The 126,478-nt window shown below is 32.0% G+C and overlaps 9 protein-coding genes and 4 pseudogenes across 12 annotated transcripts; 5 read left to right on the forward strand and 8 right to left on the reverse strand.

Annotated features, from left to right (window-relative positions):
- Nucleotides 1-5,687: 5,687 nt before the first annotated feature.
- Nucleotides 5,688-8,136, reverse strand: LOC117910458 (annotated as a pseudogene).
- A 7,988-nt stretch (nucleotides 8,137-16,124) lies between these two features.
- LOC117910450 (protein FAR1-RELATED SEQUENCE 5-like) lies at nucleotides 16,125-17,864 on the forward strand. The gene is made up of 3 exons (XM_034824527.1): nucleotides 16,125-17,432; nucleotides 17,504-17,782; nucleotides 17,841-17,864. Exons 1-3 carry the CDS (start codon nucleotides 16,125-16,127, stop codon nucleotides 17,862-17,864), a joined length of 1,611 nt encoding a protein of 536 aa, XP_034680418.1.
- A 13,829-nt stretch (nucleotides 17,865-31,693) lies between these two features.
- LOC117910459 ((3S,6E)-nerolidol synthase 1-like) lies at nucleotides 31,694-34,325 on the reverse strand. 3 transcript variants are annotated; one of them, XM_034824536.1, is made up of 7 exons: nucleotides 34,121-34,325; nucleotides 33,716-33,980; nucleotides 33,234-33,603; nucleotides 32,916-33,134; nucleotides 32,678-32,816; nucleotides 32,329-32,598; nucleotides 31,694-32,164 (listed from the first exon to the last, which is right to left on the reverse strand). In XM_034824536.1, the coding sequence occupies exons 1-7, from the start codon at nucleotides 34,262-34,264 to the stop codon at nucleotides 31,850-31,852; spliced, it is 1,722 nt and encodes a 573-aa protein (XP_034680427.1). In that variant the 5' UTR covers nucleotides 34,265-34,325; the 3' UTR covers nucleotides 31,694-31,849. The 3 variants fall into 3 exon arrangements, with proteins under 3 accessions (XP_034680427.1, XP_034680426.1, XP_034680425.1); XM_034824535.1 differs by having other exon boundaries at nucleotides 32,350-32,598; nucleotides 34,067-34,325; XM_034824534.1 differs by having other exon boundaries at nucleotides 34,067-34,325.
- An 11,400-nt stretch (nucleotides 34,326-45,725) lies between these two features.
- Nucleotides 45,726-46,217, forward strand: LOC117910451 (pentatricopeptide repeat-containing protein At1g55890, mitochondrial-like). The gene is made up of 2 exons (XM_034824528.1): nucleotides 45,726-45,834; nucleotides 45,937-46,217. Exons 1-2 carry the CDS (start codon nucleotides 45,726-45,728, stop codon nucleotides 46,215-46,217), a joined length of 390 nt encoding a protein of 129 aa, XP_034680419.1.
- A 368-nt stretch (nucleotides 46,218-46,585) lies between these two features.
- LOC117910457 ((3S,6E)-nerolidol synthase 1-like) lies at nucleotides 46,586-58,869 on the reverse strand. 2 transcript variants are annotated; one of them, XM_034824531.1, is made up of 9 exons: nucleotides 58,567-58,869; nucleotides 58,204-58,468; nucleotides 58,093-58,118; nucleotides 52,967-53,313; nucleotides 52,658-52,876; nucleotides 52,541-52,577; nucleotides 47,371-47,472; nucleotides 47,036-47,284; nucleotides 46,586-46,922 (listed from the first exon to the last, which is right to left on the reverse strand). In XM_034824531.1, exons 1-9 carry the CDS (start codon nucleotides 58,867-58,869, stop codon nucleotides 46,632-46,634), a joined length of 1,839 nt encoding a protein of 612 aa, XP_034680422.1. In that variant the 3' UTR covers nucleotides 46,586-46,631. The 2 variants fall into 2 exon arrangements, with proteins under 2 accessions (XP_034680422.1, XP_034680423.1); XM_034824532.1 differs by lacking the exon at nucleotides 47,036-47,284 and having other exon boundaries at nucleotides 58,567-58,815.
- Nucleotides 48,776-52,438, reverse strand: LOC117910463. Its single transcript, XM_034824540.1, has 2 exons — nucleotides 50,761-52,438; nucleotides 48,776-49,419 (listed from the first exon to the last, which is right to left on the reverse strand). Exons 1-2 carry the CDS (start codon nucleotides 51,764-51,766, stop codon nucleotides 49,043-49,045), a joined length of 1,383 nt encoding a protein of 460 aa, XP_034680431.1. The 5' UTR covers nucleotides 51,767-52,438; the 3' UTR covers nucleotides 48,776-49,042.
- A 5,018-nt stretch (nucleotides 58,870-63,887) lies between the features above and the next one.
- On the forward strand, nucleotides 63,888-70,741 carry LOC117910452 (pentatricopeptide repeat-containing protein At3g13160, mitochondrial-like). Its single transcript, XM_034824529.1, has 5 exons — nucleotides 63,888-64,460; nucleotides 67,211-67,457; nucleotides 67,590-67,640; nucleotides 68,132-68,211; nucleotides 70,319-70,741. The coding sequence occupies exons 1-5, from the start codon at nucleotides 63,888-63,890 to the stop codon at nucleotides 70,739-70,741; spliced, it is 1,374 nt and encodes a 457-aa protein (XP_034680420.1).
- Nucleotides 70,742-70,857: 116 nt separating this feature from the next.
- Nucleotides 70,858-76,240, reverse strand: LOC117910464 (annotated as a pseudogene).
- A 6,964-nt stretch (nucleotides 76,241-83,204) lies between these two features.
- LOC117910461 ((3S,6E)-nerolidol synthase 1-like) lies at nucleotides 83,205-86,052 on the reverse strand. Its single transcript, XM_034824537.1, has 7 exons — nucleotides 85,840-86,052; nucleotides 85,472-85,736; nucleotides 84,962-85,334; nucleotides 84,632-84,850; nucleotides 84,411-84,549; nucleotides 84,048-84,296; nucleotides 83,205-83,766 (listed from the first exon to the last, which is right to left on the reverse strand). The coding sequence occupies exons 1-7, from the start codon at nucleotides 85,939-85,941 to the stop codon at nucleotides 83,476-83,478; spliced, it is 1,638 nt and encodes a 545-aa protein (XP_034680428.1). The 5' UTR covers nucleotides 85,942-86,052; the 3' UTR covers nucleotides 83,205-83,475.
- Nucleotides 86,053-100,801: 14,749 nt separating this feature from the next.
- LOC117910455 (pentatricopeptide repeat-containing protein At1g55890, mitochondrial-like) lies at nucleotides 100,802-101,526 on the forward strand. The gene is made up of 2 exons (XM_034824530.1): nucleotides 100,802-101,342; nucleotides 101,481-101,526. The coding sequence occupies exons 1-2, from the start codon at nucleotides 100,852-100,854 to the stop codon at nucleotides 101,524-101,526; spliced, it is 537 nt and encodes a 178-aa protein (XP_034680421.1). The 5' UTR covers nucleotides 100,802-100,851.
- A 1,648-nt stretch (nucleotides 101,527-103,174) lies between these two features.
- LOC117910460 lies at nucleotides 103,175-105,643 on the reverse strand (annotated as a pseudogene).
- Nucleotides 105,644-108,448: 2,805 nt separating this feature from the next.
- LOC117910462 ((3S,6E)-nerolidol synthase 1-like) lies at nucleotides 108,449-111,046 on the forward strand. Its single transcript, XM_034824538.1, has 7 exons — nucleotides 108,449-108,620; nucleotides 108,724-108,988; nucleotides 109,126-109,498; nucleotides 109,608-109,826; nucleotides 109,909-110,047; nucleotides 110,162-110,410; nucleotides 110,691-111,046. Exons 1-7 carry the CDS (start codon nucleotides 108,519-108,521, stop codon nucleotides 110,979-110,981), a joined length of 1,638 nt encoding a protein of 545 aa, XP_034680429.1. The 5' UTR covers nucleotides 108,449-108,518; the 3' UTR covers nucleotides 110,982-111,046.
- A 12,931-nt stretch (nucleotides 111,047-123,977) lies between these two features.
- On the reverse strand, nucleotides 123,978-126,474 carry LOC117910456 (annotated as a pseudogene).
- Between the last annotated feature and the right edge of the window lie 4 nt (nucleotides 126,475-126,478).

Raw genomic sequence — 126,478 nt, forward strand, 5'->3', positions numbered from 1 at the left:
TGTAATCCACAATCAAAAGAAAGAAGTGGGCGTGTTTGTGGGGTTGGAAATCCACAAGTTCATTTTTGTCCATCACAGTGTATTTAATGAGAGGATTTCAAAATGCCTTATCCAGGGGGTATCTAGCTACCTTGGATTCCTTTCTTTGGAGCATATACAACTGTACTCTCTCCTAGCTGCCGCTGGTTTCGTTCTTGGTAGGTCACCTAAGTCTAAAACCAACCGACAGTAGTCCTTAAGATTCGAAAAAATTTCATGACAATTTCTAATAATTATCTGGATTTGGAGCCGGGGAAGCAGATATTTCAATAGCGCTTATATCAACAATCCAGTAATAATTTTAAGTGGACCTTCTTTTTTCCTCCCATAATATCTTAAATGAACTGGTATTATCGCGGTAGAAATATTGATGAATGTACGGGATGGGTGATGTGGATCCCATTTGAACCAAGGAAGAGAGGACCCCTCACGGAAATGGGCAGCAGCCAACTGCCAAGTCCTTCCGTGAACTCAAGCTCCTTAGAGCAACATGACACTCATGTCTCATAATGCAACTAATAACAAAAAAGTAGCTCAATGTAAATGTGAATACTGGATTTTTCTTTGGCGCAAAATCATCCCAGTATTCAACCACACTCTCAGTTATGCTATAACCTAATACTTGGTGATTGAACTTTGTATGTCATGTATATATTATATATATAATATAATATATCATTAGTGAATTACCTACATTCTTTTTTAATGTCCGCAATGTATCACCTCATACTCATTAGTGAATTACCTCAACATCATGATGAAATTATTTATTGAAGAACCACTTATTTCTAAGTTGAGTTATTGAAGGATATTAATTATTAGGAGCGCTAGGTAGCATTAAGGAGTAGACTGCTGAAATTTCCGGCTTCCTCAAGTATATCTTCTCCTATACTTAGCTGAGAAGCTTCATACAAACCCATCAATCCTCTGATGTCTTCGCGTAGGTTTTGTTTAAACTTCCCCTCCTTGTTCTTGAAGTTATTCAACACATCTATCCATGCACATTAACCAGTAAATTCACTTTCAGAAACAAACGACTCTTGATAAATGTCGGTAAGGCTAATTAAAAAAGAAAAAAGAAAAAAGAAATAAGAAATAAGAAATAAAAAGAAAAAGAAACCACCTGCGGGCACAGTGTAACCTTCTTGTCTCAATAGGCGAAAGCGGAGTGCAACCTCATAAAGATCCTCAGCACAATCACCATGAATGCTAGATTTCATATACTGCTTCTGCAGAACTGCTTCAATCTCCTCTTCGAAGTGATGATCAATGCCTAGGCGTTGTGGCATCAATCATCGTCATGCTTTCCATTGCATCTTCTCCTAGTTTGCTGAATACATGCTTAACTTCCTTTAACTTTTGTGCATGTTTATTGTAGAACTCATCCTGTAAAGTTAGGAAATTAGAAAGTTAGAAAATGCATGGCATAATAAGAACTATAAAATAATGGAAAGCAGTAAGGCAATCTTAACAGTAAAACTGCCAAGTTCAGGTGAATGGTTATCTTTCTTTAAGGGGATAGAAACCAAGGTGTGATCGTGGGCAATACTCCATTTGTGCGTATTAGGCATAGGCACAATTCTGGTGAAGTTAGTCTTGCCTATTTTTCTGAATTTGTTTGGGCCAACTGCGGGAATGGACCAAGCATAAAAGCCACAAGAACAGGCCATTAGGAGTAATAATAAATTATTAAATTAAAGAGAAGAGGGCACGCAACCAGATTGAGGATGAATCAAGTAGTGAGGCTTGTAGTTTTGCTATAACAATGGACTGAATTTATAGACAAGGAGCCTTGGAGTCTTGCTTGTTGCTTTTTACACCATGGGAAGCTTTTCTCATGACAAATAGAAATTTTTTATATTAAGAATGCAATTTACAGTATTTTTAAAGAGCTTTGAAAGAGAAATAGCAAAATTTAAAAATCAATTTAAAAATAGAATTATAAAATCACTTTAATGCTTGCCAAGGAGATATTTAATTGGTGGTTCTTCCAAAAGAAAAATACTTCAAAAGAAAGCCCTTTTATTAAAAATATTTTAAATAAAAATATTGTCAAATAATGCACACCAAGATAATAGTCATTGTCAAATTTTAGAAGCACTTAATGATGCCCAAGTTATCATTCAATAAAATAGATACGAATTATCAAATTAAAAAAAATCAAAATATCAAATAAATTTAAATATTATAAAAAAGAATTACGAAAACATCCAAAGTATGTAACTTTTAAGAAAATAATAGGAATAAATTACTTCAAATATAATTTTTAATAATTTTAGAAACTTTTTAGCAAAGATAATCCTAAAAAAATTTTCAAAGAATTCAATAACTTTTCTAATAAATTTTAATATATATTTTCAAATAATTAAATATAAATTAATTGAAAATTATTTTTTAGTAAAAATTTATCCATAATATCATTAAAATTTTAAATAAAATATAAGTGATTAATTAGACTTTGATTATTGTTAAGATTTCTTATTGATGCATGTTGTCTCTTATAATTTAAACTAAATACAAATTTTCTTAAATGTTAAAAGTTTTCAAAATTAAAACCGAAAAAATCCAACATTAATTAATAATTTTTTTTTAATATTTTTAATATTTAAAACTTTTTATCATTGAAGTATTAGAAATGTTAGAAACCTTTTTTAAATTCACTTTTAAACGGGTTTAAAGTATCCAAAAAAAGAAAGGCGACGACATAATTCAACATTTTTCAAGGTAAATGGTCCATTGCTTTCTTGCCACATGATCTTGAGGTTAGTGAAATTGCCTAACGGAATAGATTGAAATGGAAACTTGGAAACTTATTAAATAAATCATAAAACTAAAATGTTATATTGATTATTTTTGAGGGTGAAGTTCATACAAAATTTTTCTACAAAAAGCATGATACAAAATTTAGACTCGACAATAATGTTGAATCCTCTGGGTCCTTTAACATGATGGCTATCTTTTTCGTAATTGGGTGTTTGTGTCTCAAAACATTGTTTTCCACTTTTGTAATCAACATGTTATTTAACAAAGTTTTACTTGGAAAAGTAAAAAAAATAGATATAATTTTATCATTTACTTAAATACTAGAATTTCTATAAAAATAATATAATAAATTATGCATTATTAACCTAGTTTATTATTCTGTATTAACATCATAAATGATTTTTTATTATGACATCATTTTGATATATTTAATACATTTGTCATTTTTTTTTGTTTCTTTTTTGGTTGTGTGGGGTTGAAAAAAATTGAAAAAGTATATATATATATGTCAAAGAAAAATAATAAAAGATTAAAATAAAAAATTACATAATTATTTTTATTTTATTATAAGAAATTAAAATTTTTTAAATGTACCTTTTTTTTTAAAAAAAAAAAGAGATTTTTTTTTTAAAGAACTTGATACTCTTAAATAAAAACCACACGATAAGGTTATTATGTTGTTCTATATATATATAATATACAATTAAAAACTTTGCTATCTTGAACAATTATTTTTTATGAGCACTCATTAATTGAATTACACAACTATTTTTTTGATATAGCACATGAATTTTTTTTAAAAAAATAAATTAAATCATGTTGTAATGTATTGTTATATTAGTGTATTTATATTATAAGTATAATGTATTTATACCATACCTATATTATGATAAAAGTAATAATTATAGAAATATCTATTTATATCCTATTGGTATTAATATTAATATATCATATCAATATATTAATATCATTCACTCAATGCATTGAAATTGTTTAATAATTTATATATATATTGTAACTACAATATATTTTTGTGCACCTATATTTCATAATAAAAGTAATAATGATAGAGATTTTTTTTTTATACCTCATTGATATTCAACATATTATATGTATTAATATAGTCAACTCGATACATTGAAAAAGAAATAAAGAAAAAAATATATACAAAAATTAAGAAAAAACACAATGCAAAGGAAAAATATAGAAAAATCATATAATTTTTTGAAATTATTTTATTATAAAAAATAAAAAACAATTAAACATTCTCCATCATTTTTTTTATTCTTTTTAGACAATCGAAATGAAAAAAGTTCCATCTTGCTTGAACTCAATACAAAAATATGATTTATTAACTTAAAATTAATAAATATGAAAAGTTCATTATTCTTATTACATCATGAACCTTGTTTTGTTTTCAATCATTATATATAGTTGTTAAAACCCAAAATTTTTATTTAAAAATTAGATATCAATGATTATAATTAATGTGGGGCCCCATACCTTAAATATCCCAACAAATTTTGATTTAAAATTAGATGTCAATGATTATAATTAATGTGGGGCTCACATATCTTAAATATCATGACAACAAAAGTGGAGTATTTTAAATGCTTTGAATTTTGAAAGCTTTTAATGGAAGGACATTTATGATATTTCACTTTATTATCATGAAAAGAGAATTTTTTCTCTTTTATCTTTTCCAATTGATATTCACAACACCATTTTTACTAATGCAGCATTTTACATTCCTAAACTATCTTCCCCTATTCCTTCCTCCCTTTCTCTCCTCCCTAACCTCACGTCCCAATTGCACCTATTTTTTATTTTTTATTTTCCCAACCCCCACCCCACATTTTATCATTTTTTTTTCTTTTATTATAAGCAAAAAAATTTAGCCTAACCACCATCGCCGCTACCGCCTCCCAGGACATCGAAGCCCTACCCAGGTCACCGGAGCCCCACCTAGGTCGCTGGTTTATATATATATATTTCTTTATAAAAAAAATGAAAGTTATAAATCTTACCTGAAAATTATTATCAATTTCGTCATTCATTGTATTATGGAAAGTTCTTTATTAAAAATGGTATATATATAAAAAAAATATGATAAAAAAGTGTTATATTTAGCAAAAAGAATGTCAGGAATAACAACCCTTTATCTTTTATCCTGTCCTCCCACAAATTATGAAAGCAGAAACACTTTTCAATTATTATCGCACCCAGCCCGACCAATATGGTAATTCTCCCTCTTTTGTTTTTGTTCGTTTCGAATTTCTATAAAGTAGGCACCAAAGGCACAGTGCTTAAGAGCAGAGACTTGATATGCACTTTTCAAGGCTGGGGAGGCAATGTTTGTCATCCTGAGTGTGACATCAAATGAACCAGTATTGCATTATTAAAGGAACCTTTTTTGAAACAAGTTGAAAATGGATTTGGTGAGAGGCATTCCTGGTTGAGGCGCTTCCACGTGTCTGAAATCATATGGGTTGCACTTTGTTTTCCATGTTCCTTGATTGGTTTTCCTTAGGCGAAAACGGAAAGAAAAAAACATGGAGAACAATTGTTCCCTTATGGTTTTTTTTTTGTTCTGTAAACAGTAAAAAAAACGGGGAAAACAATATTTTTTTGTTCTCTAAAAAGTGTCATTTTGAGAATACGGATAATAAGAAAAACAAAAATCACTTTTTCAACCAAACAAGTTTTTAGTATTTTTGTTTTCAAGAACAAGAAGCAGTTCTTGAAAACACCAACCAAACAACCCTAAATCTCTGATATATAAACCAATTCCATCACTTTCGTATCCTTTTATTCTTTCTTCTAATATGGAAGCTGGCTACCTTAGCTACCATGTATGAAGAAACGAAGAGACAATCCTGTACTGATACATTAAGCACATCAGTGGCTCTTATATTTTATTTTATTTGATTCTATATATATAGTACCCCCCTACAGGGGAAATGCTTCAAAGAGGAGGGACTTCACATGTTCCTCAAGGTGTGGAAGACTCTGATTGTCATCATAACTGTACATCAAAGGAACCGTCCTTGCAATGTTAAGGGAACCCTTTGTAAAAGAAGTTGAAAATGGATGCTGAGAGAGGCATTCCTTGTTGAGGCGCTTCCATAAGTCTGAAATCATATAGGTCACATTTTGCCGTGCATTTTCCATGGAAGAGCCTTGGTGTTCCTTCATGTAGCACTCGATGTATGACCCGTCATGGCCGTCTTGATTCTCATCCTGTCAATGAATTCATGAATGTGTTAGTGTTGATTTAAAACTAAGTAGGCTAAGACACCATCAGAATTAAGGAATTAAAGACTTGAGACATGAATAACCTGGTTTTGCATTACCTTGGCGCTTCCCAGGTCGTCCCAAAGACGAAGAATGGCAGCTGTGGAAGATATGATGCTGGGGAAGTCATCCACAAGATCCACATTTCCCCTGGTTATGCCATGGCCCAAGAGAAAGAACAAGTGAACAAGCACCACATGTACCCCTGAACTGATGACCCCGTTTTTCAAGTACTCGTGGGCCTTTGGCACATGCCCAGAGGCAAACCATTTGGCTTCTACTAGAAACGCATTACATAAACTCACCCACTGTAGCAACAGAGAGAATCCGTTTAACATGTGGTGCTTGTAATTCTCTTGAAAATTCAATATCCATAGACAAATGAATGTACATACCGTCTTCCGTAGAGAGTCTACTGGGTTCCACCCATGCTCTTTGTAGACCTTGTTGCTGATTTCATTTGTGATGTCATCTAGAGTCTTGAAGCATATCTTCATGTAGTTTGGCAGCGTCTCGAAAGCAGCTATATCCCATCTGCATGCAAAAATTAACAGGTCAATTTAGTGGAACTTTGGTACGGTGATGAATGGATTAATTCCATGGTTGATGCCTACCTATTGACAGCTTCGGTAAAGAAAGTGAGCTCATCAAGCGTTCCATGAACATCAAAAATGTCATCGATTATATAGATCATAGAGATGGGTTTTGTGAGCTCAACCCTTTGCTCTGACAAGCTTGGATCGGGGAGTACTGCCATGGGCCACATGTACCATTTCAGTGGTTGGTCTCTTGCAAACTTCAACTCCTCAGCCAAACCTAGGTCTTGCCACCATCTAATAATATGATGGGTATTTACGATTAGAAGAGTCTTAAGAATATATGAAACCAAAATACTTAACAGGTGAGTCAGTTTTCGAACGAACTTCGAAATTTGAAGTAATTCCTGCTGATGTATGGATTGAACCATATTGAAATCCGCTTTTGCAAGTTCTTGCAAGACAGTCAGCCATCCATTTGGTCCCTGGAAGTCCTTAAGGATGCTTTTGGCCATGAACCTTGGCAAGCTCTTATGATGGGGATGCTCCAGTGTATGCCCAACAACTGTAGCTTCGTGGTGATCAAGATGTTCCAACCCTGCGTTAAGGAGCGTGCTGCTGAATCTTTCGGCTTCCTCGAGGATATCTTCTCCTTCTATACTCAGTTGTGAAGCTTCATATAAAGCCAACAATCCCTTGATGTCTTTGCTGAGATTTTGTTTAAACTTCCCCTTCTTGTTCTTGAAGTTGTTAAACACATCTATTCATAAACAATAGCCAGTAAATTCCTATTTCAGAAACAATGTGACTCATAACAAATTTTGCTGAAGTCAAAAGAAATCCCACCTGCAGGCACATGGTAACCTTCTTGTCTTAATAGCCGAAATCGAAGAGCAACCTCGTAGAGATCCTGAATGCTCTCACCATGAGTGCTGCCTTTGGCATACTGTCTCTGTAGAACTGCTTCAATCTCCTCTTTGAAGTGGTAGTCAATTGCCAACCGTTGTACGGCATCAATCATCGTCAAACTTTCCAGGGTATCCTCTCCAACTTCCCTGAATACATTCCTAACTTCATTCAATCTTTGTGCGTGTTTGATGTAAAATTCATCCTGCAGGAGAAGCGTGTCAGCAGTAATTATTCGATAGCTAAAATATAGCAGAATAAGAATTAAAAGAAAATGAAAACGGGCATGCAAACTTAACAGTAAAGCTGAGATGTTGAGATTGATGATTATTCTTTCTTAAGGGCGTATAAACCAAGGTGTGATCGCCGGCAATGCTCCATTTCTGGGCAGTAGGCACAGGAACAACACTGTTGAATTTGGACTGGCCTAGCTCTGTGAATTTGTTAGGACCAACTGGAGGAATGGAACAAGCGTAGAAGGCACGAGAGAATCCCATTGGGAGAGCGAGAAGGAAGTATAACTTTTCAAGAGATAGAAAGAAGGATTCAAGTTTGTGCTGGTGATACGGCACAAGGGACCAAATTTATAGAATTTCATAAACGCAGTTTGTGTGCTTGAGGAGTTTTGACAAAAAAAAAAAAAGTATACATATTTTTCTTTTTAAAAAAATGATTACCTAACCCTGAATTCAAACTAATACTCAATTTAGCATGCCTAAACCATGTAAGATTCCATATTATAAATCCGTAGTTGTCAATTATAGTTTTGTATTGTTTTTTAATTGGTCAAAACTCCGGTCACCAACAACACATCAAAATGTTTAAGTAATTTTATCTTTTCAATTAAATTTCTTTAAGTTTTTAGGGATATTTGCATTGGTTTAACGAAAACAAAACCCTTTTTGTTCCTTTCAAGTTCAAAATGAAAATAAAATAAAATAAAAACAAATCTATTTACAATAAAAAATTAAAATGCATTTAACCCAAAAATACTTACAATAAGAAACTAAAATACAGTTAAACCGAATAAATTTACAAGGTTCTTATAATAAAAATCTACTATGGTACTTTTTTTTTTAGGGTTGTTATCAATGACCCTAAAAAAATCTATTATGTGGTCCTCTACATTTTTGAATCTTTAACAAAAAAATCAAAACTGTAGTCAATTTTTTTATGGTCCCTTTTATTTTTAAGGTTGTTGTCAACGACTAGTGCGGTTCTCTCTATTTTTGGATCTTTAACAAAAAAATTAAAACCGTAGTCAATTCTTACTTGGCTTAGACTTATTAAATTGGGCATTAATTTAAATTCAAGTTGAGTTTATGGATATAGTTTTTGAACTCTTATTTTTGGTGTAGTCAATTTTTTTGTGGTCCTTTTTACTTTTAGGGTTGTTGTCAACGACCAGTGTGGTCCTCTCTATTTTTGGATCTTTAAAAAAAAAAATTAAAACCGTAGTCAATTCTTACTTGGCTTAGACTTATTAAAATGGGCATTAATTTAAATTCAAGTTGAGTTTATGGATATATTTTTTGAAACTCTTATTTTTGGTCAAAACTCCGTTTACCTTGTTAAGATGGATCTTCTGACTAGTTTCCCATAGGCCATCTTTTACATGTTCCAAAAATGGAAAAATCGCTTTCTCATGTCTCACGATAAAGCACACATGGGGAAAAAATTGCAATCACTTCAACATAATGGTTAAATTATTCAACTTAAATATGTAGGTGAATACTCAAGGACTTTGTAACTTTGTCTGATGTAACGTACAAATGGTGATCACTACTTTTATTATTTGGGTATATGTTTTTATTTTTTTATTTTTCTAATAAAATATAAAGAATTTTGACATTGATTTTAGAAAATATTTTTAATACTTAAAATTTTTTATCATTGAAGTATTAGAAATGTTAGAAATCCTTTTTAAAATTACTATTAAACGGGTTTAAAGTATCCAAAAAAAGAAAGGCGATGACATAATTCAACATTTTTCAAGGTAAATGGTCCATTGCTTTCTTGCCACATGATCTTGAGGTTGGTGAGATTGCCTAACGGAATAGATTGAAATGGAAACTTGGAAACTTATTAAATAAATCATAAAACTAAAATGTTATATTGATTATTTTTGAGGGTGAAGTTCATACAAAATTTTTCTACAAAAAGCATGATACAAAATTTAGACTCGACAATAATGTTGAATCCTCTGGGTCCTTTAACATGATGGCTATCTTTTTCGTAATTGGGTGTTTGTGTCTCAAAACATTGTTTTCCACTTTTGTAATCAACATGTTATTTAACAAAGTTTTACTTGGAAAAGTAAAAAAAATAGATATAATTTTATTATTTACTTAAATACTAGAATTTCTATAAAAATAATATAATAAATTATGCATTATTAACCTAGTTTATTATTCTGTATTAACATCATAAATGATTTTGCATTATGACATCATTTTGATATATTTAATACATTTGTCATTTTTTTTTTGTTACTTTTTTGGTTGTGTGGGGTTGAAAAAAATTGAAAAAGTATATATATATATATGTCAAAGAAAAATAATAAAAGATTAAAATAAAAAATTACATAATTATTTTTATTTATTATAAGAAATTAAAATTTTTTAAATGTACTTTTTTTTTAAAAAAAAAGAGAATTTTTTTAAAGAACTTGATAAAAAAATTAATTTTTAGTATCTTTTAAATAAAAACCTCACGATAAGGTTATTATGTTGTTCTATATATATAATATACAATTAAAAACTTTGCTATCTTGAACAATTATTTTTTATGAGCACTCATTAATTGAATTACACAACTATTTTTTTGATATGGCACATGGATTTTTTTTAAAAAAATAAATTAAATTATATTGTAATGTATTGTTATATTAGTGTATTTATATTATAAGTATAATGTATTTATATCATACCTGTATTATGATAAAAGTAATAATTATAGAAATATCTATTTATATCCTATTGGCATTAATATTAATATATCATATCAATATATTAATATCATTCACTCAATGCATTGAAATTGTTTAATAATTTATATATATATATATATATATATATATATATATATATATATATATATATATATATATATATATATATATATATATATATATAGTAACTACAATATATTTTTGTTTGAAATTATTTTATTATAAAAAATAAAAAACAATTAAACATTCTCCATCATTTTTTAATTCTTTTTAGATAATCGAAATAAAAAAAGTTCCATCTTGCTTGAACTCAATACAAAAATATGATTTATTAACTTAAAATTAATAAATGTATATATGAAAGGTTCATTATTCTTATTAAATAATCATGAAACTTGTTTTGTTTTCAATCATTATATATAGTTGTTAAAACCCAAATTTTTTATTTAAAAATTAGATATCAATGATTATAATTAATGTGGGGCCCCATACCTTAAATATCCCGACAAATTTTGATTTAAAATTAGATGTCAATGATTATAATTAATGTGGGGCTCACATATCTTAAATATCATGACAACAAAAGTGGAGTATTTTAAATGTTTTGAATTTTAAAAGCTTTTAATGGAAGGACATTTATAATATTTCACTTTATTATCATGAAAAGAGAGTTTTTTCTCTTTTATCTTTTCTAATTACTATTCGTAATATAATTTTTATTAATGCAGCATTTTACATTCCTAAACTAACCTCCCCTATTCATTCCTCCCTCTCTCTCCTCTCTCCTCTCTCTCCTCCCTAACCTCACGTCCCAATTGCACCCATTTTTTAATTTTTTTTTTCCCAACCCCCACCCCACATTTTAGCATTCTTTTTCTTTTATTATAAGCAAAAAAATTTAGCTTAACCACCGCCGCCGCTACCGCATCCCAGGACACTAAAGCCGCACCCAAATCATCGGAGCCCCACCTAGGTCGCCCGTTTTTTTATTTATTTATATATATATATATATATATATATATATATATATATATATATATATATATATATATATATATATATATATATATATATTTCTTTATAAAAAAATGAAAATTATAAATTTTACCTGAAAATTGTCATCAGTTTCATCATTCATTGTATTTCGTATGTGATTCACAACCTTAATCAACTAGAATTTGAGTTTAATATGTTGAGAGAAGATTAGAGAAAGTTTTTTTTTATTAAAAATGGTATATATGAAAAAAATATATATGTATGATAAAAAAGTGTTATATTTAACAAAAAGAATATTACGAATAATAACCATTATCTTTTATCCTGTCCTCCCACAAATTATGAAAGAATCAATGTTTTAAAAACCGGACCGGTGATCGAACCGGAAAAGTTACCGGTTCACGGTTCACTGGTCGGACCGGCGGTCGAACCGCTATTGAACCGGTGATGTAATAAATAATTAAATATATAATTTATATATTATATAAAATTAAAATTAATTATAAAAATTAAAAATATATAAAATTACAAATTTTAATAATGTTTGATTTTTATATTTGGTATATTAAATTAAATTAAATGATAAAGTTTAATATTTTAAATTTGATTAAATAGAAATATGTAATATTTAAGAAAGAATATATATTTAAGATAAAAAAATTTATAATATTTAATTTTATCTTTTTGTCTTTGTATTTTATTGTTTTAAAATTATTATATTAATTAATTTATATTATTTTTTATAATTATTATTATATTATCATTATAAAAATAAACATGAATTTAAATATTTACATTTTTTTAAAAGATTTTATATGATAAAAATTTGAAACAAAATCAAATTCCGTGCGTCCATGCCTCAAGAGGCAATGTTTTCCTCCCATGAGTCTTATTCCCAATCCCACATCGGAAGCACATGAATTTTGTGTGCTCCATGTGCTCTATAAATAGCTTCCCACTTGCCTACAATTCCATCAAGCCAGCAAGCTGGGCTTGAAAGCATGGCTCGGAAGCATGGTCCATGTTGAAGTGTAGTAAAATAAAAAAGGGCAGCAACTTGGGCTTCTGTGGGCATGGCCCATATAAAGTGTTAAGTTTTCTTTGGACAAAGTCTGGGGGCCTTAAAGGAAAACCTTAGATTGGGCCTGGAATGGGCCTTTCATGGTAAACAAAAAATTGTTTTTAAGGTGTAACCGGTTTGCAAAAAACCGGACGGTTTGTCCGGTTCAACGGTTCAACCGTCGGTTTGAACGGTTCAATCCCGGTTCGACCACAAACGGTTCATTGAAACGGACCGAACCGGAAAGTTCACCGGTCGACGGTTCAACCGGTCGGACCGGCCGGTCCGGTCCGGTTTTTAAAACCATGGAAAGAATAAACACTTTTCAATTATTATCGCACCCAGCCCGACCAATATGGTAATTCTCCCTCTTTTGTTTTTGTTCGTTTCGAATTTCTATAGAGCAGAGACTTGATATGCACTTTTCAAGGCTGGGGAGGCAATGTTTGTCCATCCTGAGTGTGACATCAAATGAACCAGTATTGCATTATTAAAGGAACCTTTTTTGAAACACGTTGAAAATGGATTTGGTGAGAGGCATTCCTGGTTGAGGCGTTTCCACGTGTCTGAAATCATATGGGTTGCACTTTGTTTTCCATGTTCCTTGATTGGTTTTCCTTAGGCGAAAGCTACATCAAACTTTTAGATCTACCCAATCTACCTACAAACGAAATTTCAGGTCGCTGTGTGGTCCAAGGAAATAACGGCATAACATATTAACAACCTATGGGCCTGGGCCTGGGCCTGGGCCTTGCCTTGGCGCCTCATAGGTCATTTGAAAGAGGAATCTTTTTTGTTTCTGTTCAAGACATAAAGCTTGGAAAGTCATTCACAAGGTGTACATTTCCATGGGTTACATCAAATTTTTAGGTCTACATTGCCATTGGTTATGTCTTGGCGCCTCATAGGTCATTTGAAAGAGGAATCTTTTCTGTTTCTGTTCAAGACATAAAGCTTGGAAAGTCATCCACAAGGTGTACATTTCCATGGGTTACATCAAACTTTCAGGTCTACATTGCCATTGGTTATGCCTTGGCGCCTCATAGGTCATTTGAAAGAGGAATCTTTTTTGTTTCTGTTCAAGACATAAAGCTTGGAAAGTCATCCACAAGGTGTACATTTCCATGGGTTACATCAAACTTTTAGGTCTACATTGCCATTGGTTATGGGGTTGTTCTATGGTACCCACTCTTCATTTTGGGGGTACCTACCCACATTTGACCCCAATAAAAATATGACATGTGTAAAGTACATATCATTAAAAAATTTATAAAAATTTATCAAACCGGTAAAGATGACTTGTTGGTGAGAAATAATCACATGCATTTCATATATATCTAAATATTACAACTTTTTTATAATTTATTATTAAATATCAAATATAATTTGTTATTTAATGCATTACCTAACTCTATCTAAAAAAAGAAAATCTTACCTACTACTCTTATACTCTCATTATTCATATATATAAAAAAGGATAGTAATTTAATATGAAAATTAAATAATTTCAACTACCAAATTACAAAATATGTAAAATGTATTTTGATGAATCAAATTTCAAGATCAAGTTCAAAACTTTTTGAAAGAGAAAATTTAAAATTTGTATTATATGAAGAAGATGAAGGATTTCAAGCGATTACAAGTGTCAAAGGTAATTTTTGATATTTTTTTATCCAAATATAATTGTTGTAGGAAGAAATGTGATGTTAAATAACGATTTTAGAATTTTTTATGAGTTTATTACAAAATTTTGTTATCAAATTGTTATTAATATTTTTATATAATTTTTTTTTTCTTGTTCATAGATTAAATTTGAAGATGAAGCTTTATATGTCTTGAAGGATGTCAAGTGATTACAAGTGTTAAAAGGTAACATTTGATTTTTATTTTTTTTTCATTTACATATAACTATTGTAGGTAGAAATGTCATGTTAAATGACATTTAAATATGTAATGATTTATAATATCTAGATTTTTTAATTTTTTGTTATGAGTTATTTTTAATCAAATTGAGAGCATTTAGTAATTTGTTATGAAATTGTCATCAACATTTTGTAAGAGAGGGTACGAACTTTCTAAGAGAGGGTACGAACTTTCTAAGACCGGGTACGAACTTTCTAAGAGATGGTACGAACTTTCTAAGAAATGGTACGAACTTTCTAAGAGTTGGTACGAACTTTCTAAGACAGAGTACGAACTTTCTAAAGGAGGGTACGAACTTTCTAAGGGAGGGTACGAACTTTCTAAGGGAGGGTACGAACTTTTTAAGAGAGGGTACGAACTTTCTAAGAGAGGGTACAGAATTTCTAAGGGAGGGTACGAACTTTCTAAGAGAGGGTACGGAATTTCTAAGAGTGGGTACGAACTTTGTAAGGGAGGGTACGAACTTTCTAAGGGAGGGTACGAACTTTCTAAGAGAGGGTAAGAAATTTCTAAGGGAGGGTACGAACTTTCTAAGGGAGGGTACGAACTTTCTAAGAGAGGGTACGAAATTTGTAAGAGTGGGTACGAACTTTCTAAGGGAGGGTACGAACTTTCTAAGAGAGGGTACGAAATTTCTAAGAGTGGGTACGAACTTTCTAAGAGATGGTACGAACTTTCTAAGGGAGGGTACGAACTTTCTAAGGGTGGGTACGAACTTTCTAAGGGTGGGTACGAACTTTCTAAGGGAGGGTACGAACTTTCTAAGGGAGGGTACGAACTTTCTAAGAGAGGGTACGGAATTTCTAAGGGAGGGTACGAACTTTCTAAGAGAGGGTACGAAATTTCTAAGAGTGTGTACGAACTTTCTAAGACAGGGTACGAACTTTCTAAGACCGGGTACGAACTTTCTAAGGGAGGGTACGAACTTTCTAAGAGAGTGTACGAAATTTCTAAGACAGTATACGAACTTTTTAAGACCGGGTACGAACTTTCTAAGACCGAGTACGAACTTTCTAAGGGAGGGTACGAACTTTCTAAAGGAGGGTACGAACTTTCTAAGGGAGGGTACGAACTTTCTAAGCGTGGGTACGAACTTTCTAAGCGTGGGTACGAACTTTCTAAGACAGGGTACGAACTTTCTAAGACAGGGTACGAACTTTCTAAGACCGGGTACGAACTTTCTAAGACTGAGTACGAACTTTCTAAGAGATGGTACGAACTTTCTAAGACCAGGTACGAACTTTCTAAGAGAGGGTACGAACTTTCTAAGAGAGGGTACGAACTTTCTAAAAGAGGGTACGAACTTTCTAAGAGTGGGTACGAACTTTCTAAGACAGGGTACGAACTTTCTAAGACCGGGTACGAACTTTCTAAGAGAGGGTACGAACTTTCTAAGAGAGGGTACGAACTTTCTAAGAGAGGGTACGAACTTTCTAAGACCGGGTACGAACTTTCTAAGAGAGGGTATGAACTTTCTAAGAAAGGGTACGAACTTTCTAAGAAATGGTACGAACGTTCTAAGACCGGGTATGAAATTTCTAAGAGAGGGTACGAACTTTCTAAGAGTGGGTACGAACTTTCTAAGAGATGATACAAACTAGATAATATAATTTTCTAACTACTCTATCTTTTATATTTCAGTTTCTTCATAGATACAATGGACAAAGGCAAAGGAAAGGAATTTATCATTGATTTGAACGATGAAGACTTTGATTACCAATATGATAACATTGTTAAAACTGAGTCTGATGAAGAGGCCATTCTAGTTTCGGACAAGATTTTTAATGATTTAACTGTTGAAGATGTATGGAAGATGGAGTTTAGCTCAGTAGAGGAGGCAGAAGAATTTTATAATTTATTTGCTAAAGTTACCGGATTTAGTGTTAGAAAGGATGATGTGAAACGAGATAAAAATCAAAATATAGTATCTCGTAAGTGGGTTTGTTCGAAAGAAGGATATCGACATAGAGTGTGTTTAGAGAATGAAAATCGAAAACGAGAACCTAAGCCAGTAACTCGAGTTGGTTGTGAGGCAACGTTTCGGATTGCGTTTAATAAACAAATGAATAAGTGGGTTGTGAAAGAGTTTATGGCTGATCATAATCATCCTTTGGTGGAACAAAAAAATGTCCAATTCCTTCGATCCCATAGGGTCATTAAAAATGCAGATAAAGCTCAATTGAATGCAATGCGAAGTGTTGGCATGGGAACTAGCCAAATTATGGATTACATGGTGCAACAATCAGGTGGATATAAAAATGTTGGCTTCACAAAAAAAGATTTATATAACCATGTTGATGTTGATCGTAGAGTTCATCTAAGAGATGGTGATGCAGAGGGTGCTCTAGCGTATTTGTGTGGAAAGTCTGAAATGGATCCATCATTTTATTACAAGCACAATGTTGATGAAGACAACCGTCTAGCAAACCTGTTTTGGGCAGATTCTACTAGTAAATTGGATTACAGTTGTTTTGGAGATGTGTTAGCATTTGATACAACTTATCGGACTAATGCTTATAAAAAACCGTTGGTCATACTAGTTGGCATTAACCATCACCATCAAACTATAGTGTTTGGATGTGCATTATTGGTAGATGAGAGTGTTAGCACTTATACTTGGGTCTTGGAGACTTTTTTGGATGCAATGAATAACAAGAAGCCTCTTTCTGTTATTACTGATGGGGATAAAGCAATGCGTAAAGCCATCAAGAGGATATTTCCAGACTCTTGTCATCGATTATGTGCTTGGCATATTCAACGCAATGCATTCACTAATGTCCATGTCAAAGATTTTACTAATCATTTTTCTAAGTGCATGTTCATGGAAGGCACCGTTGAAGAATTTGAATGTGCATGGAATGACATGTTGGAAATGTTTAATCTTCATGGACATAAGTGGGTGACAGATATATATGCTAAGCGTTCTAGATGGGCAGAGGCTTATTTAAGGGGCATTTCTTTGCTGGTATGAAAAGCACACAAAGGTGTGAGAGCATGAATGCATACTTGAATCGTTTCCTTAAAACTCGTTTGAAGCTGTTTGAGTTTGTCAAGCATTTTGATAGAGCACTCTCACGTATTCGTCATAATGAGGCAAAGGCAGAGTTTGAGACACACCATTCTTCAGCTGTTCTAACAACCAAACTCTATGCACTTGAGAAATATGCAGGGACTGTTTTCACAAGGCAATCTTTTCTAAAATTTAGGGATGAGATGAAGAATGCAGAATTGTTTTTCCCTGTCAGTACAGAAAATCATGGAGGTTATCGTGTCCATACATTGACCAAGTTTAGAAGCCCTGACAAGATTTGGAAAGTATGTTATGGTAATAGTGATCGGTCTATGAAATGTACTTGTATGATGTTTAAGTCAGTTGGTTTTCCATGTCCCCACATGATTGTTGTAATGAAGATAGAACACCTTGAAGAAATACCTGAGACTTGTATTATGAAAAGGTGGTCTAAGTTAGCAAAGGAAACGGTCCAAGTTCATCATGACAATGAAAGTCAAGGTGATGCGACTAACATCATACGATATGGTGCACTCAGCTCTATGTGCTCACGGATGTCTTATTTCGCATCTCAATCGAAAAAAGCTTTTAAAGAGGCTAGATGTGAAATACAAAGACTCACTTGTCAAATGGAGGAACTTTGTAAAAATTCAGTGGAAGAAAGTGAAGGAGAAGATTTGAAAGCTACAAAACACCATGTTCGAGATCCTATCATTGTGAAGACGAAAGGTAATCCGGGTAACTTAAAAGACAAATTTAAGAAACCAAGGCATTGTGGGAAATGTAAGAAAGTAGGACACACTGTTCGAAAATGCCCAGAGTTCGTCAACACTCACAATGCATTTATCAACATTGAAGATTCAATTGAAGATATGGTATGTTCAAACACACATTCACTAAATTCATTAATTATTCACTTTATAGTTATTTTTATTTGGTTAAATTGGTTGAAATAAAAAATTGAATTCTTTATATTAATACAGGGGGACATGCCTTCATTACTAAATCACAACATGGAAGGTGGATCAAGACACGGGACAAATGAATTTTCTCAAAATGTAAGTTTAACATTTTTTAAGTAATTTTTATTATGATGTGAAAAATATTACTTATTAGAGTAATTGAAAAATTAAATCATATTACAGACAACACTTGGCACATTTCAGGATGGTCCAGAAACAAGCTTAAATGATTCATGGCTCGGGTTACATCCACCAAATTACTTCACAAACCAAGTAAGAGTCATAGAATAAATTATTTACACCACATATCATATATCTATATATTGACAGAAGTTCCTTAACATTTAGTATTTAATCATATGGATTTTCTTTCAAAATATTATGTATAACTATAAATATTTTCAATGTAGGTCACCATGAACCACTTTACATCCGGAATTTCGGGAGCAAGTTCTACATATCATAACCAATGAGTTGTATTACAATGCAAAAAATTATGTACAAAAAAAAAAATCAACTCTTGATTGTATTCTATACTCTTCTTCTCTTTATTTTTGCATGATTCTGAACTTTATCTAATATTATAGCTTTCTCACTATTTTCATCATCAAGAAGTAATTCGATTGCCAATTTGTGTCTTATAGCTGTAGAGTCCCAATGGGAAGGGGTTGAACTTGAGTACATGAAATCGGATCTTCGCATATGATTAATGACATGGACTCCACAATCCCACCTAACAAATAAAATGAGTAAACATTTATCTAGTTAGTACATAGAAATATTATCTTGAACACATTATATTTGAAGAAACAATTATGCTTGCTTACCCATTGACTTGCACATCTACCCATGTAGGTCTTTCAATGGGAACACTTGATAAATTCTTTAGATGCCCATTGAGATTAAAAAAATGTGCACACTCTTCAACCTAATATTCATATCGTTATATCTTTTAGCAAAATAAAACATGCTATTTAACAACTTACATTAAAAAGTAATAAAATTCATTAAAATATAAGACATACCACAGTTCTCACAGATGAAGTTCGCATGTCATCCCTTTCTATTGATGGTAATGAATCCAATATATGAATATTATGTTGATGAAGATTTATAACACACAAATACCAATGATCCGGACATGTATCGTGCATCGGGATGTATATCTAAACAAAACACACATTTTAGCATTGATAATTATTTACAACTATGATATGAATCCAACTTCAAATATGTACCTTAATGCAATCATTCATTTTATCCATGTGTTTGATAATATGTGTGAACATCTTGGTAGCAGTTGACAATTTTCTACCACCATGTAAGATTATTTGCTATGCAAAAAAAAAAAAAAAACATATATATATATATATATATATATATATATATATATATATATATATATATATATATCACAATATTTATTAGGTTTATTTTTTTTCTTTAATAAGAAATATAATGGATGAGCATACCGCAAATGTGGTGGGTAAGTAGCATCTAGTAGGCCGTATTCCTTTGAATTTGTTCTCAAAACTATTAAGTTTGCATGCAAATACATTTATGATCTAAAAATGAAACACAAAAAAGTTAACAACGTTAATTATGTAATAGAATTAATAAGAATTGGGTTTATCCTTGTATTACTCACCACATAGAGTAATTCTTGTCTAGGCCCTAAAGTCAAGAAGTCTGCTCGACTTGCATGCTCATATTGAAAATTAACAAGAAGTTCACTGCAAAATATAAGATATTTAATAAGTATAACTTTTAAAACATGACATACATAAAGTATAGTCAAAATAATTGGTTTACACACCTTTTGTCCAATGAAACATCAAACACATAAGCAACAACTAGAGACTCAAGTGTACTCAAGGAATGTGAATCCTCCACGTTCGGCAAAATGGACATGGGGATTATCTATATTGAAAACATCTCTAACAAACATTAGTTATCGTTCACTATATTATTAAGTATTTAAAAAATACTACATCAATGAAGTAACATATTACCTTTAATACCTTTTGTGATCCAACAACTATGCTTGGGAATCTCTTAGGCTTTGGCATCTTATTGGATTGATGAATGTAGGGTGACACCTTGAATTTACTAGGCTTGCGTTCCATTGTTGATCGTGTTTTCTTCAATTGACGTGGGAGCACCACCAATGAACTTAGTTGTTCTTCTTGTTTTTCAACATATGGAACATCAACATTAACCTATCATATATTTGAACATTAGTATATATATATATATATATATATATATATATATATATATATATATAGAACTTTGTAAAAAACTAGGTCTTCATAATATGCAAATACCTTTTCATCGTGACATTGATTGTTGGCAATGGGAGAAACATGTAACTCCATGTCACCACATGAGTCATTCTCACTCAATCTCTCTTCTACGACAACATTGCTCATAGGAAAAAACAAACGTTTCAATTCCATATATTTTTCTTCAAATTCTCTAAAACTTGATTCTTTACAACTTTCATCCATATTAGAAACATTTGTTTGTAGCACAAATTTTTTCAACTTCTCAAAAGCTTCCTCCATACCCATCAAACTTTTTTCTTCAACCTAGTAACAAATAAAAATCTCCAATATCATGAAAAAAAAAGTTTGAGATGAATAAACTAATGTATATAAATATAGTATGAAAAAGTACCTTATGCCCTTCTTCTTGTTGTTCATGAACTTTTGCATTTTGTTTATCACCATCTTCTACATTTCTCATATCATTATCTTTATGATCACTTGTTCTCTCATCTTTCTCAACCACCTTCATTTTTTCATCATTTTCATTTTCCGCACCATTATTTTGCTCTATATCCACACTTTGCCCAATTTTTATAATCCATATCGTGACCTATAATTTATCCATAAACTTTATTATAATTGCAACATCACATAAACAAATAAGCTTTTCAGTTAGTAAATGTATCTTACCTTTGGATCATCATAACCTCCAAGTGTTTTGATTTTACATTTCATCCTAGAAACCTCATCATCTCCCCATTCATTTATACGAGGGCTATATGCATTAAAACGTAAATTCATACCCTTCTTTGTGGAAATGTGGTCTAGGTAGAAAATCTGCAAGAAATAAATTCCAAAATAATTATAGAGTTGAATATATCACAAATCTATTATTGTTAAAAATATCAGAATATATCAACTTTGTTAAAAGTGTATTACCATTAGAAAAAATAAACATCCAGAAATCCCACTGCTTCGTTTCTTGGATTTAAAGTTGTTTATGCCTCGTACAAGGAAGAAGAAAACTATTTGAGCCCAATTTATCTTCTTTATTGATGCGGTGTCTTGAAGGAGATGGAGGAAGGAAGGCTTGACACTAACTTTCATCGTTGGACATAACAAGGCACCCAAAACAAATAATACAAAACGAATTTTAAATTCATCCCCACATTTCTTTTCTTGCCGTATTTGGTTTTCTAACATCAACAATGGCAATTTTCCCTTCCCATCACAATACATGTTGTATAAATCATTCCGTTTACTTGTACATCTCTCTATATCTACCTCCACTCCCTTAGCCTTCAAGCCCAAAATTAACTCAACATCCATTGGGGATAATTTAATGGAAGTGTTATGCACACTTAATGTGCATGAAAGAGTGTCAAAATTCTCTACCAACCAATGACATAAACTATGATCAAGTTTAGTACATCGCAATCCTAAAATACCTCCAAACCCTATTTCTTGTATGACGGCCTTTTGATTAGGTTGCAAGTGTTGAAGTAGTTTATACACCCGATCAGGCGAACAACGCGTGTGAAGATACGACTGGAAGTCATAAATATACATAAGCATATATATTTTAAATTGAAAGAAAATATTATCATAATTTAAAAACATAAATTTCGAATTTCTTACCTTTGATGCATTTTTTAAGTTTCGATCCTTTTGTTTTATATATTCATGAGGGCATTTTTTAGACTTCTCTAAGAACTCTTTTTTTTCTCCATTTGAAAGGGATTGCCGCTTTTTCCCAATCTCTTTTCGCAACTGTAATATTAAATTAGTTAGTTATCATATAGAGTATAAAAGTTGACTAAAAAACATATTATGCAAATATTCATTTCTTTTCTTACATCATGATTTATTATCAATTCCTTGTTATCTTTTTTTCTTGCGAGTACTTGTTCTTGACTGCAAAAAACATCACATAAAAATGATTATATTTTCAACATATGAATAAATATCCAAAATGAATTAACTATATATGTATATATATTCTTACAAATAATAAAGCCATGAACCCATAGGAAGTTTTGGGTTTGAAGGGGGATCATTCTCCTCATATGATTGTTTGCTCCTGTTTAAAACACAACATTATGAATGTAATTTACAACTAATTAAAACTATGTACTATATTCAAATAATTAAGTGACAAATATAAAATATTACATATTTGGCTTTCTAAGTCAAGATGCAGTAAGACTGCTCAAAATAAGATAAACTCCTCTTATATTAAGCAACTGTGTAGCCTGCAACATAGTGAGCATACCGATAAGAATTAAGTTTTGAATTTGACAACAATGAGTTTGAAAATATTTGTAACAAAATGGAGTTTTTTTCTAAAAATATTAATCATTATTTTATTTAGTCGCATTTTGTAATTTCCAAATTTCATTACAAGTCCTCTAAGCTTCGTAGTTGAAAGTCCACTATACTTTTCTTTTAACGCTTCCCACATTTCATGAGAAGTTTGATATACCTCATACTCAATCATAAGATCATCTTGCATACAAGTTAACAACGTTATGCGAGCTAAAGAATTTTTTTGTGAGAGATGCCACATCAACAAGATAAATATACATGTCATGTCTGGCATATCAAATTATTTACATGTTATGTACAAAACATAAAAAAAATGTAATAAATAGAAGGAAAACTAATCTTCTCCCTTGAAACTAAAAGAAACAATGTTAGGATTATACACAGTATCTTCTATAACTCTAGAAGTTGTTTTCAATAACCATAACCCTCTAAGATTTTTATGCCTACTAGAATTTGAAAATCTTGCATTTCGCAAGTTAGGAGAAATAGAAAGCACTGTTGTTCGTCTGATGGCATTCTTCACAAAGCATGTTTCCCAGTGTTCCTTGAAAATAGCTACTAGGTCATCAAAAGACCAATTTGTGAAACCATGAGGCCCTTCTTGAATGGATTCCCATATATTTTCAAGAACTTTTTTCTCAGGTTCTGTTAATGACATTTGTAGAATATGCATTTTACGGTTTGACTCTAAGATATATTCCTCTTCGAAACGTTTGAACATATTAGCCACATGATCCACATGTTCATTTGTAGAATGGCTAGGGTCCCTCTTGTAGTTCAAGATTGTATCCAAACGCGGCCAAGGTCCACTACCCCTTAGTACTTTCCTAGTTCTCCTCAATCGTACCATTTTGCACCTGACCAAAAGAATTTAATTTAATTTTAATGAGTAACATATACTCATACTTTAATTAAATATTTGAACAAATGAAATTTGAATTAAAAACACACAATTATAAAAACAGAATGTCTTTTATTGTCCCTCAATTTTTTATTATTATTTTATGCACAAGTCAACATTCATAATTTCAAATAAACAATATAACACTAATAAATGGTATTTTATATCATATCAAGGTACTTTATTTGAGATTTAGGTTCGAATCCATGTTGCATTATTATTTCTAACACTAAAAGGTTCAAAAGTCTAAAATTTTATTACATTTTAAATGAAAAATAAAATTAATTTATATAATATATTTTATTTGAGATTTAGGTTCAAATCCATGTTGCATTATTATTTCTAACACTCAAAAATCTAGAATTTTATTATATTTTAAATGAAAAATAAAATTAATTTATATAAAATATTTTATTTGATATTTAATTTCTAAAATTTTATTAAAAATATGTGATAACATTTCTTTTTATTAACATTAATGTATTTAAATAATTAAAATTATTAATAATTTATCTTATCAAATTAATTTTAATTCATAAAATATCGGTAATAAAATTCGAAAGTTCAATTTATATAAAATATTTTATTTGAGATTTAGGTTCAAATCCATGTTGTATTATTATTTCTAACACTCAAAAGTCTAGAATTTTATTATATTTTAAATGAAAAATAAAATTAATTTATATAAAATATTTTATTTGATATTTAATTTCTAAAATTTTATTAAAAATATGTGATAACAATTTTTTCTATTTACATTAATGTATTTAAATAATTAAAATTTTTAATAATTTATCTTATCAAATTAATTTTAATTCATAAAATATCAGTAATAAAATTCGAAAGTTCAATGGTAAAGATTTAATCAAAATGTAAATGGATAATTACTAATGGTAATGATTTAAACAAAATATAAATGGATAATTACTAATGGTAATGATTTAATCAAAATATAAATGGATAATTATTAATTATTTATATACAAAGATAAATTCCTAAAATGCCCTATTTTAATTGTCTCTCGCACTCGGGCTGGGCGTCAAGAAGGTCTCTTCTCACTCCAGACCGAGAATCCCTAAAAAACCTCCATACCAAGAATGCCTAAAAAGGCTCCAGCTCCAGCCACTCTCAATCCACGCAGGTACTAATCTAATCATGTTATCATTTTTTGTTTTCAATGCCCATTTGATTCTCAACAAAATCCATCCCCCATTTTTGGATCTGTTTGAGGGGTTTTTTTGCTTTTGTGCCATTGGATATAAATTTCATGAACCCTAAATCCATGATTTTTTAGCCAGGTTGAAAAACACAACCTTTGCCTGCAAATCATGACCAGATTACCAAATAGTATCTTTTGTTTTTTTAAAAAAAATTGGATAGATTTTGTATTCTTGTGCGCGGCCTGGACCGATAGGAAATATAGGGAAATTTCCCAAAAAAACTCGGTAAAAATAAAATTTTACTGATATTTTTGAATCGGTCAAAATATCATGTTTGTGCGTGGCTTGGACTGGTAGGAAATATCGGGAAATTTTCCAAAAACTCGGTAAAAATATAGTCTTTCTCAGAATTGCCGGAAATTTTTGACATTTCAATCACTACCATATAACATAAGATGATTGAAGTACCTGTTCTAGGAGAGTTGCCTGCAGGGGAGTTCTTTTCTTGCTAATTTCTCCTCTCTCTGATTTCTCCTTCAAAATCCCCAGTCAGCTCACTCTTTCTGTAAATATTCATTTCACCCGAAAATTCCATCTCCACACCCTCAAATTCCTGAAGCTTAACTCTCTAAAATCCGGGAAAGTTGTAATGCCCATCAAACTAATAGCTCACCTCTCCGAAAATAGGCGTCAAGTGTAATACCCATCAGATAAATTTTTGTCTTTAGACAAGATTAAGCAAGATAGAAGCGGGAAAGCAGGTGACCGGCAACTTGCTTTTATTTTTTTATATATTTTTAAATTTTTTTAAAATATATAAACCAATTGGACGGTCCAGATTGAACCATTTTCATCCAATGGTCAAGATTGTTTTATGGGTAGGTACCGAAGTGGTACTGTAGAATTTTCCTTGGTTATGTCATGACCAAGAGAAAACCATGTGAACAAGCACCACGTGTACCCCTGAACTAACGACTCCATTCTTCAAGTACTCCTCAGCCTTGGGCACATGCCCTGAAGCAAAACCATTTTGCCTCTACTATAAATGCATTGCATAAACTCGCCCACCGTTGAAATAATGGATCCGTTAAATGCGGTTCCATTTGTGACTCCCAAAAACATTTCAATGTCCATTTTGATGGGAAATTTGGTCAGAGGGTAAATGATAATTTGGTTAGAGTATATCATGCCTTTCAATAATTGTTACAGGTTTTGGTTGGTGAATCCATGAGAGTTTTGCCACATATCTTCATGCAGTCTTGACGTTGCTCCAAATAAGAATTACCAATTTGGTGGAACTTAATTTATATAAGCATATCAATGGATTAACTCCATTGTGAAGAGAGTGAGCTCATCTAGCGGCCCTTAAATATAAAAAACGTCATCATAATGTAGATTAGAGAGATGGTTTTTGTGAGCTCAATTCTTTGCTCTGACAACCCTGGATCTGGGAGGATTGCCACGAGCCACATATGCCATTTCAGTGTTTGGTCTCTTGTAAACTTCACTCATTAGCCAAACCTAGCTCTTTCCAACTAAGACAAAGACTTATATTAGACGTCAGGATCATTATCTTGTATGAAATGAAATAAATAAGGCCCTGAATCATTTTTCAAACTTACTTGGAAATTTGAAGTGTCTCTGGTTGTATATATGGACTGAACCATATGGAAATCCAAGTTAATTTGTTAGTTCTTACAGGTTATTTCTCAATTCATTTGTGCCCTAGAAATCGGTAGAGGAGTTTATGGCCATGAACCTTACCAAGCTCTTATGATGGGGATGCTCCAATGTATGCCTAACAACTGTAACTTAATGGCATCAAGATGTTGCAACCATCATGTATTAAGGAATTGGCTGCTGAAGTTTCCAGCTTCCTCAAACTTAATGATTCAAAAAGAAGTAGCCGAGTTATTTTTGGAGATGCATCCAAAATGATGATAAACGATAAAGCAATTTTGCTTTGTTTGAAATTCAAAATGGAAGATGCCAATTTATTTCAAATGTTTATTATGTTGCAAACTTTAAAAACAATAAACTATGTTTGGGTCAACACTTAAAAAAAGACTGATATTTACATAAAAGATTAAAATTGTTCAATAAGATATCAATATGCTAATTTTATTGCAAATTATGTGTCCATAACAAGAATCAGAATGTTCTTGTTGAACATTCAAAAGTAAGAAAAAATGTAAAGGATTTTGATTTGCAGGAACTCACAATATCATTTATTTATCAAATTGTTCTCTCAATTAAAGTATATGGAACAAAACACTATAAAAAATATTGGAATGGGAGGAGCAAAATTTTTACATTTGAGAGCATTTGAAAGCATTCCATAAGTTCATGTGTCATGGTAAAAGCAACCAAAGTTAGATGACAATAGTAAAAAGTATATTTTCCATAAGTTACAAGTTGTACAATCAAAGTGATGGAAAAATTATTATTAATGATCTATCAAGTTTAATCAAGGAAAAAATGAGATTAGGATATCCAAGAAGATAACTATGTTACTCCTTTAAGCTTTGAACAAGAAGAAAAAAATAAGTGAAGACTTATAAAAGGTCACTATCACCTTCATTTATGAACATGAAGTTCGAGTATCATCTTCAGTAATTGGAAAGCTCAAGTTAAGGGACACAATGCTCAAGAGTCTACAAAATTATAAGATAACAAAAAATCATTTTGATTTTTGCTTTATTTTATTATTATTAGTTTTTTTGCAAGTTATGAATTAATCAATAGATTTTAAGGGGGTAATGCAATATTAAAAAAATAAAAAGGAACGAAAAGATATTATACATGATGAAATAAAAACAGTGAGGAAAAATGACACATTGAAGTTAAAATATCTTCTGATGAGGGAAAAAGACAACTATTCAAGGCAAACAAGAAATCAAAAGAAGTAAAAATGTATAAAACAAGATTGATGGTTAAAGGCTATAAACAACAATAAAACATTGGCTATGACAAGATATTTGCTCCTACGAACTATATGATTAACAATCTCTTTAATAGATTAAAATAATTGAAAAAAAATTGACAAATGGATGTAAAATCAATTTTTTTAATGAGCATCTTAAAAGAAAAAATATATGTAGAATAACATATGAGTTGTGAAGTAAAATGCATAAGAACAAGGTTTTAGAATTGAAAAAAAAGTAAAATAACAAACATCAAGAGTATGAAATACTAAATTTGACAAATATTTTAAAGAGAATAATTTTATTAAATCTTCATAAAAAGATCTTTATATTAAGGTCAATGAAAAAAGTGATATGTTACTTGTTTGTTTATATGTGAATGATCTTATTTTCACTTAAAATAATCTAATTCGGGCTCATGTTATACAATATTGCATTGAAGTGAAACAAATTGAAAAAAGTTTTTTTATTTATTTTAAATGATGCAAATTTTTTTAAAGAACTTCAACAATTCATATGCAATCCAATAAACAATCTAATAGAATGTAAAGTATTAAAAATATCAAAATATAAAGAAAGAGAAAAGATAGAACCAACACGATATACAAGCTTAATGGGAAGTCTTTGCTCCTTGACTTGTACAAGGTTGTATATTTGATTTGGAGTTGGACTTGTTAGCTATTATATGTAGGGATGACAACAGAGCGGGTTTGGGATGGGTCGCCCCCATCCCAACCCCAGCTCATTTATCTAAAATAATTTTCATTCTCGTCCCATTTAAAAAATTAAATGGGACATGTATAAGAAATTCTCATACCCTCCCCGCTCAGCTTCCTTTAACTTTATTTTTATTTTTATTTTTATTTTTTAAAATTTTAAATGACATTCAAATAAATATGTTTTATAAATAATTAAATTATTATATTTTTTGTAACTTATTTTATTAAAAAAATATTTTATTATTATCTATATATTAAAAATAGTAAAATAAAATTAATTTAATTTAACTTAAAAATTAATTTTATATATAATCGGGGTAGGACGGGTACTTAAAAAACTCATCCCATTGTCATCCCTAATATATGGAAGCGCTAATAGTGACTATTAGAAGAATTTTTCATTGTAGCAAAGGTATATTTGATTATAACTTATTTTGTTCATCTTTTGGTAATTTTAAGCTTGTTAGATATAACAATAATCATGGAGGTGGAGAGTTAAATTATTGAAATAGTACTGTGTTTTATGTCTTTTAATTTATGGGAGAAATTTCTTTCACTTGGAACTCAAATAAGTAATTTATTATAACATTTTTAATTTATGAAGTGAAATTTATTTTGGCAACATCATGTATTTTTTATGCAATTTGACTAAAAAGAAATTATTGATGGAGCTTTACTTACCACAAAAAGAACCGGTGAAAACATATGTGGACAAAAAATTGACGTTTGCATTGTAAAAAAAAATCCATTGTTTTATGATTGAAGTAAGTACATGAATACAAAATATTATTTTATTAGAGAATATATTATAAAAAAGAAGTACAATTGAAATTTATAAAGTTTCAAGATTAAAATATTTTGAAGTTTGAATATTTTAAAAGATTATGCATTCTACTTAAAGTTACAAATCAAGTTTAATGGGTATGGTGGAAAGTGACATGAATTTTAAAAATTTTTAAATTTAAATTTGATTTAATGTATAAAAGTCAATTAAAATACTTCTTTTTTTTTTAATTACATCGTAATAGATTTTGTTTTTGTGTTTAAGTAATTTAGCCCTATCTCTCCAACAAACTAGAAGAATGCAGCAAGCATAGAAGAGATGGGATCATGAGAGAAGCCCGTTGAGAATGCTTATTACCCAGGAGTGAGGAGAGAGAAGTAATAAAGTTTGTGTGGCTCATACGAGGAATAGAGTTCATTGAATTTGATGTTGTAAAGCATTTAGAGAAAGCTTTACATGTTTGAAATGTAGGCTGCATCTTCACTCTTTTTCTTCCTCTTACCTTTTTTTCTTACTCATGCACTTATCTTCTCCAAGTGGGGAAAGTTTCTCTAGCGTGTTTCACGTTTATGTGTGGAAGCAGCATGATTTGAGGTCACTTTTGACTTAAACCTCATCCCAATAAGAAGCTGCACAAGTTTTGAAATATGTCCACACTGGGTTGGCCATGTATTGATGACAATGATATCTTGTTTGATATTCCAACTCCGGTCCCTCTTCTTTTTAATGCTTTTAATTGAAAGGAAAATGTTATGGTATATTAGTTGTAGATACGTACGGAATAAGGGATTCGGACTAATCAATATGTGGAATAAGATCTAGTTTGAAAATGTGCATGCAATACCACTTAAGTAATAATATTTTTTTTTGATAGGTATTAAAAAATACACTTTGATATTATAGCTAGAATCTAATTGAAAACAATCAAGTGATTAGTTTTTTTACCAATATTCATGACTAGTGTTAGCGTAAACAGAATCATTACCACAGAGGTACAAAAGTCTAATATTAAGTCAAAAAGAAATGCAACTTAATTTGCGATGCACCAACATTAATTTTGGTTGAGAGAACATGTGAATGAATCTTAGAATGATTTTTCTTATCATGAATTAATTGGGTCTCCGTCGATAGATCATATGTGCCACACAATTCCCTGTCACTATCTCAAGTGATTCCAACATCGATCATCACCATCAGAAATGAAAATTCACATGGGCCGCTATTAGCCCCTACACTGATAGCTTCTCTATTCACGGACCCCCATATTTCTTGACATAGACTTGCAGAGACTAGATAACCACTTGAAGCCACTAAATAGTTTGCTTTTGGTTGTTTCTGGGAGGGTGAAACAAATATAAAGATTTTCTGAAAGAACTGTGCAAGATGTAGAACCAAAATATATATTTCGCTGAATGATTGGTCATGCTTAAATTTTATACATTTATTCTATCATTTCATTTCACTGATGTTGGATCTAAAGAAACTAAACAAACCAGTTTTCACATGCATAGTGAATTTATTTTTATTAACTCATCATTTGATCAAGGGGCATATGCTTGAATTCGAGTTCATCATGCAAGGATTCAAATTCCTTTTTATATGTGTATTTCCAGAACCCTACTAAGCTTGTCATTTGGCATGATCATATGAGCCTGCTTTAGATCAAATGCCTAAGAAAAGTCCTTTGTCTCCTAGAGGTGATGGACAGGTCAACACAGAATAGTATGGCTTCACGTTGTTAGAGTACATGATATACAATGTGGGTTTAAGTCTTATAAGTTTAAGTTTTTAAAAAGATTTGATAGTTTTAATATCATATCAGAGTTTTGTTTGGTGGCTAGTAGAACTTTTCTCCCACTCAAGATCAACTCCTTAACCCCAATTGGTTCTGATTGCTTAGCACTATATGAACATCTCATGCAATAAGGGATGACTCAAACTTGGGCTAGAAAGGGCCACGTCGAAGTACTTCAAAATCACATGTTTTCGTGATTTTGGGGAGCATTTCAAGTTTTTATCACATGGCTGCAATTATGATTTCGTGACGGAAAAGAAAACGTTGAATAGCACGTGTACATCCAAGTGGACCAGATGCATGTGGTAGTTTGGAATCATTTGCAAAAGGAATCCAAACCAAAGGATTTTCTTGTCTAGAGAACTTGCTTAGGCAGTGGAAACGGAAATGACTTGCAGGTAAATTTATTCAATATAATTGCACTGAGGCCATGAGTATCTCCAATGGGATGCAAAAGAGGATGCTGTTCTTGTAGGAAGAGTGTAAATTTCACTACATCAAAGCGTATCTCCAATAGGCTGAGGCAAAAATTTCACTCATTTATTTTTTGAGTGTTTCTGTATGGTAGATTCTCAAGGAGCAAGGACTTCATATGCTCCTCAAGGCCAGGAAGGCACTGTTGGTCATCATAACTATACATCAAAGGGACCATTCTTGCAATATTGAGGGAGCCTTTTGTAAAAGAAGTTGAAAATGGATTTGGAGAGAGGCATTCCTTGTTGAGGCGCTTCCACATATCTGAAATCATATGGGCTACGATCTGTCTTGCATTTTCAACTGAAGAGCCTCGGTGTTCCTTCAAGTAGCACTCTACATAGGACCCATCATGCCCGTCTTGATTCTCATCCTGTCAATTTATTCAACTTAGGGTGGTTCTGTGAAACCAAACATTATGACATACCACTTCAAAACATCAATCAGGCCAACACTACATTTAACTTTTAAGGCCACCTCAAAATAACTTTTTATAAACCAAACATGAAAAATTGTAGACATAGATTAATTAATAACCTGCATGTGGTTGGCATTTACCTTGGCGCTTCCGAGGTCATCCCAAAGACGAAGAATTGTTGCTGTAGAAGATATAATGCCTGGAAAGTCATCCACAAGATCTACATTTTCCTTGGTTATGCCATGACCCAATAGAAAAAACAAGTGAACTAGCACCACATGTACCCCTGAACTAACGGCCCCATTCTTCAAGTACTCCTCAGCCTTTGGCACATGCCCAGAAGCAAACCATTTTGCCTCTACTAGAAATGCGTTGCATAAACTCGCCCACTGCAGCAATGGGGGATCTGTTAAGCGTGCTACATTTGTAATCCCACTGAAACCCATACAAAAATGTTTTGAATATTACCGCCTTCCGTAGAGAGCCCACTGGGTTCCACTTATGCTCCTTGTGGACCTTGGTACTGATCTCATTCGTGATGTCATCAAGAGTCTTGAAACACATCTTCATGTACTCTGGAAGCTCTTTGAAAGCAGACAAATCCCATCTATATACAATAATTAATGACACAAATTAGTGGAACTATGTATATATATACACACACATACACACCCATTAGCGAATCAATGAATTAGTCCATTTCTACCTATTAACAGCTTCTGTGAACAGAGTGAGTTCATCAAGGGTTCCACCAACATCAAAAATGTCATCTATTATGTAGATTAGAGAGATAGGTTTTGTGAGCTCAATCCTTTGCTCTGACAACCTTGGATCTGGGATGATTGCCATTGGCCACATGTACCATTTCAGTGGTTGGTCTCTTGCAAACTTCAACTCCTCGGTCAAACTTAGGTCCTTCCACCATCTAATAATTAATATGGCAAATATTAGTTAGAGATCAAAGTGTCTTAAGAATATATAACAAGAAAGTAAATATAATCACAATGCAATTTTTCAAACAGACTTAGAAATTTGAAGCATCTCCTTTTGATGCACGGATTTAACCATATTGAAATCTATTTTTGCTAATTCTTGCAATGCATTTATCCATCCATTTGTGCCCTGGAAATCAGTAAGGAAGTTTTTGGTCATGAACCGTGCCAAGCTCTTGTGATGGGGATGCTCCAATGTATTCTTAACAACTGCAGCTTGATGATGATCAAGATGTTGCAAACATGCATTAAGGAGTAGACTGCTGAAATTTCCGGCTTCCTCAAGTATATCTTCTCCTATACTTAGCTGAGAAGCTTCATACAAACCCATCAATCCTCTGATGTCTGTGCGTAGGTTTTGTTTAAACTTCCCCTCCTTGTTCTTGAAGTTATTCAACACATCTATCCATGCACATTAACCAGTAAATTCACTTTCAGAAACAAACGACTCTTGATAAATGTCGGTAAGGTTAATTAAAAAAGAAAAAAGAAAAAAAAAAGAAAAAGAAACCACCTGCGGGCACAGTGTAACCTTCTTGTCTCAATAGGCGAAAGCGGAGTGCAACCTCATAAAGATCCTCATCACAATCACCATGAATGCTAGATTTCATATACTGCTTCTGCAGAACTGCTTCAATCTCCTCTTCGAAGTGATGATCAATGCCTAGGCGTTGTATGGCATCAATCATCATCATGCTTTCCATTGCATCTTCTCCTAGTTTGCTGAATACATGCTTAACTTCCTTTAACTTTTGTGCATGTTCATTGTAGAAATCATCCTGTAAAGTTAGGAAATTAGAAAGTTAGAAAATGCATGGCATAATAAGAACTATAAAATAATGGAAAGCAGTAAGGCAATCTTAACAGTAAAACTGCCAAGTTCAGGTGAATGGTTATCTTTCTTTAAGGGGATAGAGACCAAGGTGTGATCGTGTGCAATACTCCATTTGTGCGTATTAGGCATAGGCACAATTCTGGTGAAGTTAGTCTTGCCTATTTCTCTGAATTTGTTTGGGCCAACTGCAGGAATGGACCAAGCATAAAAGCCACAAGAACAGGCCATTAGGAGTAATAATAAATTATTAAATTAAAGAGAAGAGGGCCCGCAACCAGATTGAGGATGAATCAAGTAGTGAGGCTTGTAGTTTTGCTATAACAATGGACTGAATTTATAGACAAGGAGCCTTGGAGTCTTGCTTGTTGCTTTTTACACCATGCGAAGCTTTTCTCATGACAAATAGAAATTTTTTATATTAAGAATGCATTTTACAGTATTTTTAAAGAGCTTTGAAAGAGAAATAGCAAAATTTAAAAATCAATTTTAAAAAAGAATTACAAAATCACTTTAATGCTTGCCAAGGAGATATTTAATTGGTGGTTCTTCCAAAAGAAAAATACTTCAAAAGAAAGCCCTTTTATTAAAAATATTTTTTTTAAAATATTGTCAAATGCATACCAAGATAATAGTCATTGTCAAATTTTAGAAGCACTTAATGATGCCCAAGTTATCATTCAATAAAATACATACGAATTATCAAATTAAAAAAAAATCAAAATATCAAATAAATTTAAATATTATAAAAAAGAATTACGAAAACATCCAAAGTATGTAACTTTTAAGAAAATAATAGGAATAAATTACTTCAAATATAATTTTTAATAATTTTAGAAACTTTTTAGCAAAGATAATCCTAAAATTTTTTCAAAGAATTCAATAATTTTTCTAATAAATTTTAATATATATTTCCAAATAATTAAATATAAATTAATTGAAAATTATTTTTTACTAAAAATTTATCCATAATATCATTAAAATTTTAAATAAAATATAAGTGATTAATCAGACTTTGATTATTGTTAAGATTTCTTATTGATGCATGTTGTCTCTTATAATTTAAACTAAATACAAATTTTCTTAAAATGTTAAAAGTTTTCAAAATTAAAACCTAAAAAATCCAACATTAATTAATAAAAAATTAATATAATAATTGCATGGAAAAATAAAAATAAGAACAAAAAATAAGTTATATATACTAAATGGATTTTGTGAAAGCTTTAATTTTAATTTTAATTTTTTTAAAATTAATTATCCAACGACCTTTTTTTTATTATTTAATTTTAGCAATCATTGACACGGCGACTATGGGTAGCCATATTTTCATGTACTCAGCTACTTTAAATCATGGGAGAATTGTGTTTTGGGCCCAGCTGGGCCCAAAAATTGATAAAAGATCCTCATAAGTTTCATATTTAAGCCCAACACCTAAAGAAAGTCTACAAATTGAAAAGAAGGATATGAAACATTTAATTTTCCAAAAATGCCCTTTATTGTCAAAAAGAAAAAGAAAACAACTAACTTCCCACTCTCTTTCATTTTTTTTTCCCTCTCTCTTTCATCATTCACCTTATCTTTTTCTCTCACATATTAATAGGTGGGACATGTAAATTAATTCTTTTCTAGAAAGGTGTTACTATTTTCATCAATTATTTTTCTCCCAAAAACCATGCCTAATAAATTAAATATTGGTAATCAATGGTTGAAAAGGATTATTACTATATTTTTAAAGTAAATTTTTTTTTAAATACCTCATAAAATATTTTTTTTTAAACTTACAAAATATATAATAAATAATTTTTAAACACCTTAAAAAATATTATTATTATTTTTTTATCCAATATATATATAAATATCTTTAAAGTTGTAGACAATTATTTGAATATTTTCTCTATTTTTTGGACAATACATTGAAATTATTTTAATATATTATTTTGTAACATGATCATCTTTTAACTAATGGTGACAATTAATTTTTAATTGAATAATGTATTATAACTTAATAATTTGAAAAATATTCAAATGCCTTTTTAAATCTAAAATAGATGTGGACTTGACATGTTTTAAATTATTAAAGCATGATGTCATTAAGTCAAGCAAATGTATCATATTAAGAGATGTGTATGTAAATTATATCATAATTTTCTCTTTTTTTATTTTTTTTCCTCGTACATGATATCTTTTGTATAAAGTTTTGTATATGAAAAATAATAAAATCTTTTGTTATGTAAAGAGGTATAACAACACATTAAAATTGAAAAGATAATATAATGGAATACAAATTAGATGAAAATCACTTTAAATAAGGATATAATAGAAAACATATAAATGTAAGAAAAAACAAGTTTAGATGAAATTTAAAATAAAAAATCAAAGAAAATAAATTAAAAGTAATAATATAAAAATCGTAGAATCTTTAAAACTATAATTACAACAAAAAAATTATTTTAAATTAACTTGATAATTTAAATTAATGATTTTTTATAAAAAAATTACAAATGTTACAAAGATAATTTTTTATCCTTTTTAATTCTATTTAAATATGATTTTTTTAATATCTGCTAACATTATGTTTATAAAGGTAAAATAGTAAAAATATATATTTCATTCGGTTTACTTGTAATAAACATTTTAAATGTGATTAATTTTAATTTTATTTCCTATGTTTTAATTTTGGTAGAGAAGATCTAAATGACATAGTTTGGTAAAAAAATATTCATAATTTTTCCTTAACAATTATTATATGTTGTTTATATTGTCTTAAGTTATTTGAAACAATGACATTAATGTGTTATCCATTTATATTAATTTGATTTCACAAAAAAAAAAAAGGTAATACCTAAATATTATGGTTAATTTTCCTTTATATAGGATGTAAATGTAGTAAGAAAAATTTTTGTTAAAACTACTTAAATGAAATATGCAATTACAAATTTTGGATGATGAAATTAAAATTTAAAATTAAAACGATTTTTAGGTGAAGGAATGTGTGGGGGAAAAGTGTTCAATCCTTAGGTGACAAGAAAAAAAAAAGTTCAGAATTGATTAAAATCTTGCATAAAAGATAACCTTGTACATCCTTGTATAATTAGTACATTTACCCCATACAGTTAGTACATTGCCTTACACAATGAGTGAAATACTCTTTTATAGTTAGTGTAACACCCTTATATAATAGTGCAAATTTCATAAACAATTTATGGGTAACAAAAAAAATAAAGAAATGATTCAAAATCGACTAAAATCTTTCACAAATGGTAGCCTTGTACACCCTTGTACACTTAGTATATTTCCCTTGTACACTTAATACATTTCCCTTGTACAATTAGTGTAACATCATTGTACAATGGTGCAATATATCCCTCTTAAGTTATGTGTCCACGTAGATATATTAATCTTATTTCTAATGGTTTGGCTAACAAAATGGTGGATGAATTATGATTAAATTTTTTTCCCCAAACATTATTACTAAGAAAAGTATCGAAATTTTCATGTGAAAGTTAAATAAATTGCATGACGTAGGTATGCAATCTATGGGTGACAAGGAAAATGAAAAAGTGATTCAAAATCGATTAAATTTTTTTATAGATGGTAGTCTTGTATACCCTTGTACAGTTAGTACAATTTCCTTGTACACTTAGTACATTTCCCTTGTACAATTAGTATAATACCATTGTACAATATATCTATCCTAAGTAATATGTCCATGTAGGTGTGTTAACCATATTTCTAATGGTTTAACTAATAAAAAGATGGATGAATTAGGGTTATTTTTTTTTTTTTTTTCCCAAACATCATTATTGGGGAAAGTATCGGAATTTTCATATGGGAATTAAATAAAGTGCATGACATGAGTATACAATTTGTGGGTGACAAGAAAAATAAAGGAGTGGTTCAAAATAGATTGAAATCTTTTATAAATGGTAATCTTATACACTGCTTGTACACTTAGTACATTTCCCTTATACAGTTAGTAAATACTCTTGTATAGTGACACAAATTTCATATTCCCGTAGTGCATATATGCCTATATTTGTATTAAACATGATTCTAGTAGTTTGATTAAAAAAATGATGAAAAATTTCAATCCAATTTTTTTATGAACATATTACATTTTTGTGAAAAAAATATACAATTGACCAATTCCTTTATTTAATTGTGAACATATTATATTTTAAAAATAAAAAAGAATAATTAATAAATGAAATTTAATTCTTTTTGTTATCTTAGTATTAAACAAGGTCTTCAATTTTCATTTTTAAAAATATTTTTCATTTTTTTAATTAAATGTATTTTCAAAAAGAGACAATATAGAAAATAAAAATAATTTTTAAAAATAAAAAAAAATAATAAAAACTAGAAAAAATATTTTAAAACCAAACTCAAACATAATCTATATAATTTTTAACTACTTGTTTTTATTTAAAATGAGTAAACATATCATTTAACCCTTTTGTATGAGAAAAAAATTAATCTCTACTATACTATGTATTGATATAATCCATTTCTAAATACGAAAACATTTTAGTTGGATATTTAAAATAAAAACTCTTCATCTATCCTCTTTCTCTCTTTTTCTTTTTTCTCATTTCAATAAATTTTCAATTAATTCAAATTATTAAAAAAATTCCTTAATAAACAAATTTGGAACATTCATATAACTTATTACAAAAGTCTATGTTCAAAAGATTATTAAACTATGGAAAGAAAAAGATTAAAAAAAAAAAAACTTTAAACTTTTTATTTTATAATAATAAAAAAATAAACTTTAAAATACTTTTTAGTATAAAAGAAAAAAAAAATAGTAAATATATTTATTTTAAATAGTGTTTTAATCATTAAATTATTTACTTGTAAAATGTAAAAAATAATTTTTATTCATTTAAATTAATATTTTTTTCAAAAGTATGTTCCAAAATAATTTTTGAATCATTAATATAATTTTTTTTTATTTATAATTTAAAAATAGAAAATAATGTTGATTTTTCAATTATTTTTAAAGGAGTTTAAAAAATAATAAAATGATTAAATAAAGGAGAATTTTATGGATGGAGCATGTAAAGAGTGGTGGTATAAAGACAAAATGGTGGGTGTAAGTAAAAAGGGGTATTTTTGTCTATTCCAACCTTATATCCTTACAATCAATTAAAGGTGTTTGGAGGATTTTTTATTAATTTTTGGGCCTAGCTAGGCCCAAAACACAATTCTCCCTTAAATCATCTTGCGAGTAGGTGAGATGTCATTTTCTCTGTACGTATCTGTCATTATTCAAAACACTATGAATAAAGGAAAAAAAGAAAGTACTATTGGTTTAAGTTCACCCATCTTGAGGTTAGAGAGATTGCCCGAGAGCTAGTGCTTTTGAAGATATAGTTCATCCAAGTTTGATATAAGTGGTTTTCATATCTAAAATCACCACTCCATCCTCGAAGTTTGATGGAGACTGTTTGAAGCCCTCAAAAGTTGTTCTTCCTGAACCCATATATGTTGAAGATGTGGTAAGCTTAAAAGGAAGCACATTATATGAAAAGGAAAAACAACAAAACCATTTTAAACTGATTTTAATTCATAAAATTTACTAGCAAATGAGTTATTTTTTAATTTTAAATTATTTGTCTTATTAAAAAACTCTAACACTTGAAGTTTTGCGTGACTTTTTAATCTATTTGTCCAATGAATATATATATATATATATATATATGTTATTTGATTTAGAATCTATATATATAATGAAACAAATTTAGTAAAGTTAAAAGAAGTTTAGAAAATTATTATTTTATTTGCTTTTTATGATTTTTTAATTTATATATATGTAGATTTAAAAAAAAAAAATGAAACACGCGGATCCTAAAATTGTTATCTATGTCATCTTGTGTTTAAAACCTATTTTGAGAGAAGAATTGCCAAACAATAGTATAAATTTTTAATCAGAAATTAAGTAAAATAATAGCTCATAAATTTTAAAAATAATATTTCATTCTCAGGAAAAAAAAAAAAGAAAAAAAACCGTACTTTTTAAATCCAAACAAACTCAAAGTCTCAAACAACCTCTTTATGGTAGGGAAAGATTTTTAAGACTATTTCAATATTCAGAGTGGAGGGAAGGAGTAGCAGGACCACCTGATGACATTTTACTGTCCTGCCGGGACCAATGTCCTGTACTGTGCAAACTCAGGCGCTGGATTTGACCTGACTCCTCCAAACAAACATTTGTGGTTCTTGTGATACGTCAGGAGTATGGAAAGTCTCCATTAAGCCTCCAATTTGCTAGTATCCATACGAATATGAATCGAGCAGCCATTCAATGTTTTGATTGACCTTTTGGGTTTTGAAAAATACAAGTTTTTATTCCTATATTTTATGTCATTTTAAGCTCTCTTTCATACGGTTGGCCTTAAAGTGGTTACACTTCAAAAAATAATTAATTCCTGCTAGTTGGTGCCACTTCCAAGGCTTATTATCAACCACCCATTTGACCACTTCCAAGGTTTATTATCAACCACCCATTTGTTTACAATGGAGCGCAACCACCCACCAATTTGATACTAGTCTTTGGACCCAAGACATTAGTCACTTCACTTTAAAATCGTTTAGCTATCTTTTGAAGGTGTGATATTCGCTTTAGCGTTGGACATCTTACAATCAGTCCCAAGGCTATGTAGCGTTGAACATCATATCGTTGGTCTTTAAGTGGTTACACTCAAAAGAATGAATAATTCTTCCTAATAGGTACCGCTTCTAAGGCTTATCATCAACCACCCATTTATTAACAATGATTTGCAACCATCGTGGGGTCATTAACCCATCGCGTGGCTCTTGATACTACTTTTTGGACCCAAGACATTATATATTTATATAAAACTTAAATTATAAATATATATTATGTAATAATGTTCCACTAATACTTATTTTATTTATAACAACAAATATTTACTATTTAAATATTATTTAAAAAATTAATGTTAAGCTAATAAATACAACTAATTTAAACTTACATTTATTAATTCAAGTTTAATCCTATTTAAACCCAATCATATTAAAAAAAAAAATTGAATTGAGTTAAATTTAGACAAATAAGTTTCATGTATGAGTTTAACTTGGATCACCTGTCAATTTGGGTACCTTATTAGCTTTATTTTGCTTGGTTGAGTTACACTCACACTTAAAGTGCAACTTAACCATCTCACAAGACACTTATTCTATGGACTGTTTCTATCTCAAGGCTTACAATAAGGACTAGTTAACATACACTCATTTTGAAACTTTATAAGATTTATAATTAATCATCTTAAAACTTACATTATGGAGACATTTCTTGAGTTATCATCCTAGAAGACTGATTTGTTGTATGTCCAATAATGTGCTTCTACACTCTTCCTAAATGTAGTACCATCAAATTCTCTCTTTCTATCACCTTGGAAGTATTAAATTTTAGAATCAAATATATTTCCCATATGGTTAGATAAACACTCTATGCCTAGTAATTGCTCGCATATAGATATTGCAAAGGCTGAGAATTTTGATCCACAGAAAAAGCTGGTTTTCACATGTACAATTGGATATTTCTCGCATAGCTTACGTACACTTGGCAGTTAGCTGGGTCCTTGTCAAATTTCTGTACGGGGTCGGCCCTCTCTCCTTTGGAAGAAGTCCCTTGGTGTCATCAGTATTTGCACCGCAACAATAACAGTTCCTTTCAGATACTTTGGGAGGAAGAAAGAAGGGCCATTTGACGTTCAAGTTATTGCTGAATTATTGATGTAACGATTATTCAAATATCCCATTGTCCTGCTTCAATGCCACCAATTATTAATTCATTACAATTAATGTTTGTTTGAACTTTGAAAGAGCATTGGTTGGTTTGGGTTTGGTGGCCTTGCCAGAATGAAAACCTGTGGTAGATCCCCAGAAGACACAGTAGATTGCTGTATGTTCTTAAGGAACGAATCTCAGGTAAATAAAGAGGGTCCTTGAAACTAAAATCCAACAGGATACTCAGACTCACAAGTCCACCACGATTAACTGGAAGTATAATCTAATTATATACTTGGAGGCTTATGTTTGAAGTCTTTGTTCATAGTGGAATCCTTGACTTGGTTTAAAGCTCGAGAAGGTACTGGATATAGGTTAGGTAGCGTGGAATCACTTTAAAATATTGAGTTTGCATTTTTCTCCTTTTTACTCTCTTTATTTATATGCAATTGTTATTTTTTTTAATTATATTGTTGCATATTTTTCTTTTACATTTATCATATTTTATATTTGTGTAATTTGTAAAAGAAAGACTAACTCCTAATTTATTCTCTTGAATGTTTACCTTATGTTGGTATAGTTAGAATCCTAATAATTGGATTAATTTATAGTGATTTTTTAAAAATAAAAAATAAAAACCAATGACAATGAAAACATATTAAAAAATATGCGACACTTCATGTGACATAGGATTGTAAATAAAAATTTAAATCATATTCAACACATGATTTTATTTTTGCACCATTTTTATATGACACAAACTAGCATAGATTTAAAAATAATTTTTAAAATGACTATTTTTCATAAAAATAAAACCCTATAAAAATTTGCTCCAAATTTAAAGCGTATTTAGTAAAACTTAATACATATTTCTAACTTAAAGTTTTTCTAAATAATCAAATTAACCTAATTACCCTAATTAAATTTAACTAACATTTATTTGCATTAATCATAAGCAATAAATTTATTTTTTAAGCATTTATATTAAAAGTATTATAAACATATAACATAACTATAAAATGTTTACTATTAAAATTAATCATAGATGTGAAAGATATTCTTACCAAATATATGAATGATAACTTAGGTGAAAAAGACTTGAAATTCAAAATAAATTAATTATTTTTACTTAATACTTAATGACATTTTTAAATTTAAGTTATAATATTAAGTTATTCTATCAAATAGGTTTAGTTTATTTAATGAGTTAAATTAAGTTACTAAGTTATATTAAATTATTATATTGATTTATCAACCATTCTTTAATATTGGAATTACGAAGTATGCTTTATCATTGAGGATTTTTTTTAAAATATTATTTAGAATAATATTATTTAAATATGGTGGTATGCAAAATATTAAGAACTATATGATAAATAATGTCACATGAGACTCATCATACGAATTCATTGTAAAAATAATTTATTTTATCGTATCAAATTTATTTTTTAAAAGACATGTTTTATATGCTTTCTATGATTGCTATAGGCGGGACCCAAAAAGGTTGTACACCTTTATAAACTGTGGCTGATATCTTTTGCACTTTTATGATTGCTACCCGTCAAATGTCAAATCATTAGAAGTTGCGCACTCTTTAAAAAAACGTTATAAGCGTTTCATTAATCAAATCTCGACAAACTCCAAGGGGCCGGAGGCTTTTGTACCGACGTACAGATTCCTATTGTGTGATCATTACGGTGCCACATGTTTAAGATTTATTTGAGGTAGAAAAAATATGTTTGATTATTAAAAATTATTTTTTATATTATTAAAAAATAAAAAATAAAGTATTTTAAAAAATCTTTTTTTTTTTTTTGGACAATTGTGTTTTGAATCCACTTGAACTCAAAAATTAAGCTTTGATCCATATAAATTCATCATTTAAGCCCAAAACCCAGAGAAAGTGTGAAAATTGGAAAGAATGATATGAAATTTTTATATTTCCAGAAATGACAGTTGCTCACTACGAAAAAAAATTAGAAAAATATTAATTTAAATTTCATTCCTTTTATAAACCTCAATAAAATTTAATATAATTTAGTGATTTGAAAAAAAATACACCATTTTCCAAAAAAATAAAAATAAATTATTATTATTATTATTATTTAAAAATCAAACATTTTGGAAAATATATATTTTTAAAATTGTGTATATAAAAAATAACTAAAAATATGTCAATTTTTTTTTAAATGATATATTTTTAGAATATATTTTTAAAAAAATTAGTTTTCTAAAAATAATTAATTTTTAGAATTATTATTTAAAAAATATTTAACATAAAAAAGTTTGTCAACCATTGTGGTAGAAAATAGTTTTGAAGGATATATTCATCTCTTCATATTTTATATCATTCACATCAATTATGCAAATGGACCAAAACTTAATTTTTGAGTCCAACTCTGATGCGAAACTAAATTATGTCGTGACTGATATCTTTTGCAGTACTATGATTGCTACTCGCCAAATGTCAAATCATTAGCAGTTGTGCATTTTTTAAAAATCGTTATAAGTGATTCATTAATCAAATCTCGATGAACTCCAAGACAAGGGGGTCGGAGCATTTTGTACCGACATACAAATTCCTATTGTGTGATCCTTACGATGCCACACGTTTAAGATTTATTTGAGGTAGAAAAAATATGTTTGATAATTAAATTTTATTTATTTTATATTATTAAAAATAGAAAATAAAGTATTTTAATAAACTATTTTTTTAATAATTTTTATTTTATTTTAAAAATATTACTTTTGAACATAATTATATAAACATATAAAATAATTAAAAATAAAATATTAAATATTAAAAATGAGGTTTAAAATATATTTAAAAATATTAAAAATATTTAAAGTTTTCAAATAAACTTCTATTTTACAAAACATTATAAAACAATTTTTAAAAACGGTTTTTAAAAATAGTTATCAACCATGGTCTTAACTATCTATATTTCTACCCATTCCTTTAAATTAGATCAAATTAAGTGAAAAAAGAAAAAGAAAAAGAGGGAAAATAACAACATAATCCTTCAAATAAACCATGGATTTATGAATTTTGTATATTTACGTGCTATTCATCTTTTATGACCCATGATTTAAAGATGAATTTTTGAGATGTTTCATTTAAATGGTTGAAGCAGTCTTTGAACCTTCTTGTTTCAAGAGGCAAAGATGTCTCCTTAATTGGCCTAACAAAAACAAAATCATGGTTGATTAGTCAAGTAGTTAGCTGGTTTTATTGAAAATTCCATTTGGAATTAGATTTCCACATTAATCATGGCTTCATTATAACCTAATATCAATTTAGCATTATAAAATAATTAAAAATAAAATATTAAATATTAAAATGAGTTTTAAAATAAATTAAAAATATTTAAAGTTTTCAAATAAACTTCTGTTTTATAAAACATTAAAAAACAATTTTTAAAAACGGTTATCAACCATGGTCTTAACTGTCCATATTTTTATTTATTCCTTTAAATGAGATCAAATTAAGTGAAAAAAAAAAAAGAGAAAAAGAGGGAAAATAACAACATAATCCTTCAAATAAACCATGAATTTCTTAATTTTGTATATCTACGTGCTATTCATCTTTTATAACCCATGATTTAAGGATGAATTTTTGAGATCTTTCATCTAGATGGTTGAAGCAGTCTTTGAACCTTCTTGTTTCAAGAGGCAAAAATGTTTCCATAATTGGCCTAATGAAAACAAAATCATGATTGATTAGTCAAGTAGTTAGCTATTTTTACTGAAAATTCCATTTGGAATTAGATTCCCATATTAATCATGGCTTCATTATAACCTAATATCAATTTAGCATTACAAAATAATTAAAAATAAAATATTAAATATTAAAACGAGTTTTAAAATATATTTTAAAATATCAGGGATTGTCCCCGACGTCGTTTCATACAATATTATTGTTAATGCATTTTGTGAGATGGGGTCATTGGATTCAGCACTTTCGGTGCTTGATGAGATGGAGAAGGTTGGCTTGGAGCCTGATTTGATTACGTTTAATACCCTTCCCAACGCGTTTTATCAGAATGGTAGCTAGGCTGATGGCGAGAAGATATGGGATTTAATGAAAAAGAATAATGTTGCTCCTAATGTTAGAAGTTACAATGCCAAGTTGCGAGGAGTGATTTCAGAGAATAGAATGTCAGAAGCAGTTGAATTAATTGATGAGATGAAAACCAGTGGGATCAAACCTGATGTGTTTACTCTCAATTCTTTGATGAAAGGCTTTTGCAATGCTGGAAACCTAGAGGAAGCTAAAAGGTGGTATAGTGAAATTGCGAGAAATGAGTTGCCTCCTGTTCGGGCTACTTACATGACGCTCATCCCATTTCTTGTTGAAAAGGGTGATTTTGAGCTGTGCAAGGAAGTCTGCAGCAGGCGCTGGCTTATTGAACCGGCTTTATTGCAGTAGGTGTTGGAGGGGCTGGTTAAAGAGTCAAAAATTGAAGAAGCAACTGAGCTTGTGGAATTGGCAAAGTTGAAGAAGTTTCGCATTACACTGGAACTGCCTTCAGATAAATAGTATATTTTGTTGAATTTTTGCAGTGATTTAACAAAGCAGGCTCCCAGTATGGCTTATGATAGTTTCTGATTTTCCGATCTTATCAGTTGTATTTTTTACTTCACTTTTATCCCGTGTAAGATAATAAATCTCTGATTCATAAACCAATTTCAACACTTCCGTATCCTTTTATTCTTTCTTTTATTAATATGGAAGCTGGCTACCATTGTATGAAGAAACGAAGAGACAATCCTGTATTGATACAATAATCACATCAGTGGCTCTTATATTTTAATTTTTTGATTCTATACATATAGTACCTCCCTACAGGGGAAATGCTTCAAAGAGGAGGGACTTCATATGTTCCTCAAGGTGTGGAAGACTCTGATTGTCATCATAACTGTACATCAAAGGAACCATCCTTGCAATGTTAAGGGAACCCTTTGTAAAAGAAGTTGAAAATGGATGCTGAGAGAGGCATTCCTTGTTGAGGCACTTCCATAAGTCTGAAATCATATAGGTCACATTTTGCCGTGCATTTTCCATGGAAGAGCCTTGGTGTTCCTTAATGTAGCACTCGATGTATGACCCATCATGGCCGTCTTGATTCTCATCCTGTCAATGAATTCATGAATGTTTTAGTGTTGATTTAAAACTAAGTAGGCTAAGACATTATCAGAATTAAGGAATTAAAGACTTGAGACATGAATAACTTGGTTTTGCATTACCTTGGCGCTTCCCAGGTCGTCCCAAAGACGAAGTATGGCAGCTGTGGAAGATATGATGCTGGGGAAGTCATCCACAAGATCCACATTTCCCCTGGTTATGCCATGGCCCAAGAGAAAGAACAAGTGAACAAGCACCACATGTACCCTTGAACTGATGACCCCATTTTTCAAGTACTCATCGGCCTTTGGCACATGCCCAGAGGCAAACCATTTGGCTTCTACTAGAAACGCATTGCATAAACTCATCCACTGTAGCAACAGAGAGAATTCGTTTAACATGTGGTGCTTGTAATTCTCGTGAAATTCAATATCCATAGACAAATGGATGTACATACTGTCTTCCGTAGCGAGTCTACTGGGTTCCACCCATGCTCTTTGTAGACCTTGTTGCTGATTTCATTTGTGATTTCATCTAGAGTCTTGAAGCATATCTTCATGTATGTTAGAAATACTGAATGATTGTATTGTATTTCCTGAATGAAAGAATATACATCAGTGCCTTTATATAGGAGGCATATGTGTGCGGTACAAGTAACCTAACTGGGCCTAAAGCCCATAACATAATATACCCATAATATACATTAACAGCCCCCCTCAAACTCAAGGTGGATGTGAAACCAACTTGAAGTTGTCAATTAAATCACGAGTGCGTCTTGTAGGAAGTGACTTAGTGAAGATATCTGCAAGCTGATCTTTGGAGGAGACGGAGAAAAGCTTAAGAGCACCATGGACAAGATGATAACGAATAAAATGACAATCAATCTCGATGTGTTTAGTCCGTTCATGAAAGACATCATTGTGAGCAATATGAATGACACTCTGGTTGTCACAATAAAGGGGAGTAGCAGAGGAGGTGGACACACCCAAATCCTTAAGAAGCCATCTTAGCCAAAGGAACTTAGATGTGGTATCAGCAAGGGCACGATATTCTGCTTCAGTACTAGAGCGGGCCACAAAAGTTTGTTTCTTACTTCTCCAAGAAATCAAAGAAGAACCAAGAAGGAAGCAGTAACTTGTAGTGGACCTGCGATCAGTAGGATCTCCTGCCCAATCAGCATCAGAGAATGCACGGAGTACAAGAGGAGATTGAGCTGAGTAGAAAAGGCCATGAAAAATGGTACCCTTCAGGTATCGAAGAATGCGTAGAACAACAACATAGTGAGTTGATCGTGGAGCAGACAAATACTGGCTCACCTAATGAACAGCATAGGAGATGTCTGGACGAGTAACTGTGAGATAAACTAAGCTGCCAACCAATCATCTGTAAAGAGAAGGATTAGACAATGGTTTCCCCCTGGAGGGTGTCAGATGTGCATTAAGTTCGACTGGAGTGTCAACATTCTTACTGTCAGTGAGTCCGGCTTGAGACAGCAGATCAGAAGCATACTTGGCTTGAGTAATATAAAGACCATCTGTGGAATGAGTAATTTCAAGACCCAGGAAATAGTTGAGATGTCCAAGATCTTTCATCTCAAACTGCTGACTGAGAAAATCCTTGAGTTCTTGAATGCCACTAAGGTCATTACCAGTTATGATCATATCATCCACATATAGAAGAAGCAAAATAGTGCCTTTATCAGTACGACGAAGAAATAAGGCAGAATCATACGAACTGGCAGTGTAACCCAAGCGAAAAATAATGGAGCTGAACTTGGCAAACCAAGCTCGTGGGGCTTGTTTAAGACCATAAAGTGCACGTCGAAGATGACAAACCTTGTTTGATTCAACAGAGAGACCAGGAGGAGGTTGCATATAGATTGCTTCACTCAGATCCTCATTAAGGAAGGCATTTTTAACATCCATCTGAAAAAGGTCCCATTGACAAGCAACAGCAACAGCTAAGAGAGCACGAATAGATGAGATACGAGCAACTGGAGCAAAAGTCTCTTCATAATCAATCCCATATTCCTGTGTAAAGCCTTTGGCAACAAGACGAGCCTTGTAGCGCTCAACGGATCCATCAGAGCGAGTCTTGATCTTATAGATCCACTTACAACCAACCACAGACTATCCAGGAGGGAGAGGAACCAGGTCCCAAGTATGGTTTTTGGTTAATGCATCAAGTTCCTCTTTCATAGCAATCTTCCATAAAGGGTCAGTAGAGGCCTCACGATAGGTTTGAGGCTCGTGAAGTGTAGCAAGGGCAGTGTAACAATGATAGTCAAGTAGGTGTGGAGGAATGGATCTTACCCGGGTTGAGTGGCGAGGTGGAATGTCTTGGGGAGGATCTTCAGGCAGAGCAAGAGCAGGGGACCCAGTCTCAAAGTGGGGTAGCTCGTCATTAATCTGTTCATCTGCAATCTGTCTAGGAGAAGCATAAAAAATATCTGGAGAGAAGTCCAAAGGAGGATCAAAAGTATTTGTAGAAGGAACAAAAGACTCATCTGTAAAGATTTCTAAAACAGAGGAGTTAGTCAAGGAAGAACGAAAGTGAGAGAGTTCAATAAACAATTGATGTTCCCAAAAGACAACATTACGAGAAACATGAAGATGATGAGAGACAGGATCATAACACCTATACCACTTTTGAGTTTCACCATAACCAAGGAAACAACAGAGTCTAGAGCGAGGCTCAAGTTTGTTGTGCTCATGAGATTGAAGAAGAACAAAACAAGCAGATCCAAATGAGCGAAGGTGATGATAGACAGGGGGTGACCCAAAGAGACGCTCATACGGAGTCTGATTATAGATGACAGCACTTGGAATACGGTTAATTGCATGAACAGCATGAAGAGCCGCTTCACCCCAAAATGGGGCAGAAATTTTGGCAGAAAGAAGCAGAGCACGAATAGTGTCAAGAATATGACGAAGTTTTCTTTCGGCTCGACCATTTTGTTGAGAGGTACCTGGACAAGTTAGATGATGTACAGTTCCATAGGAATGTAACAGAGCTTGAAACGCATGTTGAGTATATTCAAGAGCATTATCAGATCGAAAGGTTTTGATATGTTTGGAGAATTGTGTTTCAACCATTTTTGCAAAATTGCTATATATTGATAAAATTTCGGAACGAGATTTCATAGGGAAAATCCAACTATAACGAGAATAATCATTAATAAAAACAATAAAGTATCGAGATCCACCAATACTAGCAACAGGAGAAGGTCCCCAAACATCAGAATGAATTAACTAAAAAATACTATTAGAAATGGATTCACTGTTATTAAAAGGCAAAGCTGGCTGTTTTCCTAACTGACAAGAAGTACAATAAAAAATGTCTTTAGACACAGAACCCAATAGACCCCTAGACACTAACTGTTGTACCCGAGAAGATGATGCATGACCAAGACGAGAATGCCAAAGTGCAAGAGAAGGTAAGGAAGAAACTGCAGCAGCTGCAGTAGCAATAGAAACAGGAGCAACAGGTGGAAGATGAAGATTGCTCACGGGAAACATACGCCCAACTCTAGGACCGGTCCCAAGCTCCTGCCCCGTCCTTGGATCTTGCACAATACACCCAGAATAGTAAAAAATAAGGCGATAACCTAGTTCAGCTAATTGTCCCATAGAGCACAAATTATAGGATAGGTCAGGAACATGGAAGACTCCAGGAACAGAAAGATTAGAGGTTGAAACAAAACCTAGACTATTCCCATGCATGGTGGAACCATCAGCTATATGAATATTTAGAGGATGTGGTGCAGGGTCAAGTTTGGAGAATAGGGATGAGTGAGGTGTCATGTGATTGCAGCAGGCAGAATCAAAAAGCCAAGTTTGAGACTTACCAGGTAGAACAGACAAGGCAGTGGAAAGAGATGCATTACCAGCCATACGAACAGCCTGAGCTATGATCTCCTGTAGTTCAGTGGAGGAGAGGTTGATAGTAGATCCAGAAGACTTGGACTCAACTGAGGTGGAAGCCATTGGCGGAGTAGGCTCAATATTAGCAACAGCAGCAGTAGATTTGTTACGACGGTAACAAGTCTCAATGGTGTGGCCAGGACGCTTGCAATAGTTGCAGAACTTTTTGTTGGTCTGCTTGCGACGATTGCTAGAGCCATAAGAATCACCTGATTGCTGGGGTTGCTCTATGAGTGGAGTAGATGGAGTAATAGCCAAAACATTGAGCTTATTTTGGGCTTGAAGGGTTGCAAGACGAGCTTCTTCTCTAACCAACTCATTTACAGCAGTATCAAGAGAGGGAGCAGGACTGCGATTGAGTAGCTGACCACGAATGGGCTCAAAGTCCTTGTGAAGTGACATCAAGAATTCATAGAGGCGAAATTCATCTCTAATGGAAGCATATTGCTGAGCATCTTTTGAGCATGTCCAAGTTGGATCAGAAAGGTCAATTTGGTCCCAAATAAAGTGAAGCTGATCATAATAGTCATTGATGGATTGCCCTGGTTCTTGCCTGAGTTGATGTAATTCAACCACTAACTGATATTTCAGGGATCCATGAGTAGTGGAGTACCTTTTGGCCAACATATCCCATGCAGATTTTGCATCATCAAAGCTGCCCATCAGATTGGAAATAGAGGGAATGGAAGTGTTCCGAATCCATGTGAGGATTATGTGGTTATGACTATCCCATTCAATCATGCGATTAAGAAAAACAACATCTCCTTCACTTGCTCCCTTGATAGGAATAGTCATTGCACCAGTACAATAATGCCAGAGCATGCGACCCTTAAGAAAACTGCGCATAGCTTGAGACCAAGATAAGTAATTTTTATTTCCCTCCAATACAGTATTGATGGGGCGAGAAAGAAAAATATCCTTTTTATCCATTTAGAAACACATATGCAAAAACAGACTGCAAAAGTGAAATTTACGCGAAAAACTGGGTAAGGAGGACATGGTCAAAGTCAACGGTCAACACTGGTCAACGGTCAACGACTGGTCAACGGTTAGCTGGTCAACAGATGACGTGGAGATGATGTCAGCTAGGGCTAGCGTGGCACTGACACGTCAATAGTGGTGACGTAGCTAGGGCTGACGTGGAGCTGACGTGGCAGGGAGGATGACGTCAACAGAACAAACCTAGCGAGTGGAGGCGTGATCAGCGTCGCCGAATCTTTGGGTGGCGCATGAGGGCGCGTGCGGGCTCCGATGGCGACGAGGTTTCCACGAATGTGTAGATCGGCATTGGACGATCTCAGTGGTACCGTCAAAATTGAAATCGGAGCAATATTCGCAGCAGTGATGCGAAAAACAGTGATCTTGTGCGGTGTGAAACTCCTTAAGGACGGTGGCTGCAGGTCTAGAACCCAAGGATGACGCCTGGATGACGTCGGAGGTTCAACGGCAAAAGGCTGCGGCGGCAGTTGTGATGGCGGAAGCGTTAAAAAGAAAGGAAGTCACACTAATGAAGACAGACTACTAAGAAAGGGTCAGAGCAATGACTCTGATACCATGTTAGAAATACTGAATGATTGTATTGTATTTCCTGAATGAAAGAATATACATCAGTGCCTTTATATAGGAGGCATATGTGTGCGGTACAAGTAACCTAACTGGGCCTAAAGCCCATAACATAATATACCCATAATATACATTAACAATGTAGTTTGGTAGTGTCTCGAAAACAGCTATATCCCATCTGCATGCAAAAATTAACGGGTCAATTTAGTGGAACTTTGGTACGGTGATGAATGGATTAATTCCATTGTTGATGCCTACCTATTGACAGCTTCTGTAAAGAGAGTGAGCTCATCAAGCGTTCCATGAACATCAAAAATGTCATCGATCATATAGATCATAGAGATGGGTTTTGTGAGCTCAACCCTTTGCTCTGACAAGCTTGGATCGGGGAGTACTGCCATGGGCCACATGTGCCATTTCAGTGGTTGGTCTCTTGCAAATTTCAACTCCTCAGCCAAACCTAGGTCTTGCCACCATCTAATAATATGATGGGTATTTACGATTAGAAGAGTCTTAAGAATATATGAAACCAAAATACTTAACAGGTGAGTCAGTTTTCAAACTTACTTCGAAATTTGAAGTAATTCCTGCTGATGTATGGATTGAACCATATTGAAATCCGATTTTGCAAGTTCTTCCAAGACAGTCAGCCATCCATTTGGCCCCTGGAAGTCCTTAAGGAAGCTTTTGGCCATGAACCTTGGCAAGCTCTTATGATGGGGATGGTCCAGTGTATGCCCAACAACTGTAGCTTCGTGGTGATCAAGATGTTCCAACCCCGCGTTAAGGAGTGTGCTGCTGAATCTTTGGGCTTCCTCGAGGATATCTTCTCCTTCTATACTCAGTTGTGAAGCTTCATATAAAGCCAACAATCCCTTGATGTCTTTGCTGATATTTTGTTTAAACTTCCCCTCCTTGTGTTGGGCTTTGTGGAGCCTAGTTTTGTTTGATCCAATTTGACGACCCGACCCGAATAATATTGCATGGCTTTTTAATGGGAGATTTATTGAGGCCTGTTGGGCCGTTTAGCCCATTGTGGAACCACCCTTTATGATTAGGGTTTTTTAGTGTGGTGGGGTTGTCGTGTTATATATATAGAGAGAATATTGTAGCCGCTAGGTTGTACTCTGAATTCTTCCCTGATAATAGTGATATCCCTGCAACTCCGTGGATGTAGGCAAATTGCCGAACCACGTAAATACTGTCTTGTGCGTGTGATTATCTTTTCTTTGGCATGTGTTTTCTTTAATTTTGTTTCTCACGGGTTGGGAATTCGGTTTAATTCCCTACAACTGGTATCAGAGCCTAGGGTTAGGTTTGAGTGGGAGCAATGGCAGAGGAAGCAGGAAAGGCGTCTGGAATAGAAAAGTTTGATGGCACAGACTTTGCGTATTGGAGGATGCAGATTGAAGATTATCTCTATGGGAGGAAATTGCATCTGCCTCTTTTGGGGACAAAACCTGAGAGTATGAAGGCTGAGGAATGGGCGCTTCTTGACAGACAGGTTCTAGGAGTTATTAGGTTAACTCTGTCTAGGTCTGTTGCACATAATGTTGTAAAGGAGAAGACCACAGCAGATTTGATGAAGGCTTTGTCCGGTATGTATGAAAAGCCGTCCGCAAACAATAAGGTGCATCTGATGAAGAAATTGTTTAATTTGAAGATGGCAGAGAATGCATCAGTAGCACAACATCTGAATGAATTTAATACAATCACAAATCAATTGTCGTCTGTAGAAATTGATTTTGATGATGAGATTCGTGCTCTGATCGTCTTAGCTTCTTTGCCAAACAGTTGGGAGGCAATGAGGATGGCAGTAAGCAATTCTACGGGAAAGGAAAAGCTCAAGTACAATGATATACGAGATTTAATTCTGGCTGAGGAGATTCGCCGAAGAGATGCAGGAGAAACCTCAGGATCTGGTTCTGCCCTAAACCTTGAGACAAGAGGCAGAGGTAATAACAGAAATTCAAATCAGGGTAGATCAAATTCCAGAAATTCTAATCGAAACAGAAGCAAATCTAGATCAGGCCAACAAGTACAATGTTGGAATTGTGGGAAAACAGGTCACTTTAAAAGGCAATGCAAAAGCCCTAAGAAGAAGAATGAAGATGATTCTGCTAATGCTGTAACAGAAGAGGTACAGGATGCATTACTTCTTGCAGTAGACAGTCCACTTGATGATTGGGTTTTGGATTCAGGAGCTTCGTTTCATACCACTCCACACCGAGAAATCATACAGAATTATGTTGCAGGTGATTTTGGTAAGGTGTATTTGGCTGATGGTTCAGCCTTGGATGTTGTGGGTCTGGGAGACATCCGGATATCGTTGCCTAATGAGTCTGTTTGGTTACTGGAGAAGGTTCGACATATTCCTGACCTGAGGAGGAATCTGATTTCTGTTGGACAACTTGATGATGAAGGACATGCGATATTATTTGTTGGTGGTACTTGGAAGGTTACAAAGGGAGCTAGGGTATTGGCTCGTGGAAAGAAGACCGGTACTTTGTATATGACCTCATGTCCAAGAGACACAATTGCAGTTGCTGATGCAAGTACTGATACAAGCCTATGGCATCGTAGACTTGGTCACATGAGTGAGAAAGGGATGAAGATGCTGTTGTCAAAAGGAAAACTACCAGAATTGAAATCCATTGATTTTGACATGTGTGAAAGTTGCATCTTAGGAAAACAAAAAAAGGTAAGCTTCTTGAAAACTGGCAGGACACCGAAGGCTGAAAAATTGGAACTAGTACACACTGATTTGTGGGGGCCTTCTCCGGTTGCATCCCTAGGAGGTTCAAGGTACTACATCACTTTTATTGATGACTCAAGTAGAAAGGTATGGGTTTATTTTCTGAAAAATAAATCTGATGTATTTGAAACTTTTAAGAAGTGGAAGGCCATGGTTGAGACAGAAACAGGTTTGAAAGTAAAATGTTTGAGGTCAGATAATGGAGGAGAGTACATAGATGGAGGGTTCAATGAGTATTGTGCTGCACAGGGAATTAGGATGGAGAAGACCATTCCTGGGACACCACAGCAGAATGGTGTGGCTGAGCGCATGAACAGAACTCTCAATGAGCGTGCTAGAAGTATGAGGTTGCATGCTGGACTACCAAAAACTTTTTGGGCTGATGCTGTTAGTACTGCAGCTTACCTGATAAACCGAGGACCATCAGTTCCCATGGAATTCAGACTTCCTGAGGAGGTTTGGAGCGGTAAAGAGGTGAAGTTTTCACATTTAAAAGTTTTTGGTTGTGTTTCTTATGTTCATATTGATTCTGATGCTCGTAGCAAACTTGATGCAAAGTCAAAAATATGTTTTTTCATTGGCTATGGTGATGAGAAATTTGGCTATAGGTTTTGGGATGAACAAAACAGGAAAATCATCAGAAGTAGAAATGTGATATTTAATGAACAGGTTATGTACAAGGACAGGTCAACTGTAGTGTCAGATGTTACAGAGATAGATCAAAAGAAATCTAAGTTTGTCAACTTAGATGAATTGACTGAAAGTACTGTCCAGAAGGGGGGTGAAGAAGATAAGGAGAATGTAAATTCACAGGTAGATCTGAGTACACCTGTAGTTGAAGTTCGCAGATCTTCCAGGAACATTAGACCTCCGCAGCGTTATTCACCTGTTTTAAATTATCTCCTGTTGACTGATGGCGGTGAGCCAGAGTGTTATGATGAAGCCTTGCAAGATGAGAATTCAAGCAAGTGGGAGTTAGCCATGAAGGATGAGATGGATTCCTTGTTAGGGAATCAGACATGGGAATTGACTGAATTGCCAGTAGGAAAGAAGGCTTTGCACAACAAGTGGGTATACAGAATAAAGAATGAGCATGATGGTAGTAAACGTTACAAGGCCAGATTAGTTGTTAAAGGGTTCCAGCAGAAGGAGGGCATTGACTACACAGAGATATTTTCTCCAGTTGTGAAAATGTCAACAATCAGACTTGTACTAGGAATGGTGGCTGCAGAAAACTTACATCTTGAGCAGTTAGATGTGAAGACAGCATTCCTTCATGGTGACTTGGAGGAAGACCTTTACATGATTCAGCCAAAAGGGTTCATTGTTCAGGGACAAGAGAATCTAGTCTGCAAACTGAGAAAAAGCTTGTATGGCCTTAAACAAGCTCCTAGACAGTGGTACAAGAAGTTTGACAGTTTTATGCATAGAATTGGGTTCAAGAGATGTGAAGCTGATCACTGTTGCTATGTTAAGTCTTTTGACAATTCTTACATCATATTACTGTTGTATGTGGATGATATGCTTATTGCAGGGTCTGACATTGAGAAGATTAATTATCTGAAGAAGCAATTGTCCAAACAATTTGCAATGAAGGATTTGGGAGTTGCAAAGCAAATCCTTGGTATGAGAATCATTAGAGATAAGGCTAATGGTACATTGAAGCTTTCACAATCAGAGTATGTGAAGAAAGTTCTCAGCAGGTTCAACATGAATGAAGCTAAACCAGTGAGCACACCCTTGGGGAGCCATTTCAAACTAAGCAAAGAACAGTCACCGAAGACAGAAGAAGAAAGGGACCATATGAGCAAGGTGCCCTATGCCTCAGCTATTGGTAGCTTGATGTATGCTATGGTGTGTACAAGGCCAGACATTGCACATGCAGTGGGAGTTGTGAGCAGATTCATGAGTAGGCCTGGAAAGCAGCATTGGGAGGCAGTCAAGTGGATTCTAAGATATCTGAAGGGTTCATTAAATACATGTCTTTGCTTCACAGGTGCAAGTTTGAAATTGCAGGGTTATGTAGATGCTGTTTTTGCTGGTGATATTGATAGTAGAAAGAGTACTACTGGGTTTGTTTTTACTCTAGGTGGTACAGCTATATCATGGGTTTCAAATCTACAGAAGATTGTTACTTTGTCTACTACAGAAGCCGAGTATGTTGCAGCAACTGAAGCTGGAAAGGAGATGATTTGGCTACATGGTTTCTTAGATGAATTGGGTAAGAAGCAGGAGATGGGCATTCTACACAGTGACAGTCAGAGTGCAATTTTTCTTGCCAAAAATTCGGCTTTTCATTCAAAGTCGAAACATATACAAACAAAATACCACTTTATCCGTTATCTTGTTGAGGATAAACTGGTAATACTTGAGAAGATTTGTGGATCTAAGAACCCTGCAGACATGTTGACTAAGGGTGTCACTATTGAGAAGTTGAAGCTGTGCGCAGCTTCAATTGGTCTTCTAGCTTGAGGACAGGAGGATAAGTTGTAGGGATGAGGGATTGTTTCTTGGAGGATAGCGGTTTGATGTTGGTGATTGGACTAGTCTCCAAGTGGGAGATTTGTTGGGCTTTGTGGAGCCTAGTTTTGTTTGATCCAATTTGACGACCCGACCCGAATAATATTGCATGGCTTTTTAATGGGAGATTTATTGAGGCCTGTTGGGCCGTTTAGCCCATTGTGGAACCACCCTTTATGATTAGGGTTTTTTAGTGTGGTGGGGTTGTCGTGTTATATATATAGAGAGAATATTGTAGCCGCTAGGTTGTACTCTGAATTCTTCCCTGATAATAGTGATATCCCTGCAACTCCGTGGATGTAGGCAAATTGCCGAACCACGTAAATACTGTCTTGTGCGTGTGATTATCTTTTCTTTGGCATGTGTTTTCTTTAATTTTGTTTCTCACGGGTTGGGAATTCGGTTTAATTCCCTACACCTTGTTCTTGAAGTTGTTAAACACATCTATTCATAAAATTAGCCAGTAAATTCCTATTTGAAAAACAATGTGACTTATAGCAAATTTTGCTGAAGTAAAAAGAAATCCCACCTGTAGGCACATGGTAACCTTCTTGTCTCAATAGCCGAAAACGAAGAGCAACCTCGTAGAGATCCTGAATGCTCTCACCGTGAGTGCTGGCTTTCATATACTGTCTCTGTAGAACTGCTTCAATTTCCTCTTTGAAGTGGTAGTCAATGCCCAACCTTTGTATGACATCAATCATCATCAAACCTTCCAGCGTATCCTCTCCAACTTCACTGAATACGTTTCTAATTTCATCCAATCTTTGTGCATGCTTGATGTAAAATTCATCCTGCAAGAGAAGCGTGTCAGCCGCGCGTAGTTATTCGATAGCTAAAATCTAGCAGAATAAGAATTAAAAGAAAATGAAAACGAAGACGTAAACTTAACAGTAAAGCTGAGATGTTGAGATTGATGATTATGCTTTCTTAAGGGCTTATAAACCAAGGTGTGGTCGTGGGCAATGCTCCATTTCTGAGCAGTAGGCACAAGCACAACATTGTTGAATTTGGACTGGCCTAGCTCTGTGAATTTGTTAGGACCAACTGGAGGAATGGAGCAAGCGTAAAAGGCAGGAGAGAATCCCATTGGGAGAGCGAGAAGGAAGAGTAACTTTAATTCAGAGGGATAGAACGAAGGATTGAAGTTTGTGTTGCTGATACAACACAAGGGACCAAATTTATAGAATTTCATAAACGCGGTTTGTGTGCTTACATTCTACTGGATAAGTTTACCTTCCTAGGATGCATCTACCGACTAGTTTCGCAGAGGCCATGTTTTACACGTTCCAAAATGTGAAAGTATCTCTTCTCGTGTCTCACGATAAAGCACACATGGGGAAAAAATTGCTGTCACTTCAAGTATCTGGACGACAAGTCAAGGAGTCTGTGACTTTGTCGGATAGAACGTACACATGTGGACCAATCTTCATGATACTTAGGTAAAATGAATTGGTTTATTAAAAAAATGTGATTATTCTAGATTACAAAAAAGTGTTGGTGATTGTTGCAGAGGAAATGAAATAGAAGTTATCATAGAGCTAATACAGTTACTGTATAATCTTGGTTTTTGTAACCCCAATAAAGTTTGGCAAAGAATTTTTTTTTTTTTCTTAAGTTTCTAATAGTTTGATTTAGTATACAAAATAAGATTTATATATTTTAAAATTATTTAATTTTATAAGAGAAAAAAATAGAAAGAATTTAAAGCTAAATATAAAGACAATTTATTAATTGGGTATATGTTTTTATTTTTCTATTTTTCTAATCAAACGTAAAGTATCCAAAGAAAAAAGACGGTGACATAATTCAATAGTTTTCGACGTAAATGGTTGACCAATCTTCTTTGTTGTCCAAGATGCTAAGTCTTTTATTTAACAACTCTAGTAAAAAAAAAAGTCATTATGGTTATTATTGTACTTCAGGTATCGTCCTCAGGGACTACTTTTTGGAAATTATCAATACTAGGATAAATGAATTGTTTTTGTTTGAATCCTAAAATGAAAAACAATATGTAAAGTAACTTTTATGAAGTGAAACTAAGTTAAAAAAACTAAATTAATAACAAAATGGATATTAATTTTTAATTCAATTTTGGAGCTTTACACAATCTAACTTAAAGTATAGAAAAAGAGATAACAAGGGTTTCTTAAGTAAAATGATCTTAGGGTTTTAAGGTCCTTGGCATTTCGCAACCAATTTGAGTTCTATAACTCAAAACTACATCTGAAACCTACTTTTTCCTTTTTTAAAAAAAATTCCTAAAATCATCAAATGGATGAGATTAATTACTGGTTTAAGGTTTAACTTTTTAACCCTTCCTACTCCTTATAGTTTTGTTTCGGGGTAAATAACGATAAGGAAGACCGTGATAACTAATAATTAAGAGTTACCAAGAATCATTAGTATCAGGTAATATCATACCGTATCATTTCCTAAACTAACTCACAAGAATATGATAAAAAATTGATAAATTGTAATTCAACCAATAGTTAATCTCATTGTTAAAATGGTTTATCCATTGTCTCTTTCCTAACCTTTATGTTTTCATACTTTAAGCTTTGAGTTGACTTTTTAGCCTCTCATAGGGGTGATGTCACATTTACAATCCATAATAGGATAAAAATTCATAATTTGAATCAAAAGAAAATAAAAAGAATATATTCAATAAAAAAGAAAAGAAAACAAACCAAAGTTCTTGTTTTCTTCCCCACAAAATTGTCGAACTCCTGGTGAACCCTAGAACTAAAAGAGTTTTTATAATATTATCAATTACCTAACATGTGGCACACTCTCATTGGTCATTTATTATGAAAAAAATACCTAAAAATGTCTAAAAAAATAAAATAAAATGGTGATTTCTAGTCTTATGAGGCCCACTTAGGGTAGATGAAGTACCTTAGATGCAATTCTTGAGGTAAAAGAGGTGAAATAGTGGGTGAATTTGAAATTGAAGTCATTTTGAATTGGATTTCAAATTCATTAGTTGGATTCTGAATTCATAAGTTGAATTTCAAAATCATTTCAAAATGGTCATTTAGTTTTACGCAATTATCTTCAAATGACCATAACTTCTTCATTTCAACTTCGATTTGCATATTGTTTGAAGCGTTGGACTTCTAACTTCCCAATATTTGAAATGATATTTAGTATGCATAAAATAGATCACAAAAAGTGCTCAAAATTTTTCCTCAAGTTCAAAGTACATGTTACCACTAGATATTGAGTTTCAAACTTCCATGCAACTTGATGAATTTGCTTCATGCCGCATAATCTATGTTCGCTTGCATTCATTCTTACTCCATAATGGTTATTTCTCATTTTTCAAACTCATGATATCCTTGTCTTTCTTTTCTTCATAGTCCATGAGCTTTTGACTTGCTTATTTCATCATTTAGAACTTTCTTGATCTTCCGAAATCTAAGGTGATTCAACTTGTACCATTTTCTTCCCTTCAACCTGAGATAAATCTCCAAAATATAAGTTGAAGTTATGGCTAGGGCCTTAGTATTGATTTAGGTCAAGTTAAGTGATTTGAGTGTCCTCTGGTGCACAAATCATATCGAATATGTGCAATTAGAGCACATATTTTGGCTTCAATCAATGGTCCAATGCTTGTTTGCCACATGATAATTTTCTTGTCTCAATAGGTGAAATTGAAGTGCAGCCTCATAAAGATCCTCATCACAATCACCGTGAATGCTAGATTTCATATACTGCTTCTTCAAAACTGCTTTAATCTCCTATTTGAAGTGATAATCAATGCCTAGGTGTTGTGTGACATCAATCATTAGCATGCCTTCCATTGCATTTTCTCTTAGTTCGCTAAATACATGCTTAGATCCCTTTAACTTTTGTGCATGTTCATTGTAGAACACTCATACTGTAAAGTTAGGAAATTAGAAAGTTTGAAAATGCATGACATAATAAGAACTATAAAAAATTGGAAAGCAGTAAGGCAAACTTAACAATAAAATTGCCAAATTCAGGTGGATGGTTATCTTTCTTTAAGGGGGTAGAAACTAAGGTGTGATCCTGGGCAATACTCCATTTGTGAGTATTAGGCATAGACACAATTCTGGTGAAATTAGTCTTACCTATTTCTCAGAAGTTGTCTAGGTCAAGTACTGCAGGAATGGAGCAATCGTAAAAGCCACTTGGAATGGAGATTTTGAGAGATAGAAAAGCAGGTAAAGAAGAGATAAGAAAAGTAAAAGTCTAGCTAAATAAGGAGTTTGCGATGAAAGACTAAGGAGCGACAAAAAAAAAAAAACTTGGAATAGATATTCTGAGAGGTAGAAAAACAAGTAAATTATACCTATGTCAAAAAGAGTACATTGAGAAAGTTCTTCATAAGTTCAATATGTAGAATGTCAAGCCTGTTAGTACTCCATTAGCAGCTATTTCAGACTTTCATCTACCTTATCTCCACAATCATATGATGATGATGTTGACTATATGTCACAAGTTCCATATTCTAGTGTAATGGGGTCTCTCATGTAGGTTATGGTTTGTTCATGTCAAGATTTATCATATGTAGTCAGTAGATACATGACAAATCCTGATAAAGAACATTAGAAAGCAGTTTAGTAGATTTTTAGATACTTGTGTGGCTCAATTGATGTTTTTTTGGGAGAACTAGAGATAGAGTCATTAGGTATGTCGATTCTGATTTTGTTGGTGACCTTGATAAAAGGAGATCTCTTAAAAGGTATGTTTTTACTGTTGGTGGTTGTGTTATTCATTGGAAAGCTACTTTGTAGACTACAGTTGCTTTGTCTACTACTGAGACCAAGTACATAACTATTATAGAAGCTTGTAAGGAAGCTATTTAGTTGAAAAGACTATTTGGTGAACTTAGTGACAACTTGTAGATTACCACAATTTTTTTTTTTTTTTTTTTTTTTTTTTGTGATAGTCAACTATTTTCCTCACAAAAGATCAGATGTTTCATAAGAGGACAAAACACATTGATATGCAGTATCATTTTGTGCATGATATCATTGCTCGTGGTGATATTGTTGTGGGCAAAGTTAGCACCCATGATAATCTTATTGATATGATGACCAAGACACTCCTTGTAGCCAAGTTTGAGCATTGCTTAGACTTGGTTGGTATTCATTGTTGAGTTGCCCTTTGGGGTTTGTGGAAGAGGTGAACAGCTTTTGTTGAAGGTTGGAGTTTGTTTTTAATTCCTTACATTGGAATTCATGTCGAGGTGGAGATTGTTAGAGTTTGGTGACTTAGATTCTTTTTTGGTCCAACCTAAAAAGTTTGCGGTGCGACATATGTAGTAAATAAAATTTATGGATTTTTTGGGGGTCTATGGTGGCAGCGAAGGGATTGGGCCGATAGAATTTAGGGTGTATAAATATATGTGATGGTGTATAGGATTTAGGGTTATGCAGTAGCATGTTGATTCTCTCCCATTTTATACCAATTTTTTGACATAATGGATTTTCTTCTTCTCTTCTCATGGTTTTTCACTTAAATCTGTGTTATTATTTTCTTGTTGCTTATTCTCATTTTTCTATAATAATTAATTTGGAGAGGGGAGGACTAAGGGTGAGGTCCTTAAGTTTATTCATAATGGCAGTAAAAAAGACAATTACATTCTATTTGATTTATCCCAATTCAAGAAATGAATTTTTCGGGAGTAATTAGATGAAATGAAACTTAAGCTAAAACCCTTGTTTAATGAGAGTTGATGTCACATGTTTGGTGATCAGTATTTTGCACAAGATTTTACAAATTTCAATCCACTTCCTAGATGAGAAATTTTGTTCAAACATTCTGCTTAATTTGTAATTACTCAGCAAGTCCTGACACTATGTTGAACAAAGGATTTCAAAACCAACAGCAAGCAGTGGGAAATATTCTTGTTTTTTTCTAATTTTTTTTTTATTAAAAAGGTTTGTTAAATCGGCAATTTTTTAGATAAACATTATAATTATATTTTTCTTGAAAAACAATATAGTACATGTTTGGGCATAGGGTAGTAGTACATGCTTAAATAATATAATGTGTCTAATGAAATAAAATATTATTTTAATAAAAATTATTATGAGTAATAATATTTTAAACTGCGCTACCTCGCGGGTCTACCGTCCGATCTGAGTCAGCATTAGCTCCTTTTATTTCAATACTACTCTGTTATACTCCCAACAGTTTTTTATCACCTACCATTCTGCGGCCCAACGTTACACAGCAGTAATGTCGTCTCTGGCTCGTCGTCTCCGTGGCATCTTCACCTCACCTCTGCCGGCCACCACCAAAACTCCAGCTAAAACCATCAAGCGTTCGTCTTCCAATAACTCTACACTTAAAGAAATGGTCGACAAGTTCAAGAAATCCTCAGACTCCAAGCGATTCCGATCCCGCAACGGGTACTACGAGAAAGCGGTCCTCACACTAGCCAAGGCCAAAAAATTCTCATTCATCGAAGACATCCTGGAACACCAAAAACAGTACAATGAGATCTCCACCGAAGTCTTCGTGGTCAGACTCATTACTCTATATGGGAAAGCGGGCATGTTCGAGCATGCCCACAAACTGTTCGATGAAATGCCAAAGCTGAACTGCGAGCGCACCGTCATGTCTTTCAATGCTCTTTTGTCAGCGTGCGTTAATTCGAAGAAGTTTGATAAGATTGATGGGTTTTTCCAAGAGTTACCGGGGAACTTAGGGATCGTCCCCGACGTCGTTTCATACAATATTCTTGTTAATGCATTTTGTGAGATGGGGTCATTGGATTCAGCACTTTCGGTGCTTGATGAGATGGAGAAGGTTGGCTTGGAGCCTGATTTGATTACGTTTAATACCCTTCTCAACGCGTTTTATCACAGTGGTAGCTATGCTGATGGCGAGAAGATATGGGATTTAAGGAAAAATAATTAAAAATAAAATATTAAATATTAAAATGAGTTTTAAAATATATTTTTAAATATTAAAATAAATTAAAAATATTTAAAGTTTTCAAATAAATTTGTGTTTTACAAAACATTAAAAAACAATTTTTAAAAACAGTTATCAACCATGGTCTTAACTGTCCATATTTCTATTCATTCCTTTAAACTAGATCAAATTAAGTGAAAAAAAAAAAAAAGAGGGAAAATAGCAACATAATGCTTCAAATAAACCATGGATTTTTGAATTCTGTTTATCTACGTGTTGTTCATCTTTTATGACCATGATTTAAAGATGAATTTTTGAGATCTTTCATTTAGATGGTTGAAGTAGTTTTTGAACGTTCTTGTTTCAACATGCAAAGATATCTCCATAATTAGCCTAATAAAAACAAAATCATGGTTGATTAGTCAAGTAGCTAGTTGTTTTTATTGAAAATTCCATTTGGAATTAGATTCCCACATTAATCATGGCTTCATTATAACCTAATATCAATTTAGCACCTTGTTAATTGTTAAATTAAGCATGCATAGTATCAAATTACCAATTTTGTTAAAGTTTAAGTTTGTAGGATTTATATTCACAATATATATCATACTTTTCTAACAATCTCCCCTCACATGTAGTGGCAGAGCTAAGGGGGCATGAAAGAAAAATATTATATTATAATCATTATTTATAAATTATAAAGTAATTAATGATATTTTATATTATTGTTAAAAACTAAATAAGTTTAAATATTAATTATAAAAATGTATCAAATTAAATGACGATGATATTAAAAACACTTAAAAAATTAGATTTTATATATAAAAAAAACTATCAAGAATATTTAGAGAAAATTTTCAAAGAAATTAAAAAAATATAAAAAGAAAAATTATTAGAAATTTTCAATAACTTTTCTCAATTTGTAGCAAAAACCTTTAAAATCATTTTAAAAAATTCAATAATTTCTATTATAAATTTTGATATTTTTCAAATAAAGGAGGTACGCATCTTTACATCTCATTGTTTTACAACTTAATTTCATTTATTTATACCTTAGTCTTATTTTTTGTACTTATATTCAAAAACCTAATTTTTTTTTTTTTTTGTATTTTTAAAAGTGAAGATTATACTTTTTCTTCTTCTTCTTCAAATAACTAAATATAAGATAGTTGAAAGTAAAATCTTTTACTTAAAACTTATGTTTCCAATACTAAATTATTAAAACACTAGTAACTTAATGGTTAGATTTTGATGGACTTACATTATATTCTTATTTCTAAGTAAAAATATAAGTAGCTAATAAGAACTTAACAAGTATTATTTTTTATGATTTAGTTAAATTAACTATAAAAAATAAGTATAGAAAGAAAAAAAAAGAGTGAATAAGAAAGAATAAGTATGAACAATATTAAATAAGATTTTATTTTATTTTATTTTTTAATTTTAGTTCAATCTTAATATATTATTACTAATTCATGGTAAATATTTTTTTGTAATAAAATTTAATTATAATTATTTTATTTTAAAAAATTTTAAACATAAATTTAAAATTGGGGGTGGGCTAGACGGCTCTACTAATGCTCACATGCAACTTGTAGGCAATGATGAAAATATTGGCAATCACGGATATATCGGTACTTCGATTTTACGGATATATCGGAGATATATCAACGGATATTTTGGAAAAAAATATCAATAAACTTAAAATTGACCAAAATTTATAAAAATATATAAAAAAAAAACTTCATAAAAATGTAATTAGAAGTATAATGATATTTTTAAGTTGTTTATTAAATAATTTGATATATGTATAATATGATTTATCATATGTGATAATAATATTGTATGCATCGATAAAAATATGAATTTATAAGTGTACATTTATTATAAATTACATCTAATGTTATGATATTTGATTATAATATGTATAATTTTAAAAAATATATTAATATTAAAATTACGATCCATTTAATTCAATTGTATTAAATAATATAAAAATAGATTATGATATATGTACAATTTTTTAATATTTAATTAATTATTAATGATATTAAAACACTATCAAGAAAATTATATAATTTTATATTTTTGGTAATCAATTAAAAGAAAATTTTGCATTTAATTAAAAAATAACTATAATTAATTTGCTCTTTAAAATATTTTTTTAATATTTCTTTATATAATGAGTTTAACTATATATAGGTTTAGTCCATATTATTTAACAAGGGCAAGTTTGTCCGGATGTAATTGGTGTGAACCTTAAACCTTTTGGTTGGGGTTCGATTCCCCTCATCAGCAAGAGAAAGGCCATTTTGGGGACTATAGCTGCTTTGACTTCACTGTAGCGCGTTTGACCCACGCTGACCAGGTGATATATCGCCATAAATCAACCTTCATTTTACAGTAGACAAGACTAGCTTCACCAACATTGCCATTATGTCCACTGCTCACACATGGAGTGTTGCCAAGGACCACAACTTGGTTTCTGTCCCCTCAAAAAATGATAATCATCTATATGCACAATATTCCAGTCTCACTGTTAAGTTTGCATCCCCATTTTCCCTATATGTATATATTTCCATTAGGTCCTATGCTCGATTTTCACTTTTCAATTTCCTGTCGTTGATAATCTTCCTTTGCAGGACGAATTTTATATGAAACATGCACAAAACCTGGAGGAAGTTAAGAGTGTACTCAATGAACTAGGAGAAGGTACATTTGAAGTTTTGCTCATGATTGATGCCATCCAACGACTAGGCATTGACTACCACTTCCATGATGAGATTGAAGCAATTCTACAAAGGCAGTATAGGATAGTTATAACTACGGATGATTTCAAAGACAATCTTTACGAGGTTGCACTTAGGTTTTGGCTCTTGAGACAAGAAGGTTACTATGTGACTGCATGTGGCCGTTTTCTTTTTCTTTTAATTATAGTTTAACCTTCTCTGATTATATATTGAATCATTTGCTTTTTGGGAAAGTTAATTTTCTTGGTAATGTATATGAATGAACTGACAGATGTCTTTAACAACTTCAAGGACAAGAAAGGGGAGTTTGAAGAAAAACTAGGTAAAGATGTCAGGGGATTAATGGGTGTTGAAATATGTGCAACGATTTATGATGAAAAATAATAGAAAAACAAGAAAGAAGAACATGCAGATTTAACGTGGTTCGACTAATTACCTACATTCATGGGAATATGGAAGAGGATTTTCACTATGTATCAAATTAGGGTTACATAGAAGGGTATTTATATTAACCCTTAGGAATGATAATTCCAAAAATACCGTTGAATCGTAGTGCGGAGGGCAACGCACAACAAAAAGAAGTACAAGCCTAAATGGAAAATGTTATCGCACCACTTTGCTCCGGTATTTGCCTCTTTTTCTCCATGTCTTTGCACTCAAATATGAGTCACATACTATAATAATGGGTTTGTATAGAGCTTCACAGCTAAGTGTGCACGGAGAAGATATACTCGAAGAAGCAAGAAACTTTAGTAACCAGCACCTTAATGCATGGAACACCCACAATGATCAGCATCAAGCTTGCATTGTTAGGTATTGTGGATGATTTTCGGGGAATTATATCTTCTGCTGCTACAATTCTTCGTGTCTGGGATGATTTGGGAAGCGCCAAGGTAATTCTCAAGACTAGTCTTTGTTCTCTTGCACCACATGATCATTTCTTGTTTTAATAAGTCCAAAATAATTCTAGTGATTTCAATGACAAGGCTATCCTTTTTGCTATCATGATAAACAATTATCCACATTATTTTTACTTTTTATTTTTATTTTGATACAACAAGTGTTCATCATGTTCACAATTATAATTATTGTACTTGTTACAAACAATGAGTCAGTGACATGCCAATTCACTTTATTGGTGGTGACTCTTCTAGCCAACCACTATAGGCGGGACCCAAAAAGGTTGTACATCTTTATAAATTGTGGTTGATATCTTTTGCACTTCTATGATTGCTACTCGCCAAATGTCAAATCATTAAGAGTTGTGCACTCTTTAAAAAATGTTATAAGCATTTCATTAATCAAATCTCGACAAACTCCAAGACAAAGGGCTGGAGGCTTTTGTACCGACATATAGATTCCTATTGTGTGATCATTACGGTGCCACACGTTTAAGATTTATTTGAGGTAGAAAAAATATGTTTGATTATTAAAAATTATTTTTTTATATTATTAAAAAATAAAAAATAAAGTATTTTTAAAAATCTTTTTTTTTTTGTTGGGATAATTGTGTTTTGAATCCACTTGAACTCAAAAATTAAGCTTTGATCCATATAAATTCATCATTTAAGCCCAAGACCCAGAGAAAGTGTGAAAATTGGAAAGAATGATATGAAATTTTTATATTTCCAGAAATGACATTTGCTCACTACGAAAAAAAAAATATTAATTTAAATTTCATTCCTTTTGTAAACCTCAATAAAATTTAATATAATTTAGTGTTTTGAAATTAAAAAATACACCATTTTCCAAAAAAAATAAAAATAAATTATTATTATTATTATTATTTAAAAATAAAACATTTTGGAAAATATATATTTTTAAAATTGTGTATATAAAAAATAACTAAAAATATGTCAAATATTTAAAAAAAATGATATATTTTTAGAATATATTTTTAAAAAATTAGTTTTCTAAAAATAATAAATTTTCAGAATAATTATTTAAAAATATTTAACATAAAAAAGTTTGTCAAACATTGTGGTAGAAAATAGTTTTGAAGGGTATATTCATCTCTTCATATTTTATGTTAAATATTTTTTAAATAATTATTCTGAAAATGTCTCCTTAACTGGCCTAACAAAAACAAAATCATGGTTGATTAGTCAAATAGTTAGCTGTTTTTATTGAAAATTCCATTTGGAATTAGATTTCCACATTTATCATGGCTTCATTATAACCTAATATCAATTTAGCATTATAAAATAATTAAAATAAAATATTAAATATTAAATATTAAAATGAGTTTTAAAATATATTTTAAAATATTAAAATAAATTAAAAATATTTAAAGTTTTCAAATAAACTTCTGTTTTTTAAAACATTAAAAAACAATTTTAAAAACGGTTATCAACCATGGTCTTAACTGTCCATATTTTTATTCATTCCTTTAAATTAGATCAAATTAAGTGAAAAAACAAAAGAGAAAAAGAGGGAAAATAACAACATAATCCTTCAAATAAACCATGGATTTCTGAATTTTGTATATCTACGTGCTATTCATCTTTTATAATCCATGATTTAAGGATGAATTTTTGAGATCTTTCATCTAGATGGTTGAAGGAGTCTTTGAACCTTCTTGTTTCAAGAGGCAAAAATGTCTCCGTAACTGGCCTAATGAAAACAAAATCATGATTGATTAGTCAAGTAGTTAGCTATTTTTATTGAAAATTCCGTTTGGAATTAGATTCCCACATTAATCATGGCTTCATTATAACCTAATATCAATTTAGCATTACAAAATAATTAAAAATAAATATTAAATATTAAAATGAGTTTTAAAATATATTTTAAAATATTAGGGATTGTCCCGACGTCGTTTCATACAACATTATTGTTAATGCATTTTGTGAGATGGGTGGCTTGGAGCCTGATTTGATTACGTTTAATACCCTTCTCAACGCGTTTTATCAGAATGGTAGCTATGCTGATGGCGAGAAGATATGGGATTTAATGAAAAAGAATAATGTTGCTCCTAATGTTTGAAGTTGCAATGCCAAGTTGCGAGGAGTGATTTCAGAGAATAGAATGTCAGAAGCAGTTGAATTAATTGATGAGATGAAAACCAGTGGGATCAAACCTGATGTGTTTACTCTCAATTCTTTGATGAAAGGCTTTTGCAATGCTGGAAACCTAGAGGAAGCTAAAAGGTGGTATAGTGAAATTGCGATACATGAGTTGCCTCCTGTTCGGGCTACTTACATGACACTCATCCCATTTCTTGTTGAAAAGGGTGATTTTGATATGGCTACTGAGCTGTGCAAGGAAGTCTGCAGCAGGCGCTGGCTTATTGAACCGGCTTTATTGCAGCAGGTGTTGGAGGGGCTGGTTAAAGAGTCAAAAATTGAAGAAGCAACTGAGCTTGTGGAATTGGCAAAGTTGAAGAAGTTTCGCATTACACTGGAACTGCCTTCAGATAAATAGTATATTTTGTTGAAATTTTGCAGTGATTTAACAAAGCAGGCTTCCAGTATGGCTTATGATAGTTTCTGATTTTCCGATCTTATCAGTTGTATTTTTTACTTCACTTTTATCCCGTGTAAGATAATAAATCTCTGATTCATAAACCAATTCCAACACTTCCGTATCCTTTTATTCTTTCTTTTAATATGGAAGCTGGCTACCTTAGCTACCATTGTAAGAAGAAACGAAGAGACAATCCTGTACTGATACATTAAGCACATCAGTGGCTCTTATATTTTATTTTTTTGATTCTATACATATAGTACCTCCCTACAGGGGAAATGCTTCAAAGAGGAGGGACTTCATATGTTCCTCAAGGTGTGGAAGACTCTGATTGTCATCATAACTGTACATCAAAGGAACCATCCTTGCAATGTTAAGGGAACCCTTTGTAAAAGAAGTTGAAAATGGATGCTGAGAGAGGCACTCCTTGTTGAGGCGCTTCCATAAGTCTGAAATCATATAGGTCACATTTTGCCGTGCATTTTCCATGGAAGAGCCTTGGTGTTCCTTGATGTAGCACTCGATGTACGACCCGTCATGGCCGTCTTGATTCTCATCCTGTCAATGGATTCATGAATGTGTTAGTGTTGATTTAAAACTAAGTAGGCTAAGACACCATCAGAATTAAGGAATTAAAGACTTGAGACATGAATAACCTGGTTTTGCATTACCTTGGCGCTTCCCAGGTCGTCCCAAAGACGAAGAATGGCAGCTGTGGAAGATATGATGCTGGGGAAGTCATCCACAAGATCCACATTTCCCCTGGTTATGCCATGGCCCAAGAGAAAGAACAAGTGAACAAGCACCACATGTACCCCTGAACTGATGACCCCGTTTTTCAAGTACTCGTCGGCCTTTGGCACATGCCCAGAGGCAAACCATTATTTAACTTAAATATCTAGGTGAGAACTCAAGGACTTTGTAACTTTGTCTGATGGAACGTACAAATGGTGACCATTGCTTTTATTATTTGGGTATATGTTTTTTTTTTTTTTTCTAATAAAATATAAAGAATTTTGACATTGATTTTAAAAAATATTTTTAATATTTTTAATATTTAAAACTTTTTATGTATTAAAAATATTAGAAACCCTTTTTAAATTCACTTTTAAACGAATTTAAAGTATCTAAAGAAAGAAAGGCGATGACATATAAATGGTCAATTGCTTTCTTGCCACATGATCTTGAGGTTGGTGAGATTGCCTTAGATTGAAATGGAAACTTGGAAACTTATTAAATAAATAATAAAACAAAAATGTTATATTGATTATTTGTGAGGGTGAAGGTCATACAAAATTTTTCTACAAAAAGCATGATACAAAGTTTAGGCTGCATCGTCACTCTTTTTCTTCCTCTTACTTTTTTTTCTTACTCATGCACTTATCTTCTCCAAGTGGGGAAAGTTGGGCATGTATTGATGACAATGATATCTTGTTTGATATTCCAACTCCGGTCCCTCTTCTTTTTAATGCTTTTAATTGAAAGGAAAATGTTATGGTATATTAGTTGTAGATACGTACGGAATAAGGGATTCGGACTAATCAATATGTGGAATAAGATCTAGTTTGAAAATGTGCATGCAATACCACTTAAGTAATAATTTTTTTTTTGATAGGTATTAAAAAATACACTTTGATATTATAGCTAGAATCTAATTGAAAACAATCAAGTGATTAGTTTTTTTTACCAATATTCATGACTAGTGTTAGCGTAAACAGAATCATTAGCACAGAGGTACAAAAGTCTAATATTAAGTAAAAAAGAAATGCAACTTAATTTGCGATGCACCAACATTAATTTTGGTTGAGAGAACATGTGAATGAATCTTAGAATGATTTTTCTTATCATGAATTAATTGGGTCTCCGTCGATAGATCATATGTGCCACACAATTCCCTGTCACTATCTCAAGTAATTCCAACATCGATCATCACCATCAGAAATGAAAATTCACATGGGCCGCTATTAGCCCCTACACTGATAACTTCTCTATTCATGGACCCCCATATTGCTTGACATAGACTTGCAGAAAAGATACAGGATTTATATACCTTTGTGACTGACAACCATGACCCATGAGAAGGAGTTTTCTTTGGTTTGAAAACTCTGCTGCATGTGTTCCCACATTAGCTGAATTAATCCACGCTTTTGGTTGATTATTTTGAGGACGAATAGACTAGATAACAACTTGAAGCCACTAAATAGTTTGCTTTTGGTTGTTTCTGGGAGGGTGAAACAAATATAAAGATTTTCTGAAAGAACTGTGCAAGAACTGTGCATATATTTTGGTGCAATATATGCACCAAAATATATATTTCACTGAATGATTGATCATGCTTAAATTTTATACATTTATTCTATCATTTCAGCTACTGAGAGATTAAATTTTTTCCAAAGTATTACATATGTGTGGCTTGTTGGATCTAAAGAAACTAAACAAACCAGTTTTCACATGCATAGTGAATTTATTTTTATTAACTCATCATTTGATCAAGGGGCATACGCTTGAATTCGAGTTCATCATGCAAGGATTCAAATTCCTTTTTATATGTGTATTTCCAGAACCCTACTAAGCTTGTCATTTGGCATGATCATATGAGCCTGCTTTAGATCAAATGCCTAAGAAAAGTCCTTTGTCCCCTAGAGGTCAACACAGAATAGTATGGCTTCACGTTGTTAGAGTACATGATATACAATGTGGGTTTAAGTCCTATAAGTTTAAGCTTTTAAAAAGATTTAATAGTTTTAATATCATATCAGAGTTTTGTTTGGTGGCTAGTAGAACTTTTCTCCCACTCAAGATCAACTCCTTAACCCCAATTGGTTCTGATTGCTTAGCACTATATGAACATGTCATGCGATAAGGGATGACTCAAACTTGGGCTAGAAAGGGCCACGTCGAAGTACTTCAAATAACATGTTTTCATGATTTTGGGGAGCATTTCAAGTTTTTATCACATGGCTGCAATTATGATTTCGTGACGGAAAAGAAAACGTTGAATAGCACGTGTACATCCAAGTGGACCAGATGCATGCAGTAGTTTGGAATCATTTGCAAAAGGAATCCAAACCAAAGGATTTTCTTGTCTAAAGAACTTGCTTAGGCAGTGGAAACGGAAATGACTTGCAGGTAAATTTATTCAATAAGATTGCACTGAGGCCATGAGTATCTCCAATGGGATGCAAAAGAGGATGCTGTTCTTGTAGGAAGAGTGTGAATTTCACTACATCAAAGCGTATCTCCAATAGGCTGAGGCAAAAATTTCACTCATTTATTTTTTGAGTGTTTCTGTATGGTAGATTCTCAAGGAGCAAGGACTTCATATGCTCCTCAAGGCCAGGAAGGCACTGTTGGTCATCATAACTATACATCAAAGGGACCATTCTTGCAATATTGAGGGAGCCTTTTGTAAAAGAAGTTGAAAATGGATTTGGAGAGAGGCATTCCTTGTTGAGGCGCTTCCACATATCTGAAATCATATGGGCTACGATCTGTCTTGCATTTTCAACTGAAGAGCCTCGGTGTTCCTTCAAGTAGCACTCTACATAGGACCCATCATGCCCGTCTTGATTCTCATCCTGTCAATTTATTCAACTTAGGGTGGTTCTGTGAAACCAAACATTATGACATACCACTTCAAAACATCAATTAGGCCAACACTACATTTAACTTTTAAGGCCACCTCAAAATAACTTTTTATAAACCAAACATGAAAAATTGTAGGCATAGATTAATTAATAACCTGCATGTGGTTGGCATTTACCTTGGCGCTTCCGAGGTCATCCCAAAGACGAAGAATTGTTGCTGTAGAAGATATAATGCCTGGAAAGTCATCCACAAGTTCTATATTACCGCCTTCCGTAGAGAGCCCACTGGGTTCCACTTATGCTCCTTGTGGACCTTGGTACTGATCTCATTCGTGATGTCATCAAGAGTCTTGAAACACATCTTCATGTTCTCTGGAAGCTCTTTGAAAGCAGACAAATCCCATCTATATACAATAATTAATGACACAAATTAGTGGAACTATGTATATATATATATGTACACACATACACACCCATTAGCCAATCAATGAATTAGTCCATTTCTACCTATTAACAGCTTCTGTGAACAGAGTGAGTTCATCAAGGGTTCCACCAACATCAAAAATGTCATCTATTATGTAGATTAGAGAGATAGGTTTTGTGAGCTCAATCCTTTGCTCTGACAACCTTGGATCTGGGATGATTGCCATTGGCCACATGTACCATTTCAGTGGTTGGTCTCTTGCAAACTTCAACTCCTCGGTCAAACCTAGGTCCTTCCACCATCTAATAATTAATATGACAAATATTAGTTAGAGATCAAAGTGTCTTAAGAATATATAACAAGAAAGTAAATATAATCACAATGCAATTTTTCAAACAGACTTGGAAATTTGAAGCATCTCCTTTTGATGCACGGATTTAACCATATTGAAATCTATTTTTGCTAATTCTTGCAATGCATTTATCCATCCATTTGTGCCCTGGAAATCAGTAAGGAAGTTTTTGGTCATGAATCGTGCCAAGCTCTTGTGATGGGGATGCTCCAATGTATTCTTAACAACTGCAGCTTGATGATGATCAAGATGTTGCGAACATGCATTAAGGAGTAGACTGCTGAAATTTCCGGCTTCCTCAAGTGTATCTTCTCCTATACTTAGCTGAGAAGCTTCATACAAACCCATCAATCCTCTGATGTCTTCGCGTAGGTTTTGTTTAAACTTCCCCCCCTTGTTCTTGAAATTATTCAACACATCAATCCATGCACATTAACCAGTAAATTCACTTTCAGAAACAAACGACTCTTGGTAAATGTCGGTAAGGCTAATTAAAAAAGAAAAAAGAAATAAAATGAAAAAGAAACCACCTGCGGGCACAGTGTAACCTTCTTGTCTCAATAGGCGAAAGCGGAGTGCAACCTCATAAAGATCCTCATCACAATCACCATGAATGCTAGATTTCATATACTGCTTCTGCAGAACTGCTTCAATCTCCTCTTCGAAGTGATGATCAATGCCTAGGCGTTGTATGGCATCAATCATCATCATGCTTTCCATTGCATCTTCTCCTAGTTTGCTGAATACATGCTTAACTTCCTTTAACTTTTGTGCATGTTTATTGTAGAACTCATCCTGTAAAGTTAGGAAATTAGAAAGTTAGAAAATGCATGGCATAATAAGAACTATAAAATAATGGAAAGCAGTAAGGCAATCTTAACAGTAAAACTGCCAAGTTCAGGTGAATGGTTATCTTTCTTTAAGGGGATAGAAACCAAGGTGTGATCGTGGGCAATACTCCAATTGTGCGTATTAGGCATAGGCACAATTCTGGTGAAGTTAGTCTTGCCTATTTCTCTGAATTTGTTTGGGCCAACTGCAGGAATGGACCAAGCATAAAAGCCACAAGAACAGGGCATTAGGAGTAATAATAAATTATTAAATTAAAGAGAAGAGGGCACGCAACCAGATTGAGGATGAATCAAGTAGTGAGGCTTGTAGTTTTGCTATAACAATGGACTGAATTTATAGACAAGGAGCCTTGGAGTCTTGCTTGTTGCTTTTTACACCATGGGAAGCTTTTCTCTTGACAAATAGAAATTTTTTATATTAAGAATGCAATTTACAGTATTTTTAAAGAGCTTTGAAAGAGAAATAGCAAAATTTAAAAATCAATTTTAAAATAGAATTATAAAATCACTTTAATGCTTGCCGAGGAGATATTTAATTGGTGGTTCTTCCAAAAGAAAAATACTTCAAAAGAAAGCCCTTTTATTAAAAATATTTTAAATAAAAATATTGTCAAATGCACACCAAGATAATAGTCATTGTCAAATTTTAGAAGCACTTAATGATGCCCAAGTTATCATTCAATAAAATAGATACGAATTATCAAATTAAAAAAAAATCAAAATATTAAATAAATTTAAATATTATAAAAAAGAATTGCGAAAACATCCAAAGTACGTAACTTTTAAGAAAATAATAGGAATAAATTACTTCAAATATAATTTTTAATAATTTTAGAAACTTTTTAGCAAAGATAATCCTAAAATTTTTTCAAAGAATTCAATAATTTTTCTAATAAATTTTAATATATTTTTTCAAATAATTAAATATAAATTAATTGAAAATTATTTTTTACTAAAAATTAATCCATAATATCATTAAAATTTTAAATAGAATATAAGTGATTAATCAGACTTTGATTATTGTTAAGATTTCTTATTGATGCATGTTGTCTCTTATAATTTAAACTAAATGCAAATTTTCTTAAAATGTTAAAAGTTTTCAAAATTAAAACCGAAAAAATCCAACATTAATTAATAAAAATTAATATAATAATTGCATGGAAAAATAAAAATAAAAACAAAAAATAAGTTATATATACTAAATGGATTTTGTGAAAGCTTTAATTTTAATTTTAATTTTTTTTAAATTAATTATCCAACGACCTTTTTTTTTTTTTTTTTTAATTTTAGCAATCATTGACACGGCGACTATGGGTAGCCATATTTTCATGTACTCAGCTACTTTAAATCATCTTCCGAGTAGGTGAGATGTCATTTTCTCTTTACGTATCTGCCATTATTCAAAACACTCTGAATAAAGGAAAAAAAGAAAGTACTATTGGTTTAAGTCCACCCATCTTGAGGTTAGAGAGATTGCCCGAGAGCTAGTGCTTTTGAAGATATAGTTCATCCAAGTTTGATATAAGTGGTTTTCATATCTAAAATCACCACTCCATCGTCGAAGTTTGATGGAGACTCTTGAAGCCCTCAAAAGTTGTTCTTCCTGAACCCATATATGTTGAAGATGTGGTAAGCTTAAAAGGAAGCACATGAATGAAGCATTAATGTGATTTTTCTATGGAAGAATATAAATAAGATATGGGAATTCCTTAATTGATTGACCCATAGAAACTCCAAGATTCCATTATTTTGAATCATTTTCCATAATATGCGCTGGATTTCTTGACCTGACTTGTACCAAGAAAAATTTGTGGCTGTTGTGATGTGGTTAGTGGCAACTAATTCCTCGGTAAGTGGCAACTAATGCCTCTACGCCTCTACTAAACTCCAAATTTGTGGCCGTTGTGATGTGATATCTATCTCCTCTACTAGGCCTCCAATTAGCTTGCATCCACTTATGCCCGATGCAAATTTCACATTTTACATGCAAGTTAGGTGCAACATCCCAAGTCATAAATGGTAGATTTCTTGACTTGATTTATACAAAGAAAAAAGGTATATATATTTTTTTTCACATTTTACATGCAAGTTAGGTGCAACATCCCAAGTCATAAGTGGTAGATTTCTTGACTTGATTTATACAAAGAAAAAAGGTATATATTTTTTTGGGTATGTGCCGAGAAGGGATTGATTAATACTCAAAATTGATGTTTTTTCGTATATAAAATAGGTTTTGAAATAATTTTTGAGTGCAAATCATTGTCTTTTTAGTTAAAATATTTGTTAAGTCCCCATTAATGACTAATATTTACATCTAGTGAAAAATAAGGTAAAAAAAGATATCATGTACATAAATATGAGTGCATGACAACCTTAAGATCCAAGGATGAAAGAAACAAAGTGGAGAAGTTCGATGTATGAGAAAAGATAAAGAAAGTAAGAAAAAAGGAATTTTGATACATAAGAGTGGATCTAATATCATTTCCATACAAAATATAGAGTAACTCCAAATACAGTGAGTTTTGGGTGTTATATATCAAAATAAACTTTGATATTGGGCAATACACCAATTCAATACCATAAACTCTTTTTGATACCATTGTAAAATGGAGCCTCTTAGTCTTATCTATTAAAATGCAATTCAATACAATTCAATATCTTTCAATACTGTTTTGATACAATAGTAAAGTAGAGTCTCTTGGTCTCTATATCAAAACGTATTTCTATACCAAAGTGGAGATATCAAATTCACCAGCCCATTGTAGCTACCTAAAGATCCAATGAGTTCAGGAGATTATTGAAATGCATTTTGATATCATTTTGATATTTGATACCATGTCGATACGATGGAAGCATAGAAATTACCTAATAGAAGTGAGATATAGAAAGTTTAAAGGATTATCAAAATACATTTCAATACCATGTCAATACAACTATAAAGTGGAGGTTCCCAACCTCATATATCGAAATGCAATTCAATACATTGTGGTATTATTTTGATACAAGATCATGCTTTTTGATACCATTTTAGAAGCACGTCATAAGTTTAGAAGGTTTGGGTATTTGTTGAAATCCATTTCAACACCATTGAGGAGGTATTGAAATATTTGATGCCAGTGTTGCAAACTCCTAGAACTTCACTCTAAGACCTAGGCATTTTTTTTTTCATTGAAATCATTAATAAAGAATAAGAAGCAATTGTTTTTACTGAAAGAATTGAGATGAATTGATCTGCATGTGTCATAATGAATTTTGAAAGTTGTAGTTGCTTCTTTTGTAGAACTTTTCCAAAAATGCCTTCTAAGAAAGCATCCTTCATATAATTAATATAGGTGATCTTAATTTCCTATCTTGGTACATATTCTATAGTTCAAGTCACTTATTATTATTTTTTTTATAAAAAAAACCCCAAAAATGCTGATAATGGCCTATTTAGTCATATTTTCTTAAAATTATTTTAAAAATTGTTTTTTAGTTAAAAAATAATTTTTTTCTATTTTCTAAAACCAATTGTGTTTGGCAAGTGGTTTTAAAAAACACTTGGACCAATCGGTTCCAATGGACACTTACAATATTTCTCAAAAGATATCTTAATCTTGAACTCCCTAACACCACCTATACTTAAGAAACCTTAAGTAATATCTTACACTTGTATTTTTTTTTTCCTCAAATAATACCCCATATTTTAGCTTATCTCACAAGATTTACAAGAAATGTGTTTCTCAATAAATATTTCTACTTTACAAATTTTTGCTAAAAAATACAAGGAAACTAGGATTAAGAGGTGCACTAAGAATTGAATATAAGTTTTAAGCTTAAAAGACTTAGAAGTTGATGGTTGGAGATGGGCTTGGGTCAGGGGTTAGGTGGAGAAAAAAAAATGGGGAAGGGGGGTGGTCTGGTCACTGGTGGTGCACTTTAGTTGGAGCAAAGGAGGGGAATAAAAGAATAAAAAAGGAAAAAAAAATGAAGTAAGAGAAAAAGGAAAAGGAAAATAAAGAAAAAATAAATAGATAAATAAATAAAATAAATGCTACGTTTCAAAGGGCGTGAATGGACACAAAAATTGATGTAAAAAAAATATTTTGGACAAGTTTTAAAGTCTATAATAATTAGATGAAAAGGAAAAACAATAAAACCATTTTAAACTGATTTTAATTCATAAAATTTACTAGCAAATGAGTTATTTTTTAATTTTAAATTAATTGTCTTATTAAAAAACTCTTAACACTTGAAGTTTTGTATGACTTTTTAATCTATTTGTCCAGTGAAAAAAAAATATATATATATATATATATATATACCTTCTATGTTATTTGATTTAGAATCTATATATATAATGAAACAAATTTAGTAAAGTTAAAAGAAGTTTAGAAAATTACATGTAATTAAGATAAATTTTATATTTGAAGATTTTTTATATTGATAGGTGGAATACAATAAAATGAGAAATATTTATTTTATTTTATTTGCTTTTTATGATTTTTTTTTTAATTTATATATATGTATATTTAAAAAAAAGTGAAACACGCGGATCCTAAAATTGTTATCTATGTGATCTTGTGTTTAAAACCTATTTTGAGAGAACAATCGCCAAACAATAGTATAAATTTTTAATCAGAAATTAAGTAAAATCACAGCTCATAAATTTTTAAAATAATATTTCATTCTCAGGAAAAAGAAAAAAAAAACTGTACTTTTTAAATCCAAACAAACTCAAAGTCTCAAACAACCTCTTTATGATAGGCAAAGATTTTTTAGACTATTTCAATATTCAGAGTGGAGGGCAGGAGTAGCAGGACCACCTGATGACATTTTACAGACATGCCGGGACCAATGTCCTGTACTGTGCAAACTCAGGCGCTAGATTTGTTGACCTGACTCCTCCAAACAAACATTTGTGGTTCTTGTGATATGTCAGGAGTTTCGAAAGTCTCCATTAAGCCTCCAATTTGCTAGTATCCATACGAATATGAATCGAGCAGCCATTCAATGTTTCGATTGACCTTTTGGGTTTTGAAAAATACAAGTTTTTATTCCTATATTTTATGTCATTTTAAGCTCTCTTTCATACGGTTGGCCTTAAAGTGGTTACACTTCAAAAAATAATTAATTCCTGCTAGTTGGTGCCACTTCCAAGGCTTATTATCAACCACCCATTTGACCACTTCCAAGGTTTATTATCAACCACCCATTTGTTTACAATGGAGCGTAACCACCCATTAATCATTTAGCTATCTTTTGAAGGTGTGATATTCGCTTTAGCGTTGGACATCTTACAATCAGTCCCAAGGCTATGTAGCGTTGAACATCATATAGTTGGTCTTTAAGTGGCTACACTCAAAAGAATGAATAATTCTTGCTAATAGGTACCGCTTCTAAGGCTTATCATCAACCACCCATTTATTAACAATGATTTGCAACCATCGTGGGGTCATTAACCCATCGCGTGGCTCTTGATACTACTTTTTGGACCCAAGACATTATATATTTATATAAAACTTAAATTATAAATATATATTATGTAATAATGTTCCACTAATACTTACTTTATTTATAACAACAAATATTTACTATTTAAATATTATTTAAAAAATTAATGTTAAGCTAATAAATACAACTAATTTAAACTTATATTTACTAATTCAAGTTTAATCCTATTTAAATCCAATCATATTAAAAAAAAAAAAAAAAGATTTGAATTGAGTTAAATTTAGACAAATAAGTTTCATGTACGAGTTTAACTTGGATCACCTGTCAATTTGGGTACCTTATTAGCTTTATTTTGCTTGATTGAGTTGCACTCACACTTAAAGTGCAACTTAACCATCTCACAAGACACTTATTCTATGGACTGTTTCTATCTCAAGGCTTACAATAAGGACTAGTTAACATACACTCATTTTGAAACTTCATAAGATTTATAATTAATCATCTTAAAACTTACACACATTATGGAGACATTTCTTGAGTTATCATCCTAGAAGACTGATTTGTTGTATGTCCAATAATGTGCTTCTACACTCTTCCTAAATGTAGTACCATCAAATTCTCTCTTTCTATCACCTTGGAAGCATTAAATTTTAGAATGAAATATATTTCCCATATGGTTAGATAAACACTCTATGCCTAGTTGCTCGCATATAGATATTGCAAAGGCTGAGAATTTTGATCCACAGAAAAAGCTGGTTTTCACATGTACAATTGGATATTGCTCGCATAGCTTACGTACACTTGGCAGTTAGGTCCTTGTCAAATTTCTGTACGGGGTCGGCCCTCTCTCCTTTGGAAGAAGTCCCTTGGTGTCATCAGTATTTGCACCGCAACAATAGCAGTTCCTTTCAGATACTTTGGGAGGAAGAAAGAAGGGCCATTTGACGTTCAAGTTATTGCTGAATTATTGATGTAACGATTATTCAAATATCCCATTGTCCTGCTTCAATGCCACCAATTATTAATTCATTACAATTAATGTTTGTTTGAACTTTAAAAGAGCATTGGTTGGTTTGGGTTTGGTGGCCTTGCCAGAATGAAAACCTGTGGTAGATCCCCAGAAGACAGTAGATTTCTGTATGTTCTTAAGGAACGAATCTCAGGTAAATAAAGTGAAAGGATTTGATTCTCTATCCACCACTGATTCAAACTAGTCCTTCACACTTAAGTAAAAACTTCAGAAAAAAAAAATGTCCTATGTAATTCAATACTAGAAAAGTGTTAGATAATTCCAATACACATTTACATTTAAAACAAAGTAAGAAAACGAAGGGTCAACCATTAGAATTCGATATCTAATTTCCTATTATCAAAACCCTTGTGATGTTATAAAAATGACTATAGGTGGGAAAAGTAGGCTATGTTAAAGAAATATTTTATAAAATAGTTTTAAAAATAGTTTTCTAGAATAGTTCTTGAAAATTATTTTACAATGTGTTGTAAAACAAATGTGTATTTGAAAATTTGAAATATTCTTAATTTTATATATTAATTTAAATATTTTTATAAATAAATTTTATTTGTTATACTTTATTTTTACTCATTCATTATCTGTATATATTTCAAAACAATCTAAAAAAATAAGTGAAAGCAATTAAAAATTATTTTTTAAACACATCATGTTTTAAAAATATTCTCTAAGAACACAATAACACAATTTTATTTATTGAAATTCTTTCGCTTATCCATTAATTTGAAAGGCACTATGGTGGACTTCTCAAGTTAATTATCTTTTACTTCTATTAGTTTCGGAGATCCACTAAAATTGCAACCTGTACTTGTCCATTGTATTTTACATATGACCCATCACATTTTCCACTATTCAAAATGCCCCAACAATATTTACCATTTGAAGACTGATTTTCAAGAAAAATGCAATTCTCCATAAGGTTGACAATACCATATACACTTTATTTATTTATATGTGATATTTGTCAACTATATAAGTCTTGAAAATTTAGCATTATCATCGACTACAGAATACTTTATGAGGAAACACTTTCATAGACAAGCGACTTCATGTGCTCTTCAAGGCTTGGGAGGCACTGATTATCATCATAGCTATACATCAAAGGAACCATCCTTGCAACATTGAGACAAGCCTTGGTAAAAGGCGTTGAAAATGGATTTGGAGCAAGGCATTCCTTGTTGAGGCGCTTCCATGTCTCTGAGATAGTATGCATAACATGGCATCGGGCATTATCTATGGAAGTCCCTGGTTTTTCTTTCATGTAGCACTCCAGGTATGATCCGTCGTGCCCGTCCTGATTCTCGTCCTGTAAAAGTGTTAATGCTTATATGTGTTAGTGGCCAACTGTGAATACGACACATCATTCCCGTTCTCGGAAGCGGGTTTATGAATGTATGGTGGGAAATCAGACATCTACCACATGATGCGGTTCCCACCAGAAGTGACCACAACCATTAATGAGCTGGCGTGGGTCTAGTTTATATGTTGAGGAATTTTCAGTGAGATCGCTATCAGGGGTAGGTATATACAAAACAGACTAAAACTGGAGGCTAGAGCTCATTTTTCTTTATGTTTCTTGAGATTTACCTTGGCGCTTCCCAAGTCATCCCAGAGGCGAAGAATTTTTGCAACCGAAGATATAATCTCAGGAAAATCATCCACAATGTCTACATTTCTCTTGGTTATGCCATGACCCAGGAGAAAAAACATATGAACCAGCACCACATGTACTCCGGAGCTAATGACCCCATTCTTCAAGTACTCATCAGCCTTTGGCACGTGTCCATCAGCAAACCATTTTGCTTCTACTAGAAATGCATTGCATAAACATGCCCACTGTTTGCAAAAAATAAAATAAACTATCAAAAAATTGCAGAGGCACTTCCAACTCTTTTGCATTTGCAATTAAAATGAATATTAATCTAGTATGGTAAATGTTATTTGACATACTGCCTTTCGAAGAGATTCCATGGGGTTCCACCCATGATCATTGTAGACCTTGGAACTTATTTCATTGGTGATTCCATTAAGAGCATTGAAACATATCTTCATGTAGTCTGGTAGTTGTTCAACAGCCGCATATTCCCATCTACATGCAATTAGTGATTAAATGATGATTTTTGAGATTTGTAGAAGCATTCTGATGAATTGTATTGTTGTTATATGCCTACCTGTTGACAGCTTCTGTGAAGAGAGTGAGTTCATCAAGTGTTCCATGAACATCAAAAATGTCATCTATTATGTAGACTAGTGAGATGGGTTTTGTGAGCTCAACCCTCTGTTCCGACAAGCTTGGATCCGGGAGGACCGCCAAGGGCCACATGTACCATTTCAGTGGTTGGTTTCTTGCAAACTTCAACTCCTTGGCCAAACCTAGATCTTTCCACCATCTAATTAGGTAAAAAGAGAGAGAAAAAAAAAATTATTTACATGAAAGGTACGTCAGGGAATAATCTTTGGAGAACAACAAATTAACTTAATTCAAGGTCGGTGAAACTCACTTGGAAACCTGAAGCATCTCCTTCTGGTGTATGGATTTAACTACGTTGAAATCCATTTTTGCTAGTTCTCTAAAGACATTTATCCATCCATCTGTGCCTTGAAAATCGCTAAGAAAGCTTTTGGCCATGAACCTTGCCAAGCTCTTATGATGGGGATGCCCTAATGTGTTCCTAACAATTCTAGCTTGACTGTGATCATTGTGCGTGTTCCATGCATTAAGAAGCTGGCTACTGAAGTTTCCGATTTCTTCGAGTATATCTTCCCCCTTTATACTTAGCTGCGAAGCTTCATACAAACCCATTAATCCCTTGATATCTTCGCTTAGTTTTTCTTGAATCTTTCCCTCTGTGTCCTTGAGATTGTTGAAGACATCTGTTCATACACGATAACCGTTAAATAACTTACTCTTCTATAACAAATGATTTAATAGTCGAAACTTAGAATGTTTTAAAAAATAAATAAATAAAAGGGGAAAACCCAAAAGAAAAAAAGGAAAAAGAAAATCCCACCTGCGCTCACATAGTAACCTTCTTGTCTCAATAGCCGGAAGCCAAGTGCTAGTTCGTAGAGATTGTTATGGCAATCACTCAGAGTGTTAAATTTCGTATGTAGTCTCTGTAGTACCACTTCAATCTCTCCATGAAAATGGTAGTCAATGCCTAGGCGTTGGATGGCATCAATCATGAGCAAAGCTTCCAATGTATCTTCTCCTACCTCCTTGAGTACACTCCTAACTTCCTCCAGTTTTTGTGCATGTTCCATGTAAAATTCATTCTGCCAAAAGAAGATTGTCAACAGTAGGAAGTTGAAAAGTGAAAAACCGCCATAAGAACTAAGAGCAAAAAATATATATGGAAAATGGGGACTGAAGCTTAACAGTGGGGCTGGGATATTCTGTGGATGGATGATTATCCTTTTCTGAGGGGATAGAAACCAAGTTCTGATCCTTAGCAATGCTCCATGTGTGAGCACTTGGCATATTGAAGATGTTGGTGAAGTTAAGTTTGCTTTCAGCAGGCGATTGGGAATGAGGGAGAGTTTGATGAACGGAATAGGTGGTATTTGTGTGGATGGTACTACGTACAGCACGGGACCCAATTTATAGAATTGGCTTGATTGGAAAATATCATCCTTTATCACAATAGTGGGAAACGTGAACGGGTCTCTTCCTACCACATGCTTTTCACGTTCCTTGTATGCCCTCGCTACCTTCAATTCATTTAAGCTCTCTGGCTTATTTAGTTTATTTAAATAAAATATAAAGAAATCAAAATATTTTTCTACATTATTTCGTAACCTCAAAATATTTTCGTACATAGAAGTCAATGTGTTCAGAAGATCGGTGGAAATTTATCATTTTGGTTCAACAATTAGAAACGTTTTTCGCGTGGGTAGGGGAATATATAGATTCTCCTCGGCCTAGCTACTACCTAACCATAGTAGCCAAAACCCATGGACCTCCTTGAATTCTCATCAATTAACCACTAGTCTGTTCTCTGACTTTGAAAAAACATGAAGAATTTTGCCAACCAACACCTGGCCCATTGAGAAAAAATCTAACAAGGATAGGACATTAGAAATCTGACAGGGATTCAAGAGTAGTTCTCTTGATATGTATGTAGAGGTTCCTTGAAATTAAAATCCAAGAGGATACTTAGACTCATAAGTCCACCATGATTAATTGGAACTATAATCCAATTATATATTTGGAGGCTTATGTTAGAAGCCTTTGTTTCATAGTGGAATCCTTGATTTGGTTTGAAGCTCGAGGAGGGTACTGGATGTAGTTTAGGTTACATTGAATCACTTTAAAATATTAAGTTTGCATTTCTCTCTTTTTTACTCTTTTTATTTATATGCAATTGTTATTTTTTATTTTTATTATGTTGTTGCTTATTTTTCTTTTACATTTATTTTATAGTTGTATAATTTGTAAAAGAAGGACTAACTCCTAATTTATTCTCTTGAATGTTTACCTTATGTTGGTATAGTTAGAATCCTAATAATTGGATTAATTTATAGTGATTTTTTTAAAATAAAAAATAAAAACCAATGACTATGAAAACATACTAAAAAATATGTGACACTTCATGTGACATAGGATTGTAAATAAAAATTTAAATCATATTCAACACATGATTTTGCACCATTTTTATATGACACAAACTAGCATAGATTTAAAAATAATTTTTAAAATGACTATTTTTCATAAAAATAAAACCCTATAAAAATTTGCTCCAAATTTAAAGCGTGTTTAGTAAAACTTAATATATATTTCTAACTTAAAGTTTTTCTAAATAATCAAATTAACCTAATTACCCTAATTAAATTTAATTAACATTTATTTGCATTAATCATAAGCAATAAATTTATTTTTTAAGCATTTATATTAAAAGTATTATAAACATATAACATAACTATAAAATGTTTACTATTAAAATTAATCATAGATGTGAAAGATATTCTCACCAAATATATGAAGGATAACTTAGGTGAAAAATACTTGAAATTCAAAATAAATTAATTATTTTTACTTAATACTTAATGATATTTTTAAATTTAAGTTATAATATTAAGTTATTCTATCAAATACATTTAGTCTATTTAATGAGTTAAATTAAGTTACTAAGTTATATTAAATTATTATGTTGATTTACCAAACATTTTTTAATATTGGAATTACAAAACATGCTTTATCATTTAGGATTTTTTTTTTAAATATTATTTAAAATAATATTATTTAAATATGGTAGTATGCAAAATATTAAGAACTATATGATAAATAATGTCATATGAGACTCATCACACGAATTCATTGTAAAAATAATTTATTTTATCGTATCAAATTTATTTTTTAAAAGACATGTTTTATATGCTTTCTATGATTGCTATAGGCGGGACCCAAAAAGGTTGTACACCTTTATAAACTGTGGCTGATATCTTTTGCACTTCTATGATTGCTACCCGCCAAATGTCAAATCATTAGGAGTTGTGCACTCTTTAAAAAAACGTTATAAGCGTTTCATTAATCAAATATGGACGAACTCCAAGACAAGGGGCCGGAGGCTTTTGTACCGATGTACAGATTCCTATTGTGTGATCATTACGGTGCCACACGTTTAAGATATATTTGAGGTAGAAAAAATATGTTTGATTATTAAAAATTATTTTTTATATTATTAAAAAATAAAAAATAAAGTATTTAAAAAAAAAATTAGATAATTGTGTTTTGGATCCACTTGAACTCAAAAATTAAGCTTTGATCCATATAATCATTTAAGTCCAAGACCCAAAGAAAGTGTGAAAATTGGAAAGAATGATATGAAATTTTTATATTTCCAAAATAACATTTGCCAACTATGAAAAAAAAAAAAGTAGAAAAATATTAATTTAAATTTCATTCCTTTTGTAAACCTCAATAAAATTTAATATAATTTAGTGATTTGAAAAAAAATACACCATTTTCCAAAAAAATAAAAATAAATTATTATTATTATTATTATTATTATTTAAAAATCAAACATTTTGGAAAATATGTATTTTTAAAATTGTGTATATAAAAAATAACTAAAAATATGTCAAATATTTAAAAAAAAAAATGATATATTTTTAGAATATATTTTAAAAAAAATTAGTTTTCTAAAAATAATAAATTTTCAAAATAATTATTTAAAAAATATTTAACATAAAAAAGTTTGTCAAACATTGTGGTAGGAAATAGTTTTGAAGGGTATATTCATCTCTTCATATTTTATATCATTCACATCAATTATGCAACTTATATGGACCAAAACTTAATTTTTGAGTTCAACTCAATGCAAAACTAAATTGTGTCGTGACTGATATCTTTTGCAGTACTATGATTGCTACTCGCCAAATGTCAAATCATTAGCAGTTGTGCATTCTTTAAAAGTCGTTATAAGTGATTCATTAATCAAATCTCGACGAACTCCAAGACAAGGGGGTTGGAGCATTTTGTACCGACATACAGATTCCTGTTGTGTGATCCTTACGATGCCACACGTTTAAGATTTATTTGAGGTAGAAAAAATATGTTTGATTGTTTTTTTTTTATATTATTAGAAAATAGAAAATAAAGTATTTTAAAAAACTATTTTTTTTAATAATTTTTATTTTATTTTAAAATTTTACTTTAGAACATAATTATATAAACATATAAAATAATTAAAAATAAAATATTAAATATTAAAAATGAGGTTTAAAATATATTTAAAAATATTAAAAATATTTAAAGTTTTCAAATAAACTTCTATTTTACAAAACAATTTTTAAAAATAGTTATCAACCATGGTCTTAACTATCTATATTTCTACCAATTTCTTTAAATTAGATCAAATTAAGTGAAAAAGAAAAAAAGAAAAAGAGGGAAAATAACAACATAATCCTTCAAATAAACCATGGATTTATGAATTTTGTATATTTACGTGCTATTCATCTTTTATGACCCATGATTTAAAGATGAATTTTTGAGATGTTTCATTTAGATGGTTGAAGCAGTCTTTGAACCTTCTTGTTTCAAGAGGCAAAGATGTCTCCTTAACTGGCCTAACAAAAACAAAATCATGGTTGATTAGTCAAGTAGTTAGCTGTTTTTATTGAAAATTCCATTTGGAATTAGATTTCCACATTAATCATGGTTTCATTATAACCTAATATCAATTTAGCATTATAAAATAATTAAAAATAAAATATTAAATATTAAAATGAGTTTTAAAATATATTTTAAAATATTAAAATAAATTAAAAATATTTAAAGTTTTCAAATAAACTTGTGTTTTACAAAACATTAAAAAACAATTTTTAAAAACAGTTATCAACTATGGTCTTAATTGTCCATATTTCTATTCATTCCTTTAAATTAGATCAAATTAAGTGAAAAAAAAAAAGAGAAAAAGAGGGAAAATAACAACATAATCCTTCAAATAAACCATGGATTTCTGAATTCTGTATATCTACGCGTTGTTCATCTTTTATGACCCATGATTTAAAGATGAATTTTTGAGATCTTTCATTTAGATGGTTGAAGTAGTCTTTGAACGTTCTTGTTTCAACGGGCAAAGATGTCTCCTTAACTAGCCTAACAAAAATAAAATCATGGTTGATTAGTCAAGTAGTTAGCTGTTTTTATTGAAAATTCCATTTGGAATTAGATTCCCACATTATTCATGGCTTCATTATAACCTAATATCAATTTAGCATCTTGTTAATTGTTAAATTAAGCATGCATAGTATTAAATTACCAATTTTGTTAAAGTTTAAGTTTGTAGGATTTATATTCACAATATATATCATACTTTTCTAACAATCTCCCCTCACATGTAGTGGCAGAGCTAAAAACTTTTGTTAAGGGGGCATGAAAGAAAAATATTATATTATAATCATTATTTATAAATTATAAAGTAATTAATGATATTTTATATTATTGTTAAAAACTAAATAAGTTTAAATATTAATTATAAAAATGTATCAAATTAAATGACGATGATATTAAAAACACTTAAAAAATTAGATTATATATATATATATATATATATATATATATATATATATATATATATATATATATATATATAAACTATCAAGAATATTTAGAGAAAATTTTCAAAGAAATTAAAAAAATATAAAAAGAAAAATTATTAGAAATTTTCAATAACTTTTCTCAATTTGTAGCAAAAACCTTTAAAATCATTTTAAAAAATTCAATAATTTCTATTATAAATTTTGATATTTTTCAAATAAAGGAGGTACGCATCTTTACATCTCATTGTTTTACAACTTAATTTCATTTATTTATACCTTAGTCTTATTTTTTGTACTTATATTGAAAAACCTTTTTTTTTTTTTTTTTGTATTTTTAAAAGTGAAGATTATACTTTTTCTTGTTCTTCTTCAAATAACTAAATATAAGATAGTTGAAAGTAAAATCTTTTACTTAAAACTTATGTTTCCAATAATAAATTATTAAAACACTAGTAACTTAATGGTTAGATTTTGATGGACTTACATTATATTCTTATTTCCAAGTAAAAATGTAAGTAGCTAATAAGAACTTAACAAGTATTATTTTTTATGATTTAGTTAAATTAACTATAAAAAATAAGTATAGAAAAGAAAAAAATTGAGTGAATAAGAAAGAATAAGTATGAACAATATTAAATAAGATTTTATTTTATTTTATTTTTTATTTTTAGTTCAATCTTAATATATTATTACTAATTCATGGTAAATATTTTTTTGTAATAAAATTTAATTATAATTATTTTATTTTTAAAAATTTTAAACATAAATTTAAAATTGGGGGGTGAGGCTTAGACGGCTCTACTATGTTGAAACCACTTTATAAAAGAGACACACAGAGGAGGAAAGAAAATAATTTTATTAATATGGTGATATTTTTAAACTTCACCTGATACAAGCCTTTTATAGGCAAAACCATCAATAGAAATAGAAATACTAAAAAATAGGAATAGAAAGATAACTAGTCACTCTAAACGTGCTGCAACGACCTCCCTAAGACTCAGACAATTCCTAATTTATTGAAAAACTAAACAGAGGCATATTTTTGACACAAAAAAACAAACTTGACTTGTTCAATACATCCTCTTAGTCACATGCTAATGTTGATAACTTTAACACTCTCCTTCAACATCAGCTTCCAAAATCTTTACCATACCGAGTTGATGACAAAAGCTTTCAAACTTGCTACCACTCAAACCTTTTGTGAATAAGTCTGCAACTTGGTCTTCTGACTTAATCTGCTTCAACTCAAACTCTTCTTCCAGGACCTTTTCCCTGATAAAATGATAATGCACTCCCACATGTTTTGTTCTTGCATGAAAGACTGGATTCTCTACCAAACGAACTGCCGACTGGTTGTCACAGTACAATGGAACTGCATAGTCCACTAGTTGATGTAGATCATTCATCAGCCGTATAAGCCACGTACTTTCTTGAGCTGCCAATGCTGCTGCTCGGTACTCTGCCTCTGTTGTTGACAGAGATACTGTCGATTGTCTCTTGCTACACCAAGAAATCGCTCCCGATCCAAGCATAAACACATACCCGGTAGTTGATCTGCGGGTGTCGTGATCTCCTGCATAATCAACATCACAGTAGCCAACTAGCTTACAATCTTCACCTTTCTTGTACAACAGACCATAATCAATTGTACCCTTCACATGTCTCAAAATTCGTCGAACTGCTTCCAAATGAGGCTTCTTTGGATTTTGCATGTATCGACTCATCACACCAACTGCATAAGAGATATCGGGTCTAGTTAAAGTTAAGTAAAGCAAACTACCCACCAATTGTCGATACATTGTTGCATATTTCAAGTCTTTGCCTTCGTGTTCACACATCTTAGCATTTGGTTCCATTGGTGTTGAGATTGGCTTACATTTGAGCATCCCAAACTTTTTCAACAAATCTTTGGCATATTTTTGTCGACAGAGAAATATCCCTTCATGTGTACGATCCACCTCTAGCCCAAGAAAGTGCTTAAGTTGTCCAAGTTCTTTCATCTCGAAACGAACTGACAAGTTCTCCTTTGTTCGGCAAATTTCTTCAACATCATCTCCAGTGATGATTAGATCATCTACGTATACAAGTACGATAGCTAACTTTCCTCCATTAGCTTTGACAAACAAGCTAGAATCTGCAAGTGTTACTGACTACCCACTTTGAGTTAGAAATTCAGCAATCTTACCATACCATGCTCTAGGTGCTTGTTTCAATCCGTAGAGTGCCTTCCGCAGCTTACATACATATTCAGGATGACCTTGACTCTGAAAGCCCATCGGTTGATTCATATAGATCTCCCGATCTAACTCTCCATGCAAGAATGCATTTTTCACATCCATCTGCCACAAGTCCCAATCTTTGTTAGTTGCAAGTGCAAGTAAGACTCGTACAGTTGTAAGTTTTGCAACTGAACTAAACGTTTCATCATAGTCTAGTCCATATTGTTGAGAGAATCCTTGAGCTACCAAATGAGTCTTGTGCCTTTCTATTGATCCATCTGTGCGACGTTTTATCTTATAAACCCATTTGCAGGAAATAGGCTCTACATCTCTTGGCTTTGGCACGAGCTCCCAAGTCTGATTTTGTTTTAATGCTGCAATATCCTGTTTCATAGCTTTACTCCAGTCTGGATTCTGAAATGCTTCTGCAAATGTCTCTGGTTCTTTTGCGTTTGCATCTTCTACTATGGCAACATTGGCATATTTGGGATTTGGCTTCTTGGTTCTTGCTGATCTTCTAATTGGAATTGGTGCTTCTGTTTCACTAGGCTCACCTTCTTCACTTGGTTGTCCATGCACACCAGTTTGCCAAGGACTTTGAGTTTCATCATCTCCGATATCACCATCGGCTGCATTTTCAGCTTCACCTAAGCTTAGTTGGATTTGAGCAGATTGCAACTCATCCTTAAAAACATCTGAATCTGGTAATATTTCCTTTTCTGAGGACCACCATGAAGATGATTCATCAAACACCACATTCCGGGATGTGTAACACTTTCCAGTTGTAGGATCGCAACATCTCCATCATTTTTGTTGACTATCGTATCCTACTAAGACACACCTAACAACCATCTTGTCCATCTTGCTGCGTAGATGATTAGGTACAAAGATATAGCAAACACATCCGAAAACTCGAAAATAACTAACTGTAGGCTTTATGTTCCACAATTTTTCAAAGGGTGATGAAAAATTTAACCTTTGTTGAGGAAGCCTATTGATCACGAAAGCTGCAGTCTTCATTGCTTCTGCCCAAAACCGTCCTGGAACATTCTTTGCATGAAGCATACTTCTACAGATTTCTGCTAGGTGCCTGTTCTTTCTTTCTGCTACGTCGTTTTGCTGCGGAGTGTTGGCACATGTGAACTAATGGCGTACTCGGCATTCTTAGAGGAAGTAAAAAAACTCATCTGAGGTATACTCTCCCCCATTGTCAGTACGTAGAGAACGGATTCTTTTATCAACCTCTGCTTCCGTCATTTCCTTGAATTCTTTAAACTTTGAGAAAGTTTCAGATTTTTCTTTCATAAAGTACACCCACACGTACATGGAAAAATCATTAATAAAGGTCACCATGTATTTCATCCCACTAAGAGAGGCTTGCTTAACAGGTCCAAACACATCAAAGTGAATTAGCTCTAATGGCCCCTTTGCTTTCCATTTTGACTCTTCATACGGCAACTGATGCGCTTTGCCGTACTGACATCCTGCGCAGATTGTATCTTTTCTCACTTCAAGTTGTGGAAGTCCCTTCAACATTGAATTTTTCATCATCACAGTTAGTTTGGAATAACTAACGTGACTTAATCGCATATGCCATAAATCGGTTGTCTCGTTCTTTCTGGTCTTGTCTACATATGTGGTTTCTGCAGACATCACATAGACTGACTCTAGTCTCCGTCCCTTTATCACCGACTCTTCCATAATCTCAAGGTCACAATAAACTTTCACATCTTGAGGGCCAAATAGAACAAAATGGCCTAAAGACGTTAATTGTGCTACCGAGAGAAGATTTTTCTTCATACCTGGGACGTGATAGACATTTTGAAGCAACACATCATTAGTATTATATTGGGAAAAGACTACCGTATTACCAATGTGAGCTATTGGTAGTTTTGGATTGTTCGCTGTGACTACCATATGTCTTCCCTTGTACTCCGACAAATCTTGCTGCTTTTCTTTATCACCCGTCATATGATTTGAGCAGCCTGAGTCAATGATCCAATCCTTCTCATAATCAATCTGTTCAGACGTTGTTGCTATAAAAGCTGATTCTCCTATTGCAGCAAAAAATGCCTGAGCGTCCCACTCATCTTCGCTTTTGGAAGTCGCAGCATTATTTTCGACAAGCCCTTTTTTTTACCAGCAATCTTTTGCCATGTGACCCTTCTTTCAGCAATTATAGCACTTCCCTTCAAATTTTTTCCTAGTGCCAGGATTCTTCGAATCTCCCTCAACACGAGCGCTCCTTTCACCTTGACTACTTTTTGCCTTGTCCTCATTCTTTTTAGTTCTTCCGACGGTGTGCTGCTTGGAATTCCAACTGCCTTTATGGGCATAAAGCGCTTCCTCTTCACCCTTGAGTGAAACTCCTCCCATTTGTTTAGCCAAGGCTTCTTGACCAGCAAGCAAATTCTCAAACTCAACAAGTGATGGTTGATTTTGCCATCCCTGTATAGCAGCAACAAAACCTCTGAATTCTGGTCTCAAACCATGGATGATTATTCTCTTCATCCTGGTTTCACCGATTGGGGCTTCTAGATCCAACTCGAAAATTTCCCAGCATAACATCTTCACCTTGTGAAAGTACTGAGCGATCGTCAAGTCACACTGTGCTATCGACAACAACTCGCTCTCTAGAAGTTGGAGCCTTGTGTCATTCTTCTTTGAGAACAGCTTGGTGAACGTATTCCAAGCTTCATAAGGGGTTTTGGCATCTCGAATGTGCTTTAGCACATTTTCTTCGATCGTTGTCTTCAAAGCAAACATCGCTTTGCCTGCTTTTATCTTCCATTTCCGTAGTATACCATTCACATCTTTAGCCTCCGGTTGAGTAATTTCGCTTCCGTTCATAACCTCCCACAAGTCTTGGCTTTGCATGTACGACATCATGCATGTTGACCAAGTATTGTAATTTTGGTTGTTGAGTTTTTTTATTCCGCCAATGACTTGAAGATCACCCATTTCACTCTCTCTTTTTCTCACATGTTTGACTCTCAAACACTCTCTGAAATCTCTTTTCAACCTAGCTCTGATACCAAATGTTGAAACCACTTTATAAAAGAAACACACAAAGAAGGAAAGAAAATAATTTTATTAATATGGTGATATTTTTAAAGCCTTTTATAGGCAAAACCATCAACAGAAATAGAAATACTAAAAAATAGGAATAGATAGATAACCAGTCACTCTAAACGTGCTGCAACGACCTCCCTAAGACTCGGACAATTCCTAATTTATTGAAAAACTAAACAGAGGCATATTTTTGACACAAAAAACAAACTTGACTTGTTCAATACATCCTCTCAGTCACATGCTGATGTTGATAACTTTAACATACTAGTGCTCACATGCAACTTGTAGGTAATGATGAAAATATCGGTAATCACGGATATATCGATACTTCGATTTTATAAATATATCGGAGATATATCAGCGGATATTTTGGAAAAAAATATCGATAAACTTAAAATTGACCAAAATTTATAAAAATATAAAAAAAACTTCATAAAAATGTAATTAGAAGTATAATGATATTAAGTTGTTTTATTAAATAATTTGATATATGTATAATATGATTTATCATATTTGATAATAATATTGTATGCATCGATAAAAATATGAATTTTATAAGTGTACATTTATTATTAAATTACATCTAATATTATGATATTTGATTATAATATGTATAATTTTAAAATATATATTAATATTAAAATTATGATCCATTTAATTCAATTGTATTAAATAATATAAAATAAATTATGATATATGTACAATTTTTTAATATTTAATTAATTATTAATGATATTAAAAACACTATCATGAAAATTATATAATTTTTATATTTTTGGTAATCAATTAAAAGAAAATTTTGCATTTAATTAAAAAATAACTATAATTAATTTGCTCTTTGAAATATTTTTTGTAATATTTCTTTATATAATGAGTTTAACTATATATAGGTTTAGTCCATATTATTTAACAAGGGCAAGTTCATCCGGATGTAATTGGTGTGAACCTTAAACCTTTTGGTTTGTGGTTCGATTCCCCTCATCAGCAGGAGAAAAGCCATTTTGGGGGGACTGTAGCTGCTTTGACTTCACTGTAGCGCATTTGACCCACGTTGACCAAGTGATATATCGCCATAAATCAACCTTCATTTTACAGTAGACAAGACTAGTTTCACCAACATTGCCATTATGTCCACTACTCACACATGGAGCGTTGCCGAGGACCACAACTTGGTTTCTGTCCCCTCAAAAAATGATAATCATCTATATGCACAATATTCCAGTATCACTGTTAAGTTTGCATCCCCATTTTCCCTGTATGTATATATTTCCATTAGGTCCTATGCTCGATTTTCACTTTTCAATTTCCTTTCATTGACAATTTTCCTTTGTAGGACGAATTTTATATGAAACATGCACAAAACCTGGAGGAAGTTAAGAGTGTACTCAATGAAGTAGGAGAAGGTACATTTGAAGTTTTGCTCATGATTGATGCCATCCAACGACTAGGCATTGACTACCACTTCCATGATGAGATTGAAGCAATTCTACAAAGGCAGTATAGAATAGTTATAACCACAGATGATTTCAGAGACAATCTTTACGAGGTTGCACTTAGGTTTCGGCTCTTGAGACAAGAAGGTTACTATGTGACTGCATGTGGCCGTTTTCTTTTTCTTTTAATTATAGTTTAAGCTTCTCTGATTATATATTGAATCATTTGCTTTTTGGGAAAGTTAATTTTCTTGGTAATGTATATGAATGAACTGACAGATGTCTTAACAACTTCAAGGACAAGAAAGGGAAGTTTGAAGAAAAACTAGGTAAAGATGTTAGGGGATTAATGGGTGTTGAAATATGTGCAACGATTTATGATGAAAAATAATAGAAAAACTAGAAAGAAGAACACGCAGATTTAACATGGTTCAGCTAATTGCCTACATTCATGGGAATATGGAAGAGGATTTTCACTATGTATCAAATTAGGGTTACATGGAAGGGTATTTATATTAACCCTTAGGAATGATAATTCCCTTGAATCGTAGTGCGGAGGGCAACGCACAACAAAAAGAAGTACAAGCCTAAATGGAAAATGTTATCGCTCCACTTCGCTCCGGTATTTGCCCCTTTTTCTCCATATGTCTTTTCACTCAAATATGAGTCACATACTACAACAATGGGTTTGTATAGAGCTTCACAGCTAAGTGTGCACGGAGAAGATATACTCGAAGAAGCAAGAAACTTTAGTAACCAGCACCTTGATGCATGGAACACCCATAATGATCAGCATCAAGCTCGCATTGTTACGTATTGTGGATGATTTTCAGGGAATTATATCTTTTGCTGCTACAATTCTTCGTGTCTGGGATGATTTGGGAAGCGCCAAGGTAATTCTCAAGACTAGTCTTTGTTCCCTTACACCACATGATCATTTCTTGTTTTAATAAGTCCAAAATAATTCTAGTGATTTCAATGACAAGGCTATCATTTTTGTTATCACGACAAACAATTATCCACATTATTTTTACTTTTTCTTTTTATTTTGATACAACAAGTGCTCATCATGTTCACAACTATAATTATTGTACTTGTTACAAACAATGAGTTAGTGACACACCAATTCACTTTATTGGTGGTGACTCTTCTAGCCAACCACTATAGGCGGGACCCAAAAAGGTTGTACATCTTTATAAACTGTGGCTGATATCTTTTGCACTTCTATGATTGCTACCCGCCAAATGTCAAATCATTAGGAGTTGTGCACTCTTTAAAAAACGTTATAAGCGTTTCATTAATCAAATATGGACAAACTCCAAGACAAGGGGCCAGAGGCTTTTATACTGACGTACAAATTCCTATTGTGTGATCATTACGATGCCACACGTTTAAGATTTATTTGAGGTAGAAAAAATATGTTTGATTATTAAAAATTATTTTTTATATTATTAAAAAATAAAAAATAAAGTATTTTAAATTTTTTTTTTTTTTTTTAGATAATTGTGTTTTGGATTCACTTGAACTCAAAAATTAAGCTTTGATCCATATAAATTCATCATTTAAGCCCAAGACCCAAAAAAAGTGTGAAAATTGGAAAGAATGATATGAAATTTTAATATTTCCAGAAATGACATTTGTTCACTATGAAAAAAAAAATATTAATTTAAATTTCATTCCTTTTGTAAACCTCAATAAAATTTAATATAATTTAGTGTTTTGAAAGAAAATACACCATTTTCCAAAAAAATAAAAATAAATTATTATTATTATTATTATTTAAAAATCAAACATTTTGGAAAATATATATTTTTAAAATTGTGTATATAAAAAATAACTAAAAATATGTCAAATATTTTAAAAAAAAAAATGATATATTTTTAGAATATATTTTTTAAAAAATTAGTTTTCTAAAAATAATAAATTTTCAGAATAATTATTTAAAAAATATTTAACTTAAAAAAGTTTGTCAAACATTGTGGTAGAAAATAGTTTTGAAGGGTATATTCATCTCTTCATATTTTATATCATTCACATCAATTATGCAACTTATATGGATCAAAACTTAATTTTTGAGTCCAACTCGATGCAAAACTAAATTGTGTCCTGACTGATATCTTTTGTAGTACTATGATTGCTACTCGCCAAATGTCAAATCATTAGCAGTTGTGCATTCTTTAAAAGTCGTTATAAGTGATTCATTAATCAAATCTCATCGAACTCCAAGACAAGGGGGTTGGAGCATTTTGTACCGATATACAGATTCCTGTTGTGTGATCCTTGCGATGCCACACGTTTAAGATTTATTTGAGGTAGAAACAATATGTTTGATTATTTTTTTTATATTATTAAAAAATAGAAAATAAAGTATTTTAAAAAACTATTTTTTTTAATAATTTTTATTTTATTTTTAAAAAAATTACTTTAGAACATAATTATATAAACATAAAAAAAATTAAAAATAAAATATTAAATATTAAAAATGAGGTTTAAAATATATTTAAAAATATTAAAAATATTTAAAGTTTTCAAATAAACTTCTATTTTACAAAACATTATAAAACAATTTTTAAAAACAGTTATCAACCATGGTCTTAACTATCTATATTTCTACCCATTCCTTTAAATTAGATCAAATTAAGTGGAAAAAAAAAAAGAAAAAGAGGGAAAATAACAACATAATCCTTCAAATAAACCATGGATTTATGAATTTTGTACATTTACGTGCTATTCATCTTTTATGACCCATGATTTAAAAATGAATTTTTGAGCTGTTTCATTTAGATGGTTGAAGCAGTCTTTGAACTTTCTTGTTTCAAGAGGCAAAGATGTCTCCTTAACTGGCCTAACAAAAATAAAATCATGGTTGATTAGTCAAGTAGTTAGTTGTTTTTATTGAAAATTCCATTTGGAATTGGATTTCCACATTAATCATGGCTTCATTATAACCTAATATCAATTTAGCATTATAAAATAATTAAAAATAAAATATTAAATATTAAAATGAGTTTTAAAATATATTTTAAAATATTAAAATAAATTAAAAATATTTAAAGTTTTCAAATAAACTTCTGTTTTATAAAACATTAAAAAACAATTTTTAAAAACGGTTATCAACCATGGTCTTAACTGTCCATATTTTTATTCATTCCTTTAAATTAGATCAAATTAAGTGAAAAAACAAAAGAGAAAAAGAGGGAAAATAACAACATAATCCTTCAAATAAACCATGGATTTATGAATTTTGTATATCTACGTGCTATTCATCTTTTATAACCCATGATTTAAGGATGAGTTTTTGAGATCTTTCATCTAGATGGTTGGAGCAGTCTTTGAACCTTCTTGTTTTAAGAGGCAAAAATGTCTCCTTAACTGGCCTAATGAAAACAAAATCATGGTTGATTAGTCAAGTAGTTAGCTATTTTTATTGAAAATTCCATTTGGAATTAGATTCCCACATCAATCATGGCTTCATTATAACCTAATATCAATTTAGCATTACAAAATAATTAAAAATAAAATATTAAATATTAAATATTAAAATGAGTTAAAATATATTTTAAAATATTAGGGATTGTCCCCGACGTCGTTTCATACAATATTATTGTTAATGCATTTTGTGAGATGGGGTCATTGGATTCAGCACTTTCGGTGCTTGATGAGATGGAGAAGGTTGGCTTGGAGCCTGATTTGATTACGTTTAATACCCTTCTCAACGCGTTTTATCAGAATGGTAGCTATGCTGATGGCGAGAAGATATGGGATTTAATGAAAAAGAATAATGTTGCTCCTAATGTTAGAAGTTACAATGCCAAGTTGCGAGGACTGATTTCAGAGAATAGAATGTCAGAAGCAATTGAATTAATTGATGAGATGAAAACCAGTGGGATCAAACCTGATGTGTTTACTCTCAATTCTTTGATGAAAGGCTTTTGCAATGCTGGAAACCTAGAGGAAGCTAAAAGGTGGTATAGTGAAATTGCGATATATGAGTTGCCTCCTGTTCGGGCTACTTACATGACGCTCATCCCATGTCTTGTTGAAAAGGGTGATTTTGAAATGGCTACTGAGCTGTGCAACGAAGTCTGCAGCAGGCGCTGGCTTTATTGCAGCAGGTGTTGGAGGGGCTGGTTAAAGAGTCAAAAATTGAAGAAGCAACTGAGCTTGTGGAATTGGCAAAGTTGAAGAAGTTTAGCATTACACTGGAACTGCCTTCAGATAAATAGTATATTTTTGTTGTTGAATTTTTGCAGTGATTTATCACTGCAGGCTCCCAGTTTGGCTTATGATAGTTTCTGATTTTTGCAGTGATTTATCCGATGTGTTAGATAATAAGGGTCAATTTGGTTGCTGTTTTTAAAAACTGTTATTATTTTAAAACCAATTTTTTTGTGTTTTCAAAAACAAAATTGTGTTTGGGAATTGGATTATGCAAAATAGTTTTTGTTCTCAAAAACAAAAAAAAAAAAAAAAAAACATGTTTGGTTGAGTTAATAAAAAAAGTTTTTTAGAACAAGTAAAATAAAAAACATATTTAAAGGTTTTTTTTTTCTTTAATTAACTTGATATCGTAAGCACATAAATAATTTTTAAATTCATATTTTACTAAAATTTAAAAAATTATTCTCAAATTTATTTACACCAATTATAATTTTTGTTAACTTTTAGTAGATAAATATGAACATGAAATATGATATAGATAAATAAGGTCAAAAATTAATAAAATAAAAAAATAATTCAAATAAAAATATAATTTTTATACCATTTAAAAATAATTATTGATTTCCTAATGCAATTTAAAATATTATAAGATAAAAAAAATTACATGATATAATAAATAAAAAATGATTCAAATGTAAATATAATATATTTACCATGTTCAACATATAAATGTATCTTATACAAACCATGTCATTATTTATTAAATATGATATTGCCTTTTACATGATATAATAAGTTAAAAATAATTTAAGTATAAATGTAACCTTTATAACATACAAAAATAATTATTGATTCCCTAATATAAACCTATTATTAAAATGTTGTTTTTATAATTATGATTCTTTTAAAAATATATATTTTAAATAATTATTGATTTTCTACTTTAATTTGGAATGTTATAAGACAAAAAATTTAGATTATATAATAAATTAAAAATATTCAAATGTCATCCAGGTTATTCTCATTAAATCTCATGGTGCATATAAATCATAACATTCCAGTTTTACTTTACTTTCCCAAATATAGTTTTCCCCGTCCCCATGTCCACCCGATTGCAAGTTTGCAACCCACGATAGAAGCTCTCCCTGAATGGTCATCGTCACCAGAAAAGGTATCCAATGCTTAGTCCACTTAAATCGACGTTGAGGAGTCACCATCCATCAGCCGCAAAGCTCCCATGCTTCGTTGATTGTGGTGAGGTAAGTGAGCCTTTATCTGTTTGATCTCTCCTCTTCTAAACTTAAAAGGAAGTCACGACTCGGTTAAATTTCAATGTTTCTTCTTCCTCTGATTTTTTTGGAAAATTTTATGATCTTTATGTAATGATTTGAAAGGGAAAAAAAATCAATGATTTGAATCAAAAAAACTTTTGTAATTTAACTTATTCAACCGAGTTACCTTATGGAGTTACCTTCGTTTCGTGCTACTAGAGATGCCGCCACTATGCTGGAGAAGAGGAAATGTGAGAACCGGAAGAAAAAAACATGGAGAACAATTGTTCTCATATGGTTTTTTTTTTTTTTTTTCTTTGTTCTGTAAACAATAAAAAAAAAAACAGGGAAAACAACATTTTTTTGTTCTCTAAAAAGTGTCATTTTGAGAACACGGATAACAAGAAAAACAAAAACAATTTTTTCAACGAAACAAGTTTTTAGTGTTTTTTGTTTTTAAAAACAGGAAACAGTTCTTGAAAACACCAACCAAACAACCCTAAATCTCTTATTTATAAACCAATTCCATCACTTCCGTATCCTTTTATTCTTTCTTTTAATATGGAAGCTGGCTACCTTAGCTACCATGTATGAAGAAACAAAGAGACAATCCTGTACTGATACATTAAGCACATCAGTGGCTCTTATATTTTATTTATTTTTTATTCTATATATATAGTCCCTACAGGGGAAATGCTTCAAAGAGGAGGGACTTCATATGTTCCTCAAGGTGTGGAAGACTCTGATTGTCATCATACTGTACATCAAAGGAACCATCCTTGCAATGTTAAGGGAACCCTTTGTAAAAGAAGTTGAAAATGGATGCTGAGAGAGGCATTCCTTGTTGAGGCGCTTCCATAAGTCTGAAATCATATAGGTCACATTTTGCCGTGCATTTTCCATGGAAGAGCCTTGGTGTTCCTTAATGTAGCACTCGATGTATGACCCGTCATGGCCGTCTTGATTCTCATCCTGTCAATGAATTCATGAATGTGTTAGTGTTGATTTAAAACTAAGTAGGCTAAGACACCATCAGAATTAAGGAATTAAAGACTTGAGACATGAATAACCTAGTTTTGCATTACCTTGGCGCTTCCCAGGTCGTCCCAAAGACGAAGAATGGCAGCTGTGGAAGATATGATGCTGGGGAAGTCATCCACAAGATCCACATTTCCCCTGGTTATGCCATGGCCCAAGAGAAAGAACAAGTGAACAAGCACCACATGTACCCCTGAACTGATGACCCCGTTTTTCAAGTACTCGTCGGCCTTTGGCACATGCCCAGAGGCAAACCATTTGGCTTCTACTAGAAACGCATTGCATAAACTCACCCACTGTAGCAACAGAGAATCCGTTTAACATGTGGTGCTTGTAATTCCCTTGAAAATTCAATATCCATAGACAAATGAATGTACATACCGTCTTCCGTAGAGAGTCTACTGGGTTCCACCCATGCTCTTTGTAGACCTTGTTGCTGATTTCATTTGTGATGTCATCTAGAGTCTTGAAGCATATCTTCATGTAGTTTGGTAGCGTCTCGAAAGCAGCTATATCCCATCTGCATGCAAAAATTAACGGGTCAATTTAGTGGAACTTTGGTACGCTGATGAATGGATTAACTCCATGGTTGATGCCTACCTATTGACAGCTTCTGTAAAGAGAGTGAGCTCATCAAGTGTTCCATAAACATAAAAAATGTCATCGATTATATAGATCATAGAGATGGGTTTTGTGAGCTCAACCCTTTGCTCTGACAAGCTTGGATCGGGGAGTACTGCCATGGGCCACATGTACCATTTCAGTGGTTGGTCTCTTGCAAACTTCAACTCCTCAGCCAAACCTAGGTCTTGCCACCATCTAATAATATAATGGGTATTTACGATTAGAAGAGTCTTAAGAATATATGAAACCAAAATACTTAACAGGTGAGTCAGTTTTCAAACTTACTTCGAAATTTGAAGTAATTCCTGCTGATGTATGGATTGAACCATAATGAAATCCACTTTTGCAAGTTCTTGCAAGACAGTCAGCCATCCATTTGGCCCCTGGAAGTCCTTAAGGAAGCTTTTGGCCATGAACCTTGGTAAGCTCTTATGATGGGGATGCTCCAGTGTATGCCCAACAACTGTAGCTTCGTGGTGATCAAGATGTTCCAACCCTGCGTTAAGGAGTGTGCTGCTGAATCTTTGGGCTTCCTCGAGGATGTCTTCTCCTTCTATACTCAGTTGTGAAGCTTCATATAAACCCAACAATCCCTTGATGTCTTTGCTGAGATTTTGTTTAAACTTCCCCTCCTTGTTCTTGAAGTTGTTAAACACATCTATTCATAAACAATAGCCAGTAAATTCCTATTTCAAAAACAATGTGACTCATAACAAATTTTGCTGAAGTCAAAAGAAATCCCACCTGCAGGCACATGGTAACCTTCTTGTCTCAATAGCCGAAAACGAAGAGCAACCTCGTAGAGATCCTGAATGCTCTCACCGTGAGTGCTGGCTTTCATATACTGTCTCTGTAGAACTGCTTCAATTTCCTCTTTGAAGTGGTAGTCAATGCCCAAACGTTGTATGACATCAGTCATCATCAAACCTTCCAGCGTATCCTCTCCAACTTTACTGAATACGTTTCTAACTTCATCCAATCTTTGTGCATGCTTGATGTAAAATTCATCCTGCAAGAGAAGCGTGTCAGCCGCGCGTAGTTATTCGATAGCTAAAATCTAGCAGAATAAGAATTAAAAGAAAATGAAAACGGAGACGCAAACTTAACAGTAAAGCTGAGATGTTGAGATTGATGATTATTCTTTCTTAAGGGCTTATAAGCCAAGGTGTGATCGTGGGCAATGCTCCATTTCTGAGCAGTAGGCACAGGAACAACACTGTTGAATTTGGACTGGCCTAGCTCTGTGAATTTGTTAGGACCAACTGGAGGAATGGAACAAGCGTAGAAGGCACGAGAGAATCCCATTGGGATAGAACGAAGGATTGAAGTTTGTGTCGCTGATACAGCACAAGGGACCAAATTTATAGAATTTCATAAACGCAGTTTGTGTGCTTGACGAGTTTTGACAAAAAAAATAATAATAATAATAATATTTTTCTTTTCAAAAAAATGATTACCTAACCTGAATTCAAACTAATACTCAATTTAGCACCCCTAAACCATGTAAGATTTCATATTATAAAACCGTCGATTATAGTTTTGAATTGTTTTTTAATTGGTCAAAACTTTAGTCACCAACGACACATCAAAATGTTTAAGTAATTTTATCTTTTCAATTAAATTTCTTTAAGTTTTTAGGGGTATCTCATTGTTTTAACGAAAACAAAACCCTTTTGTTCCTTTCAAGCTCAAAATGAAAATAAAATAAAAAAGCTAAATCTATTTACAATAAAAACTTAAAATGCATTTAACCCAAAAAAATTTACAATAACAAACTAAAATACACTTAAACCGAATAAATTTACAAGATTCTTATAATAAAAACCTATTATGATACTTTATTTTTTAGGGTTGTTATCAATGACCAGTGTGGTCCTCTCCATTTTTGAATCTGTAACAAAAAAATCAAAACTGTAGCCAATTTTTTTGTGGTCCCTTTTATTTTTAGGGTTGTTGTCAACAGCCAGTGTGGTCCTCTCTATTTTTGAATCTTTAACAAAAAAATTAAAACCGTAGTCAATTCTTACTTGGCTTAGACTTATTAAATTGGGCATTAATTTAAATTCAAGTTGAGTTTATGGAAATATTTTTTGAAACTCTTATTTTTGGTCAAAACTCCGTTTACCTTGTTAAGATGGATATTCTGACTAGTTTCCCATAGGCCACGTTTTACATGTTCCAAAAATGGAAAAATCGCTTTCTCGTGTCTCACGATAAAGCACACATGGGGAAAAAATTGCTATCACTTCAACATAATGGTTAAGTTATTTAACTTAAATATCTAGGTGAGAACTCAAGGACTTTGTAACTTTGTCTGATGGAACGTACAAATGGTGACCATTGCTTTTATTATTTGGGTATATGTTTTTTTTTTTTTTTAATAAAATATGAAGAATTTTGACATTAATTTCAGAAAATATTTTTAATATTTAAAACATTTTATCATTGAAGTATTAGAAATGTTAGAAACCATTTTTAAATTCACTTTTAAACGGATTTAAAGTATCTAAAGAAAGAAAGGCGATGACATATAAATGGTCCATTGCTTTCTTGTCGCATGATCTCGAGGTTGGTGAGATTGCCTTAGATTGAAATGGAAACTTGGAAACTTATTAAATAAATAATAAAACAAAAATGTCATATTGATTATTTGTGAGGGTGAAGGTCATACAAATTTTTTCTACAAAAAGCATGATACAAAATTTAGACTGGACAATAATGTTGAATCCTCTGGGTCCTTTAACATGATGGCTGTCTTTTCCGTAATTGGGTGTTTGTGTCTCGTAACATTGTTTTCCACTTTTGTAATCATGTTATTTAACAAAGTTTTACTGGAAAAGTAAAAAATAGATATAATTTTATTATTTACTTAAATACTAGAATTTCTATAAAAATAATATAATAAATTATGCATTATTAACCTAGTTTATTATTCTGTGTTAACATGATGAATGATTTTTCATTATGACATCATTTTGATATATTTAATACATTTGTCATTTTTTTTTTTTTGTTACTTTTTTGGTTGTGTGGGGTTGAAAAGAATTGAAAAAGTATATATATAGGTCAAAGAAAAATAATAAAAGATTAAAATAAAAAATTATATAACTATTTTATTTTATTAGAAGAAATTAAAATTTTTTAAATCTACTTTTTTTTAAAGAACTTGATAAAAAAAAAAAAAAAATTCAGTATCTCTTAAATAAAAACCACACAATAAAGTTATTATGTTGTTCTATATATATAATATAAAATTAAAAACTTTGCTACCTTGAACAATTATTTTTTATGAGTACTCATTAATTGAATAACACAACTATTTTTTTGATATAACACATGAATTTTTTTAAAAAAAAATAAATTAAATTATATTGTAATATATTGTTATATTAGTGTATTTATATTATAAGTATAATGTATTTATATCATACCTATATTATGATAAAAATAATAATTATAGAATAATTCTAATTTAACAACAGAAATAATAACTCAATAAAACTACTAAATAAATGAAATACTTGTTAAACTGCATATTTCCCATGATCCATTATAATGCTTTTATGACGGTTAATTTACAAAGCCACCAGTACCCTAGAGGTTAACATATTATCTGAGAATCTTTTTCTTATGAAAAGGCAGCAAAGAGGCTCATGAACAGTCGCGCTCAGTGAAAACAACCTTATCAGGTACTCACCAAAACGTGACTCACGAGATGACAAGGAGGCAGAAAGAACCAAGAATCTTTGTTTTAACCTTAGACGGACTCAAATACCCTTCCCAGGTAGTAGGTAGCGTAAAACGTTTCTAATTATTGAACCAAAATGATAAATTTCCAACGATCTTCTGACCACATTGATTTCTATGTATGAAAATATTTTGAGGTTACGAAATAATGTAGAAAAATATTTTGATTTCTTTATATTTTATTTTCATAGACTAAATAAGCCAGAGAGCTTAAATGAATTGAAGGTAGCGAGGGCATACAAGGAACGTGAAAAGCATGTGGTAGGAAGAGACCCATATCACGTTTATATTGTGATAAAGATGATATTCCCAATTAAGCCAATTCTATAAATTGGGTCCCGTGCTGTACGTAGTACCATCCACACAAATACCACCTATTCCGTTCATCAAACTCTCCCTCACTCCCAATCGCCTGCTGAAAGCAAACTTAACTTCACCAACATCTTCAATATGCCAAGTGCTCACACATGGAGCATTGCTAAGGATCAGAACTTGGTTTCTATCCCCTCAGAAAAGGATAATCATCCATCCACAGAATATCCCAGCCCCACTGTTAAGCTTCAGTCCCCATTTTCCATATATATTTTTTGCTCTTAGTTCTTATGGCGGTTTTTCACTTTTCAACTTCCTACTGTTGACAATCTTCTTTTGGCAGAATGAATTTTACATGGAACATGCACAAAAACTGGAGGAAGCTAGGAGTGTACTCAAGGAGGTAGGAGAAGATACATTGGAAGCTTTGCTCATGATTGATGCCATCCAACGCCTAGGCATTGACTACCATTTTCATGGAGAGATTGAAGTGGTACTACAGAGACTACATACGAAATTTAACACTCGGAGTGATTGCCATAACAATCTCTACGAACTAGCACTTGGCTTCCGGCTATTGAGACAAGAAGGTTACTATGTGAGCGCAGGTGGGATTTTCTTTTTCCTTTTTTTCTTTTGGGTTTTCCCCTTTTATTTATTTATTTTTTAAAACATTCTAAGTTTCGACTATTAAATCATTTGATATAGAAGAGTAAGTTATTTAACGGTTATCGTGTATGAACAGATGTCTTCAACAATCTCAAGGACACAGAGGGAAAGATTCAAGAAAAACTAAGCGAAGATATCAAGGGATTAATGGGTTTGTATGAAGCTTCGCAGCTAAGTATAAAGGGGGAAGATATACTCGAAGAAATCGGAAACTTCAGTAGCCAGCTTCTTAATGCATGGAACACGCACAATGATCACAGTCAAGCTAGAATTGTTAGGAACACATTAGGGCATCCCCATCATAAGAGCTTGGCAAGGTTCATGGCCAAAAGCTTTCTTAGCGATTTTCAAGGCACAGATGGATGGATAAATGTCTTTAGAGAACTAGCAAAAATGGATTTCAACGTAGTTAAATCCATACACCAGAAGGAGATGCTTCAGGTTTCCAAGTGAGTTTCACCGACCTTGAATTAAGTTAATTTGTTGTTCTCCAAAGATTATTCCCTGACGTACCTTTCATGTAAATAATTTTTTTTTTCTCTCTTTTTACCTAATTAGATGGTGGAAAGATCTAGGTTTGGCCAAGGAGTTGAAGTTTGCAAGAAACCAACCACTGAAATGGTACATGTGGCCCTTGGCGGTCCTCCCGGATCCAAGCTTGTCGGAACAGAGGGTTGAGCTCACAAAACCCATCTCACTAGTCTACATAATAGATGACATTTTTGATGTTCATGGAACACTTGATGAACTCACTCTCTTCACAGAAGCTGTCAACAGGTAGGCATATAACAACAATACAATTCATCAGAATGCTTCTACAAATCTCAAAAATCATCATTTAATCACTAATTGCATGTAGATGGGAATATGCGGCTGTTGAACAACTACCAGACTACATGAAGATATGTTTCAATGCTCTTAATGGAATCACCAATGAAATAAGTTCCAAGGTCTACAATGATCATGGGTGGAACCCCATGGAATCTCTTCGAAAGGCAGTATGTCAAATAACATTTACCATACTAGATTAATATTCATTTTAATTGCAAATGCAAAAGAGTTGGAAGTGCCTCTGCAATTTTTTGATAGTTTATTTTATTTTTTGCAAACAGTGGGCATGTTTATGCAATGCATTTCTAGTAGAAGCAAAATGGTTTGGTGATGGACACGTGCCAAAGGCTGATGAGTACTTGAAGAATGGGGTCATTAGCTCCGGAGTACATGTGGTGCTAGTTCATATGTTTTTTCTCCTGGGTCATGGCATAACCAAGAGAAAGGTAGACATTGTGGATGATTTTCCTGAGATTATATCTTCGGTCGCAAAAATTCTTCGCCTCTGGGATGACTTGGGAAGCGCCAAGGTAAATCTCAAGAAACATAAAGAAAAATGACCTCTAGCCTCCAGTTTTAGTCTGTTTTATACATACCTACCCCTGAGAGCGATCTCACTGAAAATTCCTTAACATATAAACTAGACCCACGCCAGCTCATTAATGGTTGTGGTCACTTTTGGTGGGAACCACATCATGTAGTAGATGTCTGGTTTCCCACTATACATTCATAAACTGCTTCCGAGAACGGGAATGATGTGTCGTATTCATAGTTGGCCACTAACACATATAAGCATTAACACTTTTACAGGACGAGAATCAGGACGGGCACGACGGATCATACCTGGAGTGCTACATGAAAGAAAAACCAGGGACTTCCATAGAAAATGCCCGATGCCATGTTATGCATACTATTTCAGAGACATGGAAGCGCCTCAACAAGGAATGCCTTGCTCCAAATCCATTTTCAACGTGTTTTACCAAGGCTTGTCTCAATGTTGCAAGGATGGTTCCTTTGATGTATAGTTATGATGATAATCAGTGCCTCCCAAGCCTTGAAGAGCACATGAAGTCGCTTGTCTATGAAAGTGTTTCCTCATAAAGTATTCTGTAGTCGATGACAATGTTAAATTTTCAAGACTTATATAGTTGATAAATATCACATATAAATAAATAAAGTATATATGGTATTGTCAACCTTCTGGATACTGTGACAAGATATGGGAGAATTGTATTTTTCTTGAAAATCAGTCTTCAAATGATAAATATTGTTGGGGCATTTTGAATAGTGGAAAATGTGATGGGTCAGATGTAAAATACAGGATGCAATTTTAGTGGATCTCCGAAAATAATAGAAGTAAAAGATAATTAACTTGAGAAGTCCACCATAGTGCCTTCCAAATTAATGGATAAGCGAAAGAATTTCAATAAAATATCAAGAGGAATTTGATGCAAGCCCTGTGATTTCATCTGAATGGAAAATGTGCCCCTTCTTCTTGGGTAATAGCTGGCTAATGTATATCAATTTGGATATGTGGATCACAGTAGCTTGGACAGGAATGATAGTCAGATCATGTGATTATTGTCTCTTTTGCTACATTTGAAACATTTTATATTCTGTTTATCAATTTTCTTTGAAGAAGAATTTTGATATGTTTTATTTGAATGTTTCTTATGCTTTGATTTCCCTTTTTTCCGATTTTTTTTTTTAAAGTCATCAGTAATTATTCTTTTATTTTTATTTTTCATTGAGAACTTTAATTTTTGATATTAAAAAAATATAAAAATTGTCAAAAACTTTAATTTTTATTTTTGTCTTTTACAAAATTTTAAAAATTAGGTTATCATGAAATTTTAAACAACAACAATAAAGTATAATACAAATAATCTTTTAAATAATTTATAAAATATAAGTTTTAAATAAAAATTGATTTAATAAGACAAACTAAAACCAAAAAAAAATCAAAAAACTTTTTTTAAAGAGACTTTTAAAATGAACTTTCAAATAAAATATTTGGTGTAAAAGCTTATTTAAAATCTTAAAATGTAATCTATTAGTTTTTTTAATTTAGATTTTTTTTTGTTAGATTGAAACTATTTTATATATAATTTCTTCTAAAATATTGAAATGTAATATATTTTTAAATAATGTAATTCAATGAAATAATTTTTTTTATTCCCACAATAAATTTATTACTCATTTTTTAAACTCAAAATTATGGTTAGTGCATTTTGTATATTTTACTCGAAGGAATGGAATAAAAGTACAATAGAATGGAAAGAAAAGAGAATTAACCCTAATCAGAAATTTGATTTAAATATTTATAAAATTATTGTGAAAAAGAATAAATAAATGTTATTTGATTAAATAGATTTTGGATTAAAAAAAAAAAGCAAAACAAAACAAAAACTTTTCCACTTTTTTTATAATATGTATAATTTTAACTTAATGACCCCTATGTATTTTATTTTGCATCTATGATTATAAGGTAAAAGAAAATGTTGATTGATCAATTAAAAAAATGAAATTTATTATAATTTTATTGATAAAAAATATCATTCTTTTTCTAAATTTGATATTTAATTAATTTATTCTCTCCTTTAATAAAAATTATTATTCATATAATAAATAACTCTAATTTAAATAACATACTATTTTATTAAAGATATAACAATAGCTACTTGTCTAAGCCCAAGGACAAATTAAGTAATTTATTCACAAAATTTGATTCCTCAAATAAGAAGAGTCTCATATGTATGAGAGGGGAAGAATCAACGAGTCACCTCAAATTATGGTAGACCCACTTATTATTTTTCATTTCAAATCATTTGAAACTTAGCTAAACGCGTAAATAATGGAAAAAAGACTCACTCAATGGAATCCAATAAAGGTGGCTTTAGAGACGGAGACAGGTAGTGTCTCGGAGCGGCAAATGCACCTTTTGAAATTTCCATCCGATACTGTGGAAAGGTGCGTTCCAGGACTACCATGCATGCACTTATCCGTTCCATGTCTCTATCTACAAATAGCCGTCGAGTTCACAGGCTTTAAATTCATCACTTTCACATTGTCCCACCATGCCTTTGTCCTAATAATCATGGGTACTCCAAGCCTCCAACATGTGAAGAATATGAATTTAAAGCCCACTTATCTAATCGACAGGGTCTATTAGACCATAACATCAGTATTCACGTGGTCGATCGAAATTTCTCATTGTGTCAATATTAAAATATGAATTGTGTTATTTGAGAAAAAAGCATTACCCGAAAATATGTCCTTAAGTCAACTATTATATGTGGATCTTCTAACAGTTGTGTATCACATGTTGGCCGGTAAACTAATACAAAATAAATTTAAAATAAATAAATTGTGTTATTTGAGAAAAAAACATTACCCGAAAATATGTCCTTAAGTCAACTATTATATGTGGATCCTTAAGTCAACTATTATATGTGGATCTTCTAAGCGTTGTGTATCACATATTGACCGGTAAACTAATACAAAATAAATTTAAAATGAATAATTTGTGTTATTTGAGAAAAAAGCATTACCCGAAAATATGTCCTTAAGTCAACTATTATATGTGGATCTTCTAAGCGTTGTGTATCACATGTTGGCCGGTAAACTACACAAAATAAATTTAAAATGAATAAATTAATTTATATATATATATATTATATATATATTATATATATATATTATATATATATATATATATATATATATATATATATATATGTTGCTTCAGTCTCACCTTATTTTATTTTTTCCTCTTTTATGTAAAGGTTAAATATAAAAATTAATTAATTAATTTAAAATTTTTTTATAATAAAATCAAATATGAGAAAATTATTTTCCTTAACATTTTATTTTATTTCCGTAATACTTTTTAAAACCAAACGTACCATAAGAGTATATACCTATTCAAAATAGTTAATTAAAATTGAAAAATTGATTGTGCAGTAGGCTGATTTAGACGGGATGAATGAGTGTAGTTCAAAGATTTTAATATAAGAGTTAAAAATTTTAATTTGAAGATACATGTCTATACGTGTCTAAGTGAAAACTTTCATTCTTTTTATTTTTATAGACTTTCTCATCTTTTTCTTTAAAAGTACGTTCAGGTTTTTTACCCTTTTTCTAAATCAAGTTCCTTATTGGTCTTTTTATAAAATTTCATGGTATTTTTTATTCGTTTTGATAAGAGGGTAAATTCTTCTAAATCTACTTTTTCAAAATTTTCAAGGCCTTCCTCATTCTTAGAAGCCTTAAAAACATATTCTCTAGGCTTTTGAGAACTAGGAAGTATTATTTCATATATCTGAAGATAACCAACAAGTTCATTAACTCTCACAGAGTCAACGCCCTTACTTTCCTCTATGATTGTGACCAAGGCCTTAATCTTTTTTAAAAAGACCTCAAAATTTTTCTAACCACTTTGGATGTTAAAAGATGAATTCACGATATCACCAAGTTTTGAATATAATGCAGAGAAAGTTTGATTCTCTTGCATTTTAATGTTCTCAAATCTTAAAGTGGGCATTTAAATTTTGTACAACTTCACAACAGAGGTGCCTTATGTGTTATAGAGAGAATATCTCAAGCCTCTTTAGCCTGTTTACATGTGGCTATTCCGCAAAACTTGTTAGGACTCATTCCATTAAAAATGTTATAAAGGGCTTAAGCATTAACCTTACTACTCTCATTATCACTTTTATCTCATTCTTGTTTAGGCTTAAGTTCACCAGTGGATCTTCCCGTTCCATCTAATTTTAATAGTGGCTCCCATCCAAATTTAATAGCATTCCAAACCTATTCTCCTTGTATTTTTAAGAAGAATTTTATACAAACCTTCCAATGAGGATAGTTGCCACCATCAACGTAGGGTGGATTAGTAATAGAAGATCCTACCCTCTATTGGTCCATACTAGACTAGTAGGATCGAGAAAAAATTTTGATTTTTATTAAAAATTCCTTTGATACCAATTGAAACCAGTAAGATAACATCCAAAGAGGGGTGAATGACTATATTTTAAATATTTTGATATAAGGGTAGAAAATTTCAATTCAAATAATCCTTTTAGAGTGTAAATTAAAAGATTTTTTATATAGAAAATCTTCACTCAAATTGTGAAAATAGAAACCACAAGTCAAAAACCGTAGAACTGTAATCCACTAAATATGAAGATGAAGTATATAGATTTACTTGACGATTGTTACTCCTTAAGACTAATATACTGGATCCTACACGTAATCTCATGTCCATGATGGAAGACCATCGTACTTCTTATTGGACTTCTCATCATTGTAAAGGGATGTGAATCTCCTCACGAATCCAATAATAAAAGGGGATTTGTTTGGACCTCAAAGAGGTCCATTCCCAGCCATTGGATCATGTGACTCTTCAAATTGATAATTGTAGTTTTTTCATTCATACTTTCATTCGTTCATGTACAGAGTATATATAGAGGGTAATCACCATTCTAAGAATGGGAAAGAATGATACAAGGAAAGAATGATATAAGGAAATAACAACTAATATCTTAATATCTCAACTTTCCTAATATCTCAATATTCCTAATATCTTAATATTCCTAGTATCTCAATATTCCTAATATCTCAATATTCATAATATCTCAACTTTCCTAATATCTAAACATTCCTAATATCTCAACACTAAATGATATAAGGAAATAATGATATAAGGAAAGCATTCCTAATATCTCAACACTCCCCCTCAAGTTGGTGCATAGATGTCACACATGCCAACTTGTCTAAAAATTTTGAGAACACTTGACTTGAGACAGCTTTGGTAAGGATATCGGCCAATTGATCTTCTGATCGAATCTTAGGCAATTCCACAATCTTATCATCCAACTTTTCCTTAATGAAGAATCTATCCACCTCGACATGCTTTGTACGATCATGTTGTACTGGATTATGAGCAATATCACATGCGGCTTTATTGTCACAAAACAATTGGATTGGTTGCCTAGATAGGTAACCTAAATCCTGTAAGAGGAGTCTTAGCCATAATGCCTCACAAAGTCCTAGAGCCATACCTCTAAATTCCGCTCTGTACTTGAACGAGCAACGACATTCTGTTTCTTACTTTTCCATGTCACAAGATTACCACCTACAAAGGTAAAGTAACCAGATGTAGATCGTCTATCATCCACTGCACCAGCCCAATCAGCATCAGTATATACTTTTATACTCTGATGATCAACATTTTTTGCGAATAAAATTCCCTTCCAGGAGCATTCTTCAAATACCTCAAAATACGCATGACTGCATTCATATGTTGTTCTCCAGGATTATGCATGTATTGGACTCACTACACTCAATGCATAAGCAAGATCTGGTCTTGTATGAGCTAAATACATTAATCTCCCCACAAGTCTTTGGTATCTCCCTTATCGGTTGATACTTGATTAGGCTCAACACACAATTTCAGACCTTCTTCTATTGGTGTATTAATAGGTTGACATCCCGACATTCCAGTCTCCTGTAAAAGATCTAAGGCATACTTTCTTTGAGACAGAAAAATTCCTTCACTTGATCGAGAAACTTCAATCCCAAGAGTATTTCAGAGGACCTAGATCTTTCATTTCGAATTCTCTATAGATAATTTTGTAGAGCTTTTCTTTCTTCAGGATCATTTCCTGTAACTACCATGTCATCCACATATACGATGAGTGCCGTAATCTTACCATGTTGCTTTTTTAGGAACAAAGTGTGATCTGAATTACTTTGACGATAGCCAAAAGCTCTCATTGACTTTGTGAACCTTCCAAACCATGCTCTCGGGGATTGCTTCAACCCATACAATGACTTCTTCAATTTGCACACCTTCTGACATTGCTTTTCTGACACCATGCATCCTGGTGGAAGATCCATATATACTTCTTCAGATAACTCGCCATGCAAAAAGGCATTTTTCACATCAAATTGTTGTAATGGCCAATCTAGGTTTGCAGCTAAAGACAGTAATACTCGAATTGTGTTGATCTTAGCTACAGGTGCAAATGTCTCTGTGTAGTCAATTCCATAAGTTTGAGTGTACCCTTTTGCTACCAGTCTTGCTTTAAATCGTTCAATACTACCATCTGCCTTGTACTTCACAGTATAGATCCAACGACACCCAACTGGCTTCTTTCCTGGTGGACATTCTACGAGTTCCCATGTTTCATTCTTCTGCAATGATTTCATCTCTTCATTCATGGCTGCTTTCCACCTTGGATCAGCTAAGGCTTCCTGCACACTGTTAGGAATAGCTACAGTAGATAATTGATTTACAAATGACTTATTTGATTCAGACAAACGATGGGTAGACACATAGTTGCTCATGGGATATTTGACTTTAGTAGACAATTCAGGTTCATATGTGGGTTTAGGAATACCTCTATTATGACGATGTGGTAACCGTTTCATGAATGGATCAGGCTCCAAATTAAGAACACCCTCAACAGACGACGATTGGTTTGGTATTTCAATGAAGACATCTTCGGACCCAAATTGTTGACCACTCATATCCAACTCACCCACTTCCTGGTTCACTAGTTCAGATTGTCCAGATTCATCTTCCTCAGAAATATGATAATCATAATCGAGAGTCTGAATTTCCTTATGGTACTCCCCCTGAAGTTCAGACTCAGATGAAAAATACATTGAATCTTCATGAAACACCACATCCATTGTAATATACATTTGTCGAGTTGGAGGATGGTAACATCGATATCCCTTTTTGTGCAATGCATATCCAACAAACACACATTGCAATGCATGGGAAGTTAACTTGGTGCGTTGGTGCTTGTGTAGATGCACAAATGCCACGCAACCAAAAACACGAGGAGGTAGATTTGGGACGGTTGGGGCAACTACGGCATTAGTAAGAGCTTGGAGAGGTGTTTGAAAGTTAATTGAGCTAGAAGGTACCCGATTGATCAAGTATGCGGCAGATGTGATTGCTTCTCCCCAATAAGATATTGGTGTTTTTGCTGCTATCAAGGAAGCACGAACAACCTCTAACAAGTGTCGATTTTTTCGTTCAGCGACTCCATTTTGCTGGGGTGTATTGGAACAAGTAGTCTGATGAATGATGCCATGTCCTTCCAAATACTTTTGAAGATCAGAACTTTGATATTCTCCACCATTATCACTACGCAAAACCCGAACCTTTGCATTGTATTGAGTTTCAATCATTTTATGAAATTTTTGAAACAACAAGTTCACTTCATCTTTGGTCTTCATCAAGCATAACCATGTCATTCTGGTACAATCATCAATAAAAGTAACAAACCAACGTGAGCCACTCAAAGTTGGGACTTTGGATGGGCCCCAAACATCAGAATGTATAACCATAAAAGGAAACGGACTTTTATTCAAAATTAACGGAAACGAAGCACGATGACTTTTAGCCAATTCACAAATATCACAACGGAAACCAGAAATATCACTCTTTGCAAACAAACTAGGAAACAATTTTTTTAAATAACCAAAGGAAGCATGTCCCAGACGTCGATGCCACAACCAAATTTCAGACTTTTTCTTCTCCCCCTCAGATCCATCTGCCATCAAGGCTTGTTGCAACTTATTTGAATCCTTTGACTGCAAGTCCAAGTAATAGAGTTTTCCCCGTTTAATACCACAACCAATCGTCTGTCTTGTTTGGATGTCCTTAATCACACAAAATTCAGGCCAAAAAATGACAATACAAGATAAGGCTGTAGTGATTTGAGAAACTGACAAAAGATTGTAATCTAAAGATGGAACAACTAAAACAGAATCCAAATTCAAAGTATCAGTAAGAGTTAAGGATCCTTCCCCAATAACTGGGGTTGTGTTACCATTGGCTGTGGAAACAATTTTTTGTGAGGAAGGTCTAAGGGGTGAAACCTGTCTAGAATCAAAAGTCATATGATCTGTAGCACCAGAATCAATTATCCATGTACTATTAATAACAGGTGTAAAAGTATTTAAAAACTTACCACCATGATCAGTAGCGGCTACCAATGCAGAGGCTTTCTCAGCAACATTAGCCTCTGTTTTTATTTCGGCAACAATTGCAGTCGAGGTTTTCTTGGAATCCTTCTTCCGTTGATCACGATTATTATAATTAATAACAAAGTGTTGATAGCCTAAACATGATCTAAAGGTCCATGGTTCAAACCCTCGGTTCCTTATTGTTTTCCTGGTCATACCAAGAGTCGTTGCTTTGAAATTGTGGGATATCCAGACTGGTGGGACCAGTCTTATTGCAGTGAGTGCATTTGAAGGTTGACTTATCAATATTAGGGCTTGTCTTAGGATGGTTGATCGCTGTCGGACTACCATAGCGACAAAATATCCAGGATTTCAGTTCCATGGCTCTGATACCATCTTCAAATTGATAAATTGTAGTTTTTTCATTCATACTTTCATTCGTTCATGTACAGAGTATATATAGAGGGTAATCACCATTCTAAGAATGGAAAGAATGATACAAGGAAAGAATGATATAAGGAAATAACAACTAATATCCTAATATCTCAACTTTCCTAATATCTCAATATTCCTAATATCTTAATATTCCTAGTATCTCAATATTCCTAATATCTCAATATTCATAATATCTCAACTTTCCTAATATCTAAACATTCCTAATATCTCAACACTAAATGATATAAGGAAATAATGATATAAGGAAAGCATTCCTAATATCTCAACAGTGACCACCATTTGTTTACAATAAATTTAATGTGACCAAAAAATGGGTAGGAAATTCAAATGATATTATTGCTAAAATATCCTACGGTTGAGATTGGAAAGGGTATGATGCAAGAAAAATGGATTTTCATTCATTAAAATATAGTGTCAAGGTTGAAGAGTTTCATACGTCCAATTTAAATTAAAGGCTAAAATGGAAATCATGGACACGTTTTGTCCATAAAATTTTGCGTGGAAGCCTGTGCAAAATAATAACACTTAATGGAGTCAATAAGTAATCTAATATATTCATTTATATCTCCCATATTTTAAATATTTATATTCTATTATTTATATATATATATAATATATATATATATATATATATATATATATATATATATTTTATTCTTTTTATTTTTTAAATTTTCTATAAAATCGTTTTCATTTTTAATGAGAAAATTTTCAAAAACAATATTTTTAGTTTCATTTTATGAGCTAAGTTGTTTTAGGAAATGGAAATGGAAAATCCAAACTGAAAATTACAAGACTAGATATTTGGAGGCTCATATTTTTTAAAGTATTGGATTAAGCGCAAAGAATAATGACTTAAAAGTATAAGTACATTCGCTTTTAGAAGAACTCTCCCAATAAGCATATATAAAAGAAAATCTAGTGAACTTGGAATCAAATTAGAAATCATATTTTACAAAAAAATAATTTAGAAACTTAAGAATTTTAAAAAGATTTGAAAAGATTTTATATTTTAAATTAAAAAACATTTGAAAAGATTTTTCTTTTAGAATTTAAATTCTTTTCCAAATCATTTTTTCTAAATTCCTTAAAAAAAAAATGGAAATATTTACTTTTCAAAATTCTCAATTTAAAATTTTTTTCATATTAATTTTATTATTTGGAAAGATTTCTTTTAAATCCTCAATTTAAAATTTCTTTCCAAATTATTTGTATTATTGGAAAAAAAATTATTTTTAAATCCTCAATTTAAAATTCTTTCTAAATTAATTTTATTTTTAATTTTCATAAGTCTACTCTATATCTGTTATGTCATTATTCTCAAATAACTCAACCATACTTATCAATTTAGTCTCTAGTTAATTTCACAACAATCTTGAATCTTAAAAAAAAAAAAAAAATGTAAATCATAGAAAAGTACACAAAATCTTAAACCAGGATAGAAAATTTTCAACTTAATTTAAATAGCCTAATATATTAACAAAAATCCTTAAAATGAGATAAAGACATTTCTAACAATATTGATGATGAAAATGATGATAAAAGTACTTCTAAAATGACAATAATTTATTTGTCCAATGGATAGGAAAATAAAGTAACCATAAATACATACCAAATGAGATCTTTCACACAAATAAAAGCAAGAAATATTAAACATGATGCATTAGAGTAAGACACACATGGTTTAATAATAGTATTGTCTAATTAAATATCAACCTTAGTACATGTAAACGTAAGCAATGAGCTAGAATATTCATGTATAGGATGTCAATATAGAAAACCTTCAAATATAATCCTCTTAATTACACATGCATGATGATCATGGACATTGAACTCAGAAAATATGTTTAAAAGTAATATTTATTTGAAAAAAAAAGAAAAAAAATACACCTAGCTGCCCACAAGCCTAGGAAATAATTTTTATTTGGAATGTACTCTTTAAAAATCACTTACAATCAAGGAGGAAAATATCGGTAATCACGGATATATCGGTACTTCGATTTTACGGATATATCGGAGATATATCGGCGGATATTTTGGAAAAAAATATCGGTAAACTCAAAATTGTTAAAAACTCATGAAAATGCAAGAAAAACCTCATAATAATATAATTAGAAGTATAATAGACATGTTAAAGTTATTTTATTGAAAAATTTGATATACATATGATATAATTTACGATATTAGATGTAATTATATTATGTCGATCTATAAGAAATGTTAATTTTGTACTTGTTCTCATTATAAAGTTACATAAAATACTTCATTTTATTAAATATCAATAATTTATACACATTTACATTGCAATGTCCCTTTAGTACCAAAATGAGGATCGATGTGGTTCAATGGGATTGATAGATGAAGGAACCCCGTCTTGCTGTTGGAGACAATATTGGTCCCAACTCAATAAACCTCGATTATATTGGTTAAAAATTCTAGCATGTCATGCATATATATATATATATATATATATATATAATTGATTATTAAATTACATCAAATATTAATCAATAATAATATTGTGATATTTGATTATAATATGTTTAATTTTAAAATATATTTAATATTAAAATTATGATATATTTAATTTAATTGTATTAGATGATAATAAATGTATAATTTTTTAATATTTAATTAATAATATATTAATGATATTAAAAACTTATTGCTACTTAATTAAATGAAAAAATTTTATTTACTTATAAAATAATTATAATTAATTCGTAATTTAAAGGATTGTTTTAATATTTGTGTATATGAACACTTTTAATATATATATATATATATATGTATGGTGCCGGATTATAAACAAACTGCTACAATGTTGCCTAGATGGTCGCTAGGTGTCCTAGTTCAAGTCTTGTGAGAAGCGAAATGGAGGGATTTTGGCATCAGCAGAACATTTTTAGCTGGTTTGACTCGGTCAACGCGTTGACCTCCGATATTTCTGTGGCAAATGTCGTGTCGACATGTACCGATACACCGAAATATTGGCGATATTTCAACGAAATATCCTGATATTTTATTCCCTGCTTACAATGTTATAATTTGAGCCCACGTGAGAGATTATAATGACGTGTTGATTTTAATTGTTTTTTTTATTAATTTACATGGGTAAATTTTCCATATTTGCTTCATTGCATGTTTGATAAAATTTATTTATTTATTTTTTAAGCTATTTAATCTTTGTTTGTTTCAAGTTTTAATTCATTTCATATTCCATTTTTAAACGATAATAAATATGTTGATTGGAAGGAGAAAACTCTCCTTACATTAGGGTGGATGTATGACCTATGACTTTCATTTTATGTTTTTGTATTCATGAAAATTTTCTAACAGATTCTTCAATTATATTTCTATGAATTTTTTAATTAAAAAACAAGCTATAAATCAAATAAGACTTAATTAGTTAGAATTATTACATTTAAAAATAAATTAAAACTTAATTAATGTCATAAATTTATGAAAAAAAATTATAATTTAGAATAATTATGCTATTTCTCTTCTATATATGTTGAATTGTATTTTTTTTTTTTTAATTTTCTCGTTAGACAAATAGATTCTAGATGAAGCAAGGCTTAATGTATTTGATCCTTTAACAAGTATATTAATTTTAAAAATAATTTAGAATTCAAAAAATAATTCAATCGTCATTAAAAATTCATGGATTCAAACTAGTTTTAAATGATTTAATTATTTCTTTTTTTACAAGTAATTGTATTTTATAAATTTTCTCACGAGACAAATAAACTTGAAATTAAGTAAAAATTAATACATTGAATTTATTAAAAATTTAATAATTTTAAAAAATAATTCACAACTTAAAAATAGACTCAATCAATCACACAACGTAATGAACCAAAACTCATAATCTCCTCTATATTTGATTTTACTTTTTTGAATTTTCTCACTAAATAAATAAACTCTAAATTACATAGAATCAAGTCAAGATGGATCAAATGTTTTAGATTCTTTAATGAATTTACTAGTTTTTAAGAATAATTTGGAATTTAAAAACTAATAAAATTAATCAAAACTAATTCAAAATATCATGCTCATAATTAAGTATTAAATATACACACGGCTTATTTACATATAAAAAGAATTAAACATTGCTTGTTTCAAATTTATTTTTTAACAAAATATTATCAATCATTATTATTTTTAAATTATTATTATTCATTTTTAACCAAAAAAAAAATCAATTATATCTTTTCAAATTTGTTAACATTCTAATTTTATAATATATACCAAAATAGTTTTTTTCAATAAACAAGTATAATTTAAAATTTATCATAATAGTAGTATTTACATTTAAAAAAACTATTTTTAATTTATTTGTAATTATAAAACTATTTTACTTTTAATAAAACTTAAATTAAATTTAATTAATATTATATAAATTGAATTTACAATTTTAAAAAAATATCAAGATAAAAGAGTTCTTCTTAGGAGCAACTAAAATTTATTTTTTTAAACAAGGCTTTTCATTCTTTGCTCCTTCAAAAAAATGTTTTTAAAAATAACTTGTGTATCCTTATTTTAAAAATATATAAAAAAATCATTTTTTGTTTTCTAACTTGAAAACAATTTTTAGAAAAGATGGCCAAACACCCCACTGCTGTTCTAAGAAAATTCAAGACAATCTACAGAATCTTGAACCGAAGAGAACTATGGTTTTATTTATTTCAACGAAGAAACACATGTAATAACTTCACAAGGATCCTACATTTTTCTGCAACCAAATCTTCAGCCTGAACTAGAAATATGTCCCCCAGAGGAAGGAGAGGCCGCTTTCATTTTCTCTCTAGTCGTCCAGTACGTTTTTGTGGTAACCTCATCAATGGTTTTAAAATGGGATATCCATGAAGGGACAATGGGTGCTAGCTCTAAAATGGGATATCTCTGTGTCTCAGGAAGTTAAAGAGTTGAGCTTCTTTTCAAACATTTTGGCCCGTCGAAGAGCATCCAAGGCCTCAGCTTGCTTTCCTGCACGTTTCAAGTTTACTGCCTTCACCTTCTCAGCCTTGATCCGCTCTTCCAATTGGCTTTTCTCTTGGCTAGAGCTATCACTCTTACTAATGTGGAGTTTTGCAGGCTCTGGTTTTTCAGGGCTTTGTGCTAAGGGACTAGCATCTTCCAGCCCTATCGCTTCAGTGCAGATAAAAGTTGAGGATCCAGAAGATCATCGACATGCACATCATCTACTGGTTCTGCACCTTTGGCAGAAGACTTCGCCGCATCATGGGCAGCCAATTCCTCCAACTGGGTTTCAAGAGCCTTGGCCAATTCAAATTCAGCCTCTGCTTCTTCAATCCGACCTTCCCGTCTTAGCTTCAGTGCCGATCGTTTGTGGCTGAGGGACTCCTGCTGCAGCTTAAAACGATCACGACCAGATAACATTTTTGGAGCTGAATCTACCAAAGTCTGCGTCCTTTGTCCAATGGAAGTCACACTGGAACTAGATATTGACGTATCACTTGGACTAGACCTGGGCTGGGATCATCTTCCTCTAAATTCTTCTCTAATAGTTTTGCCTGCCGAAGTTCATCACGAGCTTCTGCCAATTTTCCTTCTCTCTTCAGAGAAACTGCCTTCCTTTTATGAGACAGGATTTCTTGCTGAATGGAACTTTTGTTCTTTTGAGAAGCAATTGCCTGACCTGAATTTGCTTCACTTACATGCAGCTTCCTATCTGCATCAACCATCTCCTCTCTTTTTTGAGGTGCAGCATCAACTTTGCTTCCCAAATCTTCATTGGTACTCTTCAAGGATTCTACCAGAAGAGGGGATTAGCAAAAGAGGAAATTCCAGAACTTAAATTCCATTCACCTTCTTGTTTTTCGGAAGGTACATGAGAAGCATTCCACTCGTCCCCAGTTAGCAAATCCATTATGTTTCCAGACTGGTCTGATGGAGGAACAAAATAAGTGCCTTCTGAGATTCCCATTTTGCCTGGTGGACCAATGTCCACCAATAAGGGATTGTTGCCTTCAACGATCTGAGACATCTCAGGAATTAAAAGACCTGAACTCGTTGAGGAGGCTTCACTGTTTCACTCTCCTTCAATCCTGAACTTGTTGCCCACTCAACAACTTTTTCAGTTGGATCTACTGCCGCCTGGACTGACTGCTTATTTACTTCAACCACATCCTTCATACTACCATGTTTTTCAGTGGTAATCAAAGATTCAAAACTCTCGAGATCTTTATCCTTAGAAGGATCAAGCAGAAGCTCTGTTCTTGGGGCTTCCATGTCCATTTGGGCTTCCAATATCTTTGCATTCCTCAGCACTTCCTCAGCCTCTTCAGTTTTCCCTTGCCTTCTAAGAGTGAGAGCCTTTCTTTTCAAACCCAAGAGTTCCCTTTGGATTTCTCCTTTGCTTTTTCTAGGTGATATGACTGGAACTTCAGAATTGTATTGAATAACAGATGGGTCAGTAGAATGTGTATAAATACCAGCATTTTGTTTAAAGGGTTCTGCTTGTGTGGTTCAGGTCTGTCTTCATCCTTCCACCCCAAATTTTTTTGCATTGAGAGAAGTACAGGATCACCCAGATCCTTTTCTGTTGCATCCCCTTCATCTCCTTTGTCAGATGAACTTTCAAGGGATATTTGATGGCTTTGTCGTCCTTGTACTTATTTTCAACAGGAGCTTCTTTTGTTGGTGCTTCCATTTCTGAAATTTGAGCCTCTAACACCCTTGCCAGTCTCAACACTTCTTCTGCCTCCTCAGTCTCTCCTTGACGTCTCAGAGCAAAGGCCTTTCTTTTCAATCCTAAGAGTTCTCTCTGGATTTCACCTTTGCTTCTTCTAGATGCCCCTACTGGGGTAGTTGTAGGAGCCTGTATAATGGAGGAATCAGCAATCTGTGTAGATAAACTATCATTTTGTTTCCGAGATTTTGATGGAAAGCTTACAGTTTCATTATCTTCATCCTTCCAACCCATATTACTTAGAAGTGAAAGATACATTGGATCATTCAGGTCCTGATCAGTTACATCACCTTCTTCTCCCACATCACCAAGGTTCAGGGTTCCAGAAATATCAGGATGCTTACTGCTAACATTCACCTGTGTAAACTTTACCTTGGAGGCATTGTCCATCTCTTCAAGCTGCTGCTCAAGAACCTTCCCTTTCTTCAATTCTTCTTCTGCC

This window comes from Vitis riparia, unplaced genomic scaffold (genome assembly GCF_004353265.1).
Source record: "Vitis riparia cultivar Riparia Gloire de Montpellier isolate 1030 unplaced genomic scaffold, EGFV_Vit.rip_1.0 scaffold750_pilon_pilon, whole genome shotgun sequence".
Lineage (NCBI taxonomy): Eukaryota > Viridiplantae > Streptophyta > Magnoliopsida > Vitales > Vitaceae > Vitis > Vitis riparia.

What these genes read in the sequence shown, in the direction of transcription:
- LOC117910450 (XM_034824527.1), top strand. Translation starts at nt 16,125, where the DNA reads ATGGACAAAGGCAAAGGAAAGGAATTTATCATTGATTTGAACGATGAA. An exon ending in TAAGGGGCATTTCTTTGCTG is followed by an intron (nt 17,433 to 17,503) that starts GTATGAAAAGCA and finishes ACTCGTTTGAAG; the next exon opens with CTGTTTGAGTTTGTCAAGCA. An exon ending in GCCCTGACAAGATTTGGAAA is followed by an intron (nt 17,783 to 17,840) that starts GTATGTTATGGT and finishes TGTTTAAGTCAG; the next exon opens with TTGGTTTTCCATGTCCCCAC.
- LOC117910459 (XM_034824534.1), bottom strand. Translation starts at nt 34,264, where the DNA reads ATGGCCTGTTCTTGTGGCTTTTATGCTTGGTCCATTCCTGCAGTTGGC. An exon ending in GAGATGCTTCAAATTTCTAA is followed by an intron (nt 33,135 to 33,233) that starts GTCTGTTTGAAA and finishes ATTAATTATTAG; the next exon opens with ATGGTGGAAGGACCTAAGTT. An exon ending in TGGGCTCTCTACGGAAGGCG is followed by an intron (nt 32,599 to 32,677) that starts GTAATATTCAAA and finishes CCATTGCTGCAG; the next exon opens with TGGGCGAGTTTATGCAACGC.
- LOC117910451 (XM_034824528.1), top strand. Translation starts at nt 45,726, where the DNA reads ATGGGGTCATTGGATTCAGCACTTTCGGTGCTTGATGAGATGGAGAAG. An exon ending in CAACGCGTTTTATCAGAATG is followed by an intron (nt 45,835 to 45,936) that starts GTAGCTAGGCTG and finishes GAGTGATTTCAG; the next exon opens with AGAATAGAATGTCAGAAGCA.
- LOC117910463 (XM_034824540.1), bottom strand. Translation starts at nt 51,766, where the DNA reads ATGGATAAAAAGGATATTTTTCTTTCTCGCCCCATCAATACTGTATTG. An exon ending in TGCCTTGTCTGTTCTACCTG is followed by an intron (nt 49,420 to 50,760) that starts GTAAGTCTCAAA and finishes AAATCTTTACAG; the next exon opens with ATGAGTCTTTTGTTCCTTCT.
- LOC117910457 (XM_034824531.1), bottom strand. Translation starts at nt 58,869, where the DNA reads ATGAAATTCTATAAATTTGGTCCCTTGTGTTGTATCAGCAACACAAAC. An exon ending in CTCAACATCTCAGCTTTACT is followed by an intron (nt 58,469 to 58,566) that starts GTTAAGTTTACG and finishes CTTCTCTTGCAG; the next exon opens with GATGAATTTTACATCAAGCA. An exon ending in ACGACCTGGGAAGCGCCAAG is followed by an intron (nt 46,923 to 47,035) that starts GTAATGCAAAAC and finishes ATTCATTGACAG; the next exon opens with GATGAGAATCAAGACGGCCA.
- LOC117910452 (XM_034824529.1), top strand. Translation starts at nt 63,888, where the DNA reads ATGTCGTCTCTGGCTCGTCGTCTCCGTGGCATCTTCACCTCACCTCTG. An exon ending in TGCTTGATGAGATGGAGAAG is followed by an intron (nt 64,461 to 67,210) that starts GTTGGCTTGGAG and finishes CTTCCTTTGCAG; the next exon opens with GACGAATTTTATATGAAACA. An exon ending in ATGATTTGGGAAGCGCCAAG is followed by an intron (nt 68,212 to 70,318) that starts GTAATTCTCAAG and finishes TGCAATGCCAAG; the next exon opens with TTGCGAGGAGTGATTTCAGA.
- LOC117910461 (XM_034824537.1), bottom strand. Translation starts at nt 85,941, where the DNA reads ATGCCAAGTGCTCACACATGGAGCATTGCTAAGGATCAGAACTTGGTT. An exon ending in CAGAATATCCCAGCCCCACT is followed by an intron (nt 85,737 to 85,839) that starts GTTAAGCTTCAG and finishes TTCTTTTGGCAG; the next exon opens with AATGAATTTTACATGGAACA. An exon ending in TGGAATCTCTTCGAAAGGCA is followed by an intron (nt 84,297 to 84,410) that starts GTATGTCAAATA and finishes TTTTGCAAACAG; the next exon opens with TGGGCATGTTTATGCAATGC.
- LOC117910455 (XM_034824530.1), top strand. Translation starts at nt 100,852, where the DNA reads ATGGGGTCATTGGATTCAGCACTTTCGGTGCTTGATGAGATGGAGAAG. An exon ending in CGCTGGCTTTATTGCAGCAG is followed by an intron (nt 101,343 to 101,480) that starts GTGTTGGAGGGG and finishes GAATTTTTGCAG; the next exon opens with TGATTTATCACTGCAGGCTC.
- LOC117910462 (XM_034824538.1), top strand. Translation starts at nt 108,519, where the DNA reads ATGCCAAGTGCTCACACATGGAGCATTGCTAAGGATCAGAACTTGGTT. An exon ending in CAGAATATCCCAGCCCCACT is followed by an intron (nt 108,621 to 108,723) that starts GTTAAGCTTCAG and finishes TTCTTTTGGCAG; the next exon opens with AATGAATTTTACATGGAACA. An exon ending in AGGTTACTATGTGAGCGCAG is followed by an intron (nt 108,989 to 109,125) that starts GTGGGATTTTCT and finishes GTGTATGAACAG; the next exon opens with ATGTCTTCAACAATCTCAAG.